Here is a 131,863-nt window from a genome sequence, read left to right as displayed (position 1 = left end):
TAAAGAGCAACAGTAATGATAACAGCAAACTAAACTTTAAAAACAGTACAAATCTATTTTTTGTGAATTTTTAGTTCTCATTTGAAAGTCAACTATATAAAGCTATAATTATAAATCTCTGTTGATGGCCACATAATGTATGAAAATATGAATTTGTGACAATAACACAAAGGAGTAGGGGGAAAAGAGCACACAGGAGAAAAGATTTTGTATAATAGAGGCAGACCTTGTTTTATTGGGATCTGCTTTACTGCACTTCACAGATACTGCATTTTTTACAAATTGAAGGTTTGTGGCAACCCTGAATTGGGTAAGTCTTCTATAGGCAGCATATTTCTAACAACATATCCTCACTTTGTGTCTGTCACATTTTGGTAACTGTTGCAAAAATGTCAAATTTTATTCTTACTATATTTGTTATGGTGATCAGTGATCATTGATGTTACTATTATAATTATTTGGGTGTGCCACAAACCACACCTATTTAAAATGGCAAATTTAATATGTGTGTGTTCTGACTGTCCACCACTTATTTCCTCATCTTTTTTTCCTTGGGCCTCCCTTTTCCTGGAAACACAACAATATTGAAATTAGACCAGTTACTAGCCCTTAAGTTGTTCAAGTGAAAGGAAGAGTCACACACCTCTTGCTTTAAATCAAAAGGTAGAAATGATTCCTCTCAGTGAGGAGGACATAACAGTAGCCCACAGCAGGCCCACAGCTAGGTCCATTGACCAAACAGCCAAGCTGTAAATGAATGGAAAAGGAAGGTTTTCAAAGGAAATGAAAAGTGCTGTCCCAGTGAACACATGGATGGTAAGAAAGCAAAAGAGCCTTACTGCTGATACAAAGTCTGAGTGGTCCAGACAGAAGATGAAACCAGCCACCACATTCCCTTAAGGCAAAGCCTGATCCAGAGCAGTCCCTAGCCCTCTTCACTTCTATGAAGGCTGAAGGAAGCGAGAAAGCTGCAGAAGAAAAGCTGAAGCCAGCAGAGGATGCTGCTGCTGCTGCTGCTGCTAAGTTGCATCAGTCGTGTCCGACTCTGTGCGACCCCATAGACGGCAGCCCACCAGGCTCCGCCATCCCTGGGATTCTCCAGGCAAGAACACTGGAGTGGGTTGCCATTGCCTTATCCGCAGAGGTTGCTACCTAAGGTTTAAGGAAAGAAGCTGTCTCTATGACTCCAACTGCGAGCCGAAGCAGCATGTGCAGATGTAGAAACTGCAGCAGGTGATCCAGACAATCTAGCTAAGATGCAGTCAGCTCAGTTCAGTTCAGTTCAGTCACTCAGTCGTGTACGACTCTTTGCGACCCCATGAATCGCAGCACGCCAGGCCTCCCTGTCCATCACCAACTCCCGGATTCACTCAGACTCACATCCATTGAGTCCGTGAGGTCATCCAGCCATCTCATCCTCGGTCATCCCCTTCTCCTCCTGCCCCCAATCCCTCCCAACATCAGAGTCTTTTCCAATGAGTCAACTCTTCGCATGAGGTGGCCAAAGTACTGGAGTTTCAGCTTTAGCATCATCCCTTCCAAGGAATGATCTCCCAGGGTTGATCTCCTTCAGAATGAACTGGTTGGATCTCCTTGCAGTCCAAGGGACTCTCAAGAGTCTTCTCCAACACCACACTTCAAAAGCATTAATTCTTCGGCACTCAGCCTTCTTCACAGTCCAACTCTCACATCCATACATGACCACAGGAAAAACCATAGCCTTGACTAGACAGACCTTAGTTGGCAAAGTAATGTCTCTGCTTTTGAATATACTATCTAGGTTGGTCATAACTGTTCTTCCAAGGAGTAAGCATCTTTTAATTTCATGGCTGCAGTCACCATCTGCAGTGATTTTGGAACCCAAAAAAATGAAGTCTGACACTGTCTCTACTGTTTCCCCATCTATTTCCCATCAAGTGATGGGACCAGATGCCATGATCTTCGTTTTCTGAATGTTGAGCTTTAAGCCAACTTTTTCACTCTCCTCTTTCACTTTCATCAAGAGGCTTTTTAGCTCCTCTTCACTTTCTGCCATAAGGGTGATATCATCTGCATATCTGAGGTTATTGATATTTCTCCCGCCAATCTTGATTCTAGCTTGTGTTTCTTCCAGTCCAGCGTTTCTCATGATGTACTCTGCATAGAAGTTAAATAAGCAGGGTGACAATATACAGCCTTGACGGACTCCTTTTCCTATTTGGAACCAGTCTGTTGTTTCATGTCCAGTTCTGACTGTTGCTTCCTGGCCTGCATACAGATTTCTCAAGAGGCAGGTTAGGTGGTCTGGTATTCCCATCTCTTTCAGAATTTTCCACAGGTTGTTGTGATCCACACAGTCAAAGGCTTTGGCTTACTCAATAAAGCAGAATTAGATGTTTTTCTGGAACTCTCTTGCTTTTTCGATGATGGCAATTTGATCTCTGGTTCCTCTGCCTTTTCTAAAACCGGGTTGAACATCAGGGAGTTCACGGTTCACGTATTGCAGAAGCCTGGCTTGGAGAATTTTGAGCATTACTTTACTTGCGTGTGAAATGAGTGCAATTGTGCAGTAGTTTGAGCATTCTTTGGCATTGCCTTTCTTTGGGATTGGAATTAAAACTGACCTTTTCCTGTGGCCACTGCTGTGTTTTCCAAATTTGCTGGCATATTGAGTGCAGCACTTTCACAGCATCATCTTTCAGGATTTGAAACAGCTCAACTGGAATGCCATCACCTCCACTAGCTTTGTTCGTAGTGATGCTTTCTAAGGCCCACTTGACTTCACATTCCAAGATGTCTGGCTCTAGACTAGTGATCACATCATCATGATTATCTGGGTCGTGAAGATCTTTTTTGTACAGTTCTTCCATGTATTCTTGCCACCTCTTCTTAATATCTTCTGCTTCTGTTAGGTCCATACCATTTCTGTCCTTTACCAAGCCCATCTTTGCATGAAATGTTCCCTTGATATCTCTAATTTTCTTGATGAGATCTCTAATCTTTCCCATTCTGTTGTTTTCCTCTATTTCTTTGCATTGATCGCTGAAGAAGGCTTTCTTATCTCTTACTATCTTTGGAACTCTGCATTCAGATGCTTATATCTTCCTTTTCTCCTTTGCTTTTTGCCTCTCTTTTCACAGCTATTTGTAAGGCCTCCCCAGACAGCCATTTTGGTTTTTTGCATTTCTTTTCCATGGGGATGGTCTTCATCCCTGTCTCCTGCACAATGTCACGAACCTCATTCCATAGTTCATCAGGCACTCTATCTATCAGATCTCAGCCCTTAAATCTATTTCTCACTTCCACTGTATAATCATAAGGGATTTGATTTAGGTCATACCTGAATGGTCTAGCGGTTTTCCCTACTTTCTTCATTTAAGTCTGAATTTGGCAATAAGGAGTTCATGATCTGAGCCAGTCAGGTCCTGGTCTTGTTTTTGTTGACTGTATAGAGCTTCTCCATCTTTGGCTGCAAAGAATATAATCAATCTGATTTCGGTGTTGACCATCTGGTGATGTCCATGTGTAGAGTCTTCTCTTGTGTTGTTGGAAGAGGGTGTTTGCTATGACCTGTGCATTTTCTTGGCAAAACTCGATTAGTCTTTGCCCTGCTTCATTCCACATTCCAAGGCCAAATTTGCCTGTTACTCCAAGTGTTTCTTGACTTTCTACTTTTGCATTCCAGTCCCCTATGATGAAAAGGACATCTTTTTCGGGTGTTAGGTCTTGTAGGTCTTCATGAAACCGTTCAACTTCAGTTTCTTCAGCGTTACTGGTTGGGGCATAGACTTGGATAACTGTGATATTGAATGGTTTGCCTTGGAGATGGACAGAGATCATTCTGTCGTTTTTGAGATTGCATCCAAGTACTGCATTTCAGACTCTTTTGTTGACCATGATGGCTACTCCATTTCTTCTGAGGGATTCCTGCCCACAGTTGTAGATATAATGGTCATCTGATTAAATTCACCCATTCCAGTCCATTTTAGTTCGCTGATTCCTAGAATGTCGACATTCACCCTTGCCATCTCTTGTTTGACCACTTCCAATTTGCCTTGATTCATGGACCTGACATTCCAGGTTCCTATGCAATATTGCTCTTTACAGCATCAGATCTTGCTTCTATCACCAGTCCCATCCACAACTGGCCATTGTTTTTGCTTTGGCTCCATCCCTTCATTCTTTCTGGAGTTATTTCTCCACTGATCTCCAGTAGCATATTGGGCACCTACTGACCTGGGGAGTTCCTCTTTTGGTATCCTATCATTTTGCCTTTTCATACTGTTCATGGGGTTCTCAAGGCAAGAATACTGAAGTGGCTTGCCATTCCCTTCTCCAATGGACCACGCTCTGTCAGACCTCTCCACCATGACCCGCCCGTCTTGGGTTGCCCCGCAGGCACGGCTTGGTTTGGCTGCAGCGAGCCAGCGCACTAAGCGCACCTGAGAGGAGCTACCCCACGTCCGAGGTCGGGGCAGCGGCTTAGAGTGCCAGGCTGCGACGGCACAGGAATGGCTGAGAGGACCTACCCTGCGTCCGAAGTCAGGGCCGGCGGCCGGTAGGAGCTACCCCACGTCCGAGGGCAGTCGATGCTGGGAGGAGACAACCCAGGTCTGAGGTCAGGGCGGCGGCCGGGAGGAGCTACCCTGCGTCCGAGGCCAGGGGTGGCAGCTGGGAGGAGCCACCCATGCCTGAGGCCAGGGCCGGAGGCCGGGAGGAGCAACCCAAGGAGCAGTGGCTGCGCAGGCACAGGAGGGCCTAGAGGAGCCATCCCACGTTGAAGGTCAGGAATGGCGGTGGTAAGGAGCTACCCCTCATCCAAGGTAAGGAGCCGCAGCTGTGCTTTGCTGGAGCAGCCGTGAAGAGATACCCCACGCCCAAGGTAAGAGAAACCCAAGTAAGATGGTAGCTGTTGCAAGAGGGCATCAGAGGGCAGACACACTGAAACCATACTCACAGAAAACGAGTCAACCTGATCACACTAGGACCACAGCCTTGTCTAACTCAATGAAACCAAGATGTAGTCAGTTATGCTAAATGACAGTAGCTGGGACTGCCTTCTGTTGGAAGGTGATGCCACCTAGGACTTTCATAGCTAGACAGAAGAACTCAATGCCTGGCCTCAAAGCTTCAAAAAACAGGCTGACTCTAACGTTAGGGGCTAATGCAGCCATAAAAAAAAAAAAAGATGCTTGCTCCTTGGAAGGAAAATTATGACCAACCTAGATAGCATATTCAAAAGCAGAGACATTACTTTTTCAACAAAGGTCCATCTAGTCAAGGCTATGGTTTTTCCAGTGGTCATGTATGGATGTGAGAGTTGGACTGTGAAGAAGGCTGAGCGCTGAAGAATTGATGCTTTTGAACTGGGGTGCTGGAGAAGACTCTTGAGAGTCCCTTGGACTGCAAGGAGATCCAACCAGTCCATCCTAAAGGAAATCAGTCCTGAATATTCATTGGAAGGACTGATGCTGAAGCTGAAACTCCAATACTTTGGCCACTTGATGCGAAGAGCTGACTCATTTGAAAAGATCCTGATGCTGGAAAAGATCGAAGGCAGGAGGAGAAGGGGACGATGGAGGATGAGATGGTTGGATGGCATCACTGACTCAATGGACATGAGTTTGGGTAAACTCCAGGAGTTGGTGATGGACAGGGAGGCCTGGCGTGCTGCAGTCCATGGGGTCGCAAAGAGTCAGACACAACTGAGCAACTGAACTGACTGAATGCAGCTAACGTTGAGCCAATACTCAGATTCTGAAAACCCTGGGGCCTTTAAAAATATGCTATCTACTCTGCCTGTCCTACATAAATAGAACAAGAAAGTCTGGATGACCGCACACTTGTTGATAACATGGCTTACTGAATATTTTAAGCCAACTCTTGAAACCCACTGCTCAGAAGAAAAGATTCCTTTTGTGATGACTGCTCACTGCCAGTGCACATGGCTGCCCAAGAGCTCAGAGGGAAATTCACATTGAGATTCAGCCTGCTCCACACTCGCTGACACAACACCCATACTTTAGCACCTGGTTCAGTTCAGTTCAGTTCAGTCACTCAGTCGTGTCCGACTCTTTGTGACCCCATGAATCACAGCATGCCAGGCCTCCCTGTCCATCACCAACTCCCGGAGTTCACTCAGACTCACGTCCATTGAGTCAGTGGTGCCATCCAGCCATCTCATCCTGAGTCGTCCCCTTCTCCTCCTGCCCCCAATCCCTCCCAGCATCAGAGTCTTTTCCAATGAGTCAACTCTTCGCATGAGGACTAAGGAGTTATTTCAACTTTTGAGGCATTATTTAAGAAGTACATTTCCTATGGCTATAACTCCTATCAGGAAGCTTCCACAAGCCTCTTTATCCTTATCCATTAGAGGGCAGACAGAATGAAAACCATAATCACAGAAAATTAACCAAACTGATCACATGGATAACAGCCTTGTCTAACCCAATGAAACTATGAGCCAAGCCATGTAGGGCCACCCAAGATGGACAGGTCATGGTGGAGAGCTCTGACAAAACGTGGTCCATTGAAGAAGAGAACAGCAAACCACTTCAGTATTCTTGCCTTGAGAAACCCATGACCAGCATGAAAAGGCAAAAAGATAGGACACTGAAAGATGAACTCCCCAGGTTGGTAGGTGCCCAATATGTTGCAGGAGAAAAGTGAAGAAATAAATCAGAAAGAATGAAGGGATGGAGCCAAAGTGAAGCCAACGCCAGCTGTGGACGTGACTGGTGATGGGAGTACAGTCTGGTGCTGTAAGGAACAATACAGCATAGGAACCTGGAATGTTAGGTCCATGAATCAAGGTAAATCGGAAGTGCTCAAAAAGCAGATGTCAAGAGTGAACATCGACATTTTAGGAATCAGTGAACTAAAATGGACTGGAATGGGCGAATGCAATTCAGATGACCATTATATCTACTTCTGTGGGCAAGGATCCATTAGAAGAAATGGAGTAGCCATCATAGTCAACAAAAGAGTCCAGGGTGCAGTCTCAAACACAACAGAATGATCTCTGCTTGTTTCCAAGGCAACCCATTCAATATCACAGTAATCCAAGTCTAGGCCCCAACCACTAATGACAAAGAAGTTGAAGTTCAATGGTTCTATGAAGACCTGCAAGACCTCCTAGAACTAACACCAAAAAAAGATGTCCTTTTCATCATAGGGGAGTAGAATGCAAAAGTAGGAAGTCAAGAAACACCTGGAGTAACAGGCAAGTTTGGCCTTGAAATACAAAATGAAGCAGGGCAAAGGCTAACAGAGTTTTGCCAAGAGAACGCACTGGTCATAGCAAACACCCTCTTCCAACAACACAAGAGACAACTCCACACATGGACATCACCAGAAGGTCAGTACCGAAATCAGACTGATTATATTCTTTGCAGCCAAAGATGGAGACGCTCTATACAGTCAACAAAAACAAGACCAGGAGCTGATTGTGGCTCAGATCATGAACTCTTTATTACAAAATTCAGACTCAAATTGAAGAAAGTAGGGAAAACCACTAGACCATTCAGGTATGACCTAAATCAAATCCCTTATGATTATACAGTGGAAGTGAGAAATAGATTTAAGGGCCTAGATCTGATAGATAGAGTGCCTGATGAACTATGGATGGAGGTACATGACATTGTAGAGGAGACAGGGATCAAGACCATCCCCAAGAAAAAGCAGTGCAAAAAGGCAAAATGGCTGTCTGAGGAGGACTTACAAATAGCTGAGAAAAGAGGAGAAGTGAAAGGGAAAGGAAAAAAGGAAAGATACAAGCATCTGAATGCAGAGTTCCAAAGAATAGCAAGGAGAGATAAGAAAGCCTTCCTGTGATCAATGCCAAGAAATAGAGGAAAGCAACAGAATGGGAAAGACTAGAGCTCTCTTCAAGAAAATTAGAGATACCAAGGGAACACTTCATGCAAACATGGGCACAATAAAGAACAGAAACTGTATGGACCTAACAGAAGCAGAAGCTATTAAGAAGAGGTGGCAAGAATACACAGAAGAACTATACAAAAAAGATCTTCATGACCCAGATAATCACAATGGTGTGATCACTCACCTAGAGCCAGACATCCTGGAATGTGAAGTCAAGTGGGCCTTAGGAAGCATATCTCCGAACAAAGCTGTGGAGGTGATGGAATTCCAGCTGAGCTATTTCAAATCCTAAAAGATGATGCTGTGAAAGTGCTGTACCCAAGATGCCAACAAATTTAGAAAGCTCAGCAGTGACCACAGACCTGGAAAAGGTCAGTTTTCATTCCAATCCTAAAAAAAGGCAATGCCGAAGAATGTTCAAACTACCGCACAATTCCACTCATCTCACATGCTAGCAAAGTGATGCTCAAAATTCTCCAAACTAGGCTCCAACAGTAGGTGAACCAAGAACTTCCAGATGTTCAAGCTGGATTTAGAAAAGGCAGAGGAACCAGAGATCAAATTACCAACATCTGTTGGACCATAGAAAAAGCAAGAGAGTTCCAGAAATACATCTACTTCTGCGTCACTGACTGTGCTAAAGCCTTTGACTGTGTGGGTCACAACAAACTCTGGAAAATTCTGCAAGTGATGAGAATACCAGACCACCTGACCTGCCTCCTGAGAAATCTGTATGCAGGTCAGGAAGCAACAGTTAGAACCAGATATGAAACAACAGACTGGTTCCAAATTGGAAAAGGAGTATGTCAAGGCTGTATATTGTCACCCTGCTTATTTAACTTATATGCAGAGCACATCATGCAAAATGCCAGGCTGGATGAAGCACAAGCTGGAATCAAGATTGCCAGGAGAAATGGCAATAACCTCAGATATGCAAATGATACCACCCTTGTGGCAGAAAATGAAGAGGAGCTAAAGAGCCTCTTGATGAAAGTGAAAGAGAAGAGTAAAAAATTTGGCTTAAAACTCAGCATTCAAAAGACTCAGATCATGGCCTCTGGTCCCATCACTTCATGGCAAGTAGAAGGGGAAACAGTGGAAACAGTGAGAGACTAAAATCACGGTCCCTCCAGTGCTGGGACCAGGTGAATGCCATGATTTTAGTCCTTTGAATGCTGATTTTTAAGCCAGGTTTTTCACTCTCCTGTTTTACCTTCACCAAGAAGCTCTTTAGCTCCTCTTCACTTTCTGCCATTTAGGTTGGTGTCATCTGCATATCTGGGGTTATTGGTATTTTTCCCAGCAATCTTGATTCCAGCTTGTGCTTCATCCAGCCCGGCATTTCACATGATGTACTCTGCATATAAGTTAGATAAGCAGGGTGACACTATACAGCCTTGACGGACTCCTTTCCCAGTTTGGCACCACCCCGCTGTCCCATGTCCGGTCTTAGCTGTTGCTTCCTGGCCTGCACACAGGTTTCTGAGGAGGCAGCTAGGGTGGTCTGCTGTTCCAGTCTCCTGAAGAATGTTCCACAGTTTGTTGTTATCCACACAGTCAAAGGCGTAGTCAACGTTTTTCTGGAACTCTCTTGCTTTTTCTATGACCCAACAGATGTTGGAAATTTGATCTCTGGTTCCTCTGCCTTTTCTAAATTCAGCTTGTACATCTGGAAATTTTTGGTTCACGTACTGTTGACGCCTAGCTTGAAGGATTTAGAACACTCCCTTGCTTGCAAGTGAAATGAGTGCAATCATGTGGTAGTTTGAACATTCTTTGGCATTGGCCTTTTCGGATTTGAATGAAAGCTGACTTTTTCCAGTCCTGTGGCCACTGTTGAGTTTTCCAAATTTGATGGCGTATTGATTAATGAAAAAATATAACATTTCATTTCACTGTAGTGAAAGCCATGCTTAGAAGGAAATTTAGCTGAAAACATAGTAAAAAGGGAGAAATGTCTCAAATCTATAATCTTCCAGTTTAAGATATTAGACAAAAGAAGTACAGACAGAACCCAGAGCAGGCAGAAAAAAACAATAGAAGTTAGAGCAAAAATAAATGATGTAAGCATTCAAGAAAAAAGAAAAACCAATAAAACAATCCCTTTACAGAAATCTGAAAAAACTGATAAACATGTAGCTAGAACGATCCTGAAAAAAAGATAGAAAATCAGGAATGAGGAAGAATTCCAATAACCTCATAGAAATAAAACAAATTTATAAGAGAGTACTATGAATAATTATATACCAACAAACCTACTAATCCAAATGAACAAATTCCTAGGAAGATAAACTATCAAAACTGTTTCAAGAAGTAGTAGTATAGAAAAGTCTGAGTAGGCCTATGCTATATAAAGACATTGAATTTGTAAAAAAAAAAAAAAAATCTCCATGAAGAAAAGCTCAGGACAGGTGACTTCACTGGTGAATTGTATAAAACGTTTCAAGAAGCAACACCGGTCTTTCACAGTCTTTTAAAAAACAGAAGAGAGGGAAACATTTCCACCTCGCTCTGTGAGGTATTAACCTCATACCAAAACCAGACAAAGGCATCTTAACACCACTACAGAACTATTATCTTTTATGAGCACAGATGCTAAAGTTTTCAACAAAATAGTATCAAACCAAATCCATCACTGTCTAGAAACCCTTATACACCATGAATATCCCTTATGAATACAGGCGCAAAAAGGCATCAAAAAAAAAAAAATACTATCAACTCAAATATATCAATGCTGAAAAAGTATCATATAGGAACTTCCCTGGTGGTCTAATGGTAAAAAATCTGCCTGCCAGTTCAGAGGACACAGGGCGATCCCTGGTCTGGGAATTAAGATCCCACAAGTTGCTGGGCAACCAAGCCCGTGCACCCAGAACCCACGCTCTGCAATAAGAGAACCCACCACAGTGAGAAGCCCGCTCACTGCAAGGAGAACGGCCCCGCTCACCACAACCAGAGAAAGCCTGCAGGCAGCGGCAAAGACCCAGCACAGCCAACAATAAACACTACATACCGTGACTCAGTGGGGCTTATCCCGGGAATGCAAGATATTTCCAACATATAAAAATACTCTATATCAATAAAAGCAGTAAACACTTGATTGTCACTGTTAATGGAGAAAAAGAATTTTGATGATAAAAACACTAAACACTAAGGGTAGAAGGAAGCTTCAGCTATGAAAAGCCCACAGCTGACGTGCTTACCAATGAGCGAATGGAAGCTTTTCCCCTGAGATCAGAAATGAGGCAAGGATGTTCAGTCTCACCTCATCAGCTCAACACTGTACTAGAGGTTCTAGTCAGAACAATTAGGCGGGAGGAAAAAGAAGGTATTTATACAAAAGGGAAAGGTTAATCTATTTGTAGATGACACGATCTTGTGTATTTGCTGTTGTTCAGCCGCTCAGTTGCGTCCGACTCCTTGCGACCCCATGGACCGCAGCACGCCAGGCCTCCCTGTCCATCACCAACTCTCGGAGCTTGCTCAGACTCATGTCCATTGAGTCGGTGATGCCATCCAACCATCTCATCCTCTGCCATCCCCTTCTCCTCCTGCCTTCAATCTTTCCCAGCATCAGGGTATTTTCTAATGTCAGTTGCCAGCAAAGCAATGTCTCTGCTTTTTAATATGCATCTAGGTTTGCCATAGCTTTTCTTCCAAGAAGCAAGTGTTTTTTAATAGAGAAAACCCTAAAAACTCCACCAGAAAATTATTCGTGCTGTGAAGTTCAGCACGGCTGCTAGATTCAAGATCAACGTAAAAAATCAACTTTTTTTATACACTTGAAATTAACTATTTAAAATGAATTTAAAAGAACAATTCCATTTATTATAGCATCCTCCAAAATACTTGGGAATAAAAATAAAAGGAATATAAAATTTGTACAGTAAAAATGACTAATCCTGTGTTCATGAATTGGAAAACAATATTATTTAAATGGCATCACTCCCCAAATTATAGATTTAATGTAATATCTATCAAAATTCCAGTGATTTTTTGACAAAAATTGACAAGGTGACCCCAAAAAGTTCATATGGAACTTCAAAGGATCCAAAATAGCCAAAACAGTTTTGATGAAGAACGAAGAGGACTCACACTTCCCAATCTAAAAACTTGCTACAGCGCTAATGTAATAAGGTCAACTGTGGTACTCACTTCAGACCAGATATACAGATCAGTGGAATTACACTGAGTCTAGGAACAATCCCATTCATTTATGGTCAACAGATCTCAATAAAGGCATCAAGATAATACAAAGGGGAAAAATAACCTCTTTCAACAAATGGTGCTGGGACAGCTAGATGCTCACTTGCAAAAGAATGAATTTGGAGCCCTGCCTCACAACATACACAAAAATTAACTTCAGCGGATCATAGATCTAAATATAAGAGCTCAAGCTATAAAACATTTAGAAGAAAACAGCTCTAAGTCTGTGCCCTTGGATTAGGTATGATACCTAAAGCACAAGCAACTAAGAAAAAAACAGATAAATTAGATTTCATCTTAAAAATTTCATCACAAAATTAAAAACATTTTGTGTACCAAAAACCAATATCAAAAAGTGAAAAGACAGCCAACAAATGGAGAAAATATTTGCAGATCACTTAAGATGCTTACTCCTTGGAAGAAAAGTTATGACCAACCTAGATAGCATATTCAAAAGCAGAGACATTACTTTGCCAACAAAGGTCTGTCTAGTCAAGGCTATGGTTTTTCCAGTGGTCATGTATGGATGTGAGAGTTGGACTGTGAAGAAAGCTGAGTGCCAAAGAATTGATGCTTTTGAACCGTGGTATTGGAGAAGACCCTTGAGAGTCCCATGGACCGCAAGGACATCCAGCCAGTCCATTCTAAAGGAGACTAGTCCTAGGTGTTCATTGGAAGGACTGATGCTGAGGCTGAAACTCCAGTACTTTGGCCACCTCATGCAAAGAGTTGACTCATTGGAAAAGACTCTGATGCTGGGAGGAATTGGGGGCAGGAGGAGAAGGGGACGACCGAGGATGAGATGGCTGGATGGCATCACGGACTTGATGGACGTGAGTCTGAGTGAACTTCGGGAGATGGTGATCGACAGGGAGGCCTGGCGTGCTCATGGGGTCGCAAAGAGTCGGACACGACTGAGCAACTGAACTGAACTATCTGGTAAGGGTCTAATATTCAAAATAGAGAACTCCTACAACTAAATAATCAAAAGAAAATTCAGTTTTTTAAAGTGGGAGTAAGATTTTATTTTTTGCAGACTTCTTACTTTGCAGTGGGGTAGAGCCGGTTAACAGCGCTGTTAGTTCCAGGTGAACAGCGAAGGGATTCAGCCACACGCGCGTGAGAACGAAATGATGCTACCTGCAGCAACGGGGGTGGCCCCGGAGACTGCCGTACAGAGCGAAGTCACTCAGACAGGGGAGAACTGCTGTAGGCCATCCCTTACACGCGGAATCTAAAAAGAAAAGATACGAATGAGACTAACCAACGCAGAGAACAGACTTAGAGTTGCCAGCAAGGAGGGGCGAGAAGGGGTAGTTCGGGAGTTGGGATGGACACGCACACATTGCTAGATGCAAAACGGGTCATCACAAGGACCTACTGCGCAGCACGGGGAGCTCTGCTCAGGGCTACGTGGCAGCCTGGATGGGAGGGGAGTCTGGGGGACAATGGAGGTGTACCATTTTAATCATTTCTTCAAAGAAGATATGTAAGCGGCCGATAAGCACTTGGGAAGATCTTCAGCGCTTCCCCGGTGGCTCAGTGGCGAGGAGCCTGCCTGCCGGGGCAGGAAACACATGTTGGATCCCTGGGCCAGGAGGATCCCACGTGCCACAGAGCAATAGGGCCCGAGTGCCACCCGGAAACCCGGCTTCTGAGCCCACGCTCTGCAGCTCCCGAGGGCAGAGAGCTCACGGCTCTGCAGCAAGAGAAGCCGCTGCTACAGAAGCTCACGCACCGCGACGAGGAGCAGCCCCGGCTCGCCGCAGCTGGAGAAAAGCCGAGGCAGCATCGAAGACCGGGGGCAGCCACGAATGTGAGTTTATTCATTAAGAAAAGAAAGGCACTATCATTGTTTGCCACAAGAGAAACAAAATCACACCCACAACGAGAAACCACAGCCATTGGGACGGCTACGATTTTAACAGACAATGACAAGCACTGGCAAGAATGTGAAAAATTGGAATACTTAAACACTGCTAGTGGGGCTGTAAAATGATGCAGTCCCTTTGGAAAACAGCCCTGCTGCTGCTGCTAAGTCGCTTCAGTCGTGTCTGATTCTGTGCGACCCCATAGATGGCAGCCCACCAGGCTCCCCCGTCCCTGGGATTCTCCAGGCAAGGACACTGGAGTGGGTTGCCATGTCCTTCTCCAAAACAGTCTTGACAGTTCCTCAAACAATTAAACACTACCATATGACCCAGCAATTACTCTCCTAGGCATATGCATAAGGAGTTGAAAACACAGGTTCACATATATAAACTTGTACATGAATGTTCATAGCAGCATTATTTAGGAATAATAGCCAAAAGTGGAAGCCACCTGAAGTCCACTTACTTATGAATGGATAAACAAATGCGATGCATCTCTACAGTGAAATGGTTTTCAACCATAAAAAGGAAGACCTTGTACGTGGCACACAAGCATAAACCTTGAAAACAATACACCAGGCGGAAGAAGGCAGGAACAGAAAGCCACCTAGTGCATGATTCCGTTCATAGACTGTTCCGAATGGGCGAATCCGCAGAGATAGGGAGCGTGTCAGTGCCTGCCATGGGGGGTGGGCGTGACTGCTCGTGGGCACAGCATCTCTTTCGGGGGTGAGAGTGCTGAGTGGGCTGCCTCTGGGTCCCAGGCGGGGCTCTCTCAGCGGGGTGGAGGATAGGCCCTCCTCTCGAGAGGCTGCGGCAGGCACTGGGACAGACATGCTGCCTGCAGGCCGTGGCTGTGCCTTCCTTCAGAACGGCACTTCTTCAGCTCATTGCTGCCTCTCACTTCCTCTTGGAGGAAAACCGCAGACAGGCCCAGCTGCAGCTTCAGGAGAAACCGCGAGGACTGGCCACTTCCCCCAAGCCCGATTCCGCCCGGGGCGTCCCGCCTCTCTGCGGTGGTCCGGATCACCGTTTGCTTCCTGAGTTCCGGATCGCAACTCACAAAAGCACGTCACGACCATGAGTCATGAGGGCTTTTTTTTCTTTTCTATCTTGAAAATGATTTATTCTGCTCATTTCCCCTACCCTCCGCTTTGCCCTGCCATCTGGCAACTGCTTTTCGTCGTGGAACTCCCCGCCCCCCGCCCCCCTTGTTTCTGCTTTGTTTGCATCTCGTTCTGAATCCTCAGTAGATAGTAGCTCGGGGAACATTCTCGGTGCTCTGCTCACGGGGGCAGAAGGTGCCTCCAGCAGGTGCCTCAGAAACGTCTGCTGGTGAAGGAGCTGCACCAGACTGCTGCAGGCCTGGCCTCTGTCTCTCTCGAGCTGATCTGAATCATCTCGGCAGGAAGCAAGATGTGCATTTCTGAGATGATTTCTGCTTCCCTGGGGCGGTGGCCATGGCCACATCCGGAGCTGCGTGGCGCCGCCAGCTCACCCTTCCCGGGTCTGCGCCAGCATCTGGTGGGAGAGGTCCCTGTTCCGTTCCAGGGGGACCTCCTGGGTTTCCTCGGGAATCCTGATTTGCCTCTGCAAATTCCCTGAAGGCCGGCCTGATTCATTCCAGGCCTTTGCAAGCAGGCAGTGAGTCAGTGGGTCTTCGCTTCTTTCCCACGTGAATGATTCAACACACATTCCACGCACAGGAAAATGGGCACAACAAGGTCAAATAAATAGGCGAGGTCTGTGTGGGGAAGTGTAAACCAGGAGGCCAAGAAAGCAACGGCAGTCTGACCCTAGGATCTGTGCGCTTTCTTATCCTGCCTGAGAGCCAGAGAAGGGTCCGGAAGGCCACACTGGGAGATGGGCAAAGAATCTCATTTTTTACTTTGTGTAATTCTAATTAATTATATTATATATATATATGCACATACTGCTTTAAAACACCTAATTTATAATGGAGATGAAACTAGCTATACCTTGAAGAGGAAAATCACAGAAAGCTAACTATCCATTTTCTTTAAAAAAAAAAAAACAAACCTATCCATTCTCCACTTTAAAAATGATCTGAGATAATTACTAGGCAGAGAGTCAAAACAACTTGGAAATGTTGGACACAAGAAGTACCGAAACCAGCGGCCTGAAAACGGCCTTCACACACTGAATACGATCCTGCTTCCGCAGTTCACTCTGTGGGAGGTCCTGCTCTATCTGTGGTGGGCTCTCCAAAGACACCTGTCCAGTGACTGGATGAAGTCTGTGTGCGCCAGCCCCAGGCTGCTCCGACCACCTGCCTGCAAGGAGAAGGCCCTAAGTTCACAGCATTGCTCCATCCCTCACAGCTGAGCAGCCAGAAGGCGCTTGCCCAGAGCCAGCGTGATTTATTGACGTGCCTGGAATCCCTAGATGAGACACGCTGTGCCCAGGAATCCTATTACTCATCTGTTCCCTTCGCTGCCCTCTCCTCGGCACTTTTTCCAGCCTCTCTCTCTCCGGGGCACAGCCCTCTTTCTTTCCAGTTATGCTGAGTCCTGCCTGACACATTCCGAAGGCAAGTTTGAGAAAAGCTTCCCCCCCTGGTTTTAAAAGCTGCCTCAGGCTCCACATTGCTGAGGCCGCTGGTGGCTGTGGCGTGATCGGTCCGAATTCTGGTCCCCACGGCAGCCATTCTAAGATGGCTTTTGCTTTGAGTGTTCTTACCCTCGATAATGTTTGAGGCTTGTGAAATACCCATATATCCTGGGTGTCACTTGATCAACAACAAGGAAAAACACACACAACACACAGCACTAGCCGTCTTGTGGACATGTGAAATATAAACTGACGTTTATTTTTGTTTGAGCTCTTAAAACAGCTGTGTGACGAGAGATCTGCAGCAGGAAGAAATGGCTTGAAAAATAGAAACGCGAGTATAAAATACCAGAAAATACCTCACTAATTTCCACCTAAGAGGGAAAGACCCTGGCGCAGCCTGTCTCCCTGCCTCCTCCCACGCCTCCCCGATGGGCTCTCGGGCAGAGGTGGTCCCACTGCTGTGAGCTTCAGCCTGTGCCAGTGTGTGTATGAGAAGGACCCCTAGTCCTTCTCATACAAACGCCCGTAGAGAGCTGCCGTCACCAGCCCAGATGACAGTCCCCTCTTCTTCAGGAAATAGTGATCACTCTCCCAGCCCAGCTGGTCAGGGGTTTCCAGCGTCATCCCCGAGGTCAGAAGCATTGGAAAGATATAAGAAGTACTGAAGTTCCCCCACAGGTGAAACTCGAACATCCCCGTGGCCTCTGTGATCTCCTGCCCACACGTGTCAAAGCCAAGACCCCCACACTTGACCAGGGCACAGACTTGGACATAGTAGGTGCCATGCACGGTGTGAAGACCATCGAAGACCCCCAAGGCATACAGCTCCTGCGACACGGTGGGCCTCTGGTAGAGCAGATGGCAGCAGAGGCCGTTTGCACAGACGTGGAGGTGGCCTTCCCTCCCCCACACGGGAACCAGGGTGAAATTGTCATACATCATCTCAGAGTTAAACGTGGGAGAGGCATTCGTGGTTGATTTGGGGGCTCCATCACAATGGACGTCCTGGGCATCCTTCTCTGAGTAGGGATCCCCTGCCAAGAGTTCTAAAAACTTCCTATGGGATGGGTCCATTTTCCCTGTGGCGTTCCCTGTACTGACGAGACCCGGTGGATTTTTGGCTACCTCGGCAATTATGAGGTGACCTTCAGGGCTTTCCATGTTGTGGTGCCAAAAGGACTTCAGAGGGGCATGTATGCCACTTCCCGTCATCCCCAGAGATGGGTGGTGGATGTTCGCAGCCAGAAGGTTGATGCCAAAGGCGATGGCGAAACCTCTCTGAATCTGAATGGCTGCCAAGAGTGGGAGCTGGTTCATCCAGGCAGTCGGATACACAACATGCTTCACCTCAGAGTCTCTGAGAAGCCTGACAGCAGGGTCAAAGAACAATATGTCAAAGCAAGTGAAGACGCCGAACTTGCCAGCAAAGGGGGTGTCGAAGACCACGTGATCCACCTCCAGAGGGGTATCGAACGCGGCCTCAAAATAGAGGTTATGTTTGCGGTAGCGGTCAACCAGGGTTCCATTACTGCTGAACACAACGTTTGTGTTAAACTGGTATCTGCCGTCACTCGGGCACCCTGGGTCACTGCTATGACAAGGCTGCTTTGTCCCAAGATTGGCCACCAGGAACATCTCTCCCTTCATAGCCATACAACTCAGGCGCTGGAGGACCTAGAGGGGGAAATAAAAGTGTGAACAAAGGAAGTTTTAAACCCTGCCTTCTTCTTGTAAGTTTAGAATAGCACCTGTATTATGTCCATAATATATAAACAGCTATCATAAATCAATAAGAAAAAAGCAACCATCACTGAAAGCACGCAGAGAATACGAACAAGCGGCTTACAGACAAGCAAATACAAACGGCCGACGAACGCCTGAGGAGACGCTCAGTCTCTTTAGTAGGAAGGACACACGAATTAATACGATAATGAGGTATCATTTCTCACCTCCATAAGACTGGCAAAAATTAAAAAGACTGTTCTATCTCACTGACCAAAGGATGGGCAAACAGGTACTCGTGTGCTATTACTGGGGATACAAAGTGCAACAAAGTCCTTTAAAGGGAAAACAGTGTTCTTGAAAAAGCTATTTTAAAAGTGTTTATCCTGGGGGGGCGGTCCAATCAACGTGGCAGAATAGGGGGATGTGGAGCTCACCTCCTCCCACAAACGCATCAAAATACACCTCCATCTGGAATAATTCTCACAAAACACCTGCTGAATGCTGGCAGACCATCTCAAACACCCAAAATCGTAAGAGAAATCTCCACACACCGGGTAGAACAAAAGAAAAAAAAGCAGGGGTGGGGGTGGATTGGGATGGGACTTGCACCCCTGAGAAGTAGCTGTGAAAGAGGAAAGGGTCCCGCACTCTGAGAAGCCCCTTCACCAACGGGGAGCTCAGTCCAAGACAGAAAGGGAGCTTCAGGGGCTCAGAGGCGAGCCGAGCCACCAGCCCAGGGCAGACAGAGCAGAGAGGCCTGCACGGACAGTCCAGCCACCAGCCTGAGCAGACAGAGCAGAGAGCCCTGCACGGACGGTCCAGCCACCAGGCTGGGAAGACAGAGCAGAGAGGCCTGCATGGATGGTCCAGCCACCAGGCTGGGAAGACAGAGCAGAGAGGCCTGCACAGACGGTCCAGCCACCAGGCTGGGAAGACAGAGCAGAGAGGCCTGCACAGATGGTCCAGCCACCAGGCTGGGAAGACAGAGCAGAGAGGCCTGCACAGACGGTCCAGCCACCAGCCTGCGCTAGAGACACACGTCCACCGATGTCTGCAGTGGGGCTGGGTGCTGAAACTCAGGCTTCAGAGGACAGCCCGAGGAGCAGGACTGCGGTGGGCTGCACGCAGACAGCCTGAGGGGGCTGGAGCATGGTGAGGGGGCAGGGGTGCATGCAGAGGAAGGCTGGGCCTGCCACAGAAGTGAAGAGCCTTTGTTAACAAGCATGCAAGGCGAGAGAGGGCCTGCCATAGGAGCCTCAGTCTTGGCACGCTCATGGAGGTCTTGCACTGCCATCAAAACCCCGCTGTTAATGCACACGGCCCAAACAGCGGGGTGGGTCCACCACAGCAGCCTCTGTCTCCATGAGTGCTGATGACAGCGCTGCCTCTGTGGTTCTGCAGGAGCACCCGTGGGTTGCCCGTGTGCAGAGGCAGGAATCCAAGCCCTCCCCCCGCCACTGTGCGGGGTCACCCCACCACTGCCGGCTCTGTGAGCTCAGTGCCCCTGGGACATCCCAGTGGGCAGCTCCCGGGCCTGGGACAGGTCCGGCCTTAGCGACCGTGTGCTTGTGGGGACACGCACACAGGGGCTGGGCAGGCTGCGGCTTGCTTCCACAGGCTCCACAGCAGGTCCAGGTGTGCAACCACTGTGCTCGGGATGCCCGACTTCAGCGAAGCTGCGCTGGCCTTGTGAGAACGCCACCCGAGGGACGCCAGGGCAGGCTGCCTGTGTTCCCGTGGTTGAGAAGGAGCTGAGAGCAGTGCCAAGAGCAGAAGGCTTCGTATGCCTGCGTGACAGGTGACGGGTGACACCACAGAGCACACTCAGGGAGGACGGCGCTGGCAGAGGAACACTTAGTGGCTCTCTCCCAGCAGGAGTGCTCCACCCCCACCTCAGCTCCCTGGCTCCCTCGTACCCCAGCTCAGAAATGGGTCTGGGGGCTTCTGCTCCAACAGTTTGGGAGCAGATCTGGCCCCCAGTGGGCAGTGACAACCACTGAGCAAAGGGGAGGCCCTGCTCAACATCCAGCGCAGGCTCTGGCCACCACGACGCCTGTCATACCTCCTATCCAGGGGATAATGAGCAATATAGACCGAGGGAAGAACAGCAGACATCTATACCAAAGACAGCCCTCACACCAAAAATACGAAACCCACACAGGCTACCCAGGGAGGCTGCCCCATAAAGCTAGACTAGACCTCCAAGACCACAGCAGATCACTGTTTCTCCTAAACTCACAGAGCAAGAGAAATATAAGTCAAATACAGCGGAGGAACCATTCCCAATTAAAAGATCAAGAGAATTCCTCTGAAAGAACAAACAATGAAACAGACCTCATTAGCCTAATATCCACGGGATTCAGGAAGGAGATAATGAAAATACTGAAGGAATTAAGAAGAGCGACTGATAAAAATGCAGATTACCATAAAAAGGACCTAGAAGCTATAAAGAGGAGCCAAGAAAAATTAGGAAACTCACTTGTCCAGACAAAAGCTGAGCTAAAGGCAATGAATAGCAGATTAAATAATGCAGAAGAATGAATAAGTACCTGGAAGACAGAATAATGGAAATCACCCAATCAGAAGGGCAGACAGAAAGTCAAATAAAAAGAAAAAAAAAAATGAAAGCAATGTAAGGGTCTAGGGGATAATACGGGCTTCCTAGGCAGCGCTAGTGGTAAGGAGCAATGCAGGAGACACAAGAACCATGGGTTTGATCCCTGGTTGAGAGGATCCCCTGGAGGAGGGCATGGCAACCCACTCCAGGATTCCTGCCTGGAGGCGCCCATGGAGGGAGGAGCCTGGTGGGCTACAGTCCACAGCGTTGCAAAGAGTGGGACATGCCTGAGCGACTGAGCACACGTGTACACATGGGATAATATAATGTGTGCCAATCTAAGCATGATAGAGACTCCAGAGGGAGGAGAAAGACAAAACGGGACCAAAAATTTCTTTGAAGAAATTATGGCTGAAAACTTCCCAAAACGAAAGAAAGAAACGAATGCCAGATATAGGAAGCAGAGAGAGTCCCAAACAAGGCGAACGGAAACAGACCTGCACCAAGACATTCTATAATTAAAATGACAAAAGTCAAAGATAAAGAGAGGATTCTAAAGGCAGCAAGAGAAAAACAGAATCAACTACAAGGGAACCTCCTAAGGCTATCAGCTAATTTCTCTACAGAAATGGGCTTCACTGGTGGCTCAGAGGGTAAAGCGTCTGCCTGCAGTGCAGGAGACCCCTGTTTGATTCCTGGGTCGGGAAGATCTCCTGGACAAGGGATAAGCTACCCACTCCAGTGTTGTTGGGCTTCCCTGGTGGCTCAGATGGTAAAGAGTCTGCCTGCAATGCTGGAGGCCTGGGTTCAATCCCTGGGTCAGGAAGACCCCCTGGAGAAGGAAATGGCAACCCACTCCAGTATTCTTGCCTGGAAAATCTGATAGATGGAGAAGGCTGGTGGGCTACAGTCCATGGGGTTGCAAAGAGTCTGACACAAGTGAGCAACTTCCGTTTCTTTCTTTCTTTCTCTACAAAAAAGTTGCAGGCCAGAAGGGAGCAGTAAGATACACTCAAAAAAGAGTCTTAAGAGTTTTTAAAAAGTCTTAAAAGGGAAAAATCTGCACTTCCCTGGTGGCTCAGCTGGTAAAAAATGTGCCTGCAATGTGGGAGACCTGGGTTTGATCTCTGGGTTGGGAAGATCACCTGGAGAAGGGAACGTTTACCCACGCCAGTATTCTGGCCTGGAGAATTCCACGGACTTCAGTCCACACGGTCGCAAAGAGTCGGACACAACTGAGCGACTTTCACTTTCACTTTTCACAGGATAGTCTACCCAGCAAGATTATCATTTAGAATAGAAGGAGAGAGAAATAATTTCTCAGACAAGCAAAAAACTAAGAGAATACAGCAATACTAAACCTACCCTAAAGGAAATATTGAAAGGTCTTCTCTAGATAGAAAAGAAGCAAGAATCTATGGAAAAGACAAAATCACAACTGGAAAGTAAATCACTTCAATAAACTATCATACAGGTTTTTTTTTTTTTTAAAATCAAAAATTTTGTGAAGGCAATGAACAGCAAAAGAATAAACACGAAGATGTAAGAGAGGACATGAAAATCATAACATGTTGGGGAGGAGAGTAAGAAAAAGTAGATATTTTTTCTCTGAATGTGTTTCAGCCCATGTGACTATAAGTCTAATGCAAGTAGATGTAGGGAGGGGTTAACATACTTGAAAAACAGGGTGACCGCAAATCAAAAACATACAATAGATTCACAGAAAAACAAAAGAACGTAAGTATAACACAAAAAGAAAATCATCAAATCACAAAAGAAGAAGAAAAAGGAACAAAAAAGAAATCAAAAGGTCAACTAGAAAACAAAGTCTACGATGGCAATGAATACATATCTATCAATAATTACCTTAAACGTCAATGGACTGAATGCTCCAATCAAAAGAAACAGTTGCAGATTGAGTTAAAAAAATAGTGCTTACAATACGCTGCCTACTAGAGACTCATTTGGGGCTTCCCTGGTGGCTCAGAGGTTAAAGCATCTGTCTATAATGTGGGAGACCTGGGTTTGATCCCTGGGTCAGGAAGATCCCCTGGAGAAGGAAAATGGCAACCCACTCCAGTATTCTTGCCTGGAGAATCCCATGGACGGAGGAACCTGGTGGGTGACAGTCCACAGGGTCGCAAAGAGTCAGACACGACTGAGCGACTTCACTTCACTAGAGACTCATTTTAGGAGGAAGGACATATACAGATTGAAAGTGGGGGTGGGGACTTGCCTGGTGGTCCAGTGGCTAAGATTCCTCGCTCCCAATGCAGGAGCCCTAGGTTCCATCCCTGGTCAGGGAACTAGATCCTGCATGCTGTAACTAAGACCTAGCACAGCCAAATAAAGAGAAGTTAAGAAAAAACAAAACAAAAAACTGAGGGGATGGCAAAATATATTTTATGCGTATGGAAATGACAAGAAAATGAGGGTCACAATATTCTTAGCAGACAAAATAGATTTTAAAACAAGGACCATAAAGAAAGACAAAGAAGGACACTATATAATGAGAAAACAATCAGTGCAAGAAGAGGATATTACACTTGTCAACATGCACGCACCCAATATAGGATCACCCAAATGCACAAAACAAACGCAGACGTAACGGGAGAGACTGACAGGAACGCAATAGTAGCGGCATACTAGCATCCCCCTCACATCAGTGACAGGTCTTCCAGGCAGAAAATCAAGGCACAGAGATCCTAAATGATACAATAGAACAGTTAAACTTAATTGATATTTTTAGGACCTTACATTAAAAAAAAAAATCCTTTTCAAGTGCACATTGAACATTCTCTAGGATTGACCACATACGAGGGCACAAAATAAGCCTTAAGAAATGTAAGAAGACATAAATTATTTCAAGCATCTTTTCTGACCACAGCGGCATGAGATTAGAAATCAGCCACAGAAAAAGAAACGAGAAAAAAAATGGTTATGTGGAGACTAAACAACAAGCTATCAAAAACCAAAGGGTCAATCAATTATGAAATCAAAGAAGAATCTTAAAAATACCTCGAAGCAAATGACAATGAAAACACAACCATACGAAACCTGCGGGATGCAGAAAAGCAGTCCTCAGAGGGACGCTCATAGTGATGCCAGCCTTCCTCAGAAACAAGAACAAGCTCAAATAAACAATCTGACTCATCACCTAAAAGAATGAGAAAAAGAACAAACAACACCTAAAGTCAGAGGCCCCCCTGGTGGCTCAGGGATAGGGAGGTCACCTGCCAGTGCAGGAGACATGGGTTCCAGCCCTGGTTCACAGAGGACCCCACATCCGTGGAGCAACTGGGCCTGTGGGCCACAACGATTAACCTGCACTCCAGAGCCCGGGGACTGCAACTACTGAGCCACGTGCCACAGCTGCTGAAGGCTGCACGCCCTAGAGCCCAGGCTCCGCAGTCAGAGAAGCCGCTGCAGGGAGGATCCTGCACACTGTGGTCAGAGAGGAGCCCCTGTTCACTACGGCCAGAGAAAACCCACAGCAGCGGGACCCAGCACAGCCAGAAACAAAGAAATAAGATGCTATATATATGCCCTAAAGGCATTAGAAGGAAGGAAGTAATAAAGATGAGACAGGAAATAAATAAAGATTAAAACAACAGCAGAAAAAAATCAATAAAACCAAGAGCTGGTCTTTTGAAAGGCTGAACAAAATCAACAAATCTCTAGCCAACCTCAACAAAAACAAGAGAGAAAAAGAGAGAGAGGACCCCAAATAAACAAAAGAAGGGAAAAGAAGAGATAACAACTGATACCACAGAAATAGACTGGGAGAAAATACTATGAGCAATTATGTGCTAACAATCTAGACAACTTAGATGAAACGGACAAGTTTCTAGAAACACACAGCCCACCACAACCGAAGCTAGAAGAAATAGACAATTTGAACAGACTGATGACAACAAGTGAAATATAATCTATAATTTTAAAAAATAACCTTCCTACAAACAAAAGTCCAGGACCAGACGGTTTCACTGGAGAATTCTACCAAACGCACAAAGAATAACTTATACTGACCCTCCCCAAGTTATTCTGAAAGACCAAAGAGGAGGGGCCACTCCCAAAGACACTCTAGGAAGCCAGCATCACCCTGATACTAGAACCAAAGACGCTGCCAAAAAAGAAAAGTACAGGCCAATGTCTCTGATGAATATAGATGGAAAAATTCTCAACAAAGTATTAGCAAGCTGAATCCAACAACACATAAAAAAGATCATATACCACAACTGGGCTATTCTTCCTAGGGTCACAACCCAGGGTCACAAGGATGGTTCAGTGTACGCAAATCAACATGTGATACGTCACACCAACCAGAAGCAAAAACCACACGATCATCTTGACAGACGCAGAAAGAGCTTTTTGATAAAATTCAACATCTGTTCATGAAAAAAAAAAAAAAAAACCTCTCACCCAAGTAGAGATGAGAGAGAGAGGGAACATATCTCAACATAATAGAAGCTACTTATGACAAACCCACAGCCGATAGAACACTCAATGGTGACAAGCTGAAAGCCTTCCTGCTGAAATCTGGAACAAGACAAAAATGCCCACTCTCACCACTTGTATTCAACATAGTATTAGAAAGCCATTCACAGCAATGACAAGGGAAAAAATAAAAAAAAAAAAAGGCATCCAAATTGGAAGGCAAGAGGTAAAACTGTCATTATACGCAGATGACATGATACTGTATACTGGAGTGGGCAGCCATTCTCTTCTCCCAGGGATCTTTCTGACCCAGGAATCCAACCCAGGTCTCTTGCATTGCAGGCAGATTCTTTACCTCTGAGCCACCAGGGAAGCCCAATACCATATTTTTTAAAAAACCCTAAAGATCCACACAAAAGCTACTAGAACTGATAAACAACTTCAGTCTGGTAGCAGGATACAAGATTAATGTGCAGAAATCAGTTGCATTTCTCTACACTGAAAATAAATTATCAAAAAGGAAATGTTAGAAAAAAAAACTCTTAAAATTGTTTCAATAAAATAAAAATACTCAGGAATAAACCTGACCAAGGAGGTCAGGAAAGACTTATATATTGAGAATTACAAAACATTAAGAAAGAAAACTAGAGATGATTTAAAGAAATGGAAAGATATTCCATGCTCTTAGATTGGAAGAATTAATTTTGTTAAAATGGCCATACTACCCAAAGCAATCTACAGATTTAATGTGATCCCTGTCAAATTATTCACATTTTTGACAGAACTTGGACAGATAACCCTAAAATTCATATAGAACCATAAAAGACCCAGAATTGTCAAAGCGATACTGAAGAAAAAGAATAAAGCAGGAGGCATAACCCTCGCACACTTTAGACAAGACTACAAAGCTACGGTAATTAAAACACTGTGGTCTTAGCACAAAAATAAACATGGATCAGTGGAACAGAAGAGAGAGCCCAGAAATAAACCCACATACCTATTGTCAACTAACCTTCGACAGAGGAGGCAAGAATATACAACAGAGAAAAGCCAGTCTCTTTAGGAAGCAGTGTTGGGGAAGTCAAACAGCCACATGTAAGTACATCAATGACCTTCACGCCATACACAAAGTAAACTCAAAATGGCTTAAAGACTTAAATATAAGACATGACACCGTAAAACTCCTAGAAGAGAATGTAGGCAAAACATTTCCTGACGTGAATTGTACCAATGCTTCTTAGGTCAGTCTCCCAAGCTGAGGGAAAAAAACGCAAAGTCAAACAAATGGGACCTAATCAAACAGCTTTTCTACAGCCAAGGACACAATACACAAAGTCAGCCTATGGACCAGGAGAAAATATTGCAAATGATGTGAGAGACGATGGTTCAATTTCCAAAATATACAAACAGCTCATACAATGGAACGGCAACAAAAACACAATTGAAAAATGGCCAGAAGACCTAAACAGACGTTTCTCCAAAGGAGACACGTACAGATGGCCAACAGGCACAGGAAAAGACGTTCAACATTGCTAGTTATTAGAGAAAGGCAAATCAAAACTACAATGAAGTGGTGCCTAGCTCCAGTTAGAATGGCCATCATTAAAAGTCTACAAATAACAATTGCTGGAGAGGGTATGGAGGAAGGAGAACGCACCACACTGGGTGGGAATGTAAACTGGCGTGGCGACTGTGGGAAACGTATGTTCATTTCAGTTGAGTTCAGTCGCTCAGTCGTGTCCGACTCTCTGCGACCCCATGAACTGCAGCACACCAGGCCTCCCTGTCTATCACCAACTCCCAGAGTTCACTCAGACTCACCTCCATAGAGTCCATGATGCCATCCAGCCATCTCATCCTCGGTCGTCCCCTTCTCCTCCTGCCCCCAGTACCTCCCAGCATCAGAATCTTTTCCAATGAGTCAACTCTTCTCATGAGGTGGCCAAACTACTGGAGCTTCAGCTTTAGCATCATTCCTTCCAAAGAAATCCCAGGGTTGATCTCCTTCAGAATGGACTGGTTGGATCTCCTTGCAGTCCAAGGGACTCTCAAGAGTCTTCTCCAACACCACAGCTCAAAAGCATCAATTCTTCAGCGCTCAGCCTTCTTCACAGTCCAACTCTCACATCCATACATGACTACTGGAAAAACCATAGCCTTGACTAGACGGACCTTAGTCGGCAAAGTAATCTCTCTGCTTTTGAATATACTATCTAGGTTGGTCATAACTTTTCTTCCAAGGAGTAAGCATCTTTTAATTTCATGGCTGCAGTCACCATCTGCAGTGATTTTGGAGCCCCAAAAAATGAAGTCTGACACTGTTTCTACTGTTTCCCCATCTATTTCCCATCAAGTGATGGGACCAGATGCCATGATCTTCGTTTTCTGAATGTTGAGCTTTAAGCCAACTTTTTCACTCTCCTCTTTCACTTTCATCAAGAGGCTTTTTAGCTCCTCTTCACTTTCTGCCATAAGGGTGGTGTCATCTGCATATCTGAGGTTATTGATATTTCTCCTGGAAATCTTGATTCCAGCTTGTGTTTCTTCCAGTCCAGCATTTCTCATGATGTACTCTGCATAGAAGTTAAATAAACAGGGTGACAATATACAGCCTTGACGGACTCCTTTTCCTATTTGGAGCCAGTCTGTTGTTCCATGTCCAGTTGTAACTGTTGCTTCCTGACCTGCATACAGATTTCTCAAGAGGCAGGTTAGGTGGTCTGGTATTCCCATCTCTTTCAGAATTTTCCACAGTTTCTTGTGATCCACACAGTCAAAGGCTTTGGCATAGTCAATAAAGCAGAATTAGATGTTTTTCTGGAACTCTCTTGCTTTTTCCATGATCCAGCAGATGTTGGCAATTTGATCTCTGGTTCCTCTGCCTTGTCTAAAACCAGCTTGAACATCAGGGAGTTCACAGATCACGTATTGCTGAAGTGTGGCTTGGAGAATTTTGAGCATTACTTTACTAGCATGTGAGATGAGTGCAATTGTGCGGTAGTTTGAGCATTCTTTGGCATTGCCTTTCTTTGGAATTGGAACGAAAACTGACTTTTTCCAGTCCTGTGGCCACTGCTGAGTTTTCCAAATTTGCTGGCATATTGAGTGCAGCACTTTCACAGCATCATCTTTCAGGATTTGAAACAGCTCAACTGGAATTCCATCACCTCCACTAGCTTTGTTCGTAGTGATGCTTCCTAAGGCCCACTTGACTTCACATTCCAAGATGTCTGGCTCTAGATGAATGATCACATCATCATGATTATCTGGGTCGGGAAGATCTTTTTTGTACAGTTCTTCCATGTATTCTTGCCACCTCTTCTTAATATCTTCTGCTTCTGTTAGCTCCATACCATTTCTGTCCTTTATCGAGCCCATCTTTGCATGAAATGTTCCCTTGGTATCTCTAATTTTCTTAAAGAGATCTCTAGTCTTTCCCATTCTGTTCTTTTCCTCTATTTCTTTGCATTGATTGCTGAAGAAGGCTTTGTTATCTCTTCTTGCTATTCTTTGGAACTCTTCAACCAGGTGCTTATATCTTTCCTTTTCTTCTTTGCTTTTTGCCTCTCTTCTTTTCATAGCTATTTGTAAGGTCTCCCCAGACAGCCATTTTGCTTTTTTGCATGACAGAATGTGGTCCACTGGAGAAGGGAATGGCAAGCCACTTCAGTATTCTTGCCTTGAGAACCCCATGAACAGTATGAAAAGGCAAAATGATAGGATACCGAAAGAGGAACTCCCCAGGTCAGTAGGTGCCCAATATGCTATTGGAGATCAGTGGAGAAATAACTCCAGAAAGAATGAAGGGAGGGAGCCAAAGCAAAGGCAATACCCAGTTGTGGATGTGACTGGTGATAGAAGCAAGATATGATGCTATAAAGAGCAATATTGCATAGGAACCTGGAATGTCAGGTCCATGAATCAAGGCAAATTGGATGTGGTCAAACAAGAGATGGCAAGGGTGAATGTCGACATTCTAGGAATCAGCGAACTAAAATGGACTGGAATGGGTGAATTTAACTCAGATGGCCATTATATCTACTACTGTGGGCAGGAATCCCTCAGAAGAAATGGAGTAGCCATCATGGTCAACAAAAGAGTCTGAAATGCAGTACTTGGATGCAATCTCAAAAATGACAGAATGATCTCTGTTTGTCTCCAAGGCAAACCATACAACATCACAGTTATCCAAGTCTATGACCCAACCAGTAATGCTGAAGAAACTGAAGTTAAATGGTTTTATGAAGACCTACAAGACCTTTTAGAACTAACACCCAAAAAAGATGTCCTTTTCATTATAGCGGACTGGAATACAAAAGTAGGAAGTCAAGAAACACCTGGAGTTACAGGCAAGTTTGGCCTTGGAATGCGGAATGAAGCAGGGCAAAGACTAATAGAGTTTTGCCAAGAAAATGCACAGGTCATAGCAAACACCCTCTTCCAACAACACAAGAGAAGACTCTACACATGGACATCACCAAATGGTGAACACCGAAATCAGATTGATTATATTCTTTGCAGCCAAAGATGGAGAAGCTCTATACAGTCAACAAAAACAAGACCAGGACCTGACTGTGGCTCAGATCATGAACTCCTTATTACCAAATTCAGGCTCAAATTGAAGAAAGTAGGGAAAACCGCTAGACCATTCAGGTATGACCTAAATCAAATCCCTTATGATTATACAGTGGAAGTGAGAAATAGATTTAAGGGCCTAGATCTGATAGATAGAGTGCCTGATGAACTATGGAATGAGGTTTGTGACATTGTACAAGAGACAGGGATCAAGACCATCCCCATGGAAAAAACGTATGGAGGTTCCTAAAAAAACCAAAGGGATTTCCCTGGTGGCCCAGTGGTTAAGACTCTGCCTTGCAATGCAGGGAATGTGGGTGTGATCGCTGGTTGAGGAACTAGGATTCCACAGGCCACGGAGCAACTAAGCCCGCGACTAGTGTGCAATGACTAGTGAGCCCGTGAGCGGCAGCTAGAGAGTCTCTGTGCTGCAAGGAAAGGTCCCGCCGGACACAACAAAGATCCCACGTGCAGCAACCAAGATCCAGCACAGCCAGATGACCCAGCAAGCCCACTCCTGGGCGTGTACCTGCAGAAGACTACTCCCGAAAGATACACGCTCCCCGACGTTCACAGCATCACTACTCACAGTAACCAAGACACGGAAGCAACCTAGGCGTCCATTGACTGACAACGGGATAAAGAAGATGCGGGACGCATACCCAGTGGGATGTTACTCAGCCATGAGAATCGAGTAACGCCATGTAACACAGCAGGGACGGACGCAAGCGATGATCAGAGGAAGTGAGGTGGGTCAGAAAGAGAGAGATAAGCGCCACGCGCCATCACTCTGATGTGGAATGTAAAATAGGACACAAATGAACTTATCTCTGAAACAGGGCTTCTCGGGCAGCTCTGACGGAAAAGCGGGAGACCTTGGTTCAATCCCCAGGTCGGGAAGGTCCCCTGGAGAAGGAAATGGCCACACACTTCAGTGTTCTTGCCTGGAAAATCCCATGGATGGAGGAGCCTGGTAAGCTACAGTCCATGGGGTCACAAAGAGTCGGACACAACTGAGCGACTTCACTGGATGAAACAGAAGCAGACCCACAGATACAAAGGACAGACGTGCAGCGGCTGGGGCGGTGGGGTGCGGGCTGCGGGAGAGGCGGACCGGGAGTGTGGGGGCAGCAGGTGCAAACTGCTGTCTATAAAACAGACAGACGAGCTCCTGCTGTATAGCTCCGGGAACCATACTCAATATCCTGTGATAAACCAAAGTGAGAAAGAACATAAAGAACAGTGTACGTGTAAATGAACCACTTTGCTGTACAGCAGAAATTAACACATGGTTTTCCAGTGGTCATGTATGGATGTGAGAGTTGGACTGTGAAGAAAGCTGAGAGTCGAAGAATTGATGCTTTTGAACTGTGGTGTTGGAGAAGACTCTTGAGAGTCCCTTGGACTGCAAGGAGATCCAACCAGTCCATTCTGAAGGAGATCAGTCCTGGGTGTTCTTTGGAAGGACTGATGGTAAAGCTGAAACTCCAGTACTTTGGCCACCTCACGCAAAGAGTTGACTCATTGGAAAAGACTCTGATGCTGGGAGGGATTGGGGGCAGGAGAAAAAGGGGACGACCGAGGATGAGATGGCTGGATGGCATCACCGACTCAATGGAGGTGAGTCTGGGTGAACTCCGGGAGTTGGTGATGAACAGGGAGGCCTGGCGTGCTGTGATTCACGGGGTCGCAAAGTTGGACATGACTGAGCGACTGAACTGAACTGAACTGAAATCAACTGTACATCAATGAAAAAACTTTTTAAAATAAAAATGACATCAGTATCTGCTGGTTGCATAGAGAAGAATATATTAATAGTTGGAGGTACATCCAATCATTTATAGTTTTCTCTAGAAATCAGGGTAGGATGGGGGATAGGGCGTGCTGAAGTGGACTTTAATTTTTTTCGTTTCTACAATAATTTTATTTATTGACTTTTGGTTGTGCCAGGTCTTTGTCCCTGGGAGGCCTTCTCTCCAGCCGCAGTGAGAGGGGGCTACTCTCTCTCTGGCAGCAGTGTCAGGCTTCTCGTTGCGGGGGCTTAGGGGCTTGGCCTTCGGTAGCCACGGTCCCCAGGCTCCGGAGTGCAGGCTTGGGAGCGCTGGCTCCTGAGTGCTGGCTCATGGGTGGAGCCGCTCCACAGCACATGGGGTCTTTCTGGACCGGGATGGAGCCTGCATCTCCTGCAGCTGGATCCTTCACCACTGAGCCACCGGGGAAGGCCCGCTTTTTAAACCTCTGTTTGATCTGTTGTCCCAACGTATACTCATGCATTCCTTGGTGACTGAAACCAGCAGAAGCCTCCGGCGAGTAAAGGCCTCGTAGTAGCGGACGTCCTCTAACTGTGGGGCACAGGGAACTTGGGCTTGGTTTTCAGGATCCGAAGGGCTCTGCACGTCCTGGCTCCTGGCCCCTGGCCTGGCCCAGCTCTGTGTGCCTCCTGCCCCCTTAGGAGGGAAGCCAGGCCCCTCACTTACCTCCGTGTCATTGAAGCGGTGGGGCTCCAGGCACGGGTTCCACCTGACCGAGTGGGGAGATGGCATGAAGTCCAAGAACGGGTAAATGGATGTCCTTGTAAAGTTGAATCCGTGGATGCCGTCTTCTGGAAACACTATGATCTGTGCACCCTGTAAGTCAAAACATCACAGGACAGTCTGTCAGCAGATGCTGGGAAGCAGCCCGCGTCATCCGACAGCCGTCCCGCAGCTGCTCGGAACCAGGACCGGAGGGCCGGGGATCTGAGCCTTGAGGGGAACGGCTCACTGGGTCTGACTCTCAGGGAACCAGGGACGAGCGTGGGGCTGGTCGGGGCGGAGGGGACGGGTGAGCCTGGCTGGAGGGGACGGGGTTAGGAGCCGGGGGCGGTGCCCTGGGGGCTGCCGTGGGAACTACAGCAGGCCCTGAACGCCGAGCTCAACACACGCGCCACCGGCAGTCCAGTGGCTTTCGGCCCTCACTGTGCTTCTCCGTCAGGCAGGGGAGCTTCTGAAAACACGCTGGGGGTTCCGGGGTGATCCGGCGGCCCGTGCCCAGAGTCTGCTTCTGTCGGCTGTGAGCGGGGTCCCAGGGACAGAGCTTGTCTACAGGGTCCCGGGTGACTCTAACGCACAGCAGAGGTGGGGCCGCCCTGGGCTGGGGGGTCAGGGTCAAGCTGATTTCAGCATAGGAACCAGGACTGGGCTCTAACTTGCGTCTCTCTCCCTGGGAGTTAGGAGACTCCGCTTAGAGCCCTGGGCCCCTTACAGGCCTCTTCACACCTAGGGCAGCCCCGGGGGGGATGGCAGCCACCTGAGACAGCCCGAACGGACAGGGCCGTGCCCTTCGCAGCCGCTCTCTGCTTACTGGGCTGAAGGTGCCAAGCCTGGAGCCTCAGCCATGGCGTGTGGTGGCAGAGGGCAGCTGGGCAAGCAGGAGTCATCAAGAATAACAAGCGATCTGAGTCACTGGTTTCCGGAACGCACTGCACACCCTTATAACTTTTTCCTGGCTATATAAAACCCATGAAAGCTTATTTGTAGAACATTTGGAAAACAGAAATTATAAAGGAAGAATGAAGATAGGAATTGCTAACATCCTAACTGATTTCATTTGCCCCCCTCTCTGTCCATATGTGTGTGTGTGTGTGTGTGTGTGTGTATATATAATTGAGACAATAATAAACACACAGTTTCTATCTTGATGCTCTCACTACAGAACCATCAAGACTACAAAGATGCCGGGACTTTCCTGGAGGTAAGAATCCGCCTGCCAACGCAGGGGACGGGTTCAGTCCCTGGTCTGGGAAGGGTCCCCGTGCTGCAGAGCAGCTGAGCCCCGGCACCACGACGACTAGGCCAACGGTCTCTGGAGCCTGCAAGCGCCGAGTATCCAGCTCGAGTGCTGCATTTACTGAAACGTGAGTGCCCACAGCCCACGCTCCGCAACAAGAGAAGCCACCTCAATGAGACGCCCGCAACAAAGAGTGGGCCCTGCTCACCGCAGTTAGAGACAGCCTGTGTGCAGCAGTGAGAGTCCAGAGCAGCCAGAAGTAAATAAACAAAATTATTATTAAAAAAAAAAAAAAAACTCCAAAGACACCTTCAGAAACATCACTTGTATTAGACACTGGATAATATTTAAGAAGACACCACAGTTTATCCTCTGTTGCTGGACATTTGAGTTGCTCCCAACTTTTTGTAATAAAGAGATAACTGTGGTGCCCATCTGCCTACAGGGTACTCAAAACACTTTCTGGATGAGCACTGTACACAAGTCTTTGATTGGAGCTCTGGTTATTTCTTCATAAATAAAAGCTTTATAAGCATAAAGCTTTATAAGTGAAAATACTGAGTGTCAAACTTAGGAAAAAAATTTAAATTCTTAACATACATTCCCAAATAGCCTTCCAGAAAGATCATAGCAAAATTCAGTCCCTCCAGCAGAAAATGCATTCGGTCATCTTTACTGCACATTCGAAAGGAAAATTCTCGCAAACTTGGAAATAAACAAGATGAAGAGTGTCTGTCTGCATCCGTTGTGTCTGTACATGTTTCCACAGCACAGCAGAGTACTGACTGACAAGTACCTTCGCGGACCATTTATCTAGTGAATGAGCCACTGTTTGCCTTTGCTATTTAACAAACCATCACCCTAAAGATGATGTCTTATTGCCCTGCAGGACTAAAGAATCCGGCTGCAATGCGGGAAACCTGGGTTAAATCCCTGGGTCGGGAAGATCCCCTACAGGAGGGCATGGCAACCCACTCCAGTATCCTTGCCTAGAGAATCCCACGGGCAGAGGAGCCTGGTGGGCTACAGTCCACGGGGTTGCAGAGAGTCGGATGCGACTGAGCGACTGAGCACAGCGCGGCACGGGACAGCATTAGCCAGTTTTGCATCTATTCGCAGATTCATTTCCACATTCATCTGACTGATGGATGCACTCACATCTCTTCCTCGAATTCAAGCAGACGGTGAGCCCTGGGCCCTGGAGGCGTACAGGGCTGGGCGTCAGGTTGGGAACAGAGGAGGAGGGTCACCCACAGAAGCAGCACGCGGCCTGCAAGTCAGATCAAAGCTCTGACACATGCCCGTTCTTCTCTATGTGTAAGAGTCACGCTTCTAACCTCTTCTCTATGTGTAAGAGTCACGCTTCTGTTTGCAAATTACACTTGGGCAAATGCTTTCCTTTATTAAAAACTAATGCTCTGAAAGCACTGAATGGTTACCTCTGGAAAGCAACACTTATGTATATCTATTGATATTAAATTGCATTTCCTAACTACACGCCTGCCAGGAATGAGGACTCAGACTGGAGCAGAGGCAGAACTCGGGGTCTGATGCCTTCTAGGAAGCGCTCTGCACATCTGACAAAGGGCTTGAGCAGTTGCCTGATAGACCAGTGAGCCAAAGAACTCCCGAGGAATTCCGAGTGGCAACCCAGGTGAACTCCCAGCCTGATATCTTTAGCGTGACTCCTGTTCTTCACCGTAAATGCCTTTGTCAAGAGAGCACTCTTTCAGTTAGCCTGCCCTTGTAGCTTGTTTTAATACAAAACTCTGACACACACTTGGCATCAACCTGTCTTAGAGGTGAGTTTAACACATATAGCCATGTAGGGGAGCTAAGATGTCTGTAAATCCTAAAAATGACCAAATCAACAGCTTTATCCTTGATCCTGGACCACAAGTAGAGATGGAATGATGTCTGCAGCCAGTGTACGTTTAATAAAAACATGTTACATGTTTCATTCGGGTGCAGGTGATGAAAAGGCAGGGATACTGCAGTCACGGTCTCTGGGTTTCAGTACGGCATCTGCCAAATGTCTCAGTGTGGTTTTGTGGGCAGGATGGCGGGAAAGGGGGTGACATTTCAGCACGGTGCAAGCCAACGCCCCCCGTGCAGAGAATGGATCTGTGTCAGGAGAAGGCCTGGGGGCATGGCCTGGGATGTTTTCACACCAACTTCAGGGAAGACTGAGACAAGGTGTGTCCAGGAGCCGTGAAGGATGCAAGTGACTGTGACTGACACGCAGGAGGCCCGTGCGCATCCCCAAGTAGCCCCAGGCTGGGGCGATGAAACTTAATGGCATAGATGGGAGGCTTTGCTATCAGGTTAAATCAGTTAACCTTACACGGATGGCACGGCCTTGGCAGCGTGTATGCCTGTGCGAAAAGGGCTCGGGGGCTACAACTGACAGCAAGTGCCTGGCGAGCCCACAGCGAGATGTAACTGTGAAAAGCTTTTCATCTGGGGACAACACTGCGAATGGAGTCAGGTCTGCTCCGTCCTGCCCTCAACAGAGCTGTGCGCAGTCCAGGGTATGGGGCAGCCCAGGAAGCCCAGGGGGAAGGGCTGGAACCGCCTCTCTCCAGGAGCTGTGGATGGGCCTGGGGACAGATCCCGACGCGCATGGGGAGAGACTCCCAATGGGCCTGGGGAGAGACCCCCGATGGGCCTGGAGGAGATCCCGATGGGCCTGGGGGAAGATCCTGACAGGCCTGGGGAGAGACCCCCAGTGGGCCTGGGGGAGATCCTGATGGGCCTGGGGGAGATCCCGGCCGTGACAGCGAGGCTGCAATCTGGGGGAGGCAGCGTGGGTGGGTGGGTAGGGTTCAGTCTGTCCTGTTGGGTTCGGAGGACAGGGCGATGGGCGTCAGCGGCGGGGAGGCTGACTGTCGCTCATGGAAAGAAAGCTCTTTCCCAGGAGTTTCCACCGTCTCAAGTGGACGGTGAGCCCTGGGCCCTGGAGGCGTACAGGGCTGGGCGTCGGGTTGGGAACAGAGGAGGAGCGTCACCCATCAGAAGCAGGACGCGGCCTTTAGGCGCCCTTCCAACATCAGTGTGCTGTGCTACAGGCTGCACGTCAGAACGTGGCCGGGCAGGGCTGGCCACCCTGTGCAGGGGCGGGCGGCTGCTTGGGCAGGTGGTCTGCCCCTGACCTCACAGGCACGGGGCTCTGCCCCCAGGGGGTCCCCACCTGTCCCCAAGCGTGGGGCGTCCTTCAGCAGCCCCGCTGGTCCTACCCTCTTGGCCCTCCCTCCAGTCAGTACCCCCCTCCTTCCCCGGGGACAGAGGTGGCACCAGTCCGCTCTGTCCGCTGGGCTCAGTTCTGTCTGGACCGGGCCCTCGGGCTGCTTGGGGTCTGGCACGGGGAGCAGCAATAAGGCCCCCGCGTCATCAGGAGGCAGCAAACCCGCTCCGGGGCGGCTCCCTGCTTCAGTTAGACTCTGAAAGCCTCTGAGAGCAGGAGAGGCCAGCGGGCGGGCAGCTTTGTGGTGTTTCTGCACTGTCTTCCTACTGCGGGCACCTTTAGGAGAGCCAAGGCCCCCGCCTGCACCCCAGCCCACTCTGTGCGCGTGGGAGCTGCCAGACACCCAGTTGGTTTAGCAGCCCCCACGTGTGATAACCAGGGGCCTGGCCCGCAAGTCCCCCAGGCCGGAGGGATCACCTTGGGATCTTACAAAATTATAGATTCTGACTCTGCAGGTCTAGGACGGGCCCCAGGTTCTGCATTGCTCACGGGCTCTGGCGGGCAGGCTGATGCTGCTGGTCTGCAGACCGCCCTCTGAGTAGCGGGCCTCTAGCTCCCTGATACAGCTCAGTCCTGAGTATTCTTTGGAAGGACTGATGCTGAAGCCGAAACTCCAATACTTTGGCCACCTGATGTGAAAAACTGACTCACTGAGAAAGACTGTGATGCCGGGAAAGATTGAAGGCGGGAGGAGAAGGGGATGGCAGCGGATGAGATGGTTGGATGGCATCACCGACTCAATGGACATGAGTTTGGGTGGACTCCAGGAGTTGGTGATGGACAGGGAGGCTTGGTGTGCTGCAGTCCATGGGGTCACAAAGAGTTGGACACGACTGAGCGACTGGACTGAACTGAGCCACCTAATTCCTTCAGCTCAGCGCTCTGGGTCTGATTTCCCAGAGGGGCTGCGGGGGACCACTGACCCGGGGCCAGCCCACCCTGTTGAGCACGCCTTGCCTTTCGGGCGGCGGTCGTCACTTGCTGCTCATAGATGTCGAGGTTCCGATGCATGAGCTCCAAGGCCTGTTTGCGGCTGGTGAGGGCCAGCGGGTCGGGACTCAGGAAGGATCGGTGCTCGTACACGGCGGCCACGTAGTGGGCAGCCTGGCGGGGCTCGGCCGGACAGCCCTCCTCGGCCGGGTCACCTGGGATGGCCACAGCCAGGCAGCAGCTACACAGGAGAAGGGCCAGCTGCCGGCCGGCTCTGGACATGGCGCCGCTGGTCAGTCTAGAAGGGGAAGGGATGAGGAGAGAACAGATGAGGCCAGGATCCTGCCAGGACCGGGACTTCCACAGATTCATTATTCCTGGCAACTAGACGTACCCGCCAGGTTGCTGCAGCTCAAAGGGTTTGCTTCACGTTCCTAATAAAAGGGTGTGTGTTTCTCTCCAAACATGGAGCGAGGGCCCTTTAACAAAATGGCTCACTGTGTTAACCGTCTGGTTCAGAACATTTCCAAAACAGACCCGGTGTTCGCCGCGATTGTTTCCCCAGCAGGACTCTTCTAGCTTCAGGCTTCAGATTTAGGCAATAATAACTAGTCTAACGGTTTTACATCATGCTGTGACGCACCCCCACGCCCCACAGCCTGCCCTCCATGTGCACAGTCACGCTGCAGGTCAACTGTCCATACCGGCTGTGATGGTCGTGGTCCTCAAAGTACAGCTCGGCTACCCAAGCCATAAAGCCTGACGCATCACAACTCTCCCTGCTTTTCTTGGGTTGGTAGTGAATATTTATACACTTCTATAAAGGCTTATATATAAGCCTCCCCTTAGCCAGCACAACAGTCTTTAACTTGGTGCAGAGAAACTGCCGACTTCTACTTAAATGTCAGTTTACAGATGGGCTAAAAGAAGTCTGCCATCACAGCACAACTTCCCTCACCTCGCCTTGAACTTGAGAACTGCCATCATACACTGTGACTTTTTCTACTTCTGTCTCTGGGATTTCCAAAACTCTTTTTTTTTTTTTTTTAAGCATACTCATTTGGAAATTAAAATCCTTCAGCAGTAATAAAATGAAACTTTTTGAAGATGAGAATTTTCTGGAAAGGAAACTCAGCTTTCTAGCTCTTACTGTACGAGATTAGAAGTAAATCATATCACTTACAATGACACTTCTGTGTTTTGTGCCTTTTTCCCCCAAGAACAGGAATTGTAATTTTTAATAGTTATGTGTCACTGGGCATTTTTGCACACAGTTCTGCCTTGAAAATCGACCTGGCCTGGCAGCCAAAGCCCCTCCTCTGGCCCACAGACTTGCTGGCTGGTGCCAAGGCCGGGCCCCGTGCTCGGCGGAGATGTGCCCAGGCTGACCAACCACCCAGGAATCCAGCTAGACATCAAGACAGCAAAAACGGATCAAGAAACCATGTTCTGCTCCTTAATGAGAAAATGACGTCCCGCCCAAGTCTGACTCAGAGCCCCGGTGCTTGCATTCCAAAACCAGACTCTCCAGGCGCCACAAATTTCCTTTTCTTGCAAAAGTTCCAAAAACAAAAGCAACCGTAACTATTTTCAGCAGCGGCCCGGGCTCCGGGTGCTCCGTCAGAACCCCGGACTCAGAGACTGCTCTGGCCAGGCGGCACGCCTTCCCCCCCCTGCCCTGGCCCCTCGCAAACTGCTCCTCCTTCCCTGGGGAATAAAGGGTCCACCCAAATGCCAGGCCCCAGCGCGCTGCCGTGTAGGGAGGTCAGAACAAGGGGCCTTTGAGCCCGAGTTCAGGAGCTTTTGAGCAGAAACAGAAGTGCAATTGATAAGCTTTCTTACTTGAGTTTTGTTTCTGAAGATTGGCAAGGAATAATTTTTAAAGTCTCAAAATCTGTTTAACATTCCAGCTCTGGTTTCAGAATGATGATAATGGAGAGTGGTTTGTGGGGGGATACGTTCATCTTCAAAGCCACACTCACAATGTAAGGCCATGGCCTCCCTGAGTGAGTGAGTGAGTGAAAGTCGCTCAGTCGTGTCTGACTCTTTGCGACCCCAGCGACCCCATGGACTGTAGGGTCCATGGAATTCTCTAGGCCAGAATACTGGAGTGGGTAGCCATTCCCTTCTCCAGGGGATCTTCCCAACCCAGGGATCGAACCCAGGTCTCTCCCTAAGAGGGAGGAAAATGAGGCCTGTGATGGGGGTGCGTGGGGGGCAGATGACCCGGGGCCGGGTGGGGGCAGGTCAGGAGGCCCTGGAGCAAGGGTGCTGTTGCAGGGCCCTCCCGTCTCAGCTAAGGGCTGCCCACCACTGATGGGGGACGCAGAACCTTTGTTTACGTCTCAGGGACTGCAATCCGGCAAAGCAAGGACCTCGCAGAATTGGCACGGTATCACCTTCCTTTCTATTTTGAGAAAATAAATTTAGATTCTTTACAAAAGGAGCCATCATTTCTACGTGAACAGAGGTCAGTCAGGAATGCACGGTTAGGCAGATTCAGCCAGGTAGTCACGCTCCAAAGGAAGTAAGCCTACTGAGGCGGCAGAGAATGAGTGATTCGAGTAAAAATAGGCACCACAGTGTCCCTGCTGCAGAGGGTGCCACCGCAGACATTTTAACCGAATCCTTCATGTGGCAGGAGCTCTGAAAAGCAGGGCTGGGGGGTGGCCAGGATGCGAGGGCCCCAGAGTTGGCTCAGGAGCCATGCCCGTGGCTGAGGGGCGAGGGGCTCTCCGGGAATACCAGGCCCTAGAGTCAGGAGGTTTCTGGCGGCCCAGCAACTGACCCCCGTGCAGAGCTGGGCAGGGCCTGGACTGTGAACACAGAGGTGGCTGGAGGCCAGTGTTCAGTCTGAAGAGCGAGCTACGAGCCTCCTTCCATTTGATGTGAGGCGAGACTCCAGGAAGGGCCCGGCGTGGAGGCATCACTGAAGCAACACCTGATTCCAACCCCCTGCTTCCCGTGCCCCCTGAGCCAGCAGGGAGATGGCAGGGCCGGCGGACACTCACTTCAATGTCCGCGTGACGCCTGCCCATGCCAGATGCAGGCACTGGCCTCAAGGACCCAGTGGTGAAGGTGCCCAGCCCTTCCGAGTGGACCACCCCCTACCACGTGTCTGCCACAATCCACACAGAGGGTCCCTCACTCGCAACTTTATGATGCTGCGAAAGCCGTATGCTTTCAGCAGAGACCGCGCTCGGGGTTCAGAATGGGGGCCTGCCTAGCGACCCTCTCTCTCAGCCTGCGTGGGGCAGACTGGACCCTAAGATTACGAGGCTGAACGACCCCCACACCTCATGCTGTTTCTCCCTTCCAGGAGGTGTTCCAGAAATCCCGTGGGACGTTCCACCCTTTATGACAAACCAGGCCTGGGGTTAGAGGACTCTGCCCACCTGCAGACTACTGTGAGTGCTCTGGGCACAGCAGGTGGGCTGGGCGTGCGGAGTGCACTCTCTACCTTCAGATCTTTCAACGGATGGCGAGTTTACTGGGACATTAATCCCACTGCTCTTGCCCTGCTGGCTGCACTTCATGCAACAGCTGGCAATAAGTAGCAAGGAAAGATAGAGACGGGGAGAGGGCAGGGAGGGCCGGGGGTGGGCTGGGGAAGGTTTTAGACCAGGAAGAGCTCAAAGAGACCCTGGTATCTGAAGAAGGTGCGAGAGGAGGGCTGTGGACTCCTGGCGGGGAGAGGGCTCCAGGCAGAGGCTGCTTGGGTAAAAGGGCCAAGTCAGGGCTTCGGGGGTGGCTCGGGAAACAGCCAGAAGCGCAGAGGGCTGGGAGGCGGCGGAAAATGAAGCCAGAGGGCACCAACGGGCAGCTTCCCCTCCTCTGGCCCCTTCTCCACGGAGATCCAGGTAGAGCCTGAGCCGCTCAGAGCCGCTGCTCTGCTCAGAATCTCCCGGTGACTCCCCGGCGCCCCCACAGGGAGAGCTAGAGTGCTCGCAGACCCGACAGGAAACGGCGGGGGTGGCAGCACTCCTTCACGCCAGCGTCCTCACCTGCCCACTGCCTACAGAAGCCTCTGCTTCTCATTTCATAAGGAAGCATGCTCCCCGGATGCTCATTCTGCTCGGGAAAGTTCCTGCGATCCATGAGCGAAAGCAATCAAAGCCTTAAATCACGACGTGGAAATCGATTTTGTGGAAATTTGGTAACACGTCAATCACGAGATATTTTTACACACAAGGAACTTGGATTTTCCATCTTGCTACATGAGTCACTTTGATAATTAGCTGTGTTTCCTTCCTAGCCTTGCTATTACAGTAGTGTCTTTTGCAAAAAAATGAAAGGATTATTATGAAGGTATTCTTAATAAGATAATTTCAGAGGCGGGTATATCCCTTTAACATTTTATATATAGATGTCCTGATTGTTTTAATAAAAGAGCTTGTCACTTTTCACTTGCTGGGGAGAATAACAGGCCCGTTATTGGGAAAGAGGCGGGAAGAGTTGGCAGAGGAAATGGTACATCCCGTGGAACAAAGCAGGACCAGCTAAGTCATTAGGAACGAGCAGAATACACCTCTGCATGTGTCCGACAGGACTCCAAGAAAAACACTGTGAAGCTCTAAATAGTTTTAAACCCGTTCTCATGAATTTTGTGATTTCCCTAAGTCCTTCCACATAAGTAAGTACGAGCATCTCGTAAGTCAGACAGAGGAGAAATATGATCTCTTATATGCAAAATCTAAAAAGAAACGATACAAATGAATTTATTCACAAAACAGAATCATACTCACAAACTATGAGAACTCATGGTTGCAGGGGATGGGAGTGGGAGGATGGAGGGAAGGGACGGTTAGGGAGTTTGGGATGGACACGGACACGCCGCTGTATTTTAAATGGAGAACCAACAAGGACCTACTATAGAGCACGGGGAACTCTGCTCCTTGTTAGGTGGCAGCCTGGATGGGAGGGGAGTTTGGGGGAGAAGGGATACATGTGTGTGTACGGCTGAGTCCCTTTGCTGTCCACCTGAAGCCATCACAACATTGCTAATCAGCTATACTCCAATAGAAAATTTTAAAAATAATTTTTTTAAAAAGAAATAATGCCTAGGGCTGATTCATGTTGAGGTTTGACAGAAAACAGCAAAATTCTGTAAAGCAATTATCCTTCCATTAAAAGAAGAAAAAAAGAAAGAATGCCCATCTCCACCTAATTTATATAATCTGAATTTAAAGAAACCCCAAGGAGAACTTCATTATCCTATCCGGAAAGCCTCCTCTTCTCAGTCTGGCCCCTGACAGGCCCTGGAGCAAGGTAAAGCCCCACAGCGTTGGAGCTCAGTTTCCTGCCAATTTCCACCACCAAGACTCCAGTGCCTCAGGGGGCCGCTGAGGGTGGTGCTGGAGTTCAAGGCTGAATTCACATGAGACAGTGAGTAAATTACTAGGAACTTCAGGCTGAACTGGTAGGTCGTGATTTCCCTTAAAAAACGGTCCAGCTGTTCTCACCAAACAAGAGAAGGCCACACAGAAGTGTAACCACAGGCCAGGCCTTGGACTGGCCTCTCTTTCTGTCCACTGCAGTCATTTCTCGTGGAACACCCAATGAGCAATCACAGACCACTGGAACTGAAATAGGGCCACCTTTCTTTTCCTCAAATGGGATATTATCTCTATAATTGAAGACAAAACCGCCCCCTGAAACGCGCGGGTGTTGAATGAATGGAAGAAGGCTCTTTTTTTTTTCACTCTTGTGCAGAGAAGACGGCCGTGAGGCTGAGCCTCCGGGTCTGCAGCTGCCACCCTGTGGGCAAACTGGGTACCACCGTCAGCGCGAATGCCACGATAGTGGGTCCTTCTTAAGAAGCAAAAGGGTGTCTTCCCCTCTCCTTGCCTTCTCCCTTTCATGTCTAACATTTCACCTTACAGTGAAGAAACTAGAAAGCATTTGATTTTCCAAGATTGGGGTCTCATGAAAGCTAGTTTTTTTTTTCTCTGTCATGTTCCTAGGACCTATTGCATCTTCTGTATTCACAGGTGCTAAGTTAGCTGTGATTTCTAACAGCTGTGAGTGGGTGTGCACAGAAACACAGCCAACTGCAGAAGCACAGGGCTGTTCACAGGGAAATCTGGTCACGGTAAAGCTCTTCAGGGACTCTCTTATATGGACGCCGCCTTGCATTTCACATTGCATGCTAACATTTTCAAACCACTTTAACATCCACTGTTTCATTTTATCATCCTGTCACACAAAGCAAGAAAAGCAGATGGTAAAACTCCACTTTCCTGGTGAGGGAGTCCTCCAGGATCAGTTAGTGGTGACGATAGAGAAAGCAGCTCTCCTGGCTCCTGGTCCAGCCCTCCCAGCGCACATTCAAGACAAGGGTAGTTTATCAGAACTTCAAAGGCCGCGGTAGTATCTTCAATGCAGTTGCAGCAGAATTCGACAGAAATTCACAGCACCCTCCCACGAGACAGTATGGGTTGTCAGACCAGAGCAGGGGTTCTCAGACGTGGGTCTGATGCTGGGACACCCGCAGGGCTTGAACACGGAGCTCCGGGGGCCCTGTTCCCGGGAGTTTTAACTCAGCAGCTCTGGGGTAGGGCCCGAGAATATGCATTTTTCTAACAAGTTCCCGGGTGATGGTGGTGCTGATGCTCCTAGCTTTGGTCACCTGGAGAACCACTGGGCTGGAGGGTAAAGGCAGGTCCATTCTGTCTCTGTCTTCCACTCACGTCAATGAAAAGTGTGAGCCAGAACCATCACCTTTATTTCTCAGGTACCTCTCCAACAGGGCTGAGACAATGTGGGCAGATTTCAGAGTGTTTCCACCATGTTACTGAAAATGAGCAGCAAAGTAAACAATCAAATTGGAGGTGGGGGGAGTCCCCAAAACAATCTGATCCAGGTCAGTGAAAGGATTCAGTGCTTGTCTTTGCCTCAACAGGAACATCACAGTAGAACCAGATTGTTGCTGATTTTCACATGTTTAAAGTTCTTGATTTTAAAAGAATAAAACAGGGGTAATAGATAGATACTCCATTCAGTAATTTCATAAGAGGAATAAAGAAATATGTAGAAATATAATAAAATAAATGATATATTTATAAATTTGAATAAATTTTAATTTCTAATTTTAAAAATTTATAAATAGTATACATTCATAAATAAATAGATAATCTAAAAAATCTTCCAGCTATATTCTGCAAAAATGTACCAGATTTCTTTTCAAAACCTTATCTGAAATCTTTGGAAGCCAAAAATGAATTGCTGAGACCTCAACTGTGGTTCACAGACCTCGGCCAAGGGAGCAGGGCGAGCTCGGAGCAGCTGTGCGCCCTCACTCTCCACCTGCGCGCCCTCACTCTCCACCTGCGCGCCCTCACCCTCTCTCCACCTGCGCGCCCTCACTCTCCACCTGCGCGCCCTCACTCTCCACCTGCACGCCCTCACTCTCCACCTGCACGCCCTCACCCTCTCTCCACCTGCGCGCCCTCACTCTCCACCTGCGCGCCCTCACTCTCCACCTGCGTGCCCTCACTCTCTCTCCACCTGCGTGCCCTCACTCTCTCTCCACCTGCGCGCCCTCACTCTCCACCTGCGCGCCCTCACTCTCCACCTGCGCGCCCTCACTCTCTCTCCACCTGCGCGCCCTCACTCTCCACCTGTGCGTCCTCACTCTCCACTGGTCTTGGGCCAGAGGAACAGCGCGGGCGCTTGTGGCAACCCTGCTATCCTGGGACATCTATGACTTCCGGCTGGGCTTCACCTTCCCAGCCCTCCGGAACTGTCATCAAGGTCTCTGAAATAAGCCTCCGTGGTATCAGCAAAGAACTGTCTTTCAAAGCCCTTGAGAAATGCCGCCCCCCACCTCCCATTTCTGTGTGGGACTACCTTCAATCAGAGTGGTCAGAAGAAGCACCTTTTAGAGAATGAGGCCCTGAAGGCTGGACACAAGCCGCGGACAGAAAGCACGATGCTCTAGAACTGCAGGTCAAATATTCAGGGAAGACATGCTCAGAAGTGGGCACAATGGAACGGCTCTTTGTGAATTAGGCGTATGGTGGACACGATATCCCTAAGGGCAAGACAGGCCAAAGACCAGGACATCAGGGCTTGTCGCTCCCGTGCTGGCGAAGGAGACACCCACAGCACAGGACCAACAGGATGGTGAGGACGCCCGGGATGCAGACAGCGGAGAACAGGGGAAGCCATGGTCCCCAAGTCAAAAGAACAATCCCTAACAGCGCAGTCCAGAAACACTGAGAATGAACAACAGCAGGGAGAGCAAACGAAACAATAAAAAAGCTGAAGCAAAACAAAGCACCAGAGAAAACCTGCCAAAGGCCATCTTCTCCTACGGAGGGTGTGTGAAGCGTATACGGGAGAGGCACAGCTAAGCTCCCCGAGAGAGGAGCAGCGAGAAGCAGGCAAGTGGGTCCTGATGCTGTCAGTCCTGAGTGCTGGCGGATGATGCTCTCGGCACAAGCATTGTGGCGTGATGTAGGTGACCCACCACCAAACAGAGCGCACCACACAATCCTGGGTGAGAGTGACCGTCTCACGTGCGTGGCAGAGAACTGGTTACCATCTCTGCTTTTGTTCTCCTGGAGGCGCTGAACATGCCGTGCTTTGGACAGACTGGGAATTTTTTGTGTGCCTCTTTCCCGCTGGCAAGGGTCCCAGCTCAGCCGTGACTACATCCTGGTACTAACGCCAAGTCCCATTGCCCTGGGCCATGCAGAGCGTCTGAGGGCAGACATCTGACTGGCCGTTGCAGCTTTCCCAGCTGGGGAGCTTTGGCCCAAGTTCCCCACACTCGTTGGTGCAGCATCCTCAGCACTCAGGATGGAGCAGTGGAAAACAGTCCGGCTCTTTTGGGAAAGAGGCTACTCCTAAGCTTGAAAGCGACCAATATCTAGAACCAGGATTCAATTCAAATTAATTCTGTCCAAAGGCCTACATTCTTTTTATGCCATCACACTCAGAATAACAAGAGGAAAAGTTTGACTGAATAAGTGATACTGGGATGACTGAATAACAATATGGAGAAGGCAATGGCACCCCACTCCAGTACTCTTGCCTGGAAAATCCCATGGACGGAGGAGCCTGGTGGGCTGCAGTCCATGGGGTCACTAAGAGTCAGACACGACTGAGCGACTTCACTTTCACTTTTCACTTACACGCATTGGAAATAAGTTTAAACACCTTACACTATACACAAAAACAAACTCAAAATCAGGAGTTAAATATTAAATGTTAGGAAAACTAAAATAAATTATAATTGGGTATCAGGGATCTGATGAAACAACTGTCTAAAATCTGAAGCAGTTAAAACAATAAAAGAAACAGATCAATAAATTAAAGTTTACATGCAAAATTAAACCTCAAGTCAACGTTTACAAATAGGCAAGGAACAAGAACAGATTTAAAGAAGAAAACAAATCATTAACAAACACTCTGAAAGACTCTGAACTTATGTACAAAATAAACATTAACTTGTACAATTTTAAAATACTAAATTTGGACAAATAAACTAGTAAAGTGATAATAGTAATTTCTTATCGGGGAAAAAAAAGTTTGACAATTTGTATAATAAATCACAAACAGTATACTTCTGAGATTTAATCTTAGGAAGTCATTTAAATAAGAAGAAAGTCAGTTGAAATGACAGCATACCATGGAAGTAAAGAATATGGGCTTTTGAGTTTTAAAATATCTGATCTGAAATCCTGGCTCTGGGACCTCCCTAGTGGTCCATTGGCTAGGACTTTGCGCTTTCACTGCTGAGGGGCCCAGGTTTGACCCCTGGTGGGAACATTAAGATTCCACGAGTCATGCAAAGCAGCCAAAATAAATAAATAGAGTAATTAAATTCTTCAAAAAGGATCCTATAAGAAAAGCAAACCAAGATTATTTGCTAGCAAGTTGCCACAAAGCACATAAATACTGTGAACAAAATGAAGAAAACCCCAAACAATTGGTTTATAAGACAAAACCACACAAAAAAAGACCAAACACAAAATCATTTTTAAAAGGAAGAAAAAAGAGAGGCGGGGCAGGGGTAGAGGGGTAGAGAAAGGGGAAGAGAGAGGAGGGGGAAAAGGAGAAGGCAGAGGGGGGGAAATAAAATGTTATTTGGTAGAACTTAAGAGAGAAGCAGGAAAAAAAAAAACCATCAAATAAATTAAGGCACACTTCCAGTTACAAAATAAGTCCTGGGATGTAATGTACAGCTTGGTGACTATAGTTACTGATACTGTATTGCATATCTGAATGTTGCTAAGAAAGTAAATCTTAAAAAAATTCTCATCATAAAAAATACTTTCAACTATGTGTGGTGACAAGGTTGACTAGAGTTACTGTGGTGATCATTTAGTAACGTACACAGATATCAAGTCGTGATGCTGTACATCTGAAACTAACATAAGTTTACACGTCAATTACACCTCAATTTTAAAAATGAACTTAAATTTTTGGAAAAAAAAAAAGAAAGCAAGTACAGAACAGCACAAAAGAATCTGATGATGCTGTAAATAACATATTTGACAAGGGGTCAAGAATGAGGAGCTGAGCAACATGAACGGAAATGTAGAACTGAAAAGGAGCCTAGAGGAAACGACAGATAGGGAGGGTTGGTGAATCAGAGCCAACATATACACGATTGGGAAATCCATAAAAGAAAAGGGAAATAAATGTGCGGTGGAGACACCCTTCCCTGAACGCAGGTAGAAACTATGCTTTGCTTCCAGCCAACAGAACGTGGTGAAGGTGAACGGATTTCACGTGTAACTAAAATCTCAAATCAGCTAATTCTGAATTATTTAAGAGATTATCCTGGGTGGGCCTGACCTAATCAGGTAAAGGACTTTAAAAAAGGAACTGGCGTCCTCCCTGGAGTCAGACACTTTCTCTTCTCCTGTCCTTGGAGAAGAAAGCTACCAGGACTTCTACCATTGCAAGGAAATTATTCTTCTAAACACCAGCTGAGCTTGGAAGAGGACTCAGCCTTGGATGAGACTGTGAACCCAGCTGACATCTTCACTGTAGCCTTGGGAGGTCCTGCTCAAAGGGTGCAGTTAAGCTCGCTCAAACGCCTTGACCACTGAAACTGTGAGATGATAAATACGCTGTGTTTTAAGTTACTAAATGTGTGGTAACTTGTTACACATAGATAATACATAACGATACAATAATAGATAATGGAAGAGGAACGTTATTTGAAGATGTAACTGAAGAAAACTTTCCAGAAAGAAAAGCAGATTTGAACTTACATATTGAAAGAAGTGAAAGTGAAGTCGCTCAGTTGTGTCCGACTCTTTGCGACCCCATGGACTGTAGCCTATCAGGCTCCTCCGTCCATGGGGTTTTCCAGGCAAGAGTGCTGGAGTGGATTGCCATTTCCTTCTCCAGGGGATCTTCCCGACCCAGGAAAGGACACACCAAAACTCAGGAAAGAAAGAAACAGAATTTCAACACCAGTACATCATCTAGTAAGATTCCTGACCTTCAAAGACAAAGTGGGAGTCACTTGGAAAGCCAAGTAAAATGATCAAGGGCATTTATAAGCACACAAAATCCGGTGCTCCTCAGACTTGGCCACAGCAACGTCAATGCTAGTACATAGAGTCCTTTTGAAGAAGAAAATATGAACCAGGAGTTTCCTTCTATGCCAAACTGTGTTTGCAGTATAGAAATAAGAGGTAATAGACTGGACAATGCAAGAACTCAGGGAATATTATTTTTATCAGTCTTTCTTGAAAAAAACACATATAGGATAAACTGCCAACCAAGAGGTGATTTTAAAAATATGGCAAATAAATGGACAATAATCCTTTAATATGACACCCGGATCCAGAGACTGGATTGAACTCAGGTTCTATCCTTTGGGGATGACTATGCATGGTAGTGGAGAAGGAAATGGCAACCCACTCCAGTGTTCTTGCCTGGAGAATCCCAGGGATGGCTGGGGCTGGTGGGCTGCCGTCTATGGGGTCGCACAGAGTCGGACACGACTGAAGCGACTTAGCAGCAGCAGCAGCCGCAGGCATGGTATGTTCTTTCAGCATGAGACGTGTGTCTGACTCTCTTTTCATGATCTTAGAACAAACCATCAATCCTTCTTCTATCCATTTAGAATTGCAGTGCTGGTAGTCTATCATTTCATTTTCCCTCATTAATCGAGGTGCTTTGTATAAAGAGACATTTTATCTATTATTTGGTTATCTAATGGTACAGTTCATATAGCCAAGACAGGAAAAATGCTAGATTTTCTCTCTCAGTCTTTTTAAAATCAGTTTTCAGGATAAGTAACTTATTATCTGAAGGTGACCAATTTTAAAAAAATATTATAAATTCAAGGATTTAAACATATTTCATGGGGTTTTTCCATTGCAATTATTATCATTATAGAAACTCATTGTTGACTCACAGTAGCCTTTTCAAGTCAGCCCTTGATTTCTCTTGACATCACTCTAATACTTTTTGATACCTTCTTTGTAATTTAACACTAAAAGATGTCCCAGGCTTATTGTATACATTTCCTGGCTCAGAGTTGGAAGTGGCCATTTCTCCAAGAAGTCTTGGGTACAAAAACTGATTCTTTGAAAGGACTAATGAAATAATCAAGACTGCATCAAGATTGATCAAGGAGAAAAGTAACAAATACACATATGTACATGTACATGAAAACAACTAAAAGGGAACATACTTGTGATTACAATGAAGATTTTAGAACTGATTACTGGATGCTCTGGTACAAATATATGTTAAAAGGATATCTGGATGAAAATGCAAATTTTTTTAGGAAAATAAAGCTTCCCAAAACCAAGTTCAAAAAGGATAGGAAAATGAAGGAGACCAATTTCCCAAGAAAAATTAAATTATCAAAGACTTTCTCTAAAAGCACCCATCCTGGTATATTTTTCAGTAGAATTCTCCCAAACATCCAAGTAAAGATACATACTGTATATTTTTTATACAAACATATTTAAACATAAATATTGTATACAAACTATTCTAAAACTTTTTAAAGTATAGTATAAGTATAACCTTGATACACAAGCTAGATATGGATAGTTCAAGAAAGGAAAATAATGGCTGACTCTCATTCTTAAACATAAATGCAGGAAGCCTAAATAAAAATAATAGCAAACTTAATTAAGCAAAGTTTACATCATGACCAAGTAGGATTTATCAAAGAATGATGAATCATTTAATACGAGAAAGCATATCAACTCAATTCACCATATTAATACATTAAAGGAAATTAAAATGTCACGTATCAGTGCTTCTTATCTATACTGTACTGGAGGTCTTAGCCTGCGCAATAAGACAAGAAAAAGGAGAAGCATATATACAAAGGAGAAAGGCAGATGGTCAACAAGCACCTGAAAAGATGCTCAGCATCACTAAACATCAGGAAGATGCAAATCAAAACCACAACATGCTATCACCTCATACCTATCAGAATGGCTAGCATCAAAAAGAATACAAATAACAAACGTGGGTGAGAATGTGGAGAAAAGGAACCCTTGCACATTGTTGATGGGGATGTAAACTGGTGCAGCTACTGAGGAAAACAGTAAGGAAGTTCCTCAAAAGATAAAAATAAAGCCAGAGAGTGATCCAGCAATTTCACTCCTGGGTATGGACATAATGCTAATTCGAAAGGACACATGCTCCCCAACATTTACAGCAGCACTACTTACAACTGCTAAGATTTGGAACCAACCTAAGTATCCGTCAATGGATGAATGGATAGAGAAGATACACACACAGGAATCCTACTCAGCCATATAAAAGAATGAAATACCTTACACGTGCAATCTAAAAAACATAAAAAATAGCAAATATAACAAAAAAGCAGCAGGCTTACCGAGACAGAGAACAAACTAGTGGTTACTGGTAGAGAGACTGAAGAGGGAGGGGGCATTAAGTGGTACAAACTATTATGTACAAAGTAAGTTACAAGGATATATTGTACAGCAGAGGGAAGATAGCTAATATGTAATAATAACTATAAATGGAGTACAACCTTTAAAAAATATTTTAAAATAGGAATGTTAAAAAAATACAAAATATAAAAGATATAAGAACAAAAAAGAAAGACACATAACTTTCATGAATATGACATGCTTATCAACAAAGACACTGAAGAGAATCTATAAGCTAATTATAATTAATAAGAAAATACAGTAAAGTAGTTAGATTTGAGATCAGCCCATGAAAATTAATTGCATTCTAATACATTGACCCCCCCAAAAAAACTAGAAAATGCCAATAACCAAATAGTAAGATACTTAGAAATAAATATGATTTTTATTAAAGATTAAGGAAAAATAAAATAAATGGAGAGATATATATCATGCTATGTCAAACAGACTTACTATAAAGATACTGTTCTATCCAAGTTAATTTATGAACAATGTAATTCCAATTAGAATCTCAAAGTATCTCATGGAACTCGATAAACTGATTTTAGAATTTACACAAAACAAAAAAAGGCCAAGAATAAACCTAGTGGCAGGATAATGGCTCCACAAAGACGTTCACATCGCAATCCCTAGAACTTGTGACTATGTGGAAAGGGGGGATTAAGTCTGCTGATAAACTGACTCTGAAATAGGGAGATTATCCTGGATTGTCCAGGTAAACTCAGCGTAGTCACTCAGCCCTTAGGAACAGAGAAGCAGGAGAACCAGAGAGAGTAAGACGGCCTGATTCTGCTCACTTTGAAGATGGACCCAAGAATGCGAGAGACCTCCCGAGGCTGGAAGGAGAAAGGCGTGGATTCTCTCCTAGAGCCTCCAGAAAGGAATGCGGTCCTGCCAACGCCTTGATGTTATTCCAGTGAACCCCGTGTCAGGTTCCTTAACTACAGAACTGTTAAAATAATGAATTTATGTTGTTTTAAGCCATTCAGTTTGTTACGGCAGTGATTGGAAACTAATTACAATAGGTGAGATGGTTTGAAAACAACAAAGTAGAAAAACTTATCCTACCAACATAAAGGCTTATTTCAAAAATGCAGAAATTAAGATAGGATTGGACTGGCATTGGGGTAGGAAAAGGACAAAGAGTCTAGAGACAGGCCACACATGCGTGGCAACTTGATAAATAACCTTATGGATCGCTGGAGAAAGAATGAAGTACACTATCAAAGATGCTTGGACAACAGGCATTTTAGTAAACTGACTACAAAAACGGCTAGAAATTCCTCTCTCTGTGTTCATGTTCCCTTATCATGAAACACTAATGCCATCCCACTCAGAGACTTAGCTCCACCTATAATGCAATTTGGCTAATGGGATGTTAGCAAACATAGGCACACAAAGGCTTTCTCCGTGGGATTTGTCCCCTTTTGCAAACTGCTGCCAAACAAAGAAGCTCAGGGAATCTTACTGAATGATGAAAGATACATGTGCAGTGAGGATAAGCCTGCCACCCCTGGGGATATGCAGTCAACCTCCAGGGACAGAGTGACCTCACTAATTAGCAACTGACCACAGATAATGAAGAAGCCCAGCTGAGCCCAGGCTCACAGGATTACAAATTAAATAAGTGGTGGTTGTTTTAAGTCACTGAGTTTTAGAATCGTTAATTACACAGCAAAATCTAATTGATATAGACATATTATGCATCATTTGGGGAAAAAATACTGAATTGCTACTTGTCATCATATATAAAAATCAATTTCAGGTAGACCATGAAGCTTAAATACATATATATATATAACTTATATATATATATATATTTATATTTGTAAAATATATATATATAAATACATTTATATATATAAAACCTAGACTTTTAAATAAAAATACAAAAAAAAATTCCTTACAACTTCAGTTTAGGGAAAGTCTTTCTCAAGCAAGATATGAAGAGTATAAAACATAAAGGAAAGGAATTGTCAGTTGTGGGAATTCCCTGGTGGCCCAGTGGTTAGGAGGTCACACTTCCACTGCAAGGGACATGGGTTCAATCCCTCATTAGGGAACTAAGACCCCATAAGCAGTGCAACTCAGCCAAAAACAAAGGAAAAAAAAAAAAAACCAGAATAATTATCAGTTGTGACCACACACCAAAAACCCCACAAAATTCTGTACATCAAAAGTAACTATGTGTTATGTGCTAAGTCGCTTCAGTCCTGTCTAACTCTTTGCAAACCCATGGAATGTAGCCTGCTTTCTCTGTCCATGGGATGCTCCAGGCAAGAATACCTGAGTGGGCTGCCATATCCTTATCCAAAAGGAACTATAAACAAAGTTAAAAGACAAAGAATATCCAGAATATATTTTTAAAAATCTATAAAATAAGAAAAAGATAAACAATAAAGAACAGGACAAAAACCCAAGGATAAATCCAAATACACAACTGTGTTAGGTAGTTAGAATAGGAAAAAGGAGTCCAGAATGGCGGTGGCTAGAAGACAAGGAAGGGAAAAGCCCGCAAAAATAGAACAAACGAAGGTCCGAGGACTGGAGTGAGGGCCTCAGGTGGAACAACAGCACTCCGGGCTCGCCCAGGTTACATGGGGCAGGCCCGGGGGAGGGAGAGACATATAAACAGAGGAGCCAGGGGGCCGGGGCCTCTCTCGCTCGCTCTCTCTTCTCTCTGCGTCCTTTGGGTCGGCATGCCCTCACGCCTCGAGGATGTTTTCCCTTATTTTCTAAATAAAACTGAGCTGTAACAAGGAGCTGTAACACTGGTCTGTCCGACAGCTGAGACAAGGTCTGTCTGAGGGCTTTAATGTCCATTGCTTCAAATTTTTGTTGTGACGAGACAGAACCAAGGAAATTACACACTCCCCTGACATCGATGGTGCTATGACTCGGATGTAACCTGGCTGAAACAACCTTGGCGCGGCCCCTGCAAGGAAGAGGCCAAGCACAGCACGAGCCCAACTCAGCAAAAGCCGCAGCGGAAGCTGAACACACAAAAACCAGCACAGGGGAAGTGACAAGAGGCCCATCGTGCTGGAAACCGGGACAGTGAAAAACGAACTCAGCAGAAAGCTCACGTGGCTCAGTCTCAGATTCCAGAAGACCTCTGGTTGAGGTAGGAGATCCTCGCTCCTATGGCTGGAGGAACATATGCCTAACAAAATCTTAACTCCTTTACAATCTCTCGTTTCTTGTTTCCTCGAACCTCCTGCAAACAGGCGGGTGGCAGTGGGCGCAACTGAGGGACTCTGGAGAGGCTACTCCTCAGCATGTCCCAAAGGCTCCACTATCTGCTGAGCCCCAGTAGCTGTTACCCAAGCTGGTGGGGGTTCTTCTGTCCTTAATCTTCTTTGTGCCAAGGTCAGGCCAATGAAAACTGTGAGCACAGGTTAGGTATTTGGCAGATTTTCAGGCAGGCTATGAAGGGGATTCCTCGGCACGTTTATCCCACTGCTTTTCCCTCCTGTCCTTCAGCTCCCTCCCAGGACTTGAGCCCATTCAAAACCCATGATGCCTGGCTTTAGGACCTAATGAAGCTCGGGCTCTGATGTCTCACTGAAAAAATTCAGGGAGAGACACAGCGATAGGTAAGAGGTGGATTTGTCAGGATTCAGAGAGAAGCACTCTTCAGGGTGTGGGCCATTGCAGAGGGCAAATGTTCCTGCCACGGAATGTGGTGTGGCTAGGTTTTGCTGGGTGGATTCATGTGCTAATGAGCGGGAGGATCATCCCAACCACTGGGGAGCCATCCACTCTTCTGTGTTTTGACAGTGCCTTGGAGCTGTCCTGCCACCTCTGGGTGTGTCATTTGGCTTACAGATTGGGGATTAAGGTTCACTTGAATTTGGCTTGTCCCCTTGGACCCGATTAATTTTAATTGGTTTATGTTATGCCCTTAAGCTATGTCATCCTTCCAAAAGTTGTGCCTGCCCCCTTCCCCCTGTTTCCTGCTCCTCCTGAGCCCTGTCTAGGCCCACAATGTTGTCTTTACAATCTTCTGGAGGGACAACCAGAAAATAGCAGGCTCTTGGGAGGGAAATACTGTATAATAATCCATTCCTCTAGATATTCAGGCCTTCATCTTCCTACACTTATGCAACATCACCATCTCTCAGTGAACCTGCGAGGGTGGGCGACAGGCACACAACGCCTGCTAGAAGTCCACCGGTTAGCCTCCCTTCAAAGGCAACTGGGCTTCCAGGGATAATGTTTGCCACTTTGCGAGTTAGTCCTGCAGGCCGTTTGGGCCCAAACCCTTACCACCCTTCTCCTAAAGTTACAAACATGCTGGTGCTGCTGCTAAGTCGCTTCCATCGTGCCCGACTCTGTGCGACCCCACAGACAGCAGCCCACCAGGCTCCCCCGTCCCTGGGATTCTCCAGGCAAGAACACTGGAGTGGGTTGCCATTTCCTTCTCCAGTGCATGAAAGTGAAAAGTGAAAGTGAAGTCGCTCAGTTGTGTCTGACTCTTAGCAACCCCATGGACTGCAGCCCACCAGGCTCCTCCATCCATGGGATTTTCCAGGCAAGAGTACTGGAGTGGGGTGCCATTTGCCTTCCAAACCACGACAAGTCTCCTGAAACAGCTTGCTACAAATGCCATCAACTGGGACATTGGGCAGCACTCTGCCCTTGGGACCCAAGAGCCTCAAGGTCAAGCGCCACGCCTTCCCTCACGATGGTTCCACAGGACTGAAGCAGCCCGCTCCAGCCAGCCCACCTGTCACAGATAACCATCACGGGGCTGGAGTCAAGGGTGCAACTGGATGTGGCAGGTAGGCCCGAGAATTTCTTGCTTGACCCAGGGGCTACCTACTCTGTCCTGGCCTCCTACTCCACAGCCCTTCTTCCAAACTTGGACCATTTTCAGTGCTACAGGAAAAATAATTACAAAAAGATTCACCTGAGCACTTTGTTGCTGGAATGGACAAATATTTTCCCATCAGCTTCTAGTGGTCCCTGACTGTCCTCTTCTCTTATTGGGAAGAAATCTCTCCCTGCCTTCAAAACCTTGCAGCTATTGCAGTCCTAATAGAAGAAGCTTTAAAACTCTCTTTCAGGGGCAAACTAACTATTTTTACCAGCCACCAAGTGAAACAACTCCTAAATGGGAGAGGCCACTTATGGATGTCTGATCAAAGAATCCTCAGATATCAAGTAATGCTGATGGAAAATCCAGGCCTCACTATATCCCCTTGTGAGGTTCTTAACCCAGCCACCCTCCTGCCTACCCTCGAGGGCTCTCTCCCCTTTCACTCTTGTCTAGAAACCTTGGACCACTGGACAAAACCCTGAGAGGGATTTTCACAAGATCCTGTGACCAATCCTGAGGAAATCTGGTAAACTGATGGAAGCAGCTTTGTCTTGGATGGAAAAAGAAGAGCCGGGTATGCAATAGTCTCCAATTTTGAGACCATAGAGGCTAAGCCTTTGCCACCAGGTACTTCAGCCCAATTAGCTGAGCCCATAGCCCTGACTTGAGCTTTAGAGCTGGGAAAAGGAAAAAGAATAGCCATTTACACTGACTCCAAGTATGCCTTTCTGGTGCTACATGCGCAGGCTGCTACTTGGAAAGAAAGGGGCCACTTGACCACCCGAGGGTCCCCAATCAGATATGGTGATCAAATTGTTAGGCTCTTGGAAGCAGTCCATCTGCCCCCTGAGGTTTCAGTCTCCCACTGTAAAGGACACCACAAAGGGAGCAAGAAGTGGCACGAGGGAACCAAGCAGCCGATCAGGCAGCTAAGAGAGCAGCATTACAGAACCATGACCTAATAGCGGGTTGCCACCTTAGGTCCACAGACTAATTTGCCAGAAACTCCTTCATATACTGAAAGTGAGACTCTTAAAGCTAAGAGTGAGGGCTTTCCAGAAGACCATATGGGGTGGTTCCAAAAGGAGGGGCTCCTTTTTCTGCCTGGGAACCTCCTGTGGAGGTTGGTTAACTCCTTACATGTCACCACACATATAGGGGAGAAGGCCCTCCAAAGATGACTAGAAAAGTTCTTCAGAGGAACAGACCTCCAAATGACTGCTAGAAAAGTGGTCCCCTCTTGTCCCACTTGCCAATCAAGCAGCCGCAAGGAGCTCGAAGACCCCAGCTGGCCCAGACTGTCCAACGACGTGGGACCTACCCAGGAGAGGACTGGCAGACAGACTTCACCCAGATGCCAGCTTCTCAAGGGTATAAATACCTATTAGTCATGATAGATACATTCACAGGATGGACTGAAGGCTTTCCCACTCAGACTGAGAAGGCTGAGGAGGTGGTAAAAACTACTCCATGAAATCATTCCTAGATTTGGTCTGCTCGGGCCATTACAAAGTGACAGTTCAGTTCAGTAGCTCAGTCATGTCCGACTCTTTGTGACCCCATGAACCACAGCATGCCAGGCCTCCCTGTCCCTCACCAACTCCTGGAGCCCACCCAAACCCATGTCCATTGAGTCGGTGATGCCATCCAACCATCTCATCCTTTGTTACCCGCTTCTCCTCCCGCCTTCAATCTTTCCCATCATCAGGGTCTTTTTAAATGAGTCAGCTCTTTACATCAGGTGGCCAGTGTACTGGAGTTTCAGCTTCAACATCAGTCCTTCCAATGAACACCCACGACTGATCTCCTTTAGGATGGACTGCTTGGATCTCCTTGTAGTCCAAGGGACTCTCAAGAGTCTTCTCCAACACCCCAGTTCAAAACCATCAATTCTTTGGCGCTCAGCTTTCTTTATAGTCCAACTCTCACATCCATACATGACAAAGTGACAATGGGACATCTGTTACTTCAAAGGTCACCCAAGAGGTCTCTAAAGCATTGGGCAGTACGTGTTATCTCTATTGTGCCTGAAGGCCTCAGTCTTCAGGAAAAGTAGAAAAAGCCAACCAATTCTTAAAATCAATGATAAAAAAGATAACCCAGGAGACTTCCCTGGGATGGAAGGAGGCTTTACCAATAGCTCTCCTCCACACCCGTATTGCCCCTAAGGAACAAGCTGGACTTAGTCCTTATGAGATGTTACATGGGAGACCTTTTGTTTATGTCAATGACCTCTTCCTTGATCTATAGGCTCAGACCTTCCAGTCTTATACCATGGCCATTGGTCAATTCTAACAGGATATACGCTTGTAGGGTGTCAACCAGGACCCAAAAGATTCCAAGGAGTCACCACTGTATGCTCCAGGGACTCAAGTCCTAATTAAAGTCTGGAAAGATGGGTCCCCAAAGGCTCAACTCCAGCCCACATGGAAGGGCCCCTACCCTGTAATACTTTCTACCCCCACAGCAGTCAAGGTAGCAAGACATGACTCCTGAATTCACTACTCACGAAACAAGCCGTGGAAGAAGACAGAAGAGGACACTCAATACACCTGTGAGCCCCTGGGAGATCTCGGATACCTATTCAGGACTACAGATGAGTGCCATTCTAATGAACACCCCCAAATCAATACACCTGTGAGCCCCTGGGAGAGCTCAGACATCTATTCAGGACTGCAAATGAGTGCCATTCTAATGAACATCCCCAAAATCAATACACCTGTGAGCCCCTGGGAGAGCTCAGATGCCTATTCAGGACTGCAAATGAGCACCATTCTAATGAACACCCCCAAAATCTGGTTTCTAGGGATAACATTTCTCAGGACAGCTCTAAAGAGCCAACATAGCTTGGTAGCAGTTGTACTCCAAAACAAACAGGAGCTAGATCTTCTGATCCCTGAACAAGGAGGGACTTGAGCCACCCTGGCGATGGGAATTTGGAGTTGGCTAATGCTCCTGCTAGTCCTTGTTATGCCATGTTGATGCTGCTTATGATTGCTCCACGTATTATCAATTGTCGAACCCATTTTGTCTCTGCCCAGGTCAACAAGCTACATATGCAGTGCCAGCTCAACAAGTATATATAAAACCACAGCTGACCATGGAAAATATCACCCTCCCTTAGATGGACACTGCTGTAAGGACTCTCAGGCCTGACACCCAAGGCCCCTCACTGTCCCAGTTCAGCAGGAAGTAGCCAGAAAGACCTTGACGCCCCTGTCTCCAAAGAATTGGGCCTCCCATCTCTTGAGAGGGGACTGCTAGGCAGTTAGAATAGGAAAAAGGAGTCCAGAATGGTGGTGGCTAAAAGACAAGGAAAGGAAAAGCCTACAAAAATAGAACCAAGGAAGGTCCGACAACCAGAGTGAGGACTTCGGGGAGAACAAACAGCACCCCTGGCTCGCCCAGTTTACATAGGGCAGGCCCGGGGGAGGAGAAAACATGAAAAGAGGAGCCAAAGGGCCGGGGGTCTCTCTCCCATGCGCGGGCTCTCTCTCTCTCTCTTCTCTTCACGTCTTTTAGGTCGGCATACCCTCACACCTCGAGGATGTATTTCCCTTTATTTTCCAAATAAAACTGAGCTGTAACACGGAGCTGTAACACGGTACCAGAGCTGTGACACGCTGAGGGCTTTAACATCCATTGCTTCAAATTTTTGTTGTGATGAGACAGAACCGAGGAAATCACACACTCCCTTGACAGGATGCTCCAGGCAAGAATACTGGAGAGGGTTGCCATATCCTTATCCAAAAGTAACTATAAGCAAAGTTGAAAGACAAAGAATAAGTATCCAGAATATATAAAAACATCTATAAATAAGAAGAAAAAGATAAACAATCAATAAAGAACAGGACAAAAGATATAAACAGGTAAATCACAGAAGAAAATCCAAGGATAAATCCAAATATATAACTATGTAATCTATATCTGTGCGTGTGTGTGTGTGTTAGTTGCTTAGTTGTGTCCGACTCTATGCAACCCCATAGACTGTAGCCCACCAGGCCCCTCTGTCCATGGGATTCTCCAGGCGAGAGTGGGTTGCCATTTCCTTTTCCAAAAGGAACTATAGAAAGAAAGAAACTGAAGTCGCTCAGTCGTGTCCGACTCTTTACGACCGCATGGACTAGCCTACCAGGCTCCTCCATCCATGGAATTTTCCAGGCAAGAGTACTGGAGTGGGAATCTATATCTAGATATCTTCATTAGCAGTCAGGGAAATGGGAATGAAAATCCATTTCACAACTATAAAATTGGAAAGAAAATTTCTAATTCCACAATGGAGGATGCAGAGAAACGGGAGCTCTTATTTATAGAAGTCAAGGGTATAAATTGGCACAGGAAGTTTAGAGACCAATTTTTCTAGTAAAACTGATGATGACCTGCCCAAGTTAAAGCAGTCATCTAGCTAGACGTTGAGCAGAGAGTGGGGACCACGGGTCACATGGCAGGAAACCACACATCTTGTAAACAATGGGGGGTCCTTGGGCAGACACAGAAAAGCAGGAACCTCCAGACTAACAGGAAACTACACATGTTGGGGGTGATAAGTGGCCTGGAGGCAGACAAAGAAAGGTGGGAAAAGGCAAGAATCACCAGTGTCTGAATGTAACCTTCTGTTTACTATGCCCTCATTACAGTAAAACTGGCCTTGCAAATAAGATATTCCCATCATGCACCAATGCCATGACATTTCTGACTAAGGCTAAATAAGGACAGAAATCCCTCCTCCCTAGGGAAGGCAGAGCTAGGAAGAAAATCAGGGAATATGACGGTCCCCAAACCCCTATCTCCCCAATGAATATTCTACCCCTTCATTTCTACACTCCACAAACCAGCCTGCCAAAGAAACTCAGTGCAGTTACTCACCTGAGACTGCCTTCTCTTGCCTTGAGAGCATCCTTTCCCTTAAATAAATCCTCACTTTGCTTTCATGACCTCCCTAGCTCATCTCTGAATTCCTTCTGCAGTGAAACAAGAACCTACCTTCTGATAACACCGCTAGATACATACGCATAAAAGTTCACTCATACGCACAAGGAGACACGCAAGAACGTTCAGGGAAAAATGCTTATAACACCAAAAAGCTCAAAACAACCCAAATGCCGCTGCCGAAAGAATGGACATGTGGGAATGAAAAACCCTGAAGTCAAGGTGGTGGTCACCACTACAGCACAGGGTGGCAGAGGTGATGGGGGAGGGAAACACAGGGGACTTTGTTCTGTTTGTAATGTATTTCTTAAACTAGCGCTGGGTACCTGGGTGTCTATTAATCTCTGTTCTTATTCATGCGTCTGAAAGATGTCACAAATGACATTAAGTATATATATATATATATATAAAAGATATAAAATAAAAAATATAAATTATAAATGTATAAAAAAGAAAGTGAATAAAACAATACATCACAGCTAAGCTCTAAACAGAAACTCAAAGGTCATGAGGCAGAAAAAAGTTTAAAGGCTTGCGTTCCTCATCATGAAGATGTCCCTCACCTTGGGTTATACCTCAGTTCAACTCCAAACCCTAGGAATCATTCAGAGTTTACCCTGGAGCTGACACAGACTAGATTAGAAGCAAAAGAATACAACACAGGGGCTTCCCTGGTGGTCCGGGGGCTAAGACTCTATGCTCCCAGTGCAGAGCGCCTGGGTTCCACCCCGGTCAGGGAACGGGACCCCACGTGCCGCAGGAAGATCAAAGATCCCATGCAGCGCAACTAAGACCTGGCACAGTCAAATGAACAAATGAAATAGAAGTTTTAAAAAATACAATACAATATCAAAAGCTCAAGGAAGGGGCTCAAATGAAGGCTGGCGGTAAAACAGAAGAAGCAAATGGAAACAGAAAACATTTAAACACTGATAACCATGTTTCATAGGTGATGGCTGCTGAACCCCTAGCCCACTGACCACTCCCAACTGTGGAGTTCTAGCTGTAAGGCCGGACCCCGGGGGTCATGATGGGCCGCCCCTCCTCTCCTTCCCGCCAGCAGGGTAAGTCCCTAACGGAAGAAGCCTCCCAGATCCCCGGGGACCAATGACAGCACACTTCACCAGCTAAAGCCGCCTCCCCCCTCCCCCACCCCAGCCACGTAGAAGGACCTGTCAACCCGCGATGCCTCGGCTTGGAGACCTATCTGAACCCCCGTCCATCTAGCCTGACCATCCCTCGCAACGAATGTATAAAAACCACCCCCAACAAGGTCCGGGCGCAGACTTCCTCGACCTGCCTCGATTGAGTCCGGGAATCCCGCCCGGGAGCGCTTTGCCATTAAAAAGTCTGTTAGCCACTTTTTTGGTGTCCTGGTCATCTTTTTACCTAACATTTGGCACCCAACGTGGGGCTCGAGGCGAGGGCCCATCCCGCGATGAGCGGGATTTGCGGCCCCCTTGGGTCTGGCCCGCACTGGACCAGGTCACCCCGTCACCCCTCCAGGACCATTCAACCGTCTGGCAGGATAAGGGGTAAGTTCCATCAGTCGGGCTCTGGGGGGCATTGCTCCCATGGCGATTATGCCTAGGGTGTCTCGGTCCTTTTAAATCACGGCCGCGTCTGGACCCCTCCTCTGCAGGCCAGGCCTGCTATTCCTCGGCACCAGTCAACTCGGAGACGTCCGTCTTGGCTGAGTGGCCCTCTCCTCGCTGGGTTGACGGCCCGTTCCGGGACGCCTGACTGGACCACTCCCAGCCTCACCAACGACTGGTCCAGGACCTTCGTTTCATAGTCGCCATGGGGACATCTGCCTCCAGGGCCGACCAACCTTGGTCTACACCACTAAAATGTTTACCTGCCAACCTCAGAACTCTACATATCTCCGGAGAAATTCGTTCCAAATGCTTAACCTTCCTTTGCTCTGAGCCATGGCCCCAGTATTCTTCAGATAACGGCTCACAATGGCCGCCAACCGGAACTTTCGATTTTAACATCCTTTGTGACTTAGATAATTACTGCCAGAGGACGGGAAAATGGTCTGAGGTACCCTACATACAGGCTTTCTGGCTGTTGCGCTCCCGTCCCACCCTATATACCCACTGTTCCCCTTCTGAAATTCTTCTAACTATCCCCCTTGCCAACTTCTCCCATGTCTTCCCCGCCTCCACCACCCTCACAGCCCAGCCCTCCTGCGACAAAGTCTCCTCTATATCCACCTCTCCCTTCATGCCTGGCTTCACCGATCTCCCCCACACCAACCCCCCCTCTATCGCCATTGCCAACTTCTCCCATGTCTTCCCCTCCCCACCGTCCTCACAGCCCAGCCCTCCTGTGACTACGCCTCTCACCGCTCCCTTGGCTCCACCTCAATATCCACCCCTTCCTCCATGCCCACCCCTTTCTGGCTCACCAGTCAGCGCACACACAAGGTCGCAGACCACTCCCAACCCGCCGCCAGCTCCCCTGCTTCCTCTCCGCCAGGTGGCCGGCCCGGAGGGTCTCGCCCATGTCCACGTACCCTTTTCACTCCAAGACCTTGCCCATATCGAACAGTGGCTAGGCTCCTACTCGGCCAACCCCTCCAACTACATCAAAAACTTTACCCAGCTGTCTCGGTCTTACGCCCTCACCTGGCAAGACATATTTGTCATCCTGGGGTCCACTACTACCCCAGAGAAAAGAAAGGCCATTTGGGCCGCAGCAAGAGTGGTAGCAGACTGGAGACATCTAGCCAACCCAGCAGACCCAGCCCGGCCACCCGGAGCGGCTGCTATTCCAGACGCAGACCCAGACTGGGACTATTAGGAGGGACAGAGAGGAAGAGCCAGCACTCAGTACATGGTAAAATGCCTATTGGAGGAAATAGAAACCACCTCCCTCGAGGTGGTAAACTTACTTAAGCTAGATGAAATAACCCAGGGCCCCGATGAAAACCCAACAGCCTTTCTTAACAGGCCAACAGAGGCTCTCACCACCTATACCCGAATTGCCCCAGATCCTCCGGCAGGGGTTACTACCCTAGCCAACCGTTTTATATCCCAATCAGCTTCAGACATTAAAAAAAAAAAAAAAAAAACTCTCCAAGGCTGAGGATGGGCCTCAGACCCCACTCCGAGACCTGGTAAAAATGGCCTTTAAGGTTTATAACGCCCGAGAGGAAGCCACTGAAGCCAGCCGCAAGGCAAGGCTTAAACAAAAAGCCAAACTCCAGGCTAACCTCCTTGAGAGACACACCCAGGCACTGGTAGCAGCCCTGCGGCCGGCCACGGGACAGAAGGTGGGTCCCCAGAAGCCACCGCCAGGAGCCTGCTTCAAATGCGGTCATGAGGGCCGCTGGGCCCGCCAATGCCCAAACCCCGGCTCCTGACAAAGCCCTGCCCTCGTTACAAACAGCCGGGACATTGGGCAATTGTCCCCGGGCGACTCAGGCCCTGGCCTTACTGGGCCGAGGTCTGGGCTCCCAAAAGGACATTTCCTCCCCACACCCCACCTTGGAACTTCTCTCCTTTGATGAAGATTGATGGCGCCCAGACTCGGGGACCCCCATAACCCAAGCCAAGCCCAGGGTAATGCTTCAAGTGGTGGGTGAGTCTATCAATTTCTTGATGGATACGGGGGCTACTTACTCGGTCCTTCCCTCCTGCGGGGACACCTTGCGTCCTTCCCAGGTCTCGGTGGTGGGTACAGATGGCACGTCTTCACGACCCTTGCAGACTGGGCCACAGCCCTGTCAGCTTGACCACTTCCTGTTCACACACTCTTTTCTGATAATCCCTTCATGACCCCTCCCCTGCTGGGGCGGGACATTTTAGCTAAGCTTAGGGCCTCCATTCACCTACCTCTCTCACTTTCCCAAACTCTCACCTCGCCCCTACTCTTCCTCTGCTCCCCTGAGGCTCCAGTTGTCAACCCTACCGTCTGGGACACTGAAATCCCTCTGGTAGCAACCCATCACACCCCCGTCCTGATTAAACTACATGATCCTTCCCACTTCCCAAGCCGCCCTCAATTCCCCATCTCTCAGACTCACCTACGCAGTCTTAAACCAATCATAGACCATCTCTTAGGCCAGGGCCTCCTAGTCCCCATGGCCTCGCCCTGCAATACCCTCATTGTCCCAGTATGGAAAGCTTCTGGCGGCTACTGACGGGTCCAGGACCTTCGACTGATAAACGAGGCCATGATCCCTGCCCATCCGATTGTCCCCAATCCTTATACCTGCTTTCTGACATCCCTAGCAGTACGACTCACTTTACTGTCGTAGACCTCAAAGATGCCTTTTTCACTATTCCCTGACATCCAGACCGCCAGTTCCTCTTTGCTTTCACATGGACGGACCCAGAAACCCGACACTCCTCCCAGCTAACATGGACAGTCCTCCCCCAAGGGTTTCGAGACAGCCCCCATTTTTTTTTGGGGGGGGCAGGCTCTGGCCCAGGATCTGGCTACGTGCCCTTTGGCCCCTAGTGTCCTCTTACAGTATGTGGATGACCTTCCGCTCTGCAGCCCCTCACAAGCTCTCTCTCAGACACATACCACTATTCTTCTTAGCTTCCTTAGCTCTAAAGGATACCGAACATCTCAACAAAAGGCCCAACTCACCCAGACTTCTGTGACTTACCTAGGTCTAAAGATTACCCTAACCAAGGCTCTAACTACTGACAGACTCAGCCTTCTCCGAGACCTCTGCCCCCTAGAGAACAAATCTTGTCCTTTTTGGGGTTAACAGGATTCTTCCGGCACTGGGTTCCCAACTATGCTTCACTGGCTAAACCCCTCTACACAGCTGCAAAAGACACCCCTACTGGACCGCTTTCTTCAGAAACAGAGGTCCAAAAGGCTTTCTATAACCTCTGCTCAGCTTTGCTGTCCTCTTCCCTGCCCTTCCTGCCCAATCCCAACCTCCCCTATCACCTGTACAGTGATGAAAAAGGGGGCATAGCCTTTTGAGCCCTCATACACCCTGCGGGACCTAAAATGCTGCCAGTGGCATTAATCTCCAAACAGTTAGACCCCACCGCCCGGGGATGGATCCCCTGCCTACGTGCCCTGGCAGCAGCAGCTTCTCTGGCTCCAGCAATTCACCATTACTAAGACACCGGTTCCTCCTGCCAGTGAGTGACACGCCCTGTCCAGTGCTTGACTGGCCTCATCCGCTGTGGCTGTTGCCAATCACAACTTTGGCTATACTCTTCACCATTGGACTGGCTGTCACGGCCCCCCCAGGACTGGCCGCCCACACTCCGACTTTCACTGGCCCTTACTTACCTTATCATCTGTTCACTATTCCTGAGGTGCTATTCCTTTGGAATGGCCTGACCTGGCCATATGTCTCTAGCCTGCCTTGAGGACTTTATCTTGACCCTACTACAAGACTTCTGGCTGGCTACCCCAATTATTGACTGTGACTCTTTCATCCAGGCAATTTCTGATCTGCAGTTACAGGAGAACTTCCTCCTTTTCACAAAAGCTCAAATTGATTTTTTCTCCTTTATCACTCTCCTCCTAATATCATAGCTAAACATGCTCTTGTCACTATTCCTCCAGGCCGAGATAACACAGGTTTGACAACCTACACCCTGTCCCCGGGGCTACACCAAACGAGACCACACACACACACACACACAAAAACTGGGTTCACAGCCTACACTTATGTCCACCGAGACTGTTATGTCTCACCTGCCCAGCCATGCTCCCATGGGGGTAAATGGTGTTGGTTGGCCAAGAGCCTTGGGGCTGCCAAATCAAACTCAGCCTCTAACTGCTATGAAGCTAGAGACAAAGACCTCTGTTTCACCATACAAACCCACTACGGAATGACAGACGGAAAGGGGGCCCAAGATCAGAGACAAAAACAAATCCAACATAAGCTCCAACAGGACCTCATAAAGTTGACAGCTAAAGCCTCTAATCCACACCATGAGCCCAATAAACTCCTACCCTGAGTTGTACATACAGCAAGGTGAAAAATGCAGAGTCACCTCAACATTCCATCTGTATTAACTTTTATCGATATCAGGTTCCTTCCTGCAAGAGTCTTATTTTTTGTACATTATCTTCTGGCCCAGAAGCCTGTTGACATTTTATGACCCCTTTTTGATAAAGGTTGGTCAGCCAGAACAATAATTTTCCCTTAAAGTGTTTCTTCTTAAATTCCTAGCCTGCATCACCCTTAAAGTACAGAGTTACATTCTTATGGAGCAAAAATTCAGTGGGTTACAGCAAAGAAAGAACTTATTAACTCAAAGTCTAATGTTGCTAATGCTAAAGCTGCTGCTTGTTTTTTCTACATCCTGACTATATGCACTCCCAGGAACACAATGGATAAGGGATGTGAGAACTTGGCAGCAAGCATTGGCTCAACAATGTTGCAAGAGTCTGGATAAACCTGCCAAGTAAGCTAGAATGCTAACAGGGGGTTTGAAACACTCTCTTCATGCCCAGGAGATTTATCAACTAGAGGCCTAAGTTAACTCTTTCCAGAGAAAGGTGGTCAGGGACAGCCCCCTGTTACTGTCAGAAGAGTTGATGAAAGGCATAAAATAGTAAGACAGATTCTAGTTTTGGGGTAGACGCTCGAGCAGGTCCAGGGGTCTATCGAGTCCTGAGGCCTTGCTTATCAGGACTCTTCTTGCATGACCTTGTCATGGGTGGGATCTCCCGTGCTGGCTCCTGGCATCTCCCCCTTCTTTATTTTTTAAGACAGCCAGATGTAATTCAGTCGCGAGCTTCTGAGTGCTCTGTCAAAGAGTTCTAACAATACAAGGAAGAATAATTATGAAAAGCAGAATTAGAGCGGCCACAGCAGCATAGCTAAAAATAGTAGAATGTTTTTTCCTAAAATAAAGTTAGAGAATGTATGGAAAAAAATCACTTGCAGCAACAAAATCTAATCGGGAGTGTTCCATGGGCTCTGTCTTCCCTTGAGACCCCAACCATTCCTCGCCCAACTGATCCCCCCAAAAACAGATAGAGGCCCAAAATCTCACTCAAAATGTCACTGAAATAACCTGGCCAATGGGGCCCTTGACCACCGAGGTTACTGTACCTCCCAGCCAACGCCTCTTGTGTCCTGGCCAATGACACCTCATTAACCACAGTGGCCTGTGACGGCTCGAACAAGACCCCCTATCCCTAAACCCTCCGGTATGCGGAAAACCTGGGATATTCTTTCTCTGCAATCAAACCACATTATTACAATGCTTCCTGCCCAACTGGACTCAGCCTTACACCCCAATCTTCCTTACTCCCTACCTGACCATTCTGACACCCCAGGCAATGGAGGACCAAACACAGTCAACCCACCGCCGGAGGGCACTAGCTGCAGCTCCCCTGCTCCTCGTGGGAGGTGTAGTCACGGCCTTAGGACTGGGGGCGGGAGGATTGGGATCAGCCACACACTTCTACTATAAGCTGTCCGCAGACCTCAATCGAGACCTGGACAAGGTGGAAGATTCCCTAATGGCATTACAAACCCAGATAACCTCTCTGGCAGCAGTGGCTCCCCAAAACTGGAGGGCCCTAGACCAGCTAACGGCTGAAAAAGGGGGAACCTGTCAATTCCTAAGGGAAGACTGTTGTTTTTTTTTGTTAACGCCTCGGGGATAGTTCATAACAAGGTCCGAGAGCTGAGAGAGAGCATCAGACTTGGACAGGCTGAGTCAGAAGGTTTTGATTTCTCGGGATGGTGGAGGTCGTCTTGGGCAAAATGGCTTCTCCCACTTCTCAGACCCCTCGCAGCCTTGCTCCTCATCCTGTCGATAAGACCTTGTGTTTTTCAGATCATTCTCAGGAGGGTCACGGAGCTGACCCAGACAGCTACTGGACAGATGCTGATGGTAGCCGCATACTCCAAGCTCCCGTCCAGAGACCCTGAGGCCCCCTAAAGGTCACCAGGATCCAGCCACGACCCTCAGCCCCAGCGACAACCCAGCTCAGCAGGAAGTAGCCAGAAGTGATAACAGCACGCCTTATCCTATCAAAAGGGCCAAAATGTAAGGCCGGACCCCGGGGGCCATGATGGGCCGCCCCTCCTCTCCCTCCCACTGGCGGGGGAAGTCCCTAACAGTAGGAGCCTCCCAGATCCTGGGGACCAATGACAGCACACTTCACCAGCTAAAGCCGCCCCACCCCAGGACCTGTCAGCCCGCAAAGCCTCGGCCTGGTGACCTATCCAAACCCCCATCCATCTAGCCTGACCATCCCTCGCAACAAATGTATAAAAACCACCCCCAACAAGGTCCGGGCGCGGACTTCCTCGACCTGCCTCGTTTGGGTCTGGGAACCCAGCCTGGGAGCGCTTCGCCATTAACAAGCCTGTTAGACACTCTTTTGGTGGCTAACACTAGCATGTGGAGACACTCTCCATTATGACTTCTAGGCCATTTGAAATAAATCACTTATGTCCTCACAGCAGGACCTATAGTTGTCACCATTTCTGGTGCATTTTCCAAAAAACAGACACCTTATCAGTGATCTAATAATCGGTGATGTCAAACCCCATATTTGTTTAAAAAGACAAAAACAAAAAAAGCACACAGCGGATGAAAACAAAGCTAAAACAGAAACAAAGCTCCTTCAGTTTCTGCCCCCAGAGTGCTTCCACTCCAGTTCTGGGTCTTGCTGAGTCTCATGGGCAATAAAAAGCAAAGCAAAGATGAAGAGCCTGCAGACCAAGGGCAGGGATCCAACCACTCTCTAGGTCACAAAGTAACTGGGAAAAACTCCCAGTCCCTGTCTGCCAGTAACAGCCATTAAATCTGGCCCTGCTGGTTCAATAATGAAGTTGCTTCTCACTGGCTTCACTTCAGACCTATTCTGAGATTCGGTACAGTTCAGAAGCTAAATGAGAAGCAAACAAAATTAATTTAACCTGCTTTATTCAAAGAACCATTTGCTGTACAGTTTTCAAGTTTGGTTTAAAAAATAGTGTTCTACATAGACTTCCTTTTGGGCTCTTATTGCTTTTGTTTGTATTTAAGATACTCAGTTCCAGTTTTCTCCTCTGTTTCAGTCAATTTTATTTTATTTTCAGCCATTCTATAATGCATCATAAATAATCCCAATTCATTTCTTCACACAATAACCAAACACTTCACATTTTGATAAAATATGCCTACGAGAATATTTCTTACAGGTTCAGTTAGTGTTATGCTTTCAAATAATCACATGGATTTTCAGTGTCCTTGTTAGTTTACTGAAGTTAAAACACAATATCATAATTCTGGGGCCTAAGAAGTTACTGGGCTTCCCTGGTGGTTAGGTGGTAAAGAAGCCACCTGCAATGTAGGATCTTAGGTCTAGAACTCACAAATAGAGTAACCAGTATGAAAACTCTTTGATGACTGACCCTCCTCTTTGCAGAGCATGTTATCATTACTCCAGCTTTTTCTTTTAAAAAACAAACAAACTAGACATACTCCTCCTTTGGCCTCATTCCACCAATAAACATGGCAAAACAAACAAAATTTCAATAAAATATCCAACCAATAAAATTCGATGCCTACCACCAATTTAAATAATAAAGAACGTGGTTAATGCTTACAGTGTCTGCATAAAGGCCTTGGATAAGTTACTAAAGAATCCTGGAATCCACTCACTGCCATTGGATTGAAGGCAGTTGCTCCAAGTGCCTGCAAATCTTGGAGGGAGAATCTCAGTACTTCTGCTGAATCATCAGACCCAAGTTCACCATGGAATGTTACGCCCTGTACTCAAAGGTGTAAAGGTGAAACAAGTTTCAACAGTCTCATCGACTTCTCCCCCAGCTAAAGGGCAGAGTCTAGTCAGTTAAGAATTTATCCTTTTGCACAATGTTAATCTGAATTCAGGGGATTTGTTCCAATTCTTAGCTCAGTTTTCACACCATATACTGAGTGATTCTGTCAGTGATTCTTTTGGGACACCAGTGAACCCAAGTCCCCATGAACTGACTAACCACCACCTACACATTCTGTGCTATTAATGTCAAACTAGCCTTGAACCCATAAATCCAAATTAAGCATCAGTATTTGATAACAGGCAAGCACACATTTAATTATTAACTCGTGCATCCAGCATGAGTATGGAGTTGGTGCTTCTCAAGTCAGGCTGCAAATCAAATTTAGATAGCAGCTTTAAAAAAAACACAGGTCCCTAATTTGTCCTAAGATGCTGATTCAGAAGATGTGGGGTAGGCCCAAGCAACCGTATATTTTAAAAACTTTCCAGGAACTTCCCTGGTGGTCCAGTGCTTAAGACTACTTCCTGGTTGGTGAACTAAGATGCCACATGCTTGACTGTGTGCTATGTCACTTCAGTTGTGTCCGACTCTTTGTGACCCCGTGGACTATAGCCTGCCAGACTCCTCTGTCCATGGGATTCTCCAGGCATGAATACTGGAGTGAGTTGCCATGCCCTCCTCCAGGGGATCTTCCTGACCCAGGGAAGATCCGAACCCAGATCTCTTACATTCCCTTATTGGCAGTCAGGTTCTTTACCACTAGCCCCACCTGGGAAGCCCAAGATTCCACATGCTGCTGGGCAACTAAGCCCTCAAGCCACAATTACTGAGCCCTCCTGCTGTAACTAGAGAGAAGCCCACACACCCAACAAGGAGACTTCATGGTGCAACTAAGACCCCATGCAGCCAAAAATAAATAAGTTTTTTTTTTTTAATAAAATTAAAAATAAAAGGCTTTCCATGCAATTCTGATGCTTGGGGGTAGAAACTGTCACATAGATACTGACAGAAACAATCCCACATGATAGAGAGATGAAGGGTCTATGCTTCTCTAACAGGGCCAAGGGACACTGTGCCAAGGATTATTCAAAGACACACAAAGAACATTTTGTGTTCAAAGTTGGCATCTTTCCGAATGCCAACTTTCATAGGTATTTTAAAACGCCATTTGTATTTTGGTGGCTACAAGTGTCAAAATTTACTTAAGATCTGTACATTTAAGTGTATGTTTACCTCAATTTAAAAGATCACTTTTATATTAAAATATGGGCAGATTCTGGAATATAATGCAAGATCTGCTTTTATTTTTTAGATGAACTCTAAAACTTTAAAGAAATCTCCCTCTTAGATGGGCTACATTAGGCTGGGTCCCCATACCCAAAGAGGCAGCCATTCTCATTCCTTTGCTTAGAGTGGGAGTTAGGACTTGAAATGCGAGGGGAAACCTTTTTGGAAGGGCTCAATGAGTTTAGGAATTCTTTCATTTCCAAAGTTTCTCATTCATTTCACTACCCAGGACCCACTCTCCTTGCTTCTGGCTTCTTTGCCTGTTTTAAGTCGCTCAGTTGTGCCTGACTCTTTGCGACTCCATGGACTGTAGCCCACCAGGCTCCTCTGTCCACGGGGATTCTCCAGGTAAGAACACTGGAGTGTATTGTGCTGCCCTCCAGGGGATCTTCCCCACCCAGGGATCAAACCCCTCTCTTGTCTCCTGCATGGGCAGGTGGTTCTTTACCACTAGTGCCACCTGGGAAGCTGCTCCGGTTTCTTTCCTTCCCACATATTACTAGTTTTCTGCTTTAAAACACTTCAAATCCTCAAAAACTTCCACTCTTCCTCATGATGTGAGAAGTTCTGTTTGCTACTAAGCAGGTAGTCTAATGCTCCTGAGGCCCTGGCATCATGAACCACACACTGTAAAGACATTTTCACTCAAAAATGCATTTTAAAAGGTTCTCTTCCTGTGATAAACCATGATAGAAAAGAGTATGAAAAAGTATGTACATAGAGGCAGAACTGAATCACTTCGTTGTACAGCAGAAATTAACACTGAAAATCAATAAATACTTCAACACATTTTTTTTTTTTTTACAGAAAGGTTCTCAGCTGCAGCAGCTGGTTATGATGAGAGGCTAACTCAAGACTCAAAACTCTCCCCACCATTTCCTGACTTCACTGTAAAGGCAGGGTGAAAGGTTATTAGCAACGATTACAGAAAATAACCGTCAGAAGTAACTAGGCTCAAGGGGCCCTTCTTATCTCCTGTGGCCAAAGAGCGGAAGGGTGAAGGGCGCACAAGCCTTCCTCTGGGTAAGTTATTTCAGCTGTCACTGGGAGATTCAGTGTCCTCATCTAAGGTAGAGTACACATCCGCTAACGGATTTAATTAGTTGGCATTTATCTTCACGGATTGCAAAGTTACGAACGTATCCATCAAATAAGCGTGGACGTCAAAGCCTAGAATACAAGGGGACGCGGGGACATAACCACACAACGCAAAAACAAAAGAGCCTCCTCGACCAACTTCCGGCGCCATTCCACCCCTCGCGTCCCAGCAAAACCCGCGCTCAGCCCCCGGAGCCACGCCCCTTTCTGCCGCGGCCCCGCCCAGGCCCCCCTTCCGCCCAACTCTGCGCAGGCGCCACCCGCCCTGCCGCGTTACGAAAAGGCTGTGGGGCGGGGCCGCAAGCGCGTGTCACGCCCCCTTCTGCCGCGGCCCCGCCCCTGCCCCCCCTCCGCTCAGACTCTGCGCAGGCGCCACCCGCCCTTCCCGGTTTCGAAAAGGCTCTAGGAGGTGGGCTGAGGCCCCAGAGCCCACTGCCCACCCACCTCTCACGCGCTTGGCGGAGGCCTCCGCCTCCTCCTGACGCTCCCCGGGTTCGTGAGGAGCGGGCTGGGGAGAAGGGCCGGCCCTGACAGGAGAGAGTGTTTACCCGGCGCCTCAGCGCCAGTGGGCTGGCTGCAGCCCCGCCCCTCCCCCTCTTTAAAGGTGCCGATCGCTCCCCTCCTCCCTCAGAGGAGCGGCCTCACGGTTGGTGTCCTCAGCGGCTGGCTTGACAGGGTGATTCCGCGCTAGCCTGCTGTCCGCTGCGGTGGGAGATGTCGGAAAGTAACCTGGCGGCGCGCAGTGACGGGCTCGAGGGGCAGGTGTCCGGGGCGCGAGTCATCGCCCAGGCCCTGAAAACCCAGGTGTGAGGCCTGCCCGCTGCAGAGAGCCCTACGGAAGCCGACGGGGCCGCCGCGTTGTCTTGGAAACGGGAAAGCGGCGGGATGGGGAGGTGGGCAGAAGGGAGGTTTGCGGGAGGTTTTCTTTTTACCGCCTCGGATGGGCGGGCTGGGGTCCCGGCCTCATTCCTCTGCTTTTGGCCACCCCCCAGGACGTGAATTACATGTTCGGCATCGTAGGCATCCCGGTGACCGAAATCGCCCTTGCTGCGCAGGAGGTGGGCATCAGATACATTGGGATGAGGAATGAGCAGGCAGTAAGTATGGACTCAGGGCCCAGCGCGTTCTCGGGAATGAGTAAGTGATGACAGATAGTTCACTGCAGACTGTAGCTGCTTACCGCTCGCTCCTGTAATATCTTACGCTTATCAATCACAACGCTCCTGGGAGGCAAGACCGATTGTTAATCGTCACTGCACATGAGAACAGTGAGGCTCCAGTTAAAAATAAATAAATGTGAAGTAAAATTATTAAAAGAGAGACCCACCCCCCCATCCCCCCCTCCCCACTACGCACACACAGAACTGAAGAAACTTGCTCAAGGAGACAGCTGGTATGAGCGGAACCAGGATTTGAACCCAGGTGTTCTCGCTCTGGAGTCCTTGCTCTTACAACTACCAAGTATGGAACTCTGCCAAGTCTACAGAGTGTCAGAATCGGAAGGGACAGTTACCTCGTCTGAATCGTGGCCCCCTGTGCTTCATTCCTATAACTAGCTATTGTTATGTGTCTGTTTCTGTGTATTATTTGCCTCGTCTGACTTCCCTATTAGGCTGTACATATTTCTTCTTCGCACATCTGTATCCCCAGTTTATCCGTGGGGCCTGCCTATGATAGTACCTGCAACATGAATGGGGAAAGGTCACGTCTCAGGTTGTGTAGTAGGTGGCTCTGCAAGGTGACAGGCATCACAAATGATAAAGCTGCAGTTGAACTCCAGAGATGTCCCAAGACCCAGGCCAGTGCTCATTCAACCTCATCACATTGCCACCCTTCTTAGAGGCTTATTTGGAAGCCCAAGAAAGGAAGTTAGGATGTTTTGTCAACCCCATCTCATTTCTTCCTAAAGGGCGTTGAGCATTTTCCCAGGTTATCTTGTGTTTAGCACCTTCCCCCTCTTTCTGTAATGAGCTGAAGTGCAGTTTAAAAATAAAAACATGCTGCTGCTGCTAAGTCACTTCAGTCGTGTCTAACTCTGTGCGACCCCATAGACGGCAGCCCACTAGGCTCCTCTGTCCCTGGGATTCTCCAGGCAAGAGTACTGGAGTGGGTTGCCATTGCCTTCTCCAAGACTAACCATATGAAAGGCCATAAAGGAAATTTCAACCCATCTCCAAGCAAGGATTGAAAATATATAGTATGTGTGACCGGACCATGTGGCAATAAACTGGAATTTAACAACAGGAAGATGGAAAATCCCCAAACATTTGAAAATTCAATGCATTGTAAATATTTGAAAAGATTAATTAAAATCAATAAACTTCACAACAGATTAAGAATAAAAGAGAAAAAAAATACAAATTACCAGTATCAGGGATGAAGAGGGAGATGTCACCATGAACCCTAACTAACCAGTGGGATGAAGAAGAAATCCCAATGGACAATGGAAAACATTTTGAATTGAATGATGATGAGAAAATGAGATCTCAAACATGTGAACTACAGCTAAGCAGTTCTTAGAGAAAATAGTTTTAAATGAATCTCTTAGTAAAGAAGATAAAAAATCAGTGCTCTGAACATGCATTTTAAGAAGCTAGAAAAAGGATACCAAAGTAAATCCAGACTGAAAGTAGTAAAATGTTAAACACGAGAGTGGAAATCAGTGGAGGAGAGAACAAAGGAACAGTAGAGAAAAAGCCGCAGATCCAAAAGAACAATATGGTAAATCTCTAGCAAGACTGATAAAGAATAAAACATAAAAAGCACAAATTATCAATGTTAGGAATAAAAAAGAGGGCATTCTATTGATCCTGCAGATGTTTAAGCAATTATAAGATGATATTTATCTTTCGCTTTTCACTTTCGTGCATTGGAGAAGGAAATGGCAACCCACTCCAGTATTCTTGCCTGGAGAATCCCAGGGACGGCAGAGCCTGGTGGGCTGCCGTCTCTGGGGTTGCACAGAGTCGGACACAACTGAAGCAACTTAGCAGCAGTAGCAGCAAGATGGCATTATGAATAAACTAGATGATATGGACAAATTCCTTGAAAAACTAAATATCAGATTTAGATTCTTAACTGATTATCTGAAATGTACAGATAGAAGATTACTTGTTAAAAGGAAAAAGTATTCCATTTTCCCCTTATTGAGAGTAAATTATTACATACATACTTTATACATATATAATACTTATTACTTAATATGATTTAATACTATAAAAGTTCCAAAATGCCTAAGTCCCAGTGTTTTTTCTTTGTAGGCTTGCTATGCTGCCTCTGCAGTTGGATATCTGACAGGCAGGTAAGCTCAAGTCTATGTTTTATTTTAGCTTCTTTATTAAACTTGAGTTGTAATGAACATATAGTATTAAATGAGTTTTAGGTGTCCAACATAGTGATTTGATATTTTTATACATTATGAAATGGTAACCACAGTAAAACCAGCTCCCATCTGTTACCATACAAAGTTGTTACATACAGTGTTATTAACTGTGTTCTCTATGCTGTATATTTCATCCCAATGACTTACTTATTATATAGCTGGCAGTTTGTACCTCTTAATCCCCTTCACCAATTTTATCCCTTTCTCTACCCACCTGCCCTGTAGCAGCCACCAGTTTTTCCTCTGTGTCTATGAGTCTGTTTCGTTTGTTCATTGCTTTGTTTTTGAGAGTCCACATATAAGTAAATTATATGGTCTTTGATTTTCTCTGACTAATTTCACTAAGCATAATATCCTCCGAGTTTATGCATGTTGCCACAAAGATTTCATTCATAAGATTTCATTCTTTTTTATTGATAATATTTCATTGTGTGTGTGTGTGTGTGTGTGTGTGTGTGTATACACACACACATCTTCTTCATTCATTCATCCATGGATGGACAGTGATGTTGCTTCTGTATAATGACTATTGTAAATAGTGCTGCATGAACCTAGGTACATGTATCTTTTGGAATTAGTGTTTGTGTTTTCTTTTGACAAATATCCAGGATGGAATTGCTGGATTGTATGATAGTTATATTTTTAGTTTTTTGAGGAGCCTCCACGTTGTTTTTCATAGTGGCTGCACCAATTTAAAGGCTGTCTTAAATGGAGGTTCCTAAGAAGTTACTTTATAAATTGAAACTGGTAAGCTGAATTCTATGGAGATACCATTTTGTCAAGTGCTTTAAGCTTAGAAAGTCATCTAGGGTGAAGCATTCAAGTTCAACTTAAAAAATTTGAGCAGAACACTTCATTTCAGCATTACTTTCTGTCAAAGACCAATTTACGTTATATATTTACTTGTTAAGAAATTTTTAAAAACCACTTTTTTTTACATACAAAAGTACACTGAGCAGTCAAAAATTTGCTTCTGTATGCAATCACCTTGATTTAGCCCAAATATCAGTTCAGTTCAGTTCAGTCGCTCAGTCGTGCCCAGTTCTTTGCGACACCATGAATCGCAGCACGCCAGGCCTCCCTGTCCATCACCAACTCCCGGACTTCACTCGGATTCACATCCATCGAGTCAGTGATGCCATCCAGCCATCTCATCCTGGGTCGTCCCCTTCTCCTCCTGCCCCCAATCCCTCCCAGCATCAGAGTCTTTTCCAATGAGTCAACTCTTCGCATGAGGTGGCCAAAGTACTGGAGTTTCAGCTTTAGCATCATTCCTTCCAAAGAAATCCTAGGGCTGATCTCATTCAGAATGGACTGGTTGGATCTTCCTGCAGTCCAAGGGACTCTCAAGCGTCTTCTCCAACACCACAGGTCAAAAGCATCGATTCTTCGGCGCTCAGCCTTCTTCACAGTCCCACTCTCACATCCATACATGACTACTGCAAAAACCATAGCCTTGACTAGACGGACCTTTGTTGGCAAAGTAACGTCTCTGCTTTTGAATATGCTGTCTAGGTTGGTCATAACTTTTCTTCCAAGGAGTAAGAGTCTTTTAATTTCATGGCTGCAATCACCATCTGCAGTGAATTTGGAGCCCCAAAAGATAAAGTCTGACACTGTTTCCACTGTTTCCCCATCTATTTCCCATGAAGTGATGGGACTGGATGCCATGGTCTTCGTTTTCTGAATGTTGAGCTTTAAGCCAACTTTTTCACTCTCCTCCTTCACTTTCATCAAGAGGCTTTTGAGTTCCTCTTCACTTTCCGCCATAAGGGTGGTGTCATCTGCATATTTGAGGTTATTGATATTTCTCCCTGCAATCTTGATTCCAGCTTGTGTTTCTTCCAGTCCAGTGTTTCTCATGATGTACTCTGCATAGAAGTTAAATAAGCAGGGTGACAATATACAGCCTTGACGTACTCCTTTTCCTATTTGGAGCCAGTCTGTTGTTCCATGTCCAGTTGTAACTGTTGCTTCCTGACCTGCATACAGATTTCTCAAGAGGCAGGTCAGGTGGTCTGGTATTCCCATCTCTTTCAGAATTTTCCACAGTTTCTTGTGATCCACACAGTCAAAGGCTTTGGCATAGTCAATAAAGCAGAAATAGATGTTTTTCTGGAACTCTCTTGCTTTTTCCATGATCCAGCGGATGTTGGCAATTTGATCTATGGTTCCTCTGCCTTGTCTAAAACCAGCTTGAACATCAGGAAGTTCACGGTTCATGTATTGCTGAAGCCTGGCTTGGAGAATTAAAAGTTGGCTTAAAGCTCAACATTAAGAAAACGAAGATCATGGCATCCAGTCCCATCACTTCGTGGCAAATAGATGGGGAAACAGCAGAAACAGTGTCAGACTTTATTTTTGGGGGCTCCAAAATCACTGCAGATGGTGACTGCAGCCATGAAATTAAAAGACTCTTACTCCTTGGAAGAAAAGTTATGACCAACCTAGATAGCATATTCAAAAGCAGAGACGTTACTTTGCCAACTAAGGTCCGTCTAGTCACGCCTATGGTTTTTCCTGTGGTCATGTATGGATGTGAGAGTTGGACTGTGAAGAAGGCTGAGTGCCGAAGAACTGATGCTTTTGACCTGTGGTGTTGGAGAAGACTCTTGAGAGTCCCTTGGACTGCAGGGAGATCCAACCAGTCCATTCTGAATGAGATCAGCCCTAGGATTTCTTTGGAAGGAATGATGCTAAAGCTGAAACTCCAGTACTTTGGCCACCTCATGCGAAGAGTTGACTCATTGGCAAAGACTCTGATGCTGGGAGGGATTGGGGGCAGGAGGAGAAAAGGACGACAGAGGATGAGATGGCTGGATGGCATCACGGACTTGATGGACGTGAGTCTGAGTGAGCTCCGGGAGATGGTGATGGACAGGGAGGCCTGGCGTGCTGCGATTCATGGGGATGCAAAGAGTTGGGCACGACTGAGCGACTGAACTGATCTGAACTTACTAGCATGTGAGATGAGTACAATTGTGTGGTACTTTGAGCATTCTTTGGCATTGCCTTTCTTTGGAATTGGAATGAAAACTGACCTTTTCCAGTCCTGTGGCCACTGCTAAGTTTTCCAAATTTGCTGGCATATTGAGTGCAGCACTGTCACAGCATCATCTTTCAGGATTTGAAATAGCTCAACTGGAATGCCATCACCTCCACTACCTTTGTTTGTAGTGATGCTTTCTAAGGCTCACTTGAGTTCACGTTCCAGGATGTCTGGCTCTAGATGAGTCATCACACCATCGTGATCATCCAGGTCGTGAAGATTTGTTTTGTATAGATCTTCTGTGTATTCTTGCCACCTCTTCTTAATATCTTCTGCTTCTGTTAGGTCCATACCATTTCTGTCCTTTATCGAGCCCATCTTTGCATGAAATGTTCCCTTGGTATCTCTAATTTTCTTGAAGAGATCTCTAGTCTTTCCCATTCTGTTCTTTTCCTCTATTTCTTTGCATTGATAGCTGAAGAAGGCTTTCTTATCTCTTCTTGCTATTCTTTGGAACTCTGCATTCAGATGCTTATAACTTTCCTTGTCTCCTTTCCTTTTCACTTCTCTTCTTTTCACAGCTATTTGTAAGGCCTCCCCAGACAGCCATTTTGCTTTTTTGCATTTCTTTTCCTTGGGGATGGTCTTCATCCCTGTCTCCTATACAATGTCACGAACCTCATTCCATAATTCATCAGGCACTCTATCTATCAGATCTAGGCCCTTAAATCTATTTCTCACTTCCACTGTATAATCATAAGGGATTTGATTTAGGTCATACCTGAATGGTCTAGCGGTTTTCCCTACTTTCTTCAATTTGAGTCTGAATTTGGTAATAAGGAGTTCATGATCTGAGCCACAGTCAGCTCCTGGTCTTATTTTTGTTGACTGTGTAGACCTTCTCCATCTTTGGGTGCAAAGAATATAATCAGTCTGATTTCAGTGTTGACCATCTGGTGATGTCCATGTGTAGAGTCTTCTCTTGTGTTGTTGGAAGAGGGTGTTTGCTATGACCAGTGCATTTTCTTGGCAAAACTCTACTTGTCTTTGCCCTGCTTCTTTCCGCATTCCAAGGCCAAATTTGCCTGTTACTCCAGGAGTTTCTTGACTTCCTACTTTTGCATTCCAGTCCCCTATAATGAAAAGGACATCTTTTTTGGGTGTTAGTTCTAAAAGTTCTTGTAGGTCTTCATAGAACCGTTTAACTTCAGTTTCTTCAGCGTTACTGGTTGGGGCATAAGCTTGGATTACCGTGATACTGAATGGTTTGCCTTCGAGACAGAGATCATTCTGTCATTTTTGAGATTGCATCCAAGTACTGCATTTTGGACTCTTTTGTTGACCATAATGGCTACTCCATTTCTTCTGAGGGATTCCTGCCCACAGTAGTAGATATAATGGTCATCTGAGTTAAATTCACCCATTCCAGTCTATTTTAGTTTGCTGAGTCCTAGAATATCGACGTTCACTCTTGCCATCTCTTGTTTGACCACTTCCAATTTGCCTTGATTCATGGACCTGACATTCCAGGTTCCTGTGCAATACTGCTCTTTACAGCATCAGACCTTGCTTCTATCACCAGTCACATCCACAGCTGGGTATTGTTTTTGCTTTGGCTCCATCCTTTCATTCTTTCTGGAGTTATTTCTCCACTGATCTCCAATAGCATATTGGGCACCTACTGACCTGGGGAGTTCCTCTTTCAGTATCCTATCATTCTGCCTTTTCATACTGTTCATGGGGTTCTCAAGGCAAGAATATTGAAGTGGTTTGCCATTCCCTTCTCCAGTGGACCACATTCTGTCCAAATATAGTAGGAGCAAAATATGAAAAGTTTAGTGAAATACAATGTGAGGATGGTAAATACCTTATACCTTGCATGAAGGTTCATATAATTTTTTAAAAAAAACTAATTCAAAAAGTTTGAAGACCTTCGAAGTCCCAGAAGATTACATTCCACCCTAAAGCGGCGTGAATCAACTAGTGCACCTGACCTGCTTTTAATGTAGTCAATTCTGTTTTGCTTTCAGGCCAGGAGTCTGCCTTGTTGTTTCTGGCCCCGGTCTCATCCACGGTTTGGGCGGTATGGCAAATGCAAACATGAACTGTTGGTAATTAGATTATTATTACTGAGAACACGTTCTTGAAAATATCAACACATGATTTTATCCAGTGGAGAACTGGTACTCTGTGGTGGGAAGACGGGGGGGTCATATGCTTGAGGAAATGACTTAGTGAAAAACTAAGCACAGTGTTAGGAAGAAAATTAAAAAAACATCGACAATTCTTTTACCTAAAGAAAAACACTTAATATTTTGGAATGAATATGTGTATATTCCATATCTATATATGTATGTGAATGTGTATATAAGTCTCTTTAAGTGAAGAATTATTTATTAAAGATCCCAGCTCAGTATGCAAGAATGTATTTAATTTTTCACCTTGTCTTGCATAACCAGCAAGACAGTTGAAATCATATTTATTGAGTTGGTTTTATAAACAGATTAGTTGCTCTTGCCCTTAATCCTGGTTCTTAATCTCTGATTCTTTACCGTACAATCATGTTAAAGGGGGCTGTGTCTTTTTCCTTTTTAATAGTTTAATTCATATTGATTTGCTTTTGGCCATGTTGGGTCTTTGTTTCTGAGTGGGCTTCTCTCTAGTGGTGGCGAGCAGGGGCTACTCTAGTTGCGGTGGGCGGGTTCTCATTGCGCTGGCTTCCCTTGTTGGGGAGTACAGGCTCTAGGGCACGTGGATTCAGTAGGTGTAGCACATCTGCTCAGTAGTTGGGGCTCCCGGGCTCTAGCGCACAGGCTCGGTGGTTGTGACACACAGGCTTAGCTGCTCCGCGGCAAGCAAGATCTCCCTAGATCAGGGGTCACAGCTGCGTCTCCTGCATTGGCAGGAGGATTCTTTACCACTGAGCCGCCAGGGAAGCCCGAGGGGACTATATTCTGTTCAATTCATACAATGTTTAAATTTCCCATGGGAAGGGCATTATTTTCTTTCTTGCCATGTGTTTCTTTCAGGTCCTTCTTTGCTTTCTTCCTACACTTTCTTATCAACGTCAATGTCTCATAATTTTTAAGTAACTTTAGCTTTGCTCTCTTTTATTCCTCCCCGAGAATTTTATTGCTGAGGAATTTTTCTCATCATTCTGCCATTTCCAAATAGACTTAGTTAGGAAAGTATGGGAAAAAAATGTTTCCTTCTCTTAATCTCAAGAATAATAGGAGCAGCATAACAATTCATTTTACATCATCGCCTCCCAGAGGTTTTAGCATCAGTATCCAGAAGAGGCAGAGGCGAGAGGGGTATGGAGAAAAAATATTTACTATAAATTTCAGACTTTTCTGAAATTGAGGAAGTGTTTTCTCAGACCAAGATGTTTCCTAAATCTTTTTAAATTGACAGTTTTTTAAGAGAAAATGTAATTCTTTCTTTTTCTTTAACATTCACTGAGTGTTTTCTATTCTCTGGGCACTTGTTGTAATTCTCTTTCAAAAAATTAATATTTCAGGCCCTTGATTGTGATTGGTGGTTCCTCTGAAAGAAGTCAGGAAACAATGGGAGCCTTCCAGGAGTTTCCTCAGGTACCCGTCTCTAAGATCTTCCCTCTGTCAGTCAGTTCAGTTCAGTCGCTCAGTGGTGTCTGACTCTTTGTGACCCCATGAATTGCAACACGCCAGGCCACCCTGTCCATCACCAACTCCCAGAGTTCACTCAGACTCACATCCATCGAGTCAGTGATGCCATCCAGTGATCTCATCCTCTGTCGTCCTTTTCTCCTCCTGCCCCCAATCCCTCCCAGCATCAGAGTCTTTGCCAATGAGTCAACTCTTCGCATGAGGTGGCCAAAGTACTGGAGTTTCAGCTTTAGCATCATTCCTTCCAAAGAACACCCAGGGCTGATCTCCTTCAGAATGGATTGGTTGGATCTCCTTGCAGTCCAGGGGACTCTCAAGAGTCATCTCCAACACCACAGTTCAAAAGCATCAATTCTTTGGCACTCAGCCTTCTTCACAGTCCAACTCTCACATCCATACATGACCACAGGAAAAACCGTAGGCGTGACTAGACGGACCTTAGTTGGCAAAGTAATGTCTCTGCTTTTGAATATGCTATCTAGGTTGGTCATAACTTTTCTTCCAAGGAATAAGTGTCTTTTAATTTCATGGCTGCAGTCACCATCTGCAGTGATTTCGGAGCCCAAAAAAAATAAAGTCTGACACTGTTTCCACTGTTTCCCCATCTATTTGCCATGAAGTGATGGGACCAGATGCCATGATCTTTGTTTTCTGAATGTTGAGCTTTAAGCCAGCTTTTTCACTTAGTATAATTATACTCCATTAAGATTTATGGAGAAGAAATTAAAACTCCTATCTGCAAAATAAAAACATAAAATAGAAATACCTGAGATAACTTAAAGGTGATTTTCCTCAACTACAGGAAACTCTCCATGTGAGTGTTAAGAAAGCTTAGGTTCTACTTAGCAATCTTCCAAGAAAGATAACCTTTTTGACAGAAATTTAAACTCTGAAAATAAGTTCTTTAAAAAATCAAGAAAATGCAGAAATAAAAATGATTTGGGACTGTCAGACTTTGAGGAAGAGAAAAGGTGAAAGGAAAAATCCTGCTCACACCTGCGGGACTAAAACTACCAACTGTTCTATAGATTTTATACCAAAAAGTACTAAGAGAGACAGTTTCTATACAGTGCTTCAAAGTACACTAAACAGTGAAAAATTAGCAACACTGAATCTATGACAAACAGCATAGCACAAAACATACAAATGGAAACTGGCAGAAATGTAAAAATAGATTATCATTATTATAATGAGATAGAGCAGATAAAGTTGTGTATCCCTGGATGTAGAATTTCTGGGTCCAAGGATATTCTTACTTACATTTTTAGGAGATATTGTCAACTTCTCTCCCCATTTACTTTCTCACCACAGTTTATGACTGTTATTACCTAACTTTTTCATTTTTGCCAATCTGAGAAATGAAAATGGTGTCTTGTTTTGATTTTCTTCCTAAATTGTACCAAGGCAGATGTTTGGTTGTACTTTGCAGAGGCTTTTAAGAAACAATCCAGATAATGCATTTTTCTCCATCTTGCCTCTAAACATAATAGAATGTAGTGTCTTAACACGGAGAAGGCAATGGCACCCCACTCCAGTACTCTTGCCTGGAAAATCCCATGGACTGAGGAGCCTGGTAGGCTGCAGTCCATAGGGTCACGAAGAGTCGGACCCGACTGAGCAACTTCCCTTTCACTTGCATGCACTGGAGAAGGAAATGGCAACCCACTCCAGTGTTCTTGCCTGGAGAATCCCAGGGACAGGGGAGCGTTGTAGGCTACCGTCTATGGGGTCGTACGGAGTTGGACACGACTGAAGTGACTTAGCAGCAGCAGCAGTGACTTAACATTTCGTCTTCTTTCAGAAGAGTAATATGATACATGCACTTATTTTAAGTGACTTTTTTTTCACGTATAGGTTGAAGCTTGTAGACTATATAGCAAGTTCTCTGCCCGGCCAAGTAGCATAGAAGCTATTCCCTCTATTATCGAAAAGGTAAAGTATTTAATTACAAGCTCTCCAGGTCCACTGGTTTTTCTCAGTTGCTTACACGTGTGTTACTTTTATTCTCAATAGAGAGAGTAAAAATTTGGAATATATCAGGCAGTTAACAATGATATTGATAAATAGCTACATACATTTTAATATTCACTGTCCTTAATTTAATTAAAGAACCAGATAAAAGAAATTTTTTGGAAGAATTTTTTCCTATACTTTAGTTTTTAATTTTTTTAAATTATGGAAAAGTAAAAAGAAAGATAAAATGAAACCCTGAGTGCCCTTTCTTCTTATACTTCTGTAAGATTATTTTTGAAAATTAGTACTAATGCATGTAAGACCATTTCTTAGTTGATTAAGCAGTGTATTAATAAATTGTGTGATTTTACATTTAAGCTGTTTCAAAAGCCATGTGTTAACAGAAACCATTTGACACAGGTTACAGCATCATAGTTTCTGAAATCTTTGGCAAATCATTAAGATTAGAAAGCAGGTGAAAGTACATGTTACAAAAACTTGGCAGGCAGAACCTAATGGATAATTTCTAGGACTGAAGCGTAGTGAAAAATGAATTTTAAAGCCCTAAGTGAGTACTTTCGTATCTCTCCCCTTTGAAACAAAAATATGGAATCAATACAGTGCATTTCAATTTTAATTAAAATTGCTTATTTCTAAGGATGTTGCATCAACTAAGGATGTCGAGAAAAATTAAAATAGTATTCATTTCACAATTTTAAATTATCTTTGAGTAGGATGTGATAATGAGGATTGAGATTTTTAAAATGTTTTCTTCCATTTGTGATGAACTTAGGCAGTGAGAAGCAGTATTTATGGTCGTCCAGGTGCTTGCTATGTCGACATACCTGCAGATTTTGTGAACCTCCAGGTGAATGTGAATTCTGTAAAGTGAGTAATAGTTAATTGGAGTTCTTTCTCAATTATGTTACCATAAGCTTACCTTTTTCGGAGAAGGCACTGGCACCCCACTCCAGTACTCTTGCCTGGAAAATCCCATGGACGGAGGAGCCTGGTAGGCTGCAGTCCGTGGGGTCGCTAAGAGTCAGACACGACTGAGTGACTTCCCTTTCACTTTCCAGTTTCATTCATTGGAGAAGGAAATGGCAACCCACTCCAGTACTCTTGCCTGGAGAATCCCAGGGATGGAGGAGCCTGATGGGCTGCCGTCTATGGGGTCGCAGAGTTGGACGTGACTGAAGCGACTTAGCAGCAGCAGCAGCAGCAAGCTTACCTTTTTAAAAGAATTTACCTAGCAGCTTATAAATTACAATTTTCACTTGTCTTAGCTTTTGCAGATTTGGTGATTAAAATGAATCCTGGCCAAAGGGCTTAATTCTCTTAATTAAAATTGTATTATTTAAGAATTACCTTGGAGTTTAAATACTAAGTCAGTTATTTGGAGCTTCCCAAACTCCTCATTTGAAATTATTCTTCCAGTAGCCATAAAAATTTAATCCTCATGTAGTATGGTTATTTAGAGTCTTATGGTTGGTGTAAATCAAGGGTTGAAGTGACTGTTGAAAAATTACTATAACTCAGCATAAAAAATTTTAATCTGTCTCTGTGATTTAAAAATAGTTCAGCACCAGATGTTACTATGATTTGCCAAGTCCCCTTATTCCATAAATAAACACTGAGTGAACAATAAGTACAACAAACTGGTAAATAAGTCACCCCTGGTAAGGTTGGCTACTTGGGTTAATGCATCACCCTGAGTACCATTTAGCACATTTCTGCTGTCAAGGACTGGGTGGTCCTCCAGTGACTGCTGAGAGACAGCGGGCATTTCTGTTCACTCAGGATACCAAGTCTGGCTTCCATTTGGGAGAGTCAGACAGAAAGGGTGTTGATTTCTTGTAATTCCTGAACATGAAGATCAAAATAAGATTATTGGGTTTGCAATTTTTGTGAAGACTTGAATGTCCTTTTTGGGTATTATATGCCCAAGTTTTGTACAGTATGATGTTTATTGATTAGGGTAAATGAAATAAAACACTGAGGATTTGGTGTCTAGAAATAACTATGACCATTTTAATATTTATTTTACTAATGCATATCGTGGTACTAAAATGTGGACTTAGTGAGTGGTTACCTTACCTATAGTGAGGTAGGTAGAGCATGGACTTTGGAAACAGAACAACTCACTTCAGCATAGTTGCCATATGCCATCCAGGGACCCTGGGCAAGTTACTTACTTTCTGAGAAGTTGTTGTTTTCCCCCCACAGTAGTGAAATGGATGTAATGATAATACCTAATCTTATTATTTTGAAAATTAAATGAAACTACATGGCATATAGTATTAAGTATTAAATTAGTATTTTTTTAAAATTATTTCAACCACAATAACTACCGCTTCATTGTGAAGTCATTAGGTCTGTTTTCCTGTTAATGATTTGCTTATTTGGCTATTAGATGATCTTAGGGAATAAATTTTGATTTATCAGAATTTATAGATATAATGGTTATATAGGAAAAAGTGTTTATCTTTTAGTTTTTAAATCTTGCTGCTATAATCTACTTTAAAATGGCTTAGGAAGAAATGTATATGGGTGTTTATATGTATACATGTGAAACAAATGTAAAATATTAGTAGTGGCCTCTACAGGGTGGGTATATGCAGTTTAGCACACTATTTTTTTCTACCTTTTTTTGTATTTTATATTTTCACAATAAAAAAAGTTTAAAAATTGGCATCCTTTAATTAACAGAGCTCTTTACTTCCAGGTATGTGGAGTGCTGTATGCCACCTCCTGTTAGTATGGCAGAAACCTCTGCTGTACGCATGGCAGCATCTGTAATCAGGAATGCCAAGCAGCCCCTAGTCATCATTGGGAAAGGTAGCATTGAATGGAACTCTAAATCTTGCTAGGCTTTCAAAAGAATGCTGATTCTGTTTAGAACTTGTCTTCATTGTTTGCTTCCCTGACGTCTCGGACAATAAAGAATCTGCCTGCAATGCAGGTTTGATCCCTGGGTTGGGAAGGTTCCCTGGAGAAGGAAATGGCAACCCACTCCAGTATTCTTGCCTGGAGAATCCCATGACAGAGGAGCCTGGTGGGTAACAGTCCATGGGGTCACAAGAGTCAGACACCACTCAGCGACAACACCTGGTAGACAGACCTGATCATCGGTAAGTGTGGTGTGTGTAGAGAACTGCAGTGGGTTCTCGGGAGACAGCAACAAGGTTCTTGTGTGGTGATGTGGAAAAACAATTCAGAAGAGATGATGCTGTAGCTGCCCAGTGGAAAAAGACATGGGTCACTGGTCACGGAGTGAACACAGAGAACCCAGGCATCGAGGAAGAGGGAACCGAATGGACCAAGATATTGAGGCAAGAAGGAGAATGCAAGGAAGTGTTCTGGATTTTAAAAAAAGGAAATATTTTTCATCCTGCATGGGTGAGAAAAGATTGTAAGGTATTTTTATAGGGGTGAGCATTACATTGAATCTGAATGTACTACACTATTTGCTTGGATTCAGCAGAGAATTATAAACACTGGATGTAGAGTAACATTTACTAACTCTGAGAAAGAGCATAAAGTTAAATAGCTAAAATGACAGCCTTGGTAACATGAGAAACAAAATCATTTCTGTATCCAAACAGTGAGTTGTTTCCAGTGCCATTGAGGGTGTAAGAGATGGTTATTACTACAGGCACATAATTGTAAATAAACAAATGATGTGACCGCCTCGGGTTTAGTCCTGTCGCAGTCACTGGGTTATGGAGCCTACGAAGTGATCTACAGAGCTTTAGAAACTTAGGCTCTTTGTTAGAATTTCCATACATAGACTAGACAATGTGCAGTCCTGGTTGGCTGGTGGTGGGGAGCAAAGTCTTTGCTTTCCCAGCTGCACCTCCCAGTCTGTGTGTTCAGGTAATTGTTAGTAGCAGTAATTCAGTAGGAACATAGCACAGAACCGACAATTAAGAATAACAAGAGTGGAAGGTGCAACTTTTATTTGTGGGTAGACATACTTCAGAATAATTGATACTATTACTTGGCCGGGGGGAGGGAGGAATTAGAACTATTGCCTTCTTAACCATTTTAAAATACCAAAGATAAAAAACCGTAAGTCACCATTTGTTTTGAGTTTAAGCCCTGAGCAGGAGAATCTTTGAGAAGTTCTAAAAGCAATCTCACATGAACTCTTGTAAGTGTCTGGAGCTTAACTGCCTTGTCCAATACATCTGGATTTGCTGTAGGTGCTGCTTATGCACATGCAGAGGAGAGCATCAGGAAGTTGGTGGAGCAGTGTAAATTGCCGTTTCTGCCCACCCCCATGGGAAAAGGTGTTATCCGTGACAACCATCCAAACTGTGTAGCTGCTGCCAGATCCAGGTATGGGACAACTCCAGATTTTAAATACAATAGCTTGGTGCTGGGGTCCAGCCCCCGCAGGATCCAGGGGAACCCAAAGGAGAAACAGCGTCAGCGAAGAAAATGATTTAGAGAGAGATAAGAATGTTGTAGATAAGAAAAAAGAGGAAAGAAAAAGGCTGATATTCCTTGGTTTACACAGAAAGCTAATAAAGTCTTAGAGGCCCAGGCAGGAAAGTGAATGCAGAGAGCCTCTGTGTTCCAAGGGATCAGCCTGAAAAAGAGAGGGAGGGAGAGGGAGAAAGGAAAAAAGAAAAACACAGGGTGACCAAGCTTCTTCGGTGAGTGAGGCCCATTAGTTTATTTTCAAAAGGGACTTTTATACCTTAACTTGTGCACAGAGGGAAATGAAAGATGCAAAATCATACAGAGTCAGCCCAAACATTACATCTGTTTTGTCTATATCGAAACCAGGATTTTTTTCTGCATACCTTTCCCATAAACAGTGTTGTGTACATTATCTTTTGGCCTTGGAGGCCTGTGAACATTTTATGACCCTCTTTTGATAAAGGCTGCTCAACCAGAAAACTTATTTTCCCTTGAAATGTTTTTTCTTTGTATTTCTAATCTATGTCAGCCTCAGAAAATGCTAAACAGAGTTACATTTCTCACAGAGCAAAGGTACAGTGAGTTACAACAAAGAAAGAACCAGTTAGCTCAAAGGTCCAATGTGGTTAATTTCAAGGCTACACTTGTTTTTCTTACATTCCAACTATGTTAACTAATGCACTCCCAGGTGCACAGTGGATAAGAGATATGGGAACTTAGCAACAAGCATTGTCGCAATAATGAAATCCTACACCAGCACTACTCTAATAACTTTTAACTCTTTGAAAGGCTCTATGTTTCAGGCTTCCCGTGCCTCTCACAGCTGGGAGGCCGTGAACGGTCATATGCGTAGCTGCAAGAGTCTGGATAAACCTGCCAAGCAGGCTAGAATGCTAACAGAGGGGGTTTGAATTGAAATATTCCTCTCATGTCCAGAAGACTTAGTAGCTAGAGCCCTAAGTTGATTTTCTCCAGAGAAAGGTGGTCGGGGATAGCTCTCTGTTAATGTCAGAGGAGTTGGTGAAAGTCATGAAATAATAAAACAGACAGATTCTGGTTTTAGGGTAGATGGTTGAGAAGGGGGGCCCCTTGAGGCCTGATCTCGCGTTTGCCCATCAGGCCTCTTCCTCATGACCTTTGCCATGGGCGGGATTCCCCACGCTGGCTGCTGGCAGCTTGGCACATTTCAGGCTCATTTAAATTAGTTTGTGACTTGAATGAATCTAGTAGAAGTTCTGAAAGAATCATGTATGTTTAAGCGTTCCCGTTTCTTTCTACTTCTCAGCATTTGTAACGCTGTTCTCTACCTTCTGACCCTCATGATTTCAGATGAGAAATCTGTAGTCATTTGAATCTCTGATCCCCTAGATGTGACATTATCTTGTTTTTCTGTGGCTGCATTCAGAATGTTTTTTTATCTTTGGTTCTCAGCAGTTTGATTATGATGTGTTTGGATACTTTTTTTTTTTTAATTTATCCTGTTTGAGATTTTCTAATCTTCTTAAATCTATACATTGATGTCTTCACCAAATTTGAAAAGTTTTGACCATTATTTCTTCAAATATGTTTTTCTGCACCAGTATTTTTTTCTGGAGTAACACAAATATCGTTGATATTGTCCCAGAGGTCCCTGAATAAGTGCTTCATTCTTTTTAATCCTTTTATCTTTTTTATATTTCCTCTTTCTCTGCTGAGAACTTTAAAAAGTTATTTATTTATTCATTCACTGATTTGTTTTTGGCTGTTCTGGGTCTTTGTTGCTGCACACAGGCTTTTCTCTAGTTGCAAACCAGCCGGGGCTATGTGGAGCCCAGGCAGTGTGGCTTGCAGGCTCCAGGAGGTGAGGTGTTTGGGCTGAGCAGTTGTGGGCATGGCTTAGTTCCATGGCCTGTGGGATCTTCCCAGACCAGGGATTGAACCCGTGTCTCCTGCATTGGCACGTGGGTTCTTAACCACGGGACCTCCAGGAAAGTCCTCTTTGCAGAGAACTTTTATCTTCCCACTTGTTTGAAAAGTATTTTTGTTTACCTTATAAAATATAGTCATAATAGCTGATTCAAAATACGTTTACTAATGGGTCATCAGTACAATTGGTATCTGTTCCTTATATTTTCTTCTGAAATTGGTTATCTTTTTTGTGTGCGTGTTGAGTAATTTTTGATTGTATCCTAGAATTTTGAATACTATGTTGTGAGATTCTAGATCGTATAGAAATCCTCTGTAGAAGGCTGATATTGTTTGTTTGTTTAACAGGCAGTTCGCTCGGTTGGGTTCAGACTGCAGGTCCTGTCTCACTCATTGTGGGCATAGTCCCAGGGTCGGGTAATCTCCAGGCCTCTGCTGTTCTCCTTTGAGGCTGCCCATTCGTGCCCAGCCCACGGGTGAGCTGCAGCCCCCATTCTGGATGTGAACGTGCTGGTTCCTATCCAGAACAAGGGATTTCCTTTCTCTCTTAGGACACAGCCCAAACCCTACTCCCATTTCCCAGAATCCCTGTTCCTTCCCCTTGCTGATACCTTATAGTACCATACAACAGGTGCTGCCTTTGAGACAATGTAGCAGAAAAAAAAAAAGATGTAAAAAAAAAGGGACATGCCCCCATACTTTCCACACCACAGGGGCCTCTTTTCCCAGTTCCTCTTGCCTAAAAAACGAAGTTTCTCTTGGGAATTTAGCTGCTTAGGACTGTGGTCCAGTGGTTAATAAGACTGGGTACTTCCAAGCAGGAGGCATGGGTTCGATCCCTGATGAGGGAAGGTTGCGCATGCTGTGCAGCGTGGCTGAAGAAAAAAAGCAAAAAGACTGACCGCAGTGCTGCTGTGCTGCCCGCAGAGCACAGCTGGGAGAGAGACACAGAGAAAAAGGAAATTACAGAGCTTTTCCTCCATGCTTTCAGGCATTGCGGGTCCCTTTTCCTGATTTTCTGGCCAAAACACACTTTCTGATAAACCACTTTTTTTTCTTTTAATTTCTTTATTTTGAAATATTATAAATGTACAAATGAAAGAGTAATTTAGTGAATATGATATAACCACCACTCCACTTCATCTAATATTAAGTATGTTGTTGCTTAAGGTTATTCTGAGAAACAAAATATGACAGATTTGTTTGTAGTCCCTGTGTGTCTCACCTGATCCCATACATTTCTTCCTCCCTCTCCACAGTCCACCGTTGTGCTACACTTGGTAATTTTCATGTTGTCATGCACACACTCAGGTAGCTTTGAGGATTTTTAAAATGTATTGTTTGCTGTTCAGCCTTTAATTTTTCTCATTTAATGCTATTTTAATAGGCTCATAACTGTTCTTTTTTTCATAATAGTATACATTGTGTGGGCTTCCCTGGTCGCTCAGATGGCAAAGAATCTGCCTGTAATACAGGAGATCCGAGTTTGATCCCTGGGTTGGGAAGATCCCCTAGAGAAGGGAATGGCAATCCATTTCAGTATTCTTGACTGGAAAATTCCATGCACAGAGAGCCTGGTGGGCTACAGTCCATGAAGTCACAAAGAGTACAACATGACTGAGTGACTAACACTCAGTCAAATTAATTATTACACTGTTTTCTTAAAATATGCTTTAACTTGGGTTGAACTGAAGTTTATCTTCATTCTTGTTGAATTTTAAAAAGGTAATATTGATGATATTAATAATGTAAAAAAGATTGTAAGAGGCTATAAATAATTGTATCAACAATTTTAAGGGTTTTGGAGTATCTATAAGCAAATCTATCTCTCCATTTCCAGTTTTTATGTGTTTGTTAAATTGGACCACAGGACTAAAACAGTATATATAAGGATAGCTTTTTTGACCGTATAGTTAAAATGATAGCTGACTTTCTGTGAAAAATAGCATAAACCACTGCAGAAGACAAAAGCGAAAGATTCTCTTTGGGCAAAAGATAAGAAAAAAGGGAAACAAACAGTCAAGAAATAGAAAGAACAAAACCTATGGCAATTATGATAATAAAAATTATCCTGCAAAAAAACGGAGACTTTCAATTGGATCAATAATAATGATGGTTATATGTATCATTAGAGCCACATCTAAAAATGATACAATGTAAAAACAAGCAAAGATGTATGAGGTAAACAAAAGGGAAGCAAGAGTTGATAGCTATGTTATTATCAGAGTGGATATCAAAGTAAAAATAAAAAACAAGTTATATTGACAAAAATATTAAGATATTAATATGTAAAACTATTACAAATATACTTGGTGTAATATTTTTTGAAAGCAGTTTGGGAAAGTGAATCAATCATCATAAAAATACCTGCTTCTAGGAATCAATGTGAAGTGGTCAAATAAAGATATGCAACCCAGACTATTAATAACAAAGAAAATATTCAGCAGTTGAGAAGAGATGAAGTAAATTTGTGTCCAACAAAATGTGTAGCTTTTAAAATTTGTATTTAAGAATAACAATAAGAAGGGAAAGCATACGCTAAGCAAAAGTACATGAGACAGTATTTAGTATATAAGCTCAACTGTATAAAAATATACGTGCATAGGAAAAAAAGTGAAAGTAAAAGTCGCTCAGTCGAGTCCTACTTTTTGTGACCCCAAGGACTGTACACTCCATGGGATTCTCCAGGCCAGAACACTGGAGTGGGGAGCCTTTCCCTTCTCCAGGGGATCTTCCCAACCCAGGGGTGGAACCCAGGTCTCCCGCATTGCAGGCAGATTAATGAAAATATGCCAGGATATTAATAATAGTTTATATGTTGATAGTAATATTGGGTAATTTTGGCTTTTTCCTTATACTTTACTGTTTTTTCTTGATTATCTACAGTAGACTTGTAAAATTTTTCTAATGATGAAAAAGTAATAAATGCTATATAGTATGGTAGTATTTTCTGCTTATGTCAACTTTTATATTACCATTTAAATAGGATGACTTCATAAATTATTTCAGTTTGAAAGATCAAATTTACCATTTAAACCCATTCTGAGGAGCAGGGCAAACTCCAAATTATTTAGACTTTTCCAGATACTTTAGAAATTAATTTTAGAATAATTCAAATAAGAATGTAAATATACTTTTTGTTATATCAGATTTTTCTTTTTAATAGGGCTTTGCAATTTGCTGATGTAATTGTATTACTTGGTGCCAGATTAAATTGGATTTTGCATTTTGGACTGCCTCCAAGGTATCAGCCAGATGTGAAGTTTATCCAGGTACTCAAAGAGGAGAGATTTAAAGTCAAAGCTATGTGTCCTGTATTGTTCTCTCAGCATTACCAGCTCTGCTTTCTTCTTGACTTTCATAAAGAACCATTTCTCTTTTTACTTAGGTAGAATTTTATAAATTGTCTAGCATAATTGCAGGTACCAAAGTGAGCTACCTTTTCAAGCCTGTGAAATATAATGTTTCACTTTGCTTCTAACCAGAAAACCTTTGAAAATCAAGTTTTAAATAGTTTGAAAAGCACAATTTACCTCTTCTTCAGAGTTAAAGGTAGACAAAAGAGTTTCAAGTAGGAGGTAAATTAGAACAAAACATTCAGCACTATTAGGAATTGAGTTGTTTCTTTAGATTCCCAAACTTTCAAACACCCTTTGGTTAGAAACCTCTAAACAGTGGTGCAAATATGTCATTAAACAATGTTTGAAATAAGCTTTTGTATCTTTGACTTCCCTGGTGGCTCAGATGGTAGAGCCTCTGTCTACAATGTGGGAGACCTGGGTTCAAGCCCTGGGTCAGGAAGATCCCCTGGAGAAGGAAATGGCAATCCACTCCAGTACTATTGCCTGGAAAATCCCATGGACAGAGGAGCCTAGTAGGCTACAGTCTATGGGGTCGCAAAGAGTCGAACACGACTGAGTGACTTCACTTTCACTTTCTCTGTATCTTTATGACCTTTATAAACTGGTTTCCCTACTGGTAGAAAAACCAGTACTGGTGTGTGTACAAACCTGTTTGCCCTACATAGATTGTATAAAGACCTTGCTACAATGCTGTCTTCCCCCTGTTTACCTTTTACTTCCTAAGTCAACTGCTAGCAGGAACCATTGAAAACTAAAGCCACAGACAAGCAAAACTCGGGTTGTACTGGAAGATGCTGCCACCTCTTGATTACAGAATAGAGTCCATCCTGAGTTACTTCTCAGAAAGCTGTCTTCACTGACCCATGGCCATCCAGAAATGGAGCAGAATTCCGAGTAAATAGGGCATAGTCGTGCTTTTCCTGGATTGTTGTTCAGCCACTCAGTCATGTCTGACTCTTTGTGACTCCACTGGACTGCAGCACGCCAGGCTTCCCTGTCCTTCACTATCTCCTGGAATCTGCTCAAACTCGTGTGCATTGAGTTGGTAACGCCATCCAACCTCTCATCCTCTGTCACCCCTTCTCCTCCCGCGCTCAGCCTTTCTCAACCTTTTCCAATGAGTGGCTCTCAAAATGTGGTTCCCGGACCAGCAATTTCAGCACCACTGGGAAGTCTGTTAGGAAGGCACATTTTGGGGCTCCACCCTAAACCTCTTGAGAAAAGAAACTCAGGTGGATTCTTGCAGTCTCTGGTTTAACAAGCCTACCAGGTGGTTCTGATACATGTTCAAATTTGAGAACTCCTGCTCTGAATAGGAATTCTAGTGTAATTAAGTATTCAAAACTATTATTAAGTATTCAAAACTATAATTGATCAACTCAAATGTGTTCCTGTGAGTATAGTGGAATAATACCGAAGTTCTACAGAGTAGATTTTAAGATGAGGGAAGTTAGTGAGGTTTCTGTACTAGCCGTGATACTCATATAGTTCATGTATTTTTACTTTTATTAAGGAACTTCTTGAAAATCAAATCTTAATCATATGCGTATGTGTCACATGCACAGTCCATTTATTCAGTCTTGACTCTTTAATTATTCTTAAGAATAAACGTGGCTTGTTCTTTAGCCTTGCCTCTTTTTTAGGTTGATATCTGTGCAGAAGAATTGGGGAATAATGTAAGGCCTGCTGTGACCTTGCTTGGAGACATAAATGCTGTCACTAAACAGGTGAGAGCTTTTGCCCAGGTTCTAGTTTATGTGGCTTGGTCTTAACTGAAGTCAGTTCTTGAAAATGTTTCACTTGGTAACAGGTCTTTTAATATCTTAAATAAAATTTATGATAGAAAGCTATTCTTAAATACAACTATAGAACTTGGTAAATCCAACTCCTTATGTATAGATCATTTGTATGTGAGTAAGTTAAGCATTTTTTAAATGAGTGATAATTTAAAGGCATTTGTTTGGCAAACTGATCCAGCTATCTGAAAGATTATTATACAGCTTCCAGAGGAACTGAACTTAGAGCCAAGAAATGGCTTTACCTACTGGAAAAAATTCTAGCTTAGTGTTTCTTTTGGCAATAAAGATATTTTTACTCTTCAAGCTGTTACTAGTGACTTATCCAGATTCTTATTATTTGTATATAATTTATACATTTCACTGTGACAGGAGATAACATATAGCATACTTATCACTTGGCTTTGGATATAAATTAGCGTCATAGTCATCGTTACACAAAATTAGGGTGTGATCCCCAACCACATATTAAAACACTCGAGAATTTGATCTGTATCATGGGAATCCCTAGGTATTAGGGCTCTGAACCTTCTTGCCCAGGTTCTTTGACTTTCCTTCCAGTGTCAAACATAGAGGAGGACTTATGAATGCCCCTGCCTATGATGTGTGCTTGGGGTATCACTTCTGTTTTGTTACGGGATCCCAGCTTCTGGCAGAGATTGTCACTGAACTAAGCAGAGGCTTTCTGTGGTACTTGTCTATCTTCTATCAGTCGTTTACTGCCAAGAGGAAAAACAGAATGTGAGTGATGTGAAGGGCAGGCTAGTGTAGCTATGTTGTCTTCTTTAGAAGAGATTTTTATGCTAATATGATTTAAGCTTATTTTTAAGAAGGAAAAAAAAAGTTGTTTTTTTTTTAGCTTTTAGAACAATTTGATAAAACACCATGGCAGTATCCTCCTGAGAGCGAGTGGTGGAAAGTTCTGAGAGAAAAAATGAAGAGCAATGAAGCTTTATCCAAGGTAATACGGGACCCACTGAAATTCAAGAATGCTGCAGGTCCAAAGTTGTTAGTTCTGTCATAGCATGCGTACATACGCATCCCTAAAATCACCGTGCATAAGATACACACACACACACACATTCAAGGCCCTTGACCTTGCTGTCTCCTCCTCCATTCAGAGACCCCCCAGAGTAGTGGGTGAAGCATAGCCCCTTTTTAGTGCTGTGTGTAGGGAAGGACTAGACTTTCAGATTTTCGAAAACCCCAACTTCATTTTTTATTTTTAGTATAAGGCCATATTTTATATGAAAATCTTCTAGAATAAAATTTTCACTTTTTTTCTAAGGCAGTGTTTTCCTGAAAGTGCTCAAATAAGACTGTTTAGTTTTGCTTAACCTAGTGTTTTTAGCTGTCTTTACTACGGGACATCTTGGTCTTTAATATGCTACTGTGCATTGTGGATCTTCAGGAAGAGAGATATTTCCTGGCTTATTTGATTGTGTCCCAAATTGGAACTGGGACCTGTTTTGTGTGGCCTATTCTCTAGGACTGTATACAAGTCAGATAGCTTCTCAGAGTGGTCATCTGATGGCCATTTGGGAAATTCATAGCTTACATTAGGTTGGTGAAAAAGTAATTGCGATTTTGGACTGTTAAATTTTAAATTATTATCAGTTCAGTTCAGTTCAGTTGCTCAGTCGTGTCCGACTCTTTGCGACCCCATGAATCGCAGCATGCCAGGCCTCCCTGTCCATCACCAACTCCTGGAGTTCACTCAGACTCACGTCCATCGAGTCCGTGATGCCATCCGGCCGTCTCATCCACTGTCGTCCCTTCTCCTCCTGCCCCCAATCCCTCCCAGCATCAAAGTCTTTTCCAATGAGTCAACTCTTCGCGTGAGGTGGCCAAAGTACTGGAGTTTCAGCTTTAGTATCATTCCTTCCAAAGAAATCCCAAGGTTGATCTCCTTCAGAATGGACTGGTTGGATCTCCCTGCAGTCCAAGGGATTCTCAAGAGTCTTCTCCAACAACACACTTCAAAAGCATCAATTCTTAGGCGCTCAGCCTTCTTCACAGTCCAGCTCTCACATCCATACATGACCACAGGAAAAACCATAGCCTTGACTAGACGGACCTTAGTCGGCAAAGTAATGTCTCTGCTTTTGAATATACTATCTAGGTTGGTCATAACTTTTCTTCCAAGGAGTAAGCGTCTTTTGATTTCATGGCTGCAATCACCATCTGCAGTGGTTCTGGAGCCCAAAAAAATAAAGTCTGACACTGTTTCCACTGTTTCCCCATCTATTTCCCATGGAGTGATAGGACCAGATGCCATGATCTTCGTTTCCTGAATGTTGAGCTTTAAGCCAACTTTTTCACTCTCCTCTTTCACTTTCATCAAGAGGCTTTTTAGTTCCTCTTCACTTTCTGCCATAAGGGTGGTGTCATCTGCATATCTGAGGTTATTGATATTTCTCCCAGCAATCTTGATTCCAGCTTGTGTTTCTTCCAGCCCAGTGTTTCTCATGATGTACTCTGCATAGAAGTTAAATAAGCAGGGTGACAATATACAGCCTTGACGTACTCCTTTTCCTATTTGGAACCAGTCTGTTGTTCCATGTCCAGTTCTAACTGTTGCTTCCTGACCTGCATACAGATTTCTCAAGAGGCAGGTCAGGTGATCTGGTATTCCCATCTCTTTCAGAATTTTCCACAGTTTATTGTGATCCACACAGTCAAAGGCTTTGGCATAGTCAATAAAGCAGAAATAACTAGGCTCAAACACATCTTTATTAATCAAAATAAGACCTGTTACAATTAACACATTTTTGCCAAAAAGAAATGTTTGTTTATGCCTGTAGCATAAAAATCAATGCTTTGGGGTTCAGTGAACTCTTGGAAAGCATTTTCTACCTCCTGTTGGTTATGGAAGCATTTTCCCTGTGAAAAGTTGTCAAGATGCTTGAAGATGTGGTAGTTGGTTGGCAAGAAGTCAGATGAACGTGGCAGGTGAAGCAAAACTTCATCGCCCGATTTGTTCAACTTTGGACATGTGGGTTGTGTGGCATGTGGTCGGGCATTGTCGTGGAGACGAATTAGGCCCATTCTGTCGATCAGTACCAGTTGCAGATGTTGCAATTTTCAGTGCATCTCATCGATTTGCTGAGCACTCCTCAGATGTGATGGCTTCACTGGGATTCAGAAAGCTGTAGTGGATTGGGTGGGCAGCAGACCACCAGACAGTGACCATGGCCGTTTTTGTTGCAAGTTTGGCTTTGGGAAGAGTTTTGGAGCTTCTTCTCAGTCCAGCCACTGAGCTGGTCGTCGCCAGTTGTCATGTAAAATCTACTTTTTGTCTTACATCACAGTCCAATCAAAAAATGGTTCGTTGTTGTTGCATAGAATAAGAAAGGACAACACTTCAAAATGCAATTTTTTTGATTTCTGGTCACCTCATGAGGCACCCACTTACTAAGGTTTTTCACCTTTCCATTTTGCTTCAAATGCCAAACAACTGTAGAATGGCCAACACTGAGCTTTTGGACAACTTCTCAGGTGAGGGATCAGCTTACAGTCAGCTTCAGTGATTGCTCTCCGTGGGTCATTGTCAACTTCTGATGGCTGGCTACTGTACTTCCCATCTTCAAGGCTCTTGTCTCCTTTGCAAAATTTCCTGTACCACCACTGCAGTGTACATTTGTTAGCAGCTCCTGGGCCAAACGTGTTGACGTTGTGAGTTTTCTCTGCTGCTTTATGACCCATTTTGAACTCGAATAAGAAAATTGCTCGGATTTGCTTTTTGTCTTAACATCATTTGCCTAGTCTAAAATAAATATAAAATAAACAGAAAATAATGTCATAAGCAAAAAAACACAAAGTGAGAAATGCACGTGAAAATGATGTATAACATAACCACATTTATTTAAGAATGTATTCCAATATTGAACAACAAAGTTCAACAGTACAAAACCGCAGTTATTTTTGCACCAACCTAAATAGTTGTTGCAAATCAGTTCAAAAGTAGCTTATTGATTATTTTTATTCTCATTGTGTCCTAATCTAATTTGATTATATTTCCTTCTAATATTTTAGGAATTAGCTTCCAAAAAATCTCTGCCTATGAACTATTACACAGTGTTCTACCATGTTCAAGAACAACTACCCAGAGACTGTTTTGTGGTGAGTGAAGGAGCAAATACTATGGATATTGGACGCACTGTGCTTCAAAACTACCTTCCTCGCCACAGGTAAGGCTTCCAAAAAAGGAATTATAATGAAATAATGTGTTCAGTTAGAAACAGCTAAAAGCAAACTAATAAAAACATTTGAAAATTCTGTGTGGCCATAAGGACATACTTCATAAATGTATTTTTAGGAAAGGTTTTGGAGCACTTCTGTGCTTGGTATGAGACTGATGAGCTGCCTGTTGCACTAAAGAGGCAACTTAAAAAACACTTGCTCCTTAGAAGTAAAGCTATGACAAACCTATAGCATATTAAAAAGCAGAGACATCACTTTGTTAACAAAGGTGTGTATAGTCAAAGCTGTGGTTTTTCCAGCAGTCATGTATGGACATGAGAGTTGGACCATAGAGAAGGTGGAGTGCCAAAAAATTGATGCTTTCAAATTGTGGTGCTGGTGAAGACTCTGAGAGTCCCTTGGACTACAAGGAGATAAAACCAGTCAATCTTAGGGGAATTCAACCCTGCATATTCATTGGAAGGACTGATGTTGAAGTTGAAGCTCTAATACTTTGGCCACCTGATGGAAGAACCAACACACTGGAAAAGACACTGCTGCTGGGAAAGATTGAAGGCAAAAGGAGAAGGGACTGGCAGAGGATAAGATGGTTAGATAGCATCACTGACTCGATGGGCATGAATTTGAGCAAACTCTGGAAAATAGTAGAAAATAGAGGAGCCTGGCATTCTGCAGTCCATAGGGTCAAACACGACTTAGCAACTGAACAGCAATGCTTGGTGTGTCCTGAGGTCATGTGATAATTTGTGTACTCAGTGTTCCGAGGATATATTCACAGTCTTCCAAGCAATCATAGGTGATTTTTCCCATTCATTCTGCTTATCCGTAACAAATTAGTTTCTCACAGTCTTAAAACTTAATAATAAGGAGAATGTTTTTTATTGTTCTTTATTGTTCCATGAGCCATGTGGATATGACTAGATCTGTGCCAACCCACCATCTGTGATATGCCCAGAGAGTTTCATTTTAGCTGTGTTCCCCAACAGACTTGATGCTGGTACTTTTGGAACAATGGGAGTCGGTTTGGGATTTGCCATTGCAGCTGCTATAGTGGCTAAAGATAGAAACCCAGGGAAGCGCGTCATCTGTGTGGAAGGAGACAGTGCATTTGGATTTTCTGGCATGGAAGTAGAAACCATCTGCAGGTAAAAAAAGCATCCTGAATCAGGGCATTTCTTTCTCTGAAATATGAAAAATTATACCCAAGACCCACTTGCCTAATGCAAAACAGGGGAGTAGATTTTAGGTCACTGAAAAAAAGTTCTGGTCTGAGAAACTCTTGATTTCTTTGGGGAGATAGCAGAGCTTGGTGGTTAAGAGCACAGCCTCTGGGTCAGATGGCCTGGATTATTTAAATGCTGGCTGTTCCACCAAGACCCAAAATAAGTCTCTTAACCAAACTTCAGTCTCCTCTAAAGCAGGAATAGGAATCGTACTAGTTCCTACCTTAAAGGACAGTTGTGAGGAACAGTTGAAGCAATCTAGGTGAGCGACTTCACTTTCGCTTTTCACTCTCATGCATTGGAGAAGGAAATGGCAGCCCACTCCAGTGTTCTTGCCTGGAGAATCCCAAGGACGGGGGAGCCTGGTGGGCTGCCATCTATGGGGTCACACAGGGTCGGACATGACTGAAGCGACTTAGCAGCAGCAGCAGGTGCTTCAGTGGGGGATTAAATATGGACGGGGTCGTTCTTGTTAGCGCCCAGATCTGTGAAAACCAGGGTTCAGAAAAACTCAGTGATTTGCCCAAGGTACACAGCTGCACAGTGGTAGGATCAGTCTGCCAGCCACTAACCTTTCACTCTTTCTGCCACTCCATGACATTTCTGTTACTAATTTGATAATCTTTATTAGGGTTTCCCTGATAGCTCAGAGGGTAAAGAGTCTGCCTGCAGTGCAGGAGACTGGGGTTCCATCCCCGAGTCGGAAAGATCCCCTGGAGAAGGGCATGGCAGCCCACTCCAGTCTTCTTGCCTGGAGAATCCCATGGACAGAGGAGCCCGGCAGGCTACAGTCCATGGAGTCGCAAAGAGTCAGACACAACTGAGCGACTTTCACTTTCACTAGGATAACAAATGCTCAATTTTTAGTCTTACCCTAATACTACAAAAAAGCCTATGGAAAACTATCCATTTTCAAGCTAAAATTTTAATCCAATGAAAAGAAATTGCTTTCGAATGGAAAATGATTTCCTTTATATTTTGCTCTCAATTTTAGGTACAACTTGCCAATTGTACTTTTGGTGGTGAATAATAATGGAATTTATCAAGGTTTTGATACAGATAGTTGGAAGGAAATGTTAAAATTTGGAGATGCTACTACAGTGTAAGTAACCCGGAATAACATATATTTACTTTTCTCGTCTAGTTTAATCTCTGTTTAAAAAGTGTGCTGTACCGGAATGTGCCTGTGTGGTGTTAGTATTGCTTCTTTCCACAGCCGGCTGCTCTACGGGGCAGCAGCTCTGTCTGCATGGTTCCTTTTCGCACAACCATCCTTGAGTGGCACTTCAGTGAGCACTTTATGATCAGGGAGCCACTGAAGTCTCAGGTGAATGAGTTTGATGTCTAAGCCTCATTAACAGAAAAGCTTATTGCAAAATGCTTCTAGTCCTACTATTCCTACTGCACAATATAGGAATATAGATGTTTACATATTATTTATGATACGGAGGTCTTCCTTCCTTTTACCACGCTAAATTTTGGTCATCTGATGCCAGAGTCACACTGAGACAGTGCTGTGGCTGGCGGTGGGAGGTGAGAGATGGAATCGGACAGCAGGGCATGGGTATGTTTCTTAAGCCTTGCTGACTTTGTTGTTTTGTTGTGATTTGCTGTTTTGTAGTAATCACTCCTTTTTTCTGCTTTTTTATGAGGAGAGGGATTCATAATAGTTGATGGTATAGCTTACACTGTCCAGCAAGGTAGCTACTAGCCACATTTGGCTGTTTAAGTTTAAATTAAAAGTTCAGTTCCTCTTTTTAACCAGTTACGTTTAAAGTGCTCAGAGCAGCAGGTCACTAGCAGCCACTGTATTGGACAGAACAGATATAAAAATTTCCATCATCATGGAAAGTTCATTAGATATTGTCACATAGACAATAAAAAATGGATGGAAAGTTTAATGTAGAGGCATCTCAGTTTACATATGCCTTTCAATTTAGCTGAAATTTTCCCACAAGTTATTTCAGACAATCTTTTCTGTTGACTATGAATGACCTTCTTTTTTTAGGGCCCCTCCAATGTCTCTTCTGCCCCACTCACATTATGAGCACGTCATGACTGCATTTGGAGGCAAAGGGTATTTTGTACAGACACCAGAAGAACTCCAGCAATCCCTGAGACAGAGCCTGGCAGACACAAGTAATCCTTCCCTTATCAACATCATGATTGAGCCACAAGCCACACGGAAAGCTCAGGTAAAGGCAATTGCTAAGCAGAAAGCAGAAATGCATCTCTCAGCCCACCCGCAAAAGTATCTACCAAATAGGACACCCTCTTATGTACAGAGTTCTGTGTAAACCATTTCTGAGTTGGTCACTGTCATCTGCTTGTTCAATGAGTATTTTGTTAAGATAGGTATTAGATGTGCTATGTCAGGTGCTAAGAATAGCTTAGTGAGCAAAACTAGGCTCAGTTCTCACCTCGTGGAGTTTATTGTCCAGTCAGAAAGTACAGTCCGTCACCTCTCAACTAGAATGTATCACGGTAGGGTGAGGCAGTTCCTCTGAAGGAAAGAAACACAGTTCTGAATAAGCATAAAGGAATCCAAGAAGTTGTGGAGGAAAGGGAACCTTCCTACACTGTTGATGGGAGCGTAAAGTGGTGCAGCCACTGTGGAAAACTATGGAAGTTCCTCAAAAAAGTAAAAATAGAGTTGCCGTATGATCCGGCAATCCTGCTCCTGGACGTATATCTGATGAAAACCATAACTTGAAAAGATACATGCACCCCAGTGTTCACTGCAGCATTATTTGGAATAATGAAGACATGGAAGCAACCTAAATGTCCATCAGGAGATGAATAGATAAAAATGTAGTACCTGTATACAATGAAATATTACTCAGCTGTAAAAGGAACAAAATTATGCCATTTGCAGCAACATGGGTGGACCTGGAGATTATCGTATTGAGTGAAGTAAGTCAGAAAGACAAATACTGTCTGGTATCATTTGTAGGTGGAATCTAAAATTTGACACAAATGAACTTACCTGTGAGACAGAAGCAGACTGATACAGAGCAGATTTGGGGCTGCCGCGGGGAAGGGCGAAAGGGAAGGGATGGATTGGGAGTTTAGGATCAGCAGGTGCAAACTATGATCTATAAAACGGGTAGGCAACAGAGTCCTACTGTATAACACAGGGAACTATGTTCAAAAGTCTATTATAAGCCATAATGGAAAAGAACGTGAAAAAGGATATCTATATACATGTATAATAGAATCACTTTGCTATTTAGCAGAAATTAACACAACATTGTAAATCAACTAAGTGTACGTCAATAAAATAAATTTGGAAACAGACAAAAAAACCCACAAAGGAATTCAGTTTATACTGGAGTCACCAGGAAGTCTTCTCAGAAGTGATGCTTAAACTGAGAGCTGAAGGGTAAGTCGGGAAGTAGGGCGTGCTCAGCAAAGAAGCAGGAGGACGCCGTGCACAGGCTGTTCAGCAGGACAGAGCATGGCAAGCCCAGGGAACCGAGAAGGCCAGAGTGGCCGGAAGGCAGAGAGTGGATGTAGCCTCAATAGGATATGAGATTATATACTAGGGTAATTTGGGCAATTATATTCAAAGGTACTTTGGCCCCTAAAGCAAAACTGCAGTATAGACTATAGCAGTACAGTAAATGATAAGTTTTATAGTCTCTTCCTCTTCCATTCCAGATTAAGTTGCTTTTCATACTTAACTTTGTACTTTGATCCTGGTCCAGCTACTCTTGCTTTCTCTTATATACCTGGCCTTCAAGCTTACACCTTGCATGTCAGCTGTTGTTTTCAATGTTTTGTGTATTTTTTCAAGGAGTTTTTGTCTTGGTTCTTTATACATCTGCTGTTAGATTTTTTTCTGTTTTGAACAAGGCAGTAGACAAATGGGCAAAACGGACACCTGATAGTAAATGAAATGTAAATTCACTTACTTGGAATCTATGAAATATATAGAATTGTACTAAAATTCTGTTTTTATTAAACAGATAACAAAGACTTTGGTAAAAGGAATAAAGGGGAACTACAAAACAGCCAGAAAAGAACAAAATGGCAATAAGTACATACTTATCAGTAATTACTTTAAATATTAATGTATTAAGTTCTTGAATCAAAATAAATAGAGTGGCTGAATGGATAAAAGATACATCTATATCTTATGCCTATAAGAGACTCAGTTCAGTTATAAGAACACACACAGACTGAAAATAAAGAGATGGAAAAAAATAATTCATGCAAATAGAAACCAAATGAAAGCTAGAGTAGGTGTACTTATATCAGATAAAATAGACTTCAAAACAAAAGACTGTAATAAGAGAAAAAGAGGTGCTTTATTTAATGATAAAGGAGTCAATCCAACAAAAAGATGTAACATTTATAAGTATGCATGCAAGATAGGAAAATACACACATACACATGGATAGAAAGCAAATATTTAAAGACCTAAAGAGAAAGAGACATCAATATAATAATATTCAGGAACTTTAACATCCACTTACATCAGTGATAGCTTATCCAGACACAAAATCAGTTAGGAAACATCCAACCTTAGATGACGCATTTGAACAGATGGACTCAACTTACTGACTGAAAACATTTCAATATACACTTACATGACAAATCATTGGCCACAGGCATTGCTGCTGCTGCTGCTGAGTCGCTTCAGTCGTGTCTGACTCTGTGCGACCACATAGACGGCAGCCCACCAGGCTCCCCCGTCCCTGGGATTCTCCAGGCAAGAACACTGAGTGGGTTGCCATTTCCTTCTCCAATGCAGGAAAGTGAAAAGTGAAAGTGAAGTCGCTCAGTCGTGTCTGACCCTCAGCAACCCCATGGACTGCAGCCTTCCAGGCTCCTCCATCCATGGGATTTTCCAAGCCACAGGTGTTAGTTTCTGCAAAAACTCCCCAGTCAATAATATATGTATTCAGAACATTCCTTTCAAAAACAGCAGTATACACATTTCTTTTCAAGTGCACATGAAACATTCTCCAGGATAGGTCATGTGTTAGGACACAAAACAAATCTTCATAAATTTAAGAATAAAATCATACAAAGCATCTTTTTCAGCCACCATAGTGTGAAACTTGAAATCGATTACAAAAGAAAAGTAGAAAACGTGGAGCTGAAACAACATGTTACTGAGCAGCAAAGAGGTCGAAGAAGAAATTAAAAAAAATTTTTTTTATAATGTGTGAGACAAATGAAAATGGAAATAAAATGTATCAAAATTTATGGGATGTAGCAAAAGCAGGTCTCAGAAGTTCATAGCAATAAAAGCTTACCTCAAAAAACAAGAAAATTTTCAAACAACCTGACTTTACACTTGAAGAAACTAGGGGAGGAAAAAAGCCCAAAGTTGTTAGAAGGAAGGAAATAACAAAGATCAGAGAACATATAAATGAAATAGAGTCTAAAAACACAGTAGAAAAGATTGATGTAACTTAACGCTGGCTCTTTGAAGAGTTAAAATTGACACAACTTTAGCTAGAATCAGCAAGAATAAAGGGAGAGGAGTCAAAATCAGAAATGAAAGATGAGCCATTACGACTGATACTGTGGAAATATAAAAATTCATAGACACTGCTATGAACAAATATATACCAATAAATTTGACAACCTAAAATATATGGATAAATTCCTAGAAACATGTAAAGTACCAAGACTGAATCATGAAGAAATAAAAAATTTGAACAAACTGATTAGTAGTTAGAAGATTGAATTAGTAATCAAAACCTCTGAAACAAAAGTCCAGGACAAGGTGGCTTCATTGGTGAATTCTACCAAACATTCAAAGCAGAATTAATATCAGTTCTTCTCAAATTCTTTCAAAAAATAAAGGAGAAAGGAACACTTGTGAAGTCATTTTTATAAGGCCAAATTTACCTCAATAACCAAGACCAGACAAGGATACCACAAGAAAAGAAAATTTTCCTTGATGAACATAGATATAAAAACTTTAATAAAATCTTAGCAAACCAAATTCAATAATACATTAAAAAGTTATATTGTATGATGAACTAGGGTTTATTCCAGGTATTTAAAAACAGTTGGTATCTACAAATCAGTCATTGTGGTAGACTACATTAACAAAATGAAGGATAAAAATAATATGATCATCTTCATAGATGCTGTTGTAGTTTAGTCGCTCAGTCCTGTTCACCTCTTGCAACCCCATGGACTTCCCTGTCCTTCACCATCTCCTGGAGCTTGAGCACATTCATGTGCATTAAGTCAGTGATGCCATCCAACCATTTCATCTTCTGTCACCCTCTTCTCCTCCTACCTTCAGTGTTTTCCAGCTTCATGATCTTTTCTAATAGGTCAGCTCTTTGCATCAGGTGGCCAAAATATTGGAGCTTCAGCATCAGTCCTTCCAATGAATATTCAGGATTGATTTCCTTTAGGATTGACTGGTTTGATCTTGCAGTCCAAGGGACTTTCAAGAGTCTTCTGTAGCACCACAGTTCAAAAGCATCAATTCTCTGGTGCTCAGCTTTCTTTATGGTCCAATTCTCACATCCATACACGACTAGTGGAAAAACTGTAGCTTTGATGTAGATGAGCCTTTGTCGGCAAAGTAATGTCTCTGCTTTTTAATATGCTGCCTAGGTTTATCATAGCATTTCTTTCAAGGAGCAAGCCTCATTCAATTTCATGGCTGTAGTCACCATCTGCAGTGATTTTGGAGCCCAAGAAAATAAGGTCTGTCACTGTTTCTATTGTTTCCCCATCTATTTGCCATGAACTGCTGGGAAAGATTGAGGGCAGGAGGAGAAGGGGACAACAGAGGATGAGATGGTTGGATGACATCACCGACTCAATGGACATGGATTTGGGTGGACTCTGGGAGTTTGTGATGGACAGGGAAGCCTGGTATGCTGCAGTTCATGGGGTTGCAAAGAGTCAGACATGACTGAGAGACTGAATTGAACTGATGGGACTGGATGCCATGATCTTAGTTTTCTGAATGTTGAGTTCTAAGCCAGCTTTTTCTCCCTCCCCTTCACCTTCATCAAGGGGCTCTTTAATTCCTCTTCGCTTTCTACCATAAGGGTGGTGTCATCTACGTATCTGAGGTTATTGATATTTCTCCTGGCAATCTTGATTCCAGCTTGCGCTTCATCCAGCCTGGTGTTTCTCATGATGTTCTCTGTGTATAAGTTGAATAAGCAGGGTGACAGAATACAGCCTTGATGTACTCCTTTCCCAATTTGGAACCAGTATTCCATTGTTCCATGTCCAATTCTAACTGTTATTCATTGACCTGAATACAGATTTCTCAGGAGGTAGGTAAGCTGGTCTGGTATCTCATCTCCTTAAGGATGTTTAACAGTTTGTTGTGATCCACACAGTCAAAGCCTTTAGCATAGCCAATAAGACAAAAGTAGATGATTTTCTGAAATTCGCTTGCTTTTTCTATGATCCAGCAGATGTTGGCAATTCGATCTGGTTCCTCTGCCTTTTCTAAATCCAGCTTGAACATCTGGAAGTTCTCGATTCACATACTGTTGAAGCCTGGTTTGGAGAATTTTGAGCATGATTTTGCTAGCATATGAAATGAATGCAACTGTGTGATAGTTTGAACATTTCTTGGCATTTCCCTTCTTTGGTACTAGAATGAAAACTGACCTTTTCTATTCCTGTGGCCGCTGCTGAGTTTTCCAAATTTGCTGGACTTTTGAGTGCAGCACTTTCACAGCATCATCTTTTAGGATTTGAAATAGCTCAACTGGAATTCCATCACCTCCACTAGCTTTGTTTGTAGTGATGTTTCCTAAGGCCTACTTGACTTCACACTCCAGGATGTCTGGCTCTAGGTGAGTGATCACACCTTTGTGGTTATCTGGATCATGAAAATCTTTTTTGTATAGTTCTATGTAGTCTTGCCACCTCTTCTTAATATCTTCTGCTTCTGTTACGTCCATACCGTTTCTGTCTTTTATTGTGCCTGTCTTTGCATGAAATGTTTCATCGGTATCTCTAATTTTCTTGAAGAGATCTCTAGTCTTTCTCATTCTGTTGTTTTCCTCTATTTCTTTGCACTGATCGCTTAGGAAGCTTTTCTTATCTCTCCTTGCTATTCTTTGGAACTCTGCATTCAGATGATTTTATCTTTCCTTTTCTCCTTTGCCTTTCACTTTCCTTCTTTTCTCAGCTATTTGTAAGGCCTCCTCAGACAACTGTTTTGCCTTCTTGCATTTCTTTTTCTTGGGGATGATTTTGATCACCACCTCTTGTACAGTGTTATGAACCTCCATCCATAGTTCTTCAGGCACTCTATCAGATCTAATTCCTTGAATCTATTTGTCACTTCCACTGTATAATCATAATGGGTTTGATTTAGGTCATACCTGAATGGCCTAGTGGTTTTCCCTATTTCAATTTAAGTCTGAATTTTGCAATAAGGAATTCATGATCTGAGTCACAGCTCCTGGTCTTGTTTTTGCTGACTGTATAGAGCTTCTCCATCTTTGGCTGCAAAGAATGTAATCAATCTAATTTCGGTATTGACCATCTGGTGACGTCCATGTGTAGAGTCTTCTCTTGTGTTGTTGGAAGAGGGTGTTTGCTATGACCAGTGCATTCTCTTGGCAACCCTGCTTCATTTTATTCTTGAGGCCAAACTTGCCTGTTACACCAGGTATCTCTTGACTTTCTACTTTTGCCTTCCAGTACCCTATAATGAAAAGGACATCTTTTGGGGGTGTTAGTTCTAGAAGGTCTTCTAGGTCTTCATATCTCGGTTCAGACTTCAGCTTCTTTAGCATTAGTGGTTGGGGCATAGACTTGGATTATTATGATATTGCAGGTTTGCCTTGAAAACGAACAGAGATCATTCTGTCATTTTTGAGATTGCACGCAAGTACTGCATTTCAGACTCTTTTGTTGCCTATGAGGACTACTCCATTTCTTCTAAGGAATTCTTGCCCGCAGTAGTAGATATATTGGTTATCTGAGTTAAGTTCACCCATTCCAGTCCATGTTAGCTCAGTGATTCCTAAAATGGTTTGTAAATACACACAGAATTATGTGTGTATTTTTATGGCCTATTATTTAGCCATGAAAAGGATGGAGTCTTAGCACTGCAAGAACGTGGGTCGGCCTTGAATGCGTTGTGCTGAGTGACTCAAGTCAGAGAGAGATGTGTCATATGACTTCACATATGGAGCCCCAAACAAACAAAAACCCCAGCTCATAGGTGCAGAAAACTGGTGTTGGTCACCAGAGTTGGTGGGTGGGGAGTGGGCAAAATGGCCTATGGGGGGTCAAAAGGTACAAATTTCCAGTTATAAGTCTTCAGAGATGTAATGAACAGCATGATAACGGTAGTTAATAATACTGTGTTGCATATTTGAAAGTTGCTAACCGAACAGCTATTAAAAGTTCTCATTACAGTAACATTTTTGTGACTATATATAGTGATGGGTGTTAGCTAGATTTGTTGTGATCATTTTTTGATGTGTACAAATATCTGGTCATTATGTTGTATACCTGAAATGAGTATAATGTGTGTGTGTGTGTGTTGCTCAGTTGTGTCACACTCTGCAATCCCATGGACGTAGCCTTCCAGGCTCCTCTGTCTATGGAATTCTCCAGACACAAATACTGGAGTGGTTTGCCATTTTCTCTTCCAGGGGATCTTCCTGACCCAGGGATCGAACCCACGTCTCTTATGTCTCCTGCATTGGCAGGCAGGTTGTTTATCGCTGATGCCACCTGGGAGGCCCCTGAAATGAATGTAATGTTATAAGTCAGTTATAGGGCCTTCCCAGTGGCTCAGCAGTAAAGAATCTGACTGCAGTTCAGGGGCCACGGGAGGTGCAGGTTCAGTCCCTGCGTCAGGAAGACCCCCTGGAGGAACGTATGGCATCCCACTCCAGCATTTCTATCCAGAGAATCCCATGGACAGAGGAGCCCGGTGGGCCACAGTCCATAGGGCCACAGAGAGTGGAGCGTGACTGAGGCAACTTAGCACGCACGCGCGTCAGCTATACTTCAACTAAAATTTAAAAACAGGCAGAGAAAGGCTTTGGCATAGCCTCTCATTGGCTGTTCTCATAGCAGAGAGAAGAGATACTTAAGAAGAAGCATGGTAATGGGGATGGTGAGCACAGAAAGACCAGGCCAGAAAGATGATGAGCTAGGTGGGGTTAACACAGTTTACACGGAGCGAGCAGCCAGACTGTTTTAAGGTAGGGTTTTCAACTTTAAGAATCTGCTCGGTACCTTTGTGGGTTTATTGATTGCCTTAGAAAGAAACTCTTTGTTCAAATAATTCCTACTAGCTAGAGACATTACTTTGCCAACAAAGGTCTGTCTAGTCAAGGCAATGGTTTTTCCAGTGGTCATATATGGATGTGAGAGTGGACTGTGAAGAAAGCTGAGCGCCGAAGAATTGATGCTTTTGAACTGTGGTGTTGGAGAAGACTCTTGAGGGTCCCTTGGACTGCAAGGAGATCCAACCAGTCCATTCTAAAGGAGATCAGTCCTGGGTGTCCTTTGGAAGGAATATGCTGAAGCTGAAACTCCAGTACTTTGGCCACCTCATGCGAAGAGTTGACTCATTGGAAAAGACTCTGATGCTGGGAGGGATTGGGGGCAGGAAGAGAAGGGGATGACAGAGGATGAAGATGGTTGGATGGCATCACCAACTCAATGGACGTGAGTCTGAGTGAACTCTGGGAGTTGGTGATGGACAGGGAGGCCTGGTGTGCTGCAATTCATGGGGTTGCAAAGAGTCGGACACAACTGAGCCACTGAACTGAACTGAACCGAGACACCCAATAGATAGGTTTTAAAATCCCGTGTCCTTTTGTCTAGCTGAGCACCTACTTTCCAGTAGCTGGGGTGTTAGTGTTGCAGCCAAGAGCCCCTCCTCCTGGCATCAGAGCATCAGAGCACTAAGGGCTACAGCCCTGGTCAGCGTGGTCAGAGCACACAGACAAAGCGGGCTGGTGTTAGTCACAGGAGGGCCCTGACTGAGCGTCCTTTCTCAGCTACTGTGTTCACCTTTCTAAATGGTCTGCTCTAGTGGTCTCTTCTGGGTTCTCTGTGAACTTGGAGGGTATTGCTGGAGAAATATAGCCTCCTACTTCCTCTTTTATAATTCCATGAGGATTATCCTTGTATTTTTTTCCATCTACTACTTCAACATATTTATCTTCATTCCAGTAGAATTCCACCTATATTACAGTTTCTAAGCTGTTTACTTTTCATTGATTAATTATGTGTCCATTGCCATTTGTCGTTTTTTAAAAGTAAAGTACAGCCGATTTGCAGCACCATGTTAGTTTTAGGAATACAACATAGTGATTTTATAGACTGCACTCCATTTACAGTTATTATAAAATATTGGCTATATTCCCTATGCTCTGCAGTATGTCCTTGTAGCTTAATTACTTTATACAGAGCAATTTGTGTCTCTGAATCTCATACCCCATCTCGTCCCTCCGCCTGTCCTTCTCCCCACGGGTGACCACTAGTTTTTTTCTATATGTTTAAGTCTGAAAAGATAACATGCACCCCAGTGTTCAGAGCAACATTATTTACAAAGCTAAGATATGGAAGTAACCTAGTGTTCCTCAACCAGTGAATGGCTGAAGCAGATTGTGGTATGGGCTTCGCCAGTGATTCAGTGGTAAAGAACCTGCCTGCCAATGCAGGAGACACGGGTTCAGTCCCTGATCTGGGAAGATTGGACATGCCACGGAGCAACAGCCCATGAGCCACAACCACTGACTCTGTGCTCTAGAGCCTGGGAGCTGCAACTTCTGAGCCTGCAGGCTGTGACTAGTGAGGCCCGTGCACTGCAGAGCCTGTGCTCCACAGTGAGAGGAGCCACCGTAACGAGAAGCCCGCCCTCTGCAACCAGAGAGGAGCCCTCATTTGCTGCATCTAGAGAAAGGCCCATGCAGCAGTGAAGACCCAGCACTGCCAGAAATTAATAAGTAAATAAATCTTTTTAAAGATGTGATATACATGAGCAATAGGATACTATTCAGCCATAAAAAAGGAGATCCCATGATCTGCAACAAGGTGGATGGACCTAGAGGATGTCATTCTCGTGACATAAGTCAGACAGAGAAAGGGAAACACTGTATTGTCACTTGTTAATGTGGAATCTAAAATAAGACGAATGAACATAACAGAAGAGAAGCAGACTCAGATACAGAGAACAGACTGGCGGCCACCACTCATCACTGGTTAGCGGTGTAGCGGGCTGCTTGCTGTGCGGGGAGGACCTAACCTCTGCTGTTGCCGGTGTCCAGGCTCTGTGGGTAGGATAGTTTATGTCCTGGGAAAGGCTTCCGTGCACTGCTCTTTCTACCGAAGTTCTGCTCAGATTGCTTAGACATGGAGCTTGGCCCTCTTTCCTCCTTCATCTCCTCTCCTTCTTTGAAAAACTTAATTTTTATTGGCATATAGTTGGTTCCCTGGTGGCTCAGACAGTAAAGCGTCTGCCTGCAATACGGGAGACCCGGGTTCGATTCCTGGGTCAGGAAGATCGCCTGGAGAAGGAAATGGCAGTCCACTCCAGCACTGTTGCCTGGAGAATCCCATGGACGGAGGAGCCTGATAGGCTATGTATGGTCCATGGGGTCGCAGAGTCGGACACGACTAAGCGACTTCACTTCACTTCACTTCATAGTTGGTTTTCAGTGTTGTGTTGGTTTCTGCTGTTCAGCAAAACTAATCAATTATACATATATCCATTCATTTTTAGATTCTTTTCCCATGTAGGTCACTACATAATATGACTAGAGTACCCTATGCGATACAATAGGTTCTCATTAGTCACCTGTTTTATATATAGTAGTATTTATATGTCAGTCCCTATCTCCCACTTTCTCCCCTCCCCCTCCCCTCCTTTTTCCCCTTGGTAACCATAAGTTGGCAAGAATACACAGAAGAACTATACAAAAAAAGGCCTTAATGACCTGGATAACCATGGTAGTGTGATCACTCTTCTAGAGCCAGACATCCTGGAGTGTGAAGTCAAGTGGGCCTTAGGAAGCCATTACCATGAACAGAGCTAGTGGAGGTGATGGAATTCTATCTGAGCTGTTTCAGATCTTAAAAGATGATGCTGTTAAAGTGCTGCACTCAGTATGCTAGCAAATTTGGAAAACTCAGCAGTGGCCACAGGACTGGAAACGGTCAGTTTTCATTCTAAACCCAAAGAATGGTAATGCCAAAGAATGTTCAAACTATAGCACAGTTGCACTCATTTCACAAGCTAGCAAGTTAATACTCAAAATCCTTCCAGCTATGCTTCAACAGTATGTGAACTGAAAATTTCCACGTGTACTAGCTGGATTTGGAAAACGCAGATAATCAAATTGCCAACATCCATTGGGTGATAGAAAAAGCAAGGGAATTCCAAAAAAAAATCTACCGCTGCTTCATTGACTATGCTAAAGCCTTTAACTATGGATCACAACAAACTGTGGAAAATTCTTAAAGAGATGAGAATACCAGACCACCTAACCTACCTCCTGAGAAACATGTATGCAAGTCAAGAAGCAACAGTTAGAACCAGACATGGAATAAAAAACTGGTTCAAAATTGGGAAGGGAGTGTGTCAAGGCTTGTCACCCTGTTTATTTAACTTATATGCAGAGTACATCATGCAAAATGCTGGGCTGGATGAAGCACAAGCTGGAGTCAAGATTGCTGGGAGAAATATCAATAACCTCAGATATGCAGATAACACCACCTTCATGACAGAAAGGGAACAGGAGCTAAAGAACCTCTTGATTAAGTTGAAAGAGGAGAGTAAAAAAGCTGGTTTAAAACTCAGCATTCAAAAAACTAAGATCATGGCATCCAGTCCCATCACTTTATGGCAAATAGATGGGAAACAATGGAAACAGTGACAGACTATTTTCTTAGTCTCCAAAATCACTGTGGATGGTGACTGCAGCTATTAAATTAAAAGATGCTTGCTCCTTGGAACAATAGCTATGACAAAGCATATTAAAAATCAGAGACATTACTTTGTTGACAAAGGTCCATCTAGTCAAAGCTATGGTTTTTCCAGTAATCATGTGCAGATGTGAGAGTTGAACCTTAAAGAAAGCTGAGTGCCAAAGAATTGATGCTTTCAAACTGTGGTGTTGGAGAAGACTCTTGAGAGTCCCTTAGACTGCAAGGAGATCCAACCAGTCCATCATAAAGGAAATCAGTCTTGAGTGTTCATTGGAAGGACTGATGCTGAAGCTCAAGCTCCAATACTTTGGCCACCTGATGCAAAGAGCTGATTCACTGGAAAAGACCCTGACGCTGGGAAAGATTGAAGGCGGGAGGAGAAGGGGACGACAGGATGAGATGGTTGGATAGCGTCACCGACTCAATGGCTGTGAGTGTAAGCAAGCTCCAGGAGATGGTGATGGACAGGGAAGCCTGGTGTGCTGCAGTCCATGGGGTCACAAAGTTGGACACTACTGAGCGACTGAACAACGACAAACCATAAGTTTGTTTTCTACATATTTCTGTTCTGTAGTATTTCTGCTTCTTTCGTACTCTATTGTTTTGTGTGTGTGTGCCCTGATTACTATTAATGGGGCAAGATTCAGAAAGTGATACTAGGTTGTTTTGTAGGAAGAGACAGAAGATTCACTAACAGATTTTTAGCTCCCTTTTAGGAAAAGCTGTAGACCAGAGACAAGCTTCATTTACCCCCACTGTGGCTAGTGTCGTTAAAATGGGACTTTCGGATTTTAGAGCAAGCGAAATAGGATATAGTTTGACGTAGTTGTTTCTTTCGACTGAATATTTGTTTCTTTTCTTTTTCTAGGATTTTCACTGGCTGACCCAGTCTAATCTGTAAATAAAGATGCCAATGAGTGACTTGAAGAGTTTTCGCTTTCCTATAAGATTGAATTGTATTTTTCACAGCAAAATCACTATAATGTTAAAATTGTCATGCAAAAATTAAATAAAACGCTTCCAAGTGACATTTTTTAGTGTAGGAAGTGATTATAAAAAGTTACCAGAATCCTACCACAGAAATAACCAGTTACAGATGGAAGAAGGGGTTAGTTACATTGTTTTGGGACTACCTAACTGTTGAATTACACATCAGTATTCTTTTAAATAAATCCCTTCTTAACGTCACATATCTTTTAGAAACCCCTTCAGGCAAAAAAAATCTTCAAGAACTGTATACTGAGAGGCATGTTCAGTGAGTTGGAGTATCTGGACTATTTCTGCCTCGTGGTTTATCCACTGAGCACTTCGTACATTAGTCTGCCCAGTGTTTGCTGGGGCTTGTTCTACACTAGAAGTTGTGTGTGTGTTTTCTTTTTCTGGAAAGAACTTACCAAGCCAGAGGAGAAGTCATGTCACACCCAAACTAATAATTTCAGGGGATATTTGGATTATCAGCCTCAGTTTATGTGTACCACATTGAGAGCAACAATCAGCAGCCTTAATATATAAAGAACTCTTGCTGATAAGAAAACTGTTAATGTACTAGTCAAAAAATGGGCAAAGGGCATGAATGTATAATTAATAGAAAAAAGCAAATGATCACAGTATGAGAATGAATACAAATGAGCATGTAAGTTAAACTTAAAAACCTCTTTTTATACCCCAGCTCCTTGGCAAAGCACTTTTTAAATTATAGTTTTCAGCATTTGGTGAGGGTGAAATGAAGAGCAGAGTGCTGTGCCGAAATTGGTACAAATCTCACTGAGGGATTCTAGCAGTGTTCGTATTCACAATCATAAAATGTTCATACCCCATAACTTTTGACCCAGTGGGCATATTTCAAGAATGTGTTTTAAAGAAATAATAAAATATTTGGTCAAATATTTATTTGTAAGCCCATTCAGCATGGTTTTATTTAGGAACAACCCCAGTGTTTAATGATAAGACATCGGTTATATAAGTTATGGTTTTTCAACATCATAAAATAAAAATTGTATTGAAGAGAATGTTTATTAATGGAGAAATAAATGGCAACCCACTCCAGTATTCTTGCTTGGAAAATCCCATGGACAGAGGAGCCTGGTGGGGCCCATGGGGTCCCAAAGAGTCAGATGCAACTGAGCACAATCACAGCTACAAAAATGGATGGTTCAGGTCAGGATACACATCTTTACTCATTCACAGATAATCTACATAGAGAAAAAAGGTGGGCGTGAAGTAAACCAAAATTTTGATATATCTTGGTGATGGTATTTAAGTAATTTTTATTTTTTATTTTTTTTCCTACTTGTTTAAGATTTTAAAATGAAAATAATTATATAATTGTATTCTCAGAGACAGATATTGTTTTAAGAAAATACTAGAAATGGAAAGTATCATTTATTTTCAGAGTTGTGCTTGTTTATTGTCTGCAGTCTTATATATGAATTGGGATGTAGGACTTTATATCTAAGTTCAGCTAGGTTGACTGCATCATACACATCAGACTTGTATCCATCCATTGACTTGTTAGGCGCCTAAGTGACCTCCGCGAAGCGGTGGCCTCCAGCTTTGAGGTATGAGCTGAGGAGACGCTTGCAGGGAGATGTGGTTTCACCTGACAAGCACCCGAGATCAGGCCCCCACCTTCCCTGGCAGGTCCCCTTATGGAGTTCTGCGATGCATACTGCAGAGCCTGGGCTGCAGGGGAGCAGTGGGGAGTGGGTGGCCCTGTCATCTCACCAGGTGTCCCGTGCTCCCCGTGGACGCTGGCCTCTGGAGGCCACGTGCAATACAAGCTTTCCCTAAGAGGTGCAGGGCTTGAAGAGTATTTGTGAGCCGAACTATATAAATCGGGATACTCGATGTCATTTAGGGGTGCGTTTTCTAGTCATACTATCTCAAGAGAGAAAAAAGTTGGCAGGTTAATAGGCTGATCAGCGGAGGTCAGTCTGAACATATAAAGACCAGATTAGTCCAGGAGCACTGTTCACTGACAGCTTGTTGTATAAATGGGATCTTGAAATTGGTTTCCTCATTGGGATCTTTCCTTAGAAGGATGAGGTACTCAACAAGCCCCTCTAAAATGAATCTGTTGGTCGATGGTCAAAGTTTACTTGGTAAAACTTTTTTGTATCCCCTAGTTTAATAGGGAACATTCTTAGGTGATCTTAGCATGTTGAATACTCCAGTGCCTCATGAAAACTGAACTTTGAAAGATTATGGTTGTTTCCTCAGAATTCGGGCTCAGAAATGACGTATCAGGTTAATTCTTCTACTAATTTTGTTGTTTTAGCCACTAAGTCATGTCTGACTCTTTTGCTATTGATAGTATTCTTTCCCAAACCTTTCATATTTCATGGGGTTGTTTAGGGGTTCAAAGAATCATCCAGAAGCCCAGCGCTTTATCGAAGACAATAAATGCCATTGTGTTTTAGGAAGATGCAACTTTAGAAAACAGGTGAACACTGGCTGGATTGTGTCCTATTTAGCAGTGTGGTTTCACTTTGCAAATAAGTGGTCTTATTTCCCAAACAGATGAGTCATTTTCTGGAAAACAGGGGCTGTGTGTTTTTACTTCCTTAAACAGCCACCTACTCATCGGATGATAGCTGACAGAATTCATCATGTTTGGAAACAGCTCAATGGATATTTTCTGTGGTTATCTCATGTGTGCACCTTGGAAGTAGCTCAGCTTGTTCTGTGACTGGCATGTATTTCCCGTACAGAAAAAAGTATCAAATCTATTACAAAGAAATAACAGAAATTTGAACATCAAAGGAAAATAAAAATAATATTGCTTCCAGAAATATGTTTGTTCTTTTATTACTTCTAGTTTAATTATAAGTACCATGTAATATTGTATTAGTTTCAAATGCATAATAGAGTGATTCAGTATTTTTATACGGTATGAAACGGTCACCGTGGTAACACCAATCACTATCTTTCACCTTGCAAAGCTGTGACAGTATTATGTTGCCTATGCATATGTTATACACTCATGAGTTATTTATCTTACAGCTGGAAGTTCTTCCCTTTTAAACTTTGTCCCCTCTTTCATCTGTCCTTCAGCCCCCTTTCTTCTGGCAACCACCAGTTGGTTCTCTGTACCTAGGAATCTGTTGTGTTTTGTTTGTTTTTAGATTCCCTGTGTAAGTGAAATCATGTACTTGTCTTTCTCTGTTTGACTGACTTCAGTTAGCAGACCACCCTCCAGGTCAGTCCTTGGTGCTGCAAATGGCAAGACCTCGTTCTTTAAATGGCTGAGTAGTAGTATATTAATACGGCATCCTCTCTATCCCGTCATCTATGAACGGACACTGAGGTTGTTTCCGTATCTTGGCTATTGTGAATAATGCTACAGTGCCCATGGGGCGCGTGTGTCTGTTGAACTAATGTTTTTATTTTCTTTGGACAAATACGCAGGAGTGGAATTGCTGGATTGTACTGTAGTTCCATGTTAAGTTTTCTGCGGAACCTCCATATTGGTTTCCATAGTGGCTGCCAATTTCCTTTACTGTTTTCAAGACATTTCTCTAGGCAACGGGGAAGTAGTACACTGCCATGAAGAAGTGGCACGTGGCTAAAGTAAACGTAGATTTAAGAGTGACTGTGATGAAGTTCCATATCAACGTATGAAGAAAGTTGGAAACCAGTTAAATTCCAGGTGGGGATTACGACTGGGAAACCCTAATAAAACAGAGTGCGCTGACTGCTGTGGACAGTGAAATGTATACAGATGCAGTGTGAGTCATCTGGTGTTTCCTGGTTGCATTTGTTGGCTGCTAATCTGAATAACGGGGGCAACCCAGGTGGCTCAGTGAAAAATCTGCGTGCCAGTGCAGGAGACGCAAGAGATGCAGGTTTGATCCCTGGGTGGTGGGAAAGATCCCTTGTAGTAGGAGATGGCAACGCACTCCCGTACTCTTGACTGAAAAAATTCCGTGGACAGAGGAGCCTCGCAGGCTACCATCCATGGAGTTTGCAAGAGTCAGACACGACTGAGTGACTGAGCACACACATACGCTCTCGCAGTCTGAATAATGAAGTCATGTGGGTAAAGGAAATTGAAAATCCTATGATACCCTCCCAAAGATAAGCTGCAGATTAAGGAACACCTTGGATTCGGACCTGACAGGCGGGGATGCCTATGCCTCTGGTTTTCATCGGATTATTTCGGATCATCCCTCTCCTCCAAGCCCTTTCCTTCTGGGAAAGAGGCTGGCTAGCTGGTCAGTGAACCCATGGTGGACCAGTGTGTGGTTACCCCTGCAGTTAGGGAGCAGAGAAAAAAGGCCCAGCTAAAAACACTTGGATTTCCAGTTTCAAAATTTGAAGGGAACACTTTAAATTGTGACTCAGGCCTGGAAATACCCAGAGACAGCATCATCCACCGTCTCCTTCCCAGGTGTCACTGGAGCCGGCTCTGCAGTTACTCTATAGCTAGCCAGTTTGTCCTGAGCTGCACTCTCCGGTCCCAGCGTATTCCCAGGAGCTGGCTCCTCGAGGCTCAGGGAGATTTGAGGAGGTCAGACTCAGACCCGGTGTCACCTAGGCCTGAGCCCTGCCGTGTCATTTCCACTCCAGCATGCATGCTGACCCCCATTTGCCACGTGGTGTCAGCCATATCGTCACCTCTTCCATGAAGCCGTCCATTTTCCCAGCCCTCCTGCAGCACCTCTTTCACTACTCACATTATGCATGGTGAAGTGAATCCCCATCCCCTTCCCGCTGTGGCTGAGTCCCTGTGCACCCAGACGCCGCCCACCCTCCTCTTCCAGGGCCTGCATCCGCTTGCTCTCTTTGGCAAGCTCTTCTGAGGGCTCCCCATGAAGAATCTACCCCCACAAGTCATGTAATGATATATACATCATGGACTTCATTGACATTTTCTTGCAAGGGTGGAGACCCAGGAGGGGTTTATGTCACAAAAGCTGCAGTAGACCACCCTGAGGGTGCAGTGTGGAGAGGGTGAGCCATGGGGATCCAAGGCCAGCCCTGGAGCCTGGGTTAGACACGCCCCACCATCCTTAGAAAGGAGAGAGAAGCAAGCCTTCCTCAGTGATCAGTGTAAACAAATAGAGGAAGACAACAGAATGGGAAAGACTAGAGATCTCTTCAAGAAAATTAGAGATACCAAGGGAACGTTTCATGCAAAGATGGGCTTGATAAAGGACAGAAATGGTATGGACCTAACAGAAGCAGAAGATACTAGGAAGAGGTGGCAAGAATACAGAGAAGAACTGTACAAAAAAGATCTTCATGACCAAGATAATCATGATGGTGTGATCACTCACCTAGAGCCAGACATCCTGGAATGTGAAGTCAAGTGGGCCTTAGGAAGCATCACTACAAACAAAGCTAGTGGAGGTGATGGCATTCCAGTTTAGCTATTTCAAATCCTGAAAGATGATGCTGTGAAACTGCTGCACTCAATATGCCAGCAAAGTTGGAAAATTCAGCAGCGGCCACAGGACTGGAAAAGGCCAGTTTTCATTCCAATCCCAAAGAAGGGCAATGCCAAAGAATGCTGAAACTACCACACAATTGCACTCATCTCACACACTAGTAAAGGAATGCTCAAAATTCTCCAAGCCAGGCTTCAACAATACGTGAACCATGAACTTCCAGATGTTCAAGCTGGTTTTAGAAAAGGCAGAGAAACCAGAGATCAACATCCACTGGATCATCAAAAAAGCAAGAGAGTTCCAGAAAAACATCTATTTCTGCTTTATTGACTATGCCAAACCTTTTGACTATGTGGATCACAGTGAACTATGGAAAATTCTGAAAGAGATAAGAATACCAAACCACCTGACCTGCCTCTTGACAAACCTGTAGGCAGGTCAGGAAGCAACAGTTAGAACTGGACATGGAACAACAGACTGGTTCCAAATAGGAAAAGGAGTCCATCAAGTCTGTATATTGTCACCCTGCTTATTTAATTTCTATGCAGAGTACATCATGAGAAACACTGGGCTGGAAGAAGCACAAGCTGGAATCAAGATTGCCGGGAGAAATATCAATAACATCAGATATGCAGATGATACCACACTTATGGCAGAAAACGAAGAAGAACTAAAGAGCCTCTTGACGAAAGTGAAAGAGGAGAGTGAAAAAGTTGGCATAAATTTCAACATTCAGAAAACGAAGATCATGGCATCTGGTCCCATCACTTCATGGGAAATAGAGAAACAGTGGAAACAGTGACAGACTTTATTTTGGGGGCTCCAAAATCACTGCAGATGGTGACTGCAGCCATGAAATTAAAAGATGCTTACTCCTTGGAAGGAAAGTTATGACCAACCTAGACAACATATTGAGTGCAGCACTTTCACAGCATCATCTTTCAGGATTTGAAACAGCTCAACTGGAATTCCATCACCTCCACTAGCTTTGTTTGTAGTGATGCTTTTTAAGGCCCACTTGACTTCACATTCCAAGATGTCTGGCTCTAGATTAGTGATCACATCATCATGATTATCTGGGTCATGAAGATCTTTTTTGTACAGTTCTTCTGTGTATTCTTGCCACCTCTTCTTAATATCTTCTGCTTCTGTTAGGTCCATACCATTTCTGTCCTTTATCGAGCCCATCTTTGCATGAAATGTTCCCTTGGTATCTCTAATTTTCTTGAAGAGATCTCTAGTCTTTCCCATTCTGTTGTTTTCCTCTCTTTGCATTGATCGCTGAGGAAGGCTTTCTTATCTCTCCTTGCTATTCTTTGGAACTCTGCATTCAGATGCTTATATCTTTCCTTTTCTCCTTTGCTTTTTGCCTCTTCTTTTCACAGCTATTTGTAAGGCCTCCCCAGACAGCCATTTTGCTTTTTTGCATTTCTTTTCCATGGGAATGGTCTTCATCCCTGTCTCCTATACAATGTCACGAACCTCCATCCATATTTCATCAGGCACTCTATCTATCAGATCTAGGCCCTTAAATCTATTTCTCACTTCCACTGTATAATCATAAGGGATTTGATTTAGGTCATACCTGAATGGTCCAGCAGTTTTCCCTACTTTCTTCAATTTCAGTCTGAATTTGGTAATAAGGAGTTCATGATCTGAGCCACAGTCAGCTCCCAGTCTTGTTTTTGTTGACTGTATAGAGCTTCTCCATCTTTGGCTGCAAAGAATATAATCAATCTGATTTCGGTGTTGACCATCTGGTGATGTCCATGTGTAGAGTCTTCTCTTGTGTTGTTGGAAGAAGGTGTTTGCTATGACTAGTGCATTTTCTTGGGAAAACTCTATTAGTCTTTGCCCTGCTTCATTCCACATTCCAAGGCCAAATTTGCCTGTTACTCCAGGTGTTTCTTGATTTCCTACTTTAGCATTCCAGTCCCCTATAACGAAAAGGACATCTTTTGGGGTGTTAGTTCTAAAAGGTCTTGTAGGTCTTCATAAAACCATTCAACTTCAGCTTCTTCAGCGTTAACTGGTTGGGGCATAGTCCATTCTGAAGGAGATCAACCCTGGGAGATCATTCCTTGGAAGGGATGATGCTAAAGCTGAAACTCCAGTACTTTGGCCACCTCAGGCGAACAGTTGACTCATTGGAAAAGACTCTGATGCTGGGAAGGATTGGGGGCAGGAGGAGAAGGGGACGCCGGAGGATGAGATGGCTGGATGGCATCACAGACTCGATGGATGTGAGTCTGAGTGAACTCCGGGAGATGGTGATGGACAGGGAGGCCTGGCGTGCTGCAGTTCATGGGGTCGCAAGGAGTTGGACATGACTGAGCGACTGAACTGAACTGAACTGAGACAACATATTAAAAAGCAAAGATATTACTTTGCCGGCAAAGGTCTGTCTAGTCAAAGCTATGGTTTTTCCAGTGGTCATGTATGGATGTGAGAGTTGGACTGTAAAGAAAGCTGAGTGCAGAAGAATTGATGCTTTGAACTGTGGTGTTGGAAAAGGTTCTTGAGAGTCCGTTGGACTGCGAGGAGATCCAACCAATCCATCCTGAAGGAAATCAGTCCTGAATATTCACTGGAAGGACTGATGCTGAAGCTGAAACTCCAATATTTTGGCCACCATTTTAAATGAGCTGACTCATTTGAAAAGACCCTGATGCTGGGAAAGATTGAGGGCAGGAGGAGACAGGGATGACAGAGGATGAGATGGTTGGATGGCATCACCGACTCAATGGACATGAATTTGGGTAGACTCCAGAAGTTGGTGATGGACAGGGAAGCCTGGGGTGCTGCAGTTCATGGGGTCTCAAAGAGTTGGACACGACTGAGGGACTGAACTGAACCATCCTTAGAGCCGTGTAGGGGTGGGGATGGGCCACAAGAACCCTAACAGAACTGGGTCAAATTCCTACCTTGGCAAAATGGAGGTCCAAAGTAAAGTTGAATTCCTGGAAATACATACCTCTTTCACATGTGAGTCCTGTGGGCTGGCCTATCACCGCACTCCTGACTCCGCGCCATGCCTGCCCCCCGCCCACCGCTCCAGCTGTGTGCCCTCTCCCCCCTACCCTGCCTACGTCATTCTTCAGAGTTTACAGGCTTTTCTCCATTTAATTATTCTGTGTTAAGTCTAGTAGCACAAAAAGCTAGTATTTCCATTGGAGTCTATTTAAAAATTCAGTGCATTAATAGAAGAAGTGCCGATGACAGCAAGACCAAAGGGTAAAGGTGGTTTCTGCTCACAGTTCTGGAGAGGCGGCCGGGAGGTGGCGGGGAGGTCTCTGAGAAAGAGGGGACACATGGTGGAGGCCTTTCCTGTCCTTTCCTTGGGAAGAAAAGGTGAGGCAGAGTAAGCAGGTTTAGGCTTCGCCAGTTTGAACAATATCCATGGGCTCCAGGGTGCCCCCGGGCATCTGGACCCCACAGTGATTAGGCCTGGGGAGAGAAGCCTGCAATGTGAGCACCCACAGCAGAGTGTGACGGAGGGAGGCGGGGATGACGGGCTCAGGATGGATTCGCATGTGAAAAGAGTTGTTTGCTCACCAGGAACTCTTTACCCTGGGAGGGGCAGTCCCTGGGGCCAGCGAGACGCCGATGTCGAAGCATCAGAACTACAGAAAGTAAAAGCTGATGCAGTTAATACAGAGTGGCAGGCAGTAAATGGATACTTATTAAATATTCTTTTAAATATTAAATCTGAAGTGACTATTTGGATTAGTGAATCTTAAAATATTATGTCTGTTCAAGAATAAGGCATCTTTGAATCTATTAAAGTGTTTTTTCTGTCCCTCGGTGGAGGTTAAAATTCTCATAGTATTGGCACTACGCAACCTTTGGTAAGCTGGTTCCTAGACATCCTCGTAGTTCAGTCGGTGAAGAGTCTGCTTGCAATGCAGGAGACCATCCCCTGGAGAAGGAAGTGGCCACCCGCTCCAGTATTCTTGCCTGGGAAATCCCATGGACGAAGGAGCCTGGCAGGCTATAGTCTATGGGATCGCAAGAGTCAGACACGACTGAGCGACTAAGCACGCAGACTTTAATCTGTTTTGTCACTATTGTAAATAAGTTCTTATCTTCCACTCTGTTTATACTTGGCTGCTGTTTGCATGGTGTATTATTTCCACAGCTTAGTGAATTCCCTCAAGCCTCTTCTTCCTTTCTGTCGTCTGGTGGCACTGGCAAGTACTTCCAGAACAACGCTAAATGGCCCTGGTGACTGTCGGCAGGGACCACTTTCCTCCCAGGTGCTTAGAATCAGGATGTCCTTTCTTCCTTTCTTCCTTCAGGAGGAGCAAAAGATAGCAAGAAATCTCCCCACCAGGAGTTACTGAGGCTGGAGGGCTTGAATATCTTCCCCAAGGGGTATAACAAGATGGAAAAAGAATCCCAGTTTTTTATGCTTGTGGTCCCGGCGAGAAAAACGGACTTCTTGGCAATCGACTTAGACTCGTGGGAGTGCTGGTCAGTTACTCGCCACCTCGACTTCCCTCCTTCACGGCACCAAGACCAGGGATGCAGGCAACGTACTGCCTCTGTCATCTGCGCCTTCAAAATCTCAGGCCAAGGGCCCCAGGTGAATCAGCAGGAGGGGACCTCCTTTGCTGCCTCCTTCCTCCCGTGTGTGTGCACGGTCGGGGCCCCAGCGGGAAGAGACTTTGCTTTTTTCTCCCGGTGCTCTGAGAAGCAGATTACGAGATGGCATTAAGCATGTGAGAATCTGATTACGGGAAACGTCTGTGTGAGAGAAAACAGGAGGGGCCAGGAAGGCTGGGAGGGCCGTCAGACGCGATGCAGACCAGACCCCAGGGAAGGGGAGAGGCGGTGAGGCTGGGTGGGAGCGCCCTGGCCGCCGCGCGGTGCCAGGAAGCGTTGGGCGCAGACCTGGGAGGGGAGCAGCACGGATGCTGCGCACAGGTTTCGGAGAGCCTCGCAGGGACTCTCCGTTGGTGCCGCCGCCACGGGCCGCCTCTGGTGGTCTCTCTACTGCAGACTGTTTGAGCTAAGTAATAAGGGGGCCAAAGTTGGTTCAGCAAGACCTAAAAAATCTAAGGATCTGACCCAGGTCTCTCAGCAGCTCATTTTTCAGCTTTGGACCAAGACTGTCCTCTTGGGTGGAGTGTGAGTTTGCATCTTCTGCGTTAGCAGTGATATCCCTCTGAGCCTCAGTTTCCACATCTCTGTAATGGGGCAGGCAATGGACTGCCTAACTCAGAGCTGCCTGGAATACGTGTGTTTACAGATACGCTTCGCAGGAAGCCGTGCTCAAGTGTGCTCTGATCTCCAGTACCCCTCTCCCTCACACCCTCGGGCCCCCAGACCCACGTGGAGCCCTACCCCCACTGCGGTAAGAAATGTTCCCGTGTCCATTCCGTAACCCACGTGCCTCTGACAGCTTGTCTGTCCCCCTTGGGAAGCTGGGCCTCGGCCAGTGTTTGACTCGCCTGCTTCCTTCCACACCTCAGCACAGGCCTGGGCTGTCCGTGCAAAACCAGGAAAAGGCGCATTCATTTGAGCCAAACCAAATTAGCCAGGCCAGTCGGCGGCTGGGAAGTCACGTGCTGCTTTCCCAAACCAAACAGAAATTATTTTTAGATTATTCATTATCCCTGCCCCAGCTCCATCCTGTTAGAGCGCATCAGAGAAAATCGACTGCAGCCAATTAGGGCACATGTTGCAGCTGTTTGTTTGCGCTGACCTCCGTGTAACTCATTTGTGGAAAGCGGTTTGAACGGACCCCTAGTTCTCAACCTTGGTAGCATCCTGCGATCACCTGGGGAGCTTGTATTTTTTTCTCCACTTTTTAAAAATTGAAGTATTTTACAGCTTTGTGTTTCTTTCCTGTTGTTCAGTCACTCATTTGTGTCCAACTCTTTGCGACTCCATGGACGGCAGCACGCCAGGCCTCCCTGTCCTTCCCTAACTCCTGGAGCTCACTCACACTCATGCCCGTTGAAACAGTGATGCCATCCAACCATCTCATCCTCTGTTGCCCCCTTCTCCTCCTGCCTTATCTTTCCCAGGGTCAGAGTCTTTCCCAATGAGTCCGCTGTTTTCATCAAGTGGCCAAAGTATTAGAGTTTCAGCCTCAGCATCAGTCCCTCCAATGAGTATTCAGGATTGATTTGCTTTAAGATTGACTGGTTTGATCTTCTTGCTGTTCAAGAGACTCTCAACAATCTTCTCCAACACCACAGTTCAAAAGCATCAATTCTTTGGCGCTCAGCTTTCTTCATAGTCCAACTCTCTCACATCCATACATGAACACTGGAAAACCCATAGCTTTGACTAGACAGACCTTTGTCGGCAAAGTAATGCCTCTGCTTTTTAATATGCTGTCTAGGTTGGTCATAACTTTTCTTGCAAGGAGCAAGCGTCTTTTAATTTCATGGCTGCAGTCACCATCTGCAGTGATTTTGGAGCCCAAAAAAATAGTCTGTCACTGTTTCCACTGTTTCCCCATCTATTTGCCATGAAATGATGGGACCAGATGCCATGATCTTAGTTTTTTGAATGTTGAGTTTTAAGCCAACTTTTTCACTTTCATCAAGAGGCTCTTTAGTTTCTCTTCGCTTTCTGCCGTAAGTGTGGTGTCATCTGCATGTCTGAGGTTATTGATATTTCTCCCATAAATCTTGAGTCCAGCTTATGCTTCCTCCAGTCCAGCGTTTCTCATGATGTACTCTGCATAGAAGTTAAATAAGCAGGGTGACAATACACAGCCTTGACGTACTCTTTCCCCAGTTTGGAACCAGCCCGTTGTTCCATATCCAGTTCTAACTGTTGCTTCCTGACCTGCATACAGATTTCTCAGGAGGCAGGTAAGGTGGTCTGGTATTCCCATCTCTTTAAGAATGTTCCACAGTTTGTTGTGATCCACATAGTCAAAGCTTTAGCACAGTCAGTGAAGCAGAAGTAGATGTTTTTCTGGAACTCTCTTGCTTTTTTGATGACCCAGTGGATGTTGGCAGTTCGATCTCTGGTTCCTCTGCTTTTTCTAAATCCAGCTTGAACATCTGGAAGTTCTTGGTTCACATACTATTGAAGCCTAGCTTGGAGAATTTTGAGCATGACCTTGCTATCATGTGAGATGAGTTCAATTGTGTGGTAGTTTAAACATTCTTTGGCATTGCCCTTCCTTGGGATTGGAATGAAAACTGGCCTTTTCCAGTCCTGTGGCCACTGCTGAGTTTTCCAAATTTGCTGGCACATGGATTGCAGCACTTTGACAGCATCATCTTCTAAGATTTGAAATAGCTCAGGTGGAATTCCATCACCTCCACTAGCTTTGTTTGTAGTGATGCTTCCTAAGGTCCACTACACTTCATATTCCAGGATGTCTGGCTCTAGGTGAGTGATCCCACCATAATGGTTATCCAGGTCATTAAAATCATTTTTTGTATATTTCCCCTGTGTGTTCTTGCCACCTCTTCTTAATATCTTCTGCTTCTGTTCAGTCCATACCATTTGTGTCCTTTATTATGCCTGTCTTTGCGTGCGTTCTGATGTTCAGCAAAGTAATTTTTTCAATTTTTTATTATGGTTTATTACAGGATATTGAATATAATTCCCTGTGCTATGCAGTCAGACCTTGTTGTTTATTTCATATATGGCAGCTTGTATCTGCTAATCCCAAATCCCTAATTTATCTCACCCCCACTCCCTTTCCCCTTTGGTATGTGTATGTTTGTTTTCTATGTCTTTGAGTCTGTTTCTGTTTCATAAATAAGTTTATTTATGTCATATTTTAGATTCCATATAAAAGTGATATATTCGTCTTTCTCTTTCTGACTTGCTTCACTTAGTTCCATCCATGTTGCCACACATGGTGTGATCTCATTCCTTTTTATGGCTGAGTGGTATTCTACAGTATAGGTTTTACATCTGCTTTATCCCTTCACTTGTCGACAGACATTTAGGTTGCTTCCATGTCTTGGCTGTTGTAAACAGCGTAAATGACTGAGTGGATCACAACAAACTGTGGAAAATTCTTCCAGTGATGGGAATATCAGACGACCTTACGTGCCTCGTGGGAAACCTGTATGCAGAACAAGAAGCAACAGCTAGTACCAACCATGGAACAACAGACTGGTTCAAAATCAGGAAAGGAGTTCGTCAAGACTGTATATTGTCACCCTGCTTATTTAACTTGTATGCAGAGTATATCACGCAAAATGCTGGGCTGGATGACTCATAAGCTGGAATCAAGATTGCTGGGAGAATTATCAATAACCTCAGATATGCAGATGACAACACCCTCATGGCAGAAATCAAGGAGGAATAAAGAGCCTCTTGATGAAGGTGAAAAAGGAGAGTGTAAAAGCTGGCTTAAAACTCAGCATTCAAAAAACTAAGATCATGGCATCCATTCCCATCAGTTCATGGCAAATAGATGGGGAGACAGTGACAGACTTTTTTTTCTTGGGCTCCCAAATCACTGTGGACGGTGACTGCAGCATGAAATTAAAAGATGCTTGCTCCTTGGAAGAAAAGCTATGACCAACCTAGACAGCATATTAAAATCAGAAACATCACTTTGCTGACAAAGGTCCATGTAGTCAGAGCTATGGTCTTTCCAGCCATCCTGTATGGATGCGAGAGTTGGACCATAAGGAAGGCTGATCACTGAAGAATTGGTGCTTTTGAACTGTCATGTTGAAGAAAACTTTTGAGAGTTTCTTGGACAGCAGGGAGATCAAACCAGTCAATCCTAAAGGAAATCAACAATGAATATTCATTGGAAGGACTGATGCTGAAGCTGAAGCTCCAATACTTTGACTACCTGATGCAAAGAACTGACTCATTAGAAAATACCCTGATGCTAGGAAAGATTGAGGGCAGGAGAAGAAGGAGGAGACAGAAGATGAGATGGTTGGGTGACATCACTGTCTTAATGGACATGAGTCTGAGCAAACTCAGGGAGATAGTGAAGGACAGGGAATCCTGGAAAGCTGCAGTTCGTAGGGTTGCAGAAAGTCAGACATGACTCTGTGACTGAACACCAACAGCAATGAGTATGGGGTGTATGTATCTTTCAGAATTAGAGTTTTCTCCAGATATATACCCAGGAGTGGGATCGCTGGATCATAGGGTAGCTCTGTGGTTTACATCAGAGAATGTTTTGCCTACATTCTCATCTAGGAATTTTATGGTGTCATGTCTTATATTTA

The 131,863-nt window shown here is 44.7% G+C and overlaps 2 protein-coding genes across 6 annotated transcripts; one reads left to right on the top strand and one right to left on the bottom strand.

Annotated features, from left to right (window-relative positions):
* Positions 1–16,735: 16,735 nt before the first annotated feature.
* Positions 16,736–74,383, bottom strand: BTD (biotinidase). Of its 5 annotated transcripts, none has more exons than XM_069568463.1 (4): positions 74,142–74,383; positions 37,775–38,045; positions 32,283–32,432; positions 16,736–18,185 (listed from the first exon to the last, which is right to left on the bottom strand). In XM_069568463.1, the coding sequence occupies exons 2-4, from the start codon at positions 38,027–38,029 to the stop codon at positions 17,013–17,015; spliced, it is 1,578 nt and encodes a 525-aa protein (XP_069424564.1). In that variant the 5' UTR covers positions 38,030–38,045; positions 74,142–74,383; the 3' UTR covers positions 16,736–17,012. The 5 variants fall into 5 exon arrangements, with proteins under 5 accessions (XP_069424564.1, XP_069424555.1, XP_069424536.1 ...); XM_069568454.1 differs by having other exon boundaries at positions 73,941–74,348; XM_069568435.1 differs by lacking the exon at positions 74,142–74,383 and adding an exon at positions 70,935–71,113.
* On the top strand, positions 73,832–117,323 carry HACL1 (2-hydroxyacyl-CoA lyase 1). The gene is made up of 17 exons (XM_069568427.1): positions 73,832–74,300; positions 74,489–74,593; positions 76,757–76,797; positions 81,898–81,978; positions 83,388–83,460; positions 85,369–85,446; positions 86,261–86,355; positions 88,193–88,305; positions 89,673–89,808; positions 94,967–95,072; positions 96,806–96,889; positions 97,818–97,919; positions 100,994–101,148; positions 102,148–102,306; positions 103,379–103,486; positions 104,393–104,579; positions 117,164–117,323. Exons 1-17 carry the CDS (start codon positions 74,211–74,213, stop codon positions 117,194–117,196), a joined length of 1,746 nt encoding a protein of 581 aa, XP_069424528.1. The 5' UTR covers positions 73,832–74,210; the 3' UTR covers positions 117,197–117,323.
* The last annotated feature ends 14,540 nt before the right edge of the window (positions 117,324–131,863 follow it).

Source organism: Ovis canadensis, chromosome 1, assembly GCF_042477335.2.
Source record: "Ovis canadensis isolate MfBH-ARS-UI-01 breed Bighorn chromosome 1, ARS-UI_OviCan_v2, whole genome shotgun sequence".
NCBI lineage: Eukaryota > Metazoa > Chordata > Mammalia > Artiodactyla > Bovidae > Ovis > Ovis canadensis.
This window is presented reverse-complemented; position numbering and strand designations above follow the sequence as displayed.

Coding starts and splice junctions, on each gene's coding strand:
- BTD (XM_069568435.1), bottom strand. Junction 32,433..37,774: donor TGACGACCGCCGCCCGAAAG/GCAAGGCGTGCT, acceptor TTTGACTTACAG/GGTGCACAGATCATAGTGTT. Junction 18,186..32,282: donor ACCGCTTCAATGACACGGAG/GTAAGTGAGGGG, acceptor TTCCCCCTCTAG/GTCCTCCAGCGCCTGAGTTG.
- HACL1 (XM_069568427.1), top strand. CDS start 74,211: ATGTCGGAAAGTAACCTGGCGGCGCGCAGTGACGGGCTCGAGGGGCAG. Junction 76,798..81,897: donor GTTGGATATCTGACAGGCAG/GTAAGCTCAAGT, acceptor TTTTGCTTTCAG/GCCAGGAGTCTGCCTTGTTG. Junction 85,447..86,260: donor TTCCCTCTATTATCGAAAAG/GTAAAGTATTTA, acceptor TGATGAACTTAG/GCAGTGAGAAGCAGTATTTA.